Genomic DNA, 144179 nt, shown 5'->3' on the forward strand with positions numbered 1-144179 from the left:
GACCCCCAAACACAACTTTCCATTTGTTGTGACTGTGAGAAGATGGGCTTGCAATCCTTAAACGGTTTCCTGAATAAAAACCTTATGAAATCAGTGTTTATGTTTGAAATCAACATCAAACTAGATTTACATTACATATCACAGCTAAAATCAACTACAGGAAAGAAATGCTGTTATCAGCTTGAAATAAAAATATCTAACATTTTTATTGAGATGATGGAAAAAAAAAAACAATTTAATTAATAAAAACAATTATAACATGGAGTGTTAGTCAATGAAAAAAAACAAAACAAGAAAAATCCCAAAAGGCCAAATAGCATTCTTCCAATTAAATGAACACAATTAGGGCTATATTAGAAGAAGAAGAAAAAAAATTACATACAAGCAAAAATTTAATTGCCAAATCATCAAAGAACAAAGCTTGCATTACAAAAACAGTAGCCCTTTTCACACACCCATTTGTCAGCCTAGGATTCATTGGATGTGAATGAACACACCTATAAGTCACTCAACGCAGATGTAAAGCAAAGGTGAGCGATGTCGGTGCCTCATGTTAGTCTGGTTTGTGCTGTTACAGCTCAGAGGCTGTATGAAAAGGGCTGCACATAACCAGCTGCCTAATTAAAATGTGTGGCAGTACCTTCATGTAGCAAAATGTGTCGCTAGAGTGTAAGTGCAAACAATAATGAACAACAGTGATGACATGTATGTTGGATTCCCTTTGAGAGGAAAAAAAAATCCCAATACCAATTTGAGGCAGTAATAAAGATATGCAATTACTCGAGCCTGACATCAAGACATAATTCAATCTTCTTTCACTGAGATTTAGTACAATCCAGCCACTGTGCAAAATACGAATGCAGGATCTTTCAAACTGAAGGGCTCATGGATGCAGCAAATTCTCCAAACATGGAATATTGGACTGAACAGCATGTGGCAGCTGTGAAAGGCAACACTGTGAACATACAAATGTTAAAAACACACCCCAGTAACATTCACCTGTAATTCTGAGACATTTTTATAATAAATTTAAAAAAAAAAAAACTCTGTAAAAGTATATACACCTTTAAACACACATGCCCAAATACTAATTAAACTCACACAGACAAGAATCTCTTGTTGTCTCTTAGTATCATAAATAAGACATTAAATTTTAGGAATGATATGACAAGTCGTCGTATGGTTGGACTTTTGCCACTGCACCTAATCACAGTGGAACAGGACCCATTTCACTTCTTTAATCCAGTGTTTGAAAACCAGATCTGCCAAAACAGAAGTTCGGTGAAAATCATAAAAATGGCAGCTTGAATATGGGCAATTAGGTGGAAATTAATGCTGTAGAGGGAAAAAACTGAGGAAAAAGTTGTTTCTTCCTTTTGTTAGATAACAGATTTTCCCCAAATACCCTTAAAATACAAAGTATTTGGATTTTTTTCTCAAAATAGTCTGCAGTGAAGCATACTGATCCTGGAAGAAAATATCCTCCAATTCATGAATGTTGAAATAAGAACTAAACTGATCTTCAGGCTGCTGGGATGGTCGAGTGGTTCAGTTTGTTTCTGAAACCGTATAATTTATTTTTTAAATTTCTGGAATGAACAAGAATAAATGTGAAAACCTGCTTTGTGCCATCGGACGTGCCTTTCTCAGCAGAAAGCCCTGCTGGCATGTTCCAGCTCCTTTAATCAGCTGTGATTATCATTATAGTCCCTTCACAATAAGCCGTCATGCTCGAAGCTGGAAGGCAGGAGGGAGAAAGAAAAGGGACAAAACTTGACTCCTGTCCCACTGTAGAATTTATTCTGGAACTCCACCCTGGAGAAGGGACAAAAAGTGAGATGATATTGTTAAAACAGGAATAAATTACAAACGCATTGACCTTAATAGTACCACAGGTGCTTACCAGTGCAGCCGAAGGGCATGAAGGAATGCAGACAGACCCTCCATGACAAGGAGGATTGACACAGTGAGAACGGCAAATAAGCCAAACACTGGAACTAGGAATAAAACCCCCAGAGTGGTGTCCATTCGTAGTCCCACTCTCATCACCATGGTCCACAGCACCTCTGACAGCTCTGAGTGCAGAAAAAAAGAACATATGTACTGCCAGTTTAGATAATACAAAAAAACAAACAGCGGTTTAACTATATCCAATCAATATCAGGCTTGTTTTTCATCTGAAATGAAATAGTTACTGTTTACCGAACAAGTAACAAATGCACAGAAGCTAAAGACTCAACAGACAACCATCATACTCACGAGCATGCGCCAGGCTCAGAGCCCAGAGCCTCAGATAGGAGGCCGTGTTGGAGATGCAACCTAGACAGTACTCTATAGTGTGAATGGCTTGATGAAGGAACTCATCTGCTAAGTTAAACTGCAACACAAAAACAGAAGTCAAGATTACAGAAAAATCAGAGGAAAATTGATTTAAGAAAAGGGAATTCAGGCTTATTGTTTGCTGTGCAGACCTCCTCTGAGTGATGTTCTCCACTACTGGACATATCACTGTGACTACTGCCTTCTTCCATGTCATGAGCTCTCAGGAGGTATAGCTCTTCTTCACTGTTTCGCCGCACACGCTCATAACCCTGAGAACATACAAATATATATTTAAACAACTTAAACCACAATAAAATAAATTAATTTCAATAAAGACATTTTTTACATTTAGGTGCATATTAAATGAGCTGATGTAACTCAAAGGCTCACCCTATACATTCCTAGACTGCGGCCTCCATTCTGAAGCCAGTAAAGGTAGACTGGTTTCCCAAGCAGTAGAACAGGCACTGAGAGAACAGCAATAACCACCAGAAATGTCTGCAGGCCAGGCTAAGAGGGAAAACAACATTTTAGTACTGCATGCTCCCTCTCACAGAGTACTGTGCCTTCAGTTACATCAGACTGGATCTGAGAAAAAGCAAGGAGCTTTGCACCTGTCCTGGATAGAGAGGATGCACCGCTTCACCCTGCATCAAGAACATGTTGATGAAGTGGATGAGAATGCTTGGAGCATGTCTGGAGTCCTTTGCAGAGAAGGCCAGCCATTTGTATATGATCATGAATACCAGGTAGCCAAATAAACATAACAGGAACAGGAGTTCAGGCAGAAATACCAAGTACAGGTTGTACTTCTTCCTGAAGTATCTGTTTTTATTGACAAAGAGATAGAACAGTTAAACAATAAAACTGAATATTGAGGATTTTTTTGAATAACAAAACTCGCTCTATTACTCACAGATGATTGTAGGTGCTCAGAATGACCCCAAAGCTCATGTGTATGATGCCCAATATCACCGACATCTTCATCTTATAAGAGTTAAGGAATGTAAGGCGGTTGGATGCCAAGTTCCATATCTTAAAGTGAGACAGATAACAACATATTACTAGTTAGTGGTAAATGATTAATGCAAACAATTTAATCTGAAGCACACAGAGAACCACTCCAGGTGTTTTTATTTAAACAGTGAAAAGACGACCAGACTCTTCCAGGGAAAATCCAAAAGATATTAACATCAGTCCCAAAATCTGCACTTTACTACATGTGTCTCTTTGCAATACTTTAACAGATCAGAAAAGTTCCCCATATTAGGACCAGATATGCTGATCATCATCAATAGTCACTTACACACCCATAGTAATAACACCAAATTAAAATGTCTGGGTCTTTAAGAATAACATTAAGTTTCATGTAGGTTTTTTTCATGCACCTAAAACAGATGATCTTAATTCGTTATATTTCTCATTTTTATAAACTACTATTACATCCTTAAACATGTTATCTGTTTGCTTTGCTTATGATAAATCATACATGGTGACTAGCCTTTAATATTCTACTCACCGGGTCAATGCCGAGAGGGTAAGGTCCATTGAAAACGCCAGTAACGTTTGGATCCAGCGTTAGCAAACTATTTCCTCTGAGAACCTCATCTCTATTAAGGACAAAGAAAAACATTAGTGCAAGTTACATGTTTGAGATTATCCTCATGTAAGCTGGCAATTTATTTATATCCTGTGTGGGACAACTCTCAATCTCACTCCTGGCTGGGAAGAGGACATGCTGCATTTTCTAGTGATGTTACTGAGGATGAAGCTCACAGAACAATTTTTTATCAAAATTTTTATCAAATATATATTTATTGAGAATAACAAACCTATTTGTGTTTTCTTTGTTTTTTTTTTCCCCAATAAGGACAAACTGTCAGGATATAAGACAGACGAGATACTCCAATAAGGTTCATTGTCTTTACAATTTTTATGGTTATTTAATTCTTATGTTATCAGACTGTTATTTTTTAGCAAGAGTCTGCCTGACAAGTCTTCCATCTTCATCAGAGGTCAAATGAACATGGAAGACCACCGATGAAACAGGTCAGGTGGGCTTAAGCTTATGCTAAAATTAAATGTCGGGTAACATAAGAACTGAATTAACCAAGCTAGAGGAGAAATAGCAGGGGAAAGTTAATCTTTCGAAAAAACCTTGAGCAGGAACAAAGTGATGACATTCCAGCTTTAACTCCAATGTGGAGGAGTATTCTTTACTAGGCAACACTGACCAAAAACCACCAAGACCAATTACATTAACCTATACCTTCCAGTTTTTTGAAAGATAAATTAGATTATGTTTAAATGAACCGGTCAGTTAGTAAATAAATAAATATCAGGCACAAATTAGAAAGTGCTCATCTCTAGCGACATCCTGAAAGCCAACTTAAGAACTGAAAAGAACCTAAGATGTGTTCATGTCCATAATCATCCATTATTGTCCACAGGCAAATGATAAAAATCAAATAAATATTACTGATTAAGATATACACAAGTGTGTGGGTTTTTGTACATTCATTATAGTTAAGCAATAAATAAATAAATGAACTATTCTAAGTGGAGCCCCTTAAGTTTTACAGGAAGAGAAACCTGGAAATGTATCTATAAACATGCATTGTACTATAGTCTGCGTTTACACTGCTGCAATAAATTCCTCCTTGTCCAAATATACTCACGTCCACCCTTTGGCATTGATCATGGCATTCACACTCCACCCAGAACCAAAGATATTGAGGGACTTTGAGAAACAGTCATTGTATATCAGACCAGTATAGATGGAGAAGAGGCCCATCATGAGAATGATATAACGCCCCTCAAAGAAGGTGTTCCAGATCTGCAAATACACATCCAATCATTTCTGACATGCTGTTTGTGCTTTAAATCCTATGTGCATCAGAAAACCTCCTTACCTCATTCCTGGTGTTTTTAAGTTTGCGGTTGTTCTCAGACAACACCATCCAGAGAGCAAACAGAGCCATGATGACTCCGTGACCCAGGTCCCCAAACATCACAGCAAACAAGAACGGGAAAGTTATGATTGTGAATGGAGCTGGAAATTTGCATGTAGAGAGGAGCAGAAACAGACTGGTTGTTGTGGAAACACTGGAGAATTATAGACAGTTCCTACATTAATACTTTACGAAAGCATAACAGAAATATGAATGACGGAAAAACAGACGACACCAATAAAACATGATCTAAATTGAATCAGATGGTCCATTAAAAAAAATATAGCTGGTTTTATGACTGTGTTACATTTTGGCCCATGTGATGCATCAACGAAGAAAAAACAAACAAAACACAAAATGATAGTAAACTAGAATAGCACTCAGAGAGCCTAGGCCTCCAACAAGCAGCTCGAGCTCTATCTCGAAATGATAAAGAACCCTTGAAAAACAAATCAATGAATCCAAATAGTCATCTGGATCACTCCAACATATTGAATGGAATCTAAGTTGGATGAAGAACCATCCTCAGAAAAAAAATCATAACAAAGCATGCAGTCGTTTTTACATTAAGTTTTTACAAAATAAGCAGAGAAAGATATAAAAGTCAGTTTCTGTGATCCACCTTCCTGACGGAGGTCACAAATCACAGAATAACTGATTCTCACTCACCAGGGTTTACCTCCCTGTAGGTACCCACTCCATATGCATCCACAATATTCTGGAAGCCAGAGGTAAACTTGTTGGTCCTTATCAGCGTCGGAGGAGTGTCAGTGGTGGGAATACGATTGACAAACGAGGGAACTGTCGCTCCACTTTTTCTCTGAAATATTCAAGTGAAATGTTGCAAGTAATTGCGATAGAAACTAATCAGTAAAAGTTCTAATTTGTTTGGTATCAAATAAGTAGCTCATGCAGATAAAGATTTAAACAGGAAGGGCTGTGGACATTATGTTCAGACATTTTAGCATATTGAACTTAGAAAGGCAGCTAACGAAAATAACAAATCAAGTGGGGTCATACTTATAATTGCTCCTTTTTTTTGTACACTTAACAACTTTCAAACAGTATAAACGATGACCCTTCAATGCTCAGCCCAAATAAAAATTATCTTTCTGGACCAAAAAACTTTTGTCATTTCATTGACAAAAGTTTCCATTTCTTATTTAGAAAAGAAAAGAAATCTGAGTACTTGAAAAGTCTGCTGTAAATTACATAAAAAGAAATGCCTGCTGGGTGATCAGGGTTGAAAACAAAACCCACTTTGTATCCAGTTTCTTACCGATCCATCTTCCAGGGCTCTTCGAAGTTTGGGAATGTCACAGATGGGACACCACACCTCCGCGATCAGGCACTTATTAGTCACATCAAAACTGCACAGATTCAAAATGTAGTAGATGGCCTTCATTTTCTTGACCTGGACAACCCAGGTGTAGACCGATTCTGAAGCCTTGACCAGGACCTGCCTCAGGTAGTCCTCTGTTCTATGAAGTACCTGGATACATTAACAAGGATGAAATGCTTTGTTGTGGGACAGCACTTAAAACATTCAGGAATTTCAAGAAACAATTACAATATATATATATATATATATACATATATATATATATATATATATATATACATATATATATATATTATTTTATTTTTTAACATTTCTATGACTTTAATAAAGGCTGATGTCGAGAACTAAAGTGTAAAGATGCAAAAAGTAGATCAAATACAAAAGCAGAGGAGAAAGGAGAAGAATGAAGAGAGTGTATGAATGAGAGAAAAAAAAACATTTAGTTAAGGTCTCATGTTGATCATGTGCTTCAGGGGTGAGCGAAGTTCTGCTTCTCATTCACAGCAGGTTAAAGCTGTCAAATGATTCACAGTGCGTTATCCTTGGCAAAAACTCAACTGTTTATGTAAACAGCCTCAAGAATAACCATGCTTCAGAAAATACATCAACCATGTATGCACTAGTCTCCAGTGGAAGAGTTTCACTGAATAAAGATTTTCCACAAGAAAAAGCAAAACAGGGAAAATCCTAGTTTAAAGTGACATCAATCTTTGTTGTACTTAAAGCAAGGAGATGGTAATGGTAACTATTCTCTGTCAATTATTAGCATGGATAATCAAATACTTAAAGAAAAAAGCATAAAAACATACTGTATGCAGATCCTGAATACGAGTTCTTAGTCCTTCCACAACATCATCCCTCTCCTCATTACTACTGGGATATGGATACAAGTGACAATGGTAGCTATGGAGAAGAAATAACATATTACTCACAACACACTACTCTTGACCATAAAAATAACATATGCATATAATTTTGTTATCTGCATGAGCAACTTATATAAACAAATGGTAGCTTGCTGGGTATAGTTTCAGATAATTACCAATCACAGATCTTCTTCACTTTCTGACCAATTTGGTCTCCCCAGTAAGAGATGAGGAACACCACACTTTTGGTAGGCTCGCCCTGCAGACAGGACATTACATTCATTACAGGACAGGACATTACATTCAGAAACTTTATATTGTCAACAAGCTTCAAGTGGTTTTTGAGCTATATTTTCCGTAGCAGAACTTTTCATAAAAAACAATCAAAAATAAAGATCTCTAGTTGTAAAATCAACCTTTTTTTTTTTTTTTTTTAAACAAGACACAGCAGCAAAAAGTCTTTAATTTCTAAAGAGCATTAAAGTCCCCATTTTGAAATAATTCAGTAAGTTTATATTAAGACTGAAGATTTTCTTGCACTGGAGGCATATCTGACATTCCTTCGGTGATCTGCTGCAGCCTTACATGCCTCCCCTCTGCTCGAGCAGAGGAAATGGATAATGTGATTAGTGCTGTCTGTCTGAAGGGACAAGATCACAAAGCACATTGTTTACAGGGACAACCATGAGAAAGGCGCTGCACAACTGAATTACTTTTGTCATTCTTTATTTGTCCCTTATTTAATAAATATACATGTGGTGGCAGATTTAGGACTTCTCTCTACTTTTTGTTATTAAAAGTGATCTGCACTTTTCCACTTTCGCCATTTTCACAGCCTCAGTAGGCACAAATGTGTGTTTATTTGTTTTTGTTATCAAAATTTTAACAGCATGCAACAGATCATAAACAACTTTTATTACTTATCTTTGTAAATATTATAAACAAGTGAACTATGAGTAAGAAATATTCAGTTGTTTAAATCTAAATAAGAATTATTCGGTTAATTAAGATTTTACTTATCTGAATGTCTTTCTTTATAATGTGCCTTTTTAAAAGTAAATAGTTTATGCTTTAATGATGAAGTTGTGCATGCTGCTGCACTTTCAAAGTGTACTAAAACGTTTTCTGCTGCTTTTAAAAGACACCCAAATGTTTACTATGAAAAACATTCACTATATACAAACACAGAAGATCCAATAATTGTGAAAGCATTTTTTGCTGAAGCTTCAAATGTCTCATCAACAATTAAAGAAAATTGTCATATCCAAAAAATTTAAGTTTGTTATCTTGTACCAAATCAAATACCTTGTTAAGTAAAATGTTCAATAAATGCAAAGAAGAAAAATGTTCAGAGAAAAATGTAACAACACTAAAAGTAATTTCTCTACTGTGCCAACAATAAGCAGTGTGAGCTGTGAGTAACCTACTGTATCAGGATCTTCTAGGTACTCTTCAACCTCAGCATAGCTGAGGATGGTGTAGCCTTTACATACTCTCCACAGCATCCGTTCAAAGGCCTCGATCTTTACCCTCTGAATAAGCCCAGAAATGAAACTGCAAGAAAACAAGGTGAACAGTCTATTGTATGCATGGGTTTAAGTACATAAACTATATTTCCAAATATCCACAACATGACAAGTTCCCATATGAAGTTGAATAAAATAATTCAAATTCCCATTAAACCTTCTTGCTTTCATAATCCCTTTTTTCTTTTAAGAAGTGTAAAAGACTGGAATAGGCATCTTTTTCTCTACTGTATAGTTAAAACCCATAGATTACTTAACAATAATACCTAAACTCTTACAAGAACTATTTTTTAATAGTGAGTGAACTTGTTATTGAATGTACAGAATTTAACTAAAAGTGGTGTGAAAATCAAATCGAAAAATGGCATATCGGGATTTTTTGCTTCACAATTTTAGAATCAATTTTTTTGGTTAATTGTTTTTTTTTTCCCAAATAAATACAAATAATTCAATATAAAATTGTAATTTTTATTGTTTTTATTGATCTTTTTAATTGTCTTCTTGGGCATTATAGCAGCAGAATGATGGTCTGGCTACTGTGTTGTTTTCTCCTAATTTAAATCAAGAAAAATGACGAGCAAAAATAAGTTTTGGACATTTTTTTTTAAATCTATACAAATCAGCAATATCGAAGACCTGTAAAAATCGCAATTTAAATGGAATCAGCACCCAAAACATCAAAATCGAATCAGGATGAAAGCATATCGTCACAGTCCTAATAACTAATGCCATTTCAACCACAGCTTTGTTATCTTTATTACAATTAAGCATAGTGAAGCCACGTTGGTCTCACCTGGACACATACAAACAGCTTTGTGATGGGACTGCTGATATAGTTCTTAATGTCATGAACTGGTTAACACTTTGTGCTGAATATCTAATATAAAAAGAAATTAAAACTACCAGCCTTAAGAACTCACTTTATCATTTCAAATACCTGTAAATGTAGTCATCCTACTACAGAGTCTGCTTATTCAAATAGGAAAAACAAATCTAAGTTGATGCTGTTTGAGCAACAACTTATTAAACAGCTACAGTCTTATTATAACCACTGCAGCTTGTGAAGATCTGGATCTTTTAAGTACGATCTGTGAATGAATTCTTCCTGGAGGTGATAAAGGTAAAAGCAAACAGAAAAAAAAACTGTGAAAACTTAATGGAAAACATTCTTCTTCTAAAACAGCAACTGTGCGAAATGAAACTATTCTTATTCACAATGTAACAAAGAAATTTTAGATGAGTTCGACCCCCAGCTACATTAACAAAAGTCACTCACGCCAGTTTAGCCCCCAGCCTCTGTATGCTGCTGTAGTCCATCATTGTTTCTTTTTCTAGAAAAGGAAACTCCTCATACTGAACCTGGAGCGGCTCTCTCTGAAAGTAAAGACAAAATACAAGAAGTTAAAGTATCTAAATGAAACCAAGCAGCAGACTCTTGATGTTTTCTTGCAAGAAAAATGAAAAGAGAATAAAAAAGTTCAGCTTAAATTTCAGACCTCAGCAGGTCTCTGTACAAAACTGCGGGTGATGCGTAGCATGTGTGTGTACTCTGTCAGCTCCAACAGATTCTTCTGTAATCTTTCTTTATTTCTGGTCACTTCGCCCAATTCCACCTCAAGTCTCTGCAGTTGCTCCTGTGAAACAGCATGTTGCATTTGACTAAAAAACATAAAAGATCAACAACAATAACAACAATAAGAACAAACTTACCATTATAGAAATGACATGCTTTGGTGAAGGAGCTACAGGGTTCACGTCTCTATCTGGCAGTGAAATATCAGCTTTCTTGATCTCCCTCAGAAGATAGCCTATTAAAACCAGAGGGCAGTACTTTGTTTGACATGTACAAAAAAGTTTCTAAATGTATTCAAGCTTTCAGATGCCACAGACCGATAACACTGGAATTGAATCCATGTCTGAGTGTGTTATTCTCTTCCTAATCTAATAATCCAGGGTTTAGTTAACCAAAAGACTGCAGTCCATTCAGCCAAGTCTACAACCAGCTGACATTTCTCATGACTGTAGGACCACTGGCTCTCAATTCATCTGTAAGAAGATCCTCTGTGGATTTGTGTTATCCCTGCTTTTACCTCAACAGTCACATCATTGCTTTATCTTCCCCTGTAAGGGGAATATAATTATATTTCCTCCTCAAAGACAGACAATGAATGGACACTGACAAACAGGGAGCCTTAATGGTTCAAATATCACATTAAAGACCAGTTTATCCTTACCTAGGATCCTTTCCATTTCTTCACATCTTTTGATCTCATTGACATGTCTTCGCTGGAAGGCATTAACACTGGGATTGAGCTGAAACCGGTGCAAGAAAATGGACCAGTGAGACTTAGAATGATGATAAATCCTCATACAATCTCATCATTGAGACAGTGTGAAACACATTGATATCTTCTGTCCTTAACCTCACGAACAAACTGTGATGAACTGCACAGTAAGTATGCAGAGGCCTTATAACAACATTACAATTTCTCTTATCTAATATCTTTTCATGCAGCAGTGCTGTTTACGTAATTACATAATAAACCTACAGCTTTTTAGATACAAGTCATTTGTGAAGTGAGATTAAGTTTTATTTTATTGATCAAAATAAGCATTACTTTTCAAGCAACTGGGTGATGTTTATTTACAGAGCAATTCAAGCAAGATTACAAAGCTTCATACCAAGTCGTTGTGATTTCATTCATGTGATAGTGGACCCCTGATAAACGGGTGTTCAAAGTTTTATACCAAATGGTGTACTTACGTCTCTGAACTCCACCAATCCCTGTTCTCCAAGTTCACTGATGCAGTCGTATGCTGATCCAGACTGCAGAAATAACTGAGCCAGACACATCTCCTCACCTCGGAACAGAGAGCCCATGTTGACAGCTCTGTTACGTCCCTGCTTGGCCGACGGGCTACACAATAAATAACTATAAAGCTAATTTAAGCGGTTTCCGTGAACTCTATTACGCTCATGTCAGAGATGGTAAGTCAAGTCCTTCCTTTTCCTTTCATGGTTTAGATTATGATACAACAGAATTTTACTTGCAAAACACTTGACTTTACATCGCTATCGTCGCTGCCGCAGACGCTGTTCCTGTTAGCTTGCTAATTTGCTAGCCGGATGAGCCCTGGTCTTGATTATTGAATGACAATTTCTTCAAAGATTCATCTGAAAATATAACAAAAAATGTCGTAATGGCTAGCGTGGCCCATTCCAATGTGTTGAGACAAGTTTTCTCACAGTTTAGAAAGTTTTAGACGTGCGCCTGCCTTCTCTAAACTCTCCACGTCATTTGACTTCGCATAACTGAAGACGATCAACGTCCACAGCAGCAAGTGTACCTGTAGACCAATGAACGTCACCCTCTGGAGTCTGCGCAGTATAACCCTAATGTGATGTTCTTAATCCCTCTGCACTGTCTGAAGGTGGATCCGCACCCTCTGACAAATTAATACTATTATAGACATTACTATTTTCCTTGTTTGGGTAGAATATATATTTGTTGTATAAGAAATTGATTACCAAAACGTCTTCGTTATAATCCAACAACCTACCAACTCTCCTATATGGAGATTTCAACAAACAACTTCAGTTTTTATGACTGAATTGCCATTTTTGTCTTGTACATTGTTTTGTTTAAAAACAAAAATATGAAGATCCAGGCTGTAAAATATCTTTCGTTTAAAAAAAAAAAGAAAAGAAAAGAATACTAAGATACCACTGGAGGCAAAGATTCTTATATGGGTATTTTGGGAAAACTTGATAAACATTTCTGCCCTTACATTACTATCTACTTGAAAGAAAGGGTAATTCACACAGTAAATTCAACCTTGGAAGAAGTACTCGTATCTTGAAATTAATTGCACCATAAAAAGAATATTAGGATGGTGCATAATGTTATAGTCAGCATTCTCCAACCCAAGGCCTTGTGAACTACCATCTCGCAGGTTTTAGTGTTTCCCAGGTACAACACACTTGATTCAAATAAAAAGGTCCTCCAACAAGTTCTTGTCATCTGCACCTGCCTGTTAATGAGCCATTGATTTAGGTCAGGTCTCTTCCAGCAGTGAAACACAAAAACCTGCAATATGTTAGCTCTTAAGAACCGGAGTTAGAGACTGCGATTCTAAGTGTACATTATTACGTATAACTATTTCACACTGAAAAATAAATGTGGAAATGAAATTCACCTGGACTGACTGAATGGTGATCAGTTTAACATTAGTTTCTTTAGTCTTCAGCAGTGTGAATGCTATGACTCTTAATTTTGTGTCATGGGAGAAATGAGAAGAAAAACTTCCACCTGACAAATCTGTCATGTTTGTGCTTTTTTTTTTTTAAGAGAAAAAAAAATAAATACTTGAAATCTAAAGTTTTAAATTAGGGTATCATGTGTTTAAGTCAAAAAGAATTAAAAAAAAGTAGGGTTTGGGGTGACAAAGACACACACACACACACACACACACACACACACACACACACACACACTTCATCGGTCCTGCAAACTCAGACATCTCAATCATGTGATGGAATTTCAGACATACTTAATGTGTAACTGGGCTTAAGTCATTTAGGCTGGGAAACACTGGTTACCTGTACATGTTACCAGCGGTGTTGGTTTCTGTCTGTTAGCAACAACTCAACATGTTACAGATGGATTTTGATTAAACTTTCAGGAAATCTCAAATGGAATAAGGAACTACTGATAAGATTTTTGGTTGATCCAGATTACCGCCTGGATCCAGATATTTTTTAAAAGGATTTGTGTTTACTGGCAGGACATTCGGATAAAGTTGCTATAAGAGCTGCGCAATCGAACCAACAATTGCTGGAAAAAATGCAATGGCTTGGTGGGGGTCTGTCTCAATTTGGTATATTATATAGGAAATGTTCATTTTAAAATATTTTATAGTAGAATCTGTATTATTTCCTTGTTAACCAGATTTAATCTGACTTGTTAAACATCTCATGAGGAAAAAAAAAGAAAAAAAAAAAAAAAAAGCATTTTCTATGGGACCTTGATGATGATCCTTTGTAGGACCTTTGTCCCTAAAACCTGAACCCCGAAGTGGCTTTTACGGCACAGAGACATAATGACTGTAAACTGGACTGGAGTCAGACTGGAGAATGGTACAAGCACAATGCTGTGATCAAAAAAATCTTCCCATAAGTCATTCTAAAAATATTTTATTACAAAATTCTGAATCAGTACAACTGTCAATATTAATAATAAACTAGACAACAACAACAAAAAAAAGACATACTCTCAACTGAAACATTTTAAAACAGCCTTTTTTAGACGATAAATTACAACATCTCTTAGGCTCTGGCTCACCGTTATCAGCCATTTTACATATTTCCTTAGATTTTAGAGAGCAATGCTGTGCCACACCTGTCTAATCTGTCTCCACGGAGTTCCAAGAATCGAGGCAGTGATGAAACAGAAAACCAAGATCATGCCCTTAGCCAACGACTGAGAATATGGTTCACCTGTGGGACAAACAAAAGCAGTCATTTTTTTCACTTTTAGATAAGAATAAAGGCTATCATATTACAGTGGAGACAATTATCTTGATAAGAGTGTTTTGCTCAAATTACATTTCTCAAATAATTGCACTTTATATATGACATTAAATTGGTATTTACTAAATGCTAACAAAAAAGAACATAATCTTTGCTCAGATTACATCATTTCTTACCTGTGTAATATCTGGTGATGGGAAAGGCGAGCTCAGGCCAACACACATCATTCCTGTTGCAGTCATATTCAGTAAAGTTGATCTGAAACCTACAAGGAAAAAAAGCCAAAAAAAAAAAAAACCAGAATCAATCAGCGTGTTAGAGTCAAGCAGGTAACTTAAACATAACTTTATTTATCTTGTCTAACAACTCTATGTAAGAACCTTGTCACTATTACAGCACCTGGCTTTTGGTGGTTCTGTGATAACAGGGATATCAATAAAAGTGACTGAGGAGGTGATTGGGAACAGCTGAATGTCCTCACACAATGAGTTCCCTCCTCCACAGTCTTGTGCCCAGGTGGACAAGGTATACCTGAAAATAACCAAAATTACACATTATTTACAATGGTGTTATGATTCCCAATGATCTAAGAATAAAATATTAATGGTGCATCTCAGTGGATATATATCTGATACACACCTGATTTGCAAATCACGGATTTCCCTTTGAGGTACACCTTCTACCAGGCCAGTGACAAGACTCCAAACCAGGATGTGCTGGTGGGATGGAATACCACTGCAAGTGCTTGCCGTGTCTTCCATTGCTGTACTTGAGTTCAGTGTCACAACTGAAATGAATGTTTTGTTAAACATTTAGTTGAAACAGCTAAAAAAAAACAAAAAAAACCCCACACAATTTGTCAGAAATGCTGTAAACTTGATTTCACAAATGGAAACTAGGAACGCACATGGAGAATTAGCCTTGGATAAAATAGTGTGTGACATGATTTAAGAAACATACTTGTCCCTATCAAATAGAAAGAAAGAATAAAAGAAAGAAAGAAAGAAAGAAATAGCAAAAACAGATATAATGAGATTATCAGACATTTGATCAAGACACAGACAGTTTATTTGCATTAAATACTCACAGCTTATGTTCATCCAGTCCGTTAGATTCAAAAGATCAGGGTTTCCACGCTTTGCCACATATGTGGACGTAATCAAACTTGCTTGTAGATTAGTAACTGTCTCTCTAAAGGAGAAGAACAAGCCTAAAACACACAGTATATTAACAGAGTATTTTGCAGAAAAAATATGAACTCGTATAGAGCTGCTGACCTTAAGAGATTACACTGAGGTGGGGTCTGTTGCCCGACAGGTAGCAGGCATCCTGATGTTGAATTCTTTCCAAATAAAACTACTTTCTTCTCAGCAGTAGAACAGAGTCCATCACCCACTGGTAGTCACATAAGACAACAATTAAGATAATTACTTTAAGCATGGACTGAAATGTATGTGATTCAATATAAAGCCAATCTTAATGATGACTTGGGTTTTACCTGGGTTCCAAATACTGATGAAGGCCCTTTGTATTGATTCTGATTCATTGTCCATAGTTCCAGCTATAACAGGTTTTCCCACCTGATAACCTAAAATTTAAAATGCAAGTTATGAGTATTTTGCTCATAACAAGGAGTCCCATATCTGGGATAAAGTACTATCTCTTGTTCCTACCTGGGTTCCCTGAGTTGGGTTCAGCAGTGATATTTCCATTGAGAAACACAGCAGAATATCTTGTAGTTAATGATACTATTTAGAGGACATGAAAAAGAAAATGAGTCACAACCTCAAGCATACTGATTAAGTTTCATAATAAGCCATGTTATCGAATGTCATTATTGGCACTTACCACTAACATTTGAGATAAGAGTCCCAATGGTGCGTGTCAGTGTGACAGCTGTGATACCATTTCCTTGCCAGAAGAATTTATAATCCAACGCCAAGGTCACATTTTCACATAGCAGCTTCTGAGCTTTAGATAAATAACATTTCAACATTAGGATAATGGGCAGCTTAAGCTGCCCTGGTAATGATATTCTTATAATCTAGATAATCTACATACCAGCAGAGGAAAGTGCATTGTTTTTAGAAATAAATGAATTCAAGTCTGTGACAACTTTGTCGGTTACATGTACCACGACATTTCCTGAAATAAAGAAACAAACCAAAATTTAACAAATTTAACAAAGATGAATTAAAAGCACCGCTTCAGTATAGTTAGGAGGTAAAACCCACCTCCTTGCCCACTCATCACTTTAAGGCTCAAATCTGCTGGTAGTGTCTGTAATGGTGATCCAGTTGGACAGGAGCGGAGAAGAGTGACACACTCAACTTGAAAGTTTTCCAAAAATGCAACAGGAGCACCGTTTACACACCGTCCAAGGACCCTCTGTGTAGCATAAACATACATTACATCTTAATGTCAGAGCGCTGGCAACAGACATAATATAGAATATTACAAAATATATTAAAGTATATCAAGAAACAAAATTTATACAACTAACCTGAGGAATACTGAAGTACTGGTTGTTCAGTGTTATAATTGGACTTCCTTGAACATACATGTTTACTGGTAATGGAGCTGACACTATCTGCCTTTGGAAGGATGGGCCAGACTTAGGTGTACTGCATAAATGAAGAGCAAAAGCTATGTGATGAAATCATTTTTATAAAACTTGCCAAATAAAGGATGATGGAAAATTGAAATAAAATTAAATAAGCAAACAAACAAACAAAAAAGACACACTAAACACTTTCTCACATTGTGCTGCCGTGGTAAAATAAGCCAAGATAGGGATTGTTTTCAGGTGGAGAAGTGACACAAAGAAATGGAAACCAATCTGGGGAGTTTTTAGAGGTCTGGACAGAGCACTGATAATCTGGATCAGGAGAAACCTGTCCTCCAAAGGGCCCTGGCAGGCAATGGGATGCAAACAGCTTCAAATCTTCACTAGCGCAGTCCTATTGAAAGACAAAACACAAATGAGCATATTTATATGGCAGGAAAAACTCATCTGCTCAAACAGTACAATAATAATTAAATAAATACCTTGTCACAACAGCAGCGAATGTCACATACTCTAACTGTTAGGTCACATGGACAAGGCCCCAGTGGTTGGTACACTTGGTTTGGAATGACTGTTTTATTATCTGAAATGGGCAAATAATTTATTAAAAAACATCTATCTATGTAACTCAAATAAGGCGCAAGCTTAACATGTAATTTAAATTACCATTTCCAGCCGAAGCAGGAAACAACCGGGCATTTATGGTGGCCTGGACCAGTAGTGAAGCCTTGGGTGTATTTCCAACACAAGCAGTCACCTGAAGGGCTTCCAGGACACACAGTAGCTTTGTACAACAATTCGTGCTTGTTTCATTCTCACCACAAAAATGCAGACTTTGATTCAGTCTCAGCTTAATTCGAACTGCAGTCTGGGGACAAAAACATGAGAACAAGACATTGGTGGATTGTTTGATTACATTCAGTTTTCTGGCCATTGTATCTTACATCATCACTTTATAAGCATCATAAGGTGAAAAGCTACTAGTTACCTATAAGATTGGCTTCTCACCTTTCCTATCTGCTCCTTTGTGAGCACCCATCGTGTTGCTTCATCAGTACATGATGGAGATCCAATGCTACCTGTAAAAGACAATCATCACCTAGCACTAAATTCACATACAATGGGGGAGGGGGGGGGGGGCAAAAACTACAATTTACAGTTTTACAAATGATAAAGCAGTCCCATAAACACGCCATTCACGTTTAGTAAACAGATTTATCTGGCGCAGGCGACCATGTCATCATAATATCTACAATAAAGCGTGGAGACCAATTGTTCAATGTTTTACCTGTTGTGTTAGATGGAGAAACCGTCCTCAGACTTAAAGAGACATCTGATGTGTTTCCGAGCAGAAAAGCAGTGACCGTGGGTCCAGTAGCTGTTACAAAAGGAGGCTGGAAAACTGTGGAACAAAATGTTACTATTACTGTGCAGCATCGCAAGTCAGCTCCATAAAAACGAGTTAATAACATAAAGTTTTGACCTTTACAGATGACTGATAGCACAGTTCTCTTACCAACAGTGTTCTGGGTGTAAACCAAGGAAATGAAGAGAAAAACACAAATGACATGGCGCGAAATGGACGCAGAAAATAAGGTATCAATTACATTCGCCATTTGGTTATAATGAAGTCGGCATATTTGTAAACTGTTTGCGATGTCTTAGCAACACGGATTTCAACAAATCACCATCGAGAAAGATTCTTGCTCTAGAAAAACGAGGGCTTTGAACTGATCGACTGCGCCCTCTTCTGGCCTGGAATAGTAGCTGCATTCAGTAAGCACAAGACCCCTAGTTTTAAGTACTCGATGCTGTGGGCAGTGGCAGTGGGTTTCCTTTTCTGTTACCTGCGCTAAGGAGCGCATTTCTTTCAAAGAGAACATGCAATTTGATTTCCTTGTCATTGTAAATTACAAATTAAATGTAATTATTGCATAAATAAAGACGCGTCCTCTGAAATGGGACTATTATGCGACAGGCCACACTTCACACACGCAAGTCAGCTCTTTAGGATTCAAAATGTGACCTTACATTTGGTCATAAAATAGACTTTTTAAACGTAAATCCGTCCAGATATCCTTTATTCGAAGCTTCATGTGTTTTTACACTATGGTTTTTCAGAGTGCTGAAATTTCTTTTGGCCCATCTCTGCGAACTGTGATGAACACACGGGACCTCTGCGCTGATGTAGAGTTCAGCCGCCAGATGGCAGCAGCTCACTCTTTCTGTTAATACGAAGACAGTAGAAGTAGAATTTTGCCACGTGACCGACAAACCAACGTGCTTTCAGTAATGTGTCAACATATCTTTGTACTGGGCTAGCTAACCAATTTAACAATGTCGTTTGAAAATCTAATGACAAGTCTGCAAGACTGTATGATCACCGAGGATCAACCACATGAAACTTTCGGCCAAACTCTCAAACTGTTTTATGACAAACTGTCAGAATCCTCCAGGTTGGTGCTCAATGTCCATATGACAACACAATCGAACTGCACTTGTTTAAATGGCACATTAAGGTGATGAGTAATTCTGCTTTCATAAACAGAAGTGCTGTAAAACGACAAAAGGAGCGGAGTTTAGAGGAGGGCGTCCAGCTGCTGAGACAACTGTCAGAGCCACAGCTTCGTGGTTTGGGTGACAAGCATCTCCTTCTCCTAGTCAATGTCCTTATATCCCTGCAGCTGCAGATGGTCAGTATCTCCACAGCCTGTCGTAAAGTGGACCAGGTCAGACAGTTTGTCTTCTGCGTACATTGCCTGAAATACAAATTGGATGTGATGAAGTATAATTATGAATTTGTTCGACAGATGTTGCAACATTTGGCAAAGGTGGACCACCAGTTGGTTTTTAGAGAAACCCTTTACAGGTTTACTTCCGTAGTTCAGGGTGATCAGGTATACAACTTGTAATCCACTTTTATTTGTGTTTATGTTATTGAAAGGCTGTGCAGATAATGTATGTATTGTCTGTTTTTTCTTTTTGTTTTTTTAGATTTTGTCTTCAGAGGATTTGCAGATAGGTTGGTCATGTTAAATGTTGTTTTGGTTTGTCACTCATTTCAAATGCAAGTTTTATTTATCTATTTGCTTTTAGCATGTATGTTTTTGGAGGACAGTACAGTTGGTCGTGAGGTGTGTCGGGAGTCATATACGTCCATGCTGAATAAAGTGTCTGAGTTATTCCCTGTCATATTGGAACAAGAATTCCTCAGAGATGGAGCGATGTGTCATGTTACTGTGAAGGTACATAAACACACACACACAGGTTTAATAATTGTTAAAATCCAGCACATTCAAACTTTTTGTGTGGTTTTGGTTATTGACTGGAGAACTGTGGTCCCTGCAGGTGTGTTTACAGATATTTCAGTTATTGTCCAGTGAAGTTGCTTCTCTAGTGTGGGAAGAGGATCAAAGGGGCCAAGCAGTGCAGAAAATCCTGCAGGCTCTAATGGACATAATACTTGGACAGGTTTCTTACTTATTTAGTGCATTATGTTAATCCATTAAAAGTGTGTCTGTTGTTCCAGCTATTATATGGGTACTTTTTTGCAGTGCTGCAACAAGGACACTCGTCTTTTGGCAGGCATTGCTGTGGCCATGCTGATCAATACAGCACCAGAGAGCAAAGCAGGAGGGGCCTCCGCCTGGAGTCTACTGCAGGTCTCTCACACAGGTGTGAATCTTCAGCTCTTTTAGCAGCTTAAACAATCCATGCACTGCAATTTGGTCATGTACATCTAAAAACCTAGAATCTTATGGTAAAGTTATATGGTTTGGAGTAAACTGTGCTTTAGGTAAACTGAAAGTCAACACAGTGATGATCGTCAGTAAATTAGAAAAAAAAGGCTAAAACAGCCGAAAGACTTCAGAGACTGGGAAGCAAAAAGCTGTTTTTTATTATGTAAGAACACTAGTGAAATTTAAGATGATAATTTGACATTTCCTGTAGAACAATTTAGTTTCTGTGCAATTTTTTTTGGCAAAAAATACATCTATATGTGCTTACATATTGCAAAAAAGTTTTAGACCACATTTCTTCCCCAAAATTTCATTTTAATTTTTAATGCAGCCAAAAGTACAAGGGTTTTTTTCCCCACGACTATATATGTATATTTGCATTACATGTATCTTTCTACGTATTATATTGTTTCTACTAGGGCTGTGACTATATGCTTTTGTCCCGATTCGATTCCGATTTTTTGGGTGCCGATTCGATTTAAATAGCAATTCTCACAATTCTTCAATATTGCTGATTTTTGTAGATTAAAAACAAAATAAATAAATAAAACCTTTTCATTTTTGTTGATTTCAAGAAGGGAAAAAACAACCCAGTTGCCAGACCATCAATTTTGTAATGGATTATTGTTTTATTTATTTATTTTTAAAAAAAAATATTTGTTAAAAAAATTGATTTTAAAATTCTGAAGCAAAAAAATCCTGATTTTCTATTTTTCAATTAAATTTTCCCAACCCTAGTTTCTACCATATGTGAGTGATGCATAAATAGATTTAATCTTTGTTGCACCAAGATCTAAAATGATAGAAATTGCTCCACACATTCTACAGATAAGTGTGAATGTGTAATCTGACTGATGAGTTATTCTTCCTGTTACTTCTCAGAACCATGGCTGCTGACTGTTGGTGCTCTGCAAGTAAAGTGTGTTCCTGCAAGGAAAGATGGAGTGGACAGGCTGTCTGTGATCAGGGGCCTTCTGACTTGCTGTCATCCTCACATCTTACTCAGTTCCTGTGATGATGCTGCACCAGTAAATCTACTGAATGTTTGTTAAATAAAAGCTCTTTGTTGTGCCAGATTTTCTATTTAAATCTGTTGTTTCTTTACTGTCAGATGTGCTTACTGCTGGAAGGTTTGTTTCGTCTGGTGTATGCCTTGTGTGAAGAGAAGCGGGGTTTTCTTTACTTTGGGTTGGAAGGTGAGTGACATCCAGAATTTGTGTGTTTAATGATCACATCACATGCTCAAATGTGACATGTTGTTGCAGTATTAACACTGTGGCTGAAGAGAGTGAAAGAATGTGTGGTGGATCTCTGGAAGATGTCAGCTGCCCGTCTTCTTCCCGACAACAGCGGCCTGCAGCAGCAACTCATTCACATTATCTGGACCAATGCAGAAAGTCCAGTGAGTCACTGAACATCATCAACAAGTAAAGTTTAGGTTCAAAACAAGATATGATATCTATGGACTTCTAAATAATGGAGAAAGCTGTTTACAGTCAAGTCACAACAATAATGAATGCTACACTACAACTACTAAAAACTCGTAGGTTATTGGGAGGTGATTAAAAGTTGGTTATTTCTATCTAGACTCTGTTTATGTTGAAATAAAGACAAAGACATCACCATGTATTTAAGAAGCTTGATAAAAGACTTAATCTGTCACTGTCTCTGTAAAAAGCTGTATCTGTCCTCCATGTTATCACCTCTTACATTAGCCTCTCTAATAATGTGTGATAGCATTGCTGGAAGAGTTGCTTAGTGTTGTGTGTCTGATGATGCATTGGCAGGTGGAAGGAGTGTCTGAATGTGCAAGCGGTGCCTTTATTCAGCTGCTGAACCTCTATGAGATGGACTGTGAGCATTTCTGTGATGCTAAGAAGACCTTTTATGCAACACTGCTTCAGCGAATAATGAAACTACCTAGGGAGGCCAAAGCCAGATACCATCACCTCTCTGCCCTGCTGCCATATCTTGGAACCAACATGGTGAGAATTGAAGTGTTACTAGAGACTTAATGGTGTTGAAATTATTGCTCCAAATGACATTTGTTTTTTTTTGTTTTTTTTTATTTCTCTGTGACCAATCAGGTGCTGGATCAGTATGCTGAAATACCCAGTCATCTCCTGAAGTGCTTATCAACCAACCACCTGTCTCCGTGTGGATCACAGCTGTATAAATGTCTGATCCAGCAGCAGAGGAGAGAGCTACAAAACTCTGCCTCGCTCACAGAGCTGGATCTCGCTAGACACTGGGCGAAGCTTTGGCAGCCTGTCCTTCATCAAGCTCTGACATCTGAAGTGACTCTTTTACAAAGCAACAGCTCAACGTACTTATTACCCTGCACCCTTCAGGTTTTCCCCTCTTCTGTGGACCATCTGCTTGCCTCTCTGGATCCTCATGTGCCTGGCCATCTCCACGCCTGGGTCTGTATCTTAAGCTCTTACCGAGCCATAACAGGTGGCTCTCCATGGGCTCTTCAGGGTAGCACCACCTTTGAAACACTGCAACTAGCTCTGGGGTCTGCAGATGATAAAGTCCGTCTTGCTGCCCTCAATCTGCTCAGTTGCAGCTCAAAGACTAAAGACACCCCGACCCCTGAGGAGGTGAGTATAATGAGGAGGTTCATTCCTCAGAACCTGAACTGCGAGTCCTCGCCGTTTCGTCAGCATCTTCAGGCTGGAGTGAGGAAGTTTCTGGTTCGTATCAGAGATTGCTGCTTAGCGCATATCAGAGGAGTAAAAAGCAAAAAGAAAGTGGATGCTTCCCACTCTCAGAGCCCCCAGGATGTGTTGGAGCAAGGAATAGGTGAGATACTTTGTTTTTTGAGTTCTTTGAAAGTTTGTAAGATTTAAATATTTTAATGTTTTAAAATTCCTTTAATAACGTTTTTTATATATAAATCTTTTAAACAGTTTCTGTTGCCATTATTTGAGTTTAGTCCAGAAGTTCATCCATTCATTATCATCCGTACCGCTAAGTCAGATCAGGGGTTGCGGAGGAGCTGGAGCCTATCCCAGCAGCCTTTGGGCTAGAGGCGGGGTACACCTGGACAGGTCACCAGTCTATCGCAGGGCCACACAAATAGACAAACAACTATTCACGCTCACGCTCCTAAGGAGGATAGATTATCCAATTAACATGCATGTCTTTGGACGGTGGGAAGAAGCCAGAGTACCCGGAGAGAACCCACACATAGTCAGGGACAGAGAAACACCACCATCACAGAAAGGCCACCGTCCACCATCCCCAGCTGAGGATTGAACCAGTGACCTCCTTGCTGTGAGGCCACAGTGAACGGAACGTTTTTTTTCTGTAAAAACAGCAAATGAAAATGAGCACATTTCTAAGAAAATATAAACTGGAAAACAAAGGAAAAATAAACAAACTTGAACGGTGTATGAAGTCTGAGCATAAAAACCGAGGGTAGCTTTATAAAGTGCTGTGTAAATGTCTTGAGACACCCCTCACTTCTAAATATAAAATTTAAAGCCAAGAAAATAAAATACATTTAACAATTTATTGAAGCTATAGCAAACTTTGAGTTTCAATTCAAGAAATAAAGAATAATGGTATTTTTCAAGTAAAGAAGAACGATGGGACTTTATCTGTAAGTCAGAACCAAAAGTCAGGTTCAGGAAAACAAAAAACAGAACACAATTACAAAAATAATGAAATCCTCGAAGACTGAGTACTGATAATTAAGACTTTAAGACTTTCCAGTCCATGTCACACCCTTAGGTTGCTCATAATAATTGTTGTTTTTACTATTAAATATAAAGGTGTAGAGACAAAGAAGGAGAAGAGTGGTAAAAGGGTACAATTGTTCTGCATTTACTATTTATTTATTTGTCTGTCTCCAAAATATATAATAGCTACTTAAAGAGGTGAAGTGAAAATGATAAAAGAAGAAATCAAAGGGAGACATACTTTGTGATCTGTGCAGTCACACTTGTATTTGAGTGTATATTTACAACAAGGTTTTAAGCACCCATATCTGATTTAACATCTCATTTAGGTAAGAGAGGTAAGAGAATAATAATAAAAAAGAACTCTTAGATCCAGCTTTCAGACCTTGTTCATTTTTAGTTAACTGTTCCATCTATCTCTGTTCAGGAAAACTTTATGACGCATCTTACAGGGTTTGTGGAGTGGTTAAGCTGTCTTGCTTACAAATCTCTGGCACCAGGACACAGTTATCAGAGAAAGAAGACTGCACTGCTGTTGCTGTCTGCAGTGCTCGAGACCTGCACAGACACCTGGAGCCCCGACAAGAAGAAGGGACAACCTCCAGGTCAGTGTCTTTAAAAAATGGAAACAAACTCATTTAAATGACCAAAATGCTCATATTTTATATACTAGATATATGATATATACTAGATTGTATGTTTGCTGCTGTATATTAATAATATGAGCATTTGTCATGCTAATAGAGGCTTTTATTATATTTGTAGCAAATATAGGAACTCTTATTACCAGTGCCAGACAAAGAGGACAGTGGGATTTCTTCTGCAGGACAAAACAACTGGTTCTCATCAACTGTTTAGAAGATTCTACTAGTGAGGTAGAGCGGACTTATCCAGTCATTAGTTTTTCTTTTTGTCTAATTTGATTGGAGCTTACAGTTCAGTCTGGGTTTTTTTTTTTTTTTTTTTTTTTAAAGATTCGAGAGCTCTCCACTGGGCTGTTGTTGAGATTTTTTCCTTCCCGTTTCCCGGGCGATATCACCGAAGTGCTGAACATGAGAGCCAAGCAGCTTCTCTGCAGCGCCCGCGTGCAGGAGGCTCAAATGGGAGCGCTGATGACGAAGGTCCTTCTCCAGAAGTAAGCCACACCTTCTCTCATCCCCATGTTTGTAAAACTGCTGCTTTGAATGACAAGTAGTTTTTGCTGATCATTTTCTAGATCAGATGAGAAACGTGAGAACTGCAGAGCGAACTTTACAGACAGCAGTGGAAGAGATCCCAGAACATCATGTGTTGTCAGATGCTTGGTGAAGGAGCTGCAGGAGCATTACGAGACAGCCAAAGCAAACATGCTGCTTGCTGCTAGAACTAAGCCCATTCATGGTGAGAGTGAAGGTCTGACAAATTTATTTAATTATACTGAGGTTTCTTTCTTTAAATTCTGTCATGACTTATACTGCAGGTGTGCTGTGTGCCCTTCAGAGATGTCTGCTTGAGGGGCCGAACAGTGTCTGTGACATACTAGATCCCCAGATGATCACTGAGATGCTGGACCTGCTGGAGAATTTAACTCTGTTACTTCTGGCTGTTCTGTATGGAGACCACAGTGCTTCTATCACTAAAAAGGGTAATGAAGCAATCTGCAGAAAGGTGCAAACTTATTTTGGATTTAATTTAGTCATCATGATCTCAACTAATGTCTTCCATCCTAGATGCCCCACCTTCTTTTTGTGATATGGGAAATGCCATCAGCTGTCTGATATCCCAGGAGTCTGGAGCTGGCCAAGCTGATGGAGACGAATGTGTCCTGCTGTCAGAAGAGCACAGTCTTGTTCTCACCTGCTGCTGGGTCTCTCTTAAGGTTTGACAGAAGCCCATGGACCATTATTGGTGTTTATTAGAAGTCTACCCACATTGATTTTTAAGTGTATTACCTCAAATTAAGCTCTGTTGAGTTCTACTGAGAATAGGCTATTTCTGTGTCTGAACCTTGAGATGTTAATGCCTGTCCATGCCCCTCTCAGAGAAAGGATGTGACTTTTGCTGGCATCTGCTCAGTGATTTTAGAGGACAGACTTAGTTATCTGGGGTGGGTGGATCAATGGCAGTCTCCACTACCAGGGGGAGTAGTTCTTTCCCTTCTTAAGCTCGCAGACTGAAAGATCTCAGCTTTGCCCGCCTGACCACACTTTTGCTAAAAAGTGGAGCAAGCAAGTGAGAAGGGCGGTTCAATTTTGTCATTGTTGGGCCTCATACACAGACTATGGGGACACACATGACTGTTGGAAACCCTTTAGAAAGTGAATTTTGCATAATATTGTAACTTTGAATGAATAAGTGTTTAAAACGTATGCCTGCTCTTTGCTTTTCTTTTAGGAAATAGGAATTCTTTTAGGTTCCTTGGTGGAGAAAATTTTTACAGAATCCCAACAATCCAGCGTTTACCGTCTAACTAAACAAGACTTAATCAGAATATCCAAACTATTCGAGAATATTCTTCTCAAATGCCGTCACTGGGTAAGTGGTCCATATATACTTAGAGGCATCAACCCTGAATCTCAACAGTTTCTTTGTGAAGAGCAGATGTTTTCTCACCAGGGGGCAGTGGAGGGTTGCAGTATAGGCTTTACGAAGTTCTGCATCTCCTTGCTGAGCAGCAATGATCCAGAGCTTAAAGATATTCCAGCTGAAATGCTCAAACAAGTGAGTGGTGCTTGTATGTATTTTTCTTTGACTTAAGGAGGTCCTGGTCTACAAGCATGTTTAAGTATCCCACTTAAATTTCTCAACAGGGATTGCAGGTTGTGCAGTGCCCTCGTTCTACATCGGTGACCCGGCGGGCTGCAGGCTTGCCCATGCTGATCCTATGTGTTGTGTCAGCAGAGGAGGCCAGTAAAGCAAGGCCGCTGTTAACCCTCAGTATGCAAACTTTGGTAAACACAGCCAAAAGCCCTCTGGATGAGAACTGGGATCAAAAGCTGGATCTGCCACAGGTGTGTAAATGCAACAACAAGAACAAGGTTTTTTTGTTACTTATATGATGAAATACAGATATCATTACATAATTGGCCTTTCTATTGTAGGTGTGTGCAGTTCATACTCTTCAGGCTCTGGTCCGCGGGGCAGGTTTGGGAGTAGCCATCCTTCAGTTTGCACCCGCTGTAGCCATCTTGTCGCTCACTCTCCTTAGTTCTCCTTCCTGGGCCATGAGGAACGCCGCTCTGCAACTTTACAGTGAGACACAGGCACATTTCTAGTTTAACACCCAACTATATAAAGTATTTAAGTAGTTTTTGTGTATTCATCTTCTTATTGATTTCTAAATAAAGTGTATAACATGTCAGAAAATTACACACAAAAAGAAAAACAGCTTGATTTTCCCTAACAAATTTGACATTTTCTATTTGCACTCAGATTTTCAGTTTTAAAATTGATCAGTTTGTTGTTTTAAAAATACATTACATTTAATCCTTTGGTGCTTGTTTTATAAATCAATTAGATTGGTCTTTACTTAATGCACCCGCTACCAGATTAACTAAAATCTGTCTGTAGGCTCTCTGTGCTCGCGAATGCTCGGCCAGCGGTCCAGTAGTGATGAGGCTGGTGCTGCCCAGCATGGCATGTCGCCGGCTGCGTTCTTCTTCCACTATCAGGAGCTCCAGCCTTTCCTACTGGGTGAACTGAGAGGGGCCGCACAAGACCTTCAGGATCCAACCAATAAGGCCAAGCTGCATCTCCAGCCATCACTCTTCCCTATCCTCACTCTGCTGGCCCAACTCCTACCTGGCATCCAGGATTCAACAGAGTGATTACTGTTTATATGGTTTTTTACTTGATTGCTTGATTTTAATTGAAGAGGTTGTATTATGTTTTGGTTTTTTTTGTAATCTTTAGTATTGTGTAGTTTTCTTTGAAAAGTTCTGCAAAGATACAAAGTTCCAAACTCCACACCAGATATTTTTTTTTTTTTTTTTTGGTTTATCAACTGGCTTTTTCTATTTTTACTTGTCTTTGTTATAACGAAAGGCATGCCGTGACCTTTTTAACATTTATTTGGCCGGTCAAGCAGGCTGGGCTTCTCAGAGGGAAAAGACGCCTCAAATATACATAAGCTGAAATGACACGTTTCAGATGGCAGATGACAAGAGGCTCGACAACAATATGCAGTGTGATTAGAATAATGTGTTAAGTCAGTACATTTACTCCTAAATTATGTTCAACCCACAATTTACAAGAGCACAGAATCTTCCAAGTGAAAAGATTTTCTTTTCATAATCAGCTTAGACAGCATTTGTGTCCTTGCCAGAAGCTGAGTATCGAAGATGTTTGCTCAGTAGATATGTTTTAGAGCCAACTGTCTGCTAGTTTTACTTGGAAACACTGGAAGCAACAAAAAAACATCCTTTCCTTTCACATGTCCAAAAGAAACAACAGTAAATGTTTCCAAACCAAGTCCTGCACATAATGCCAGAGTCACCATTTTACTTTTTTTTTTTTTTTTTTTTTTTTTTTTGTACATGTTGAATTACAAGTACCATGATCTTTACTGATACATGAGTGTGTTGCATCTGTCTCTATAATATTATTTAGCTTCTTAAGTGTCTGACTGAGTGTCGTCTGGTTTTTTCCCAGTGCCAGAACATTGTTGGACTTCCTCCCTCCCTTACTCCAGCTGTCTGCCAGCCCGATTTACAGTGTACGAATGATGGCCTCTAAGGCTCTGGTTGCCATGACTCCCCCCTCCCAGTACATGGGCATCCTTATCAAACTGACCGCTCAGCTACCCAGTCCTCAGGATGGCCGCTGCCACAACCAGCTCCATGGACAGCTGCTGCAGATCAAAGCCATTATGGAAAGAGCTCGCTGCACTGACAGGTGAGACAGCAAAGAGCTTTTTATTACTTCATCAAACTTTTTTCTGGCTTTAAAATCCTGCAATGCTTCCATTGGTAGTGGGCGTTCAGATGACCTGAGTGAGGTGCTGAGCAGAGTGCAGGCATCACTGTGGATGGCCACCGAAGCTCAGCGTTGTCCCCTCATAAAAGCGGTTTACATCGGGGTGGTGGACTCTCTAAGAAGACACTGTTGTGGGAACTTCCTGTCACAACTCAGTGATACACTCATGCAGGACCTCCAAAAACCTCAGCAGAGGCTTCAGGTGTGTGACATGCTGACAACCATGACAGACAGAAATAACTGCCTTAAGAGGAAGTTTTAGCTTATTGTCAGGAGGTATGATTATTGCAAAGCAAGGCAGTTTTAAATTATACTGTCATAAGTAAAGAATTTAAACAAAACTTGAAGTTACTCTGTATAGATGTTGCTGTTATTGCAGGTTTTTGTTAGTAGAGGTATTAATGTTGTTGATGCTCATTAATCTTTGATAGTTTTTGGTGACTACCAACTAATTTTAATGACATTCATTTGGAAAATACATGATGAGTTCAAGCTGCCGCTTGACTGGAAATTCCTCCTGACTGAATACTTAGTGCTCACTAATTAGTAAACCTGCAATGGACTGGCAAGCAGTCCAGGGTGTACCCTGCCTTTCGCCCAAAGACTGCTTGGATAGGCTCCAGCTTCCCCGTGACCCTTCATCAGATCAAGCGATTAGGATTTAGAATGAATAAATAATTAGTAAACTTGTTATAAAAAGTAGGGACGTTAAGAGGGGAATTTTCCTGGCGCCAAGTCAGTTTTTATTATAAGTAAACTTAAGTTCAATTCAATAGCTGGTTCCAAAATATTTTTAATGTAAAGTCATTAGTTCATCTCTGTGTAATGGAAAGCTAACTCTTGGCAACTTTTAGAGTAGTTTTAAGTCAAATAAGTTAACATTATACGTTTATTCTTTTTTTTTTTTTTTTTGGGTGCTCCATCTGTTGTTGGCACAGGTTGGTTTGTCATCCTTCCTTCAACAAGCCATCCACTTCCTGTGCGTGGATGTAAAGTGGGCTTGTAAAATCTGGGACATTTTTCCTGGAGTGAGTCCTGATCTGAGACTCTCACTGCTTGCCTGGGTGCTGGATGGGCGTGGTTTGGAGCAAACTGGCTTGAAAAAAGTCATCCAAAGGGTATTACAGGTAAGATCTCATCTGCTCACATGACTTCAGCAAAAAAAACAACCAAAAAAACCCAGCTTTTTCAAAGCCGGTTTTGCAGCATAAGTTGTAACGAACTTCTTACAAGTCACTGTCAGGATCATTTAAGAGTAAATGATGAGATTAAATCTAATTCTGTGTGAGAATTTTTTTCCTTCTCTCTGGGATACAAAAGGGAGTGTCTGTGAGCTTTTGTGTTATTTAACAAAAGGGGCTTTAAATGCAAACATGCAGAGGGTTGTGTTTACCCATGTTAAAGTTCATGTAAGCCATTCAGATCAAGTCTAACAGATACATTATCTCTCGGTCACCCAGCTGTGTCTTATGTATTTGAAGCTGTTGTTTAACTGGCTCAGCTTGATAAGATGTGGCACTGCATATCTATAGATAATAGTCAAAGTTAGACTACTGTTTTTGTGGCCTTTTGATTGATCTATTGGATATGTTTATATTTGTTTTCATGCATCGATGCTTCAGTGTGATAATGATGTGAAGTGAGAGTACTGCTCATTATAAACTGTAAGTGATGAATTTTACAACATCAATGTTTTTTGTCTCCAGTCGAACCTAAAGGAGGCTTTATTATGCCTCAGTGTGGAGTATCGCACAACATACCTCGCAGCCTTGGTTGTGGTGATGAGTGGCAGTAGCTCTATTTTACCTCAGCACCTTCCACAGTCATCCCCACTGGTGGAAGACAATCTGCCTGAATGTCTGGATTTATTGCTGAGGGATCTGGAGGACCAGAGAGGAGGGCCAGACTTCCTCTCCAAGGCACTTAATGCTGCTAGTCTGCTGCTCTCTCAGTGGCCAGACCCCAGGTTATTAGTATTTCTCCTTTTCAGTCATATTTTGTAATTCCACTCTTGAGGACTTCAGACTGCATCTTTGACTCTCTCCATCTGTTTTAACAATTAGTCTTAAGACATCCTTGCTCCAGCGCTGGTGTAGCATCTTGGAAAGCCAGCGAGCTCCAGATGCACCTGAAGCACTCAGGATGGCGTGTAGCGAAGCTCTTTGTGTTGCTGGTGTTCCTCTTTTGAGCTGCAGCCTGACAGAGCACAGCGCTCCCCCTGCTATCATGATCAGGTATGACTGTAATCTGATCATGTCTGTCAGGTGATTTAACAGATGTGCAGAATTTAAAAACATCGACTCTTTTGTGGTTTAGGCTGATCAACACAGGGCTTCACTTGCTGCAGGACCAAAGCCAGCAAGTGAGGCTGAAAGCAGCCCGTTTTTCCTCTTTGCTCCATTATTCAAGAAAAGGAGAAAACCAGAGGAGCGTGTACCTTATGCAGGTCAACCAGGCTCTGCCACTTCTCTTGGACCTGCTGCTGGAGGACTTCTGGGATACCCCTGGTACACTAGAGGTGCTGATGTCTCATCTTCCTCCTTCTGACATTAGATCTGTGCTGGCAGAAGCCTTGGCAGCAGGCGGGTATGTTATCTCACTGAACCTGTATTTTGTATAAAGTGAGGGAACTCCACAGAGTGCGTTTAACGGTCTTAGTTTCTCTTTTACTCAGGTGCTCCATCCTGTATGAGCCAGATGAGGCCAATGTTTTTGCAGAGCCCTCTGTCATGTCTGCACAAGTTCTGCCTAACCTCCTGCAGATGGCTGAAAAATCCTTCCACTCCTCTGCTCTGGCAGAGAGCCTGAATTCATGGGCAGAGGAGAGTGCTGCACAGGTTCTAGACAACTTAATAGCTTGCAAAAAGCTCCACACAGGTACCACATTAGCTTGTTGGCTTCTGTTTCAGCAGAGATATTCCCATTTTCCTGCACTTCATCACATTTCTTTTTAAATCTTTTTTCTAGCTGAGATGTTGACCCCCTCTTGGCTGACTCTCCTCATGGATCCTCGTTTCCACATCACTCTGTGCGGCCTGTTGACCAGGGCTACACTTTTGCTTCGTCTGCTGAGAGCATCTACTCGTGTACAAGACATGTGTGATCTTTCATTGATGCATCAGAGTTTACAAGATGTTTGCGGACTACTCAGTCAGAACGGTGTCCACTTCCACTGTGCTTTAACAGCTGCTGTTGCTCGAGAGCTGCTTCTCTGACAGAGCAGGAGAGCTGTTTATGAACACTCAACGACTGCAGCCTTATGACGATGTGGCCTGGTATAAAATTACCTGTTGATATTTTAAGAATGCACATGACATACATGTGCCTTTTAGATGTAAGTGAGTAATGTAACTGCTGATACTGCAGCACACCAGCACTTGGAAGGCTAAAGAAGTTACATAAGACCCCAGTGATGGCTATTACTTGTCCAACAAATTTGCTTTGCAGTAAAAGGAGCCTCTGGGGACTGAAACTCAGAGTCTTGGAACATTTTTAAAAAGGAGATTACTCTTTTTTTTTTTTTTTTTTCTTTTTTTCAAGAAAGCTTTATTATGCATAGTTACTTTCTGACTTGCCATCACCCCAAGCATAGTTCTCCTAGTTTCTTTTGTTGTAGGATGTATTCAGCTGCAACTGCAGCAAGACTCTCACTGATGCAATGATGTAATGCTACAGCATCTGGAAAAAAAAAAACCCTCCCTGCTTGGTAACCAGCAGGGGAATACGGTGTGTGGATAATGTTCCATTAGAGGCCTTCTGCCTAGATAAGTGTCCATTTGCCAACCTCATGAGGGGTGCTGATGATTGAGTGGATCTCATAGACAGCTAGTGGTTGCCCTGCAACAGACCACGCAGTATTGCAGTCTTATGTCATCACACCCCCTCTCTCTTCAGTGCTGCTGATGAATGGCCCAGGATTAGACAAACCCTGGCAGGAAAGATGTTGCTGTGTTTGTTTCCTTGTTTGGTTTTAGCAGACGTGATTCAGTTCTTAGTTTTTACCAGAACAGTCTTGATTTATTCTTTTTTTTTGTGGCTTCTATAAATACAAGCATCAGGGGGTTTAACCGTTAAGTATTTGGATTATACAGCAGTAATGACAATAGGCTTGTGTTAATGATTCATACATCAATCTTATGCAATGCTTCTCCATGACCCACACAAAGTCCACGCCCAATGTGTACAGCTCAGCAGCATCAATATGTCTCTTTATGTTTTAATGCAAATCAAGTTGATCCTAAATAATGACAGCTGCAGGGCAAAGCATGTTGGGCAGATTATAAATAGTCAAAGAGTTTATCAAATATTTTTTGATGAAAAAGATTAGCTGTTGTGTGCTTCAATTTTTCAGTAGATTCAGAAGTAATTGAGGAGAGGATTTTTTTTTTTTCCAAACTTTTCAATATATCTGAAAATAAAGGTGCTAATTTCATTCCAGTAGGTTAGAGTAAGCTTTAGGAAGCCATAAATGTTTGACCAATATAAAGCCAAATGTCTCATTCTGAAACTAGTTTTAAAAGCTAATTTCAGGTGAGCATGGATTTCCTGAGAGCAAAGTGTTTATACAAGTGGAAAATGACCATCTGGCTGAATATGAGCCTTTGCCATCGTAACTGAGGGTATCTGGGCTCTCTGTAAGCCGCCATCCTGCTACTTAAATGATTAACTATGGCAACAGGGAACAAGGCCAAGTACAGTGGGTGCTGCCACCGTCATGAGTCTGCATAAATATGAACATATGTGCTTCATCTCAAGCATGAAAATCCTTTTTGTTTGTTTGTTTTGCTTTGTTTATTCTCCATTGTTGCATCATGTACCCTTGTGAAACAATAGTAAGAAAAATAAGTATATCGTGAATAAAAGTATAGAAAAGTCCTCAATGACTGTCATATATATATATATATATATATATATATATATATATATATATATATATATATATATATATATATATATATATAAATAAAATGTGTGTGTATATATATGTATATATAATTTTTTCTTTTAATGTTTTTCTGAAATGTGTCTTTCATGGATCAGAGTTTCAAATTGCACAGAGGGAAACGTCCACTGGTCCTTCCAGGTAGTGCATTTGATGCCATTAGCTTTTTATAATACAGGATTTTGACTTTTGGTGTATTACAATATATTTTGTTGTCCAAAATAAAGTTTTTGCTTCCTTTTTATACAAAAACAAAAGGTTTGAATCAGTTTGTGTTTCAGCTGAGCTATATATCCCAGATGAGAGTTTCTGTCCTCGATTTCTGAACAATCATTTGGGTGTCTTAACTATTTTTATTTATTTAATAAAGTGTTTGCTTCACCTTTTATTTTATTTTCATTGTAATGTGTATAAATAAGTTAGAGATGGGATTGTTCATACAAAGTTCATACATACACAGTTCCAGTAACCATTTTAGTTTTTTTTTGTTGTTGTTGTTTTGGTTTTTTTTTTTTTTTTAAATACAAGTATTTTACATCGGAAGACACAGTTACCATAGCATGTCTTCTTGCTGGCAAGTGGAATACTTAAGTTAAAAAAAAAAAAAAAAGTTGTTTTCTGGCTCATCTTCTTATGAAATGTATTTAATCAGAAAATATATCATTTGTAAATTATTATGGAAAAATTCCACGACTGTGCAACATCCTTAAAACGATAAAAGATTAAAGGTCAAGTGGCCCCCTTTTCTCTTATTTAATTGCCATTAGAGATCATGGCAAAGCATTTTGAATCCATGGGAAACTAAGTGAAAACTAAGAGACCAGGCCAGGAAAGGTCAGTGATGGACAATGCTGGACAGATGTTCTGTTCTCTGGTGATTGCCCAAAAACCAGGGAAGCATCTCTGTGAAAAGTGGCTTAGTGAACACCCACTGAGTCAGGAACTGACTGGCTTCATTAACTATCTGGCAACAGTCCCAGGGCCCCCTTGTGCTCTGAACACAGGGCCCCCTGGGAGCAAACAGAGGCAAATACTGCTGGCAGCGGCCATTTATTCTGTAGAGTCCACTTCTGACCAAAGCCACCAGAGAAGAGGGATCACGGGTTGAAGAGGAAGGCTGGGAAATGGCAAGATTGCAGATGTTTCTCGCACTTTAGAGTCCGATAAGATTTTACAGTTGGATAAATGGAGAGTGGTGACTGAGAGTATATTGAAATGAAATGGGGAAGGCAGAGCAGCTATTTATAGACAAATACAAAAAATATGCATGAGTAGATCCATGTCTTGGATCAAGAAAAGATGGATGTTTTACAGAAGTAACCATGAAGATCTTACCCTGGACAAAAATATGAAGGGATATCCCTGATTTTTTGTGACTTTCTAGAGCTCTAATGCCAGATTATTCTTTATATTATGGATGTCCTCTTCTGCGCGTTATCACCAATGCGCTCCTGCGTGCGTGTCTCTCTCTGTGTGCGTGTATGTGTGTGTAAGAGAGAGGAGAGAGAAGCTAGTGAGGCTTTAGGACCTTGAGGTTTCCACTGCAAAGTGCAGCACCTCCTCCACACAAGCCTGTTTACGAAGAAAGCTGATCTCCTTTGACAAAAACAAGGGCAGGGGCTGACGCGAGTGGAGCAGTGTGTTTCATGCACAGGCTCTTCCTCCATTTAAAACATATTGTGTCTAACAGTACCCGTTCTCATTTTTAGAGAGAAAGAAGGGGGAAGCTCATCATGTTGGGGGTTAATTCTTCCCCTCAGCTCTGCAAAATGTTTTTCTCTTTGCACGTTGTTTTCCTGAGCGTGGCCATTGTGCAGAGCAGCGCATCAAATGGAGAACAGAAAGGTAAAACTACACATTGTGGATTGTTTTATTATTGTTAGACATAAGGGAGGTGGGAATGCGTAGCATGTACCTAATTTGCCATAAAAGATGCTTAATTCTTGTTTTGTTTTTCCTCTTTTTTCTGATCCTGTTTTTTAAATGGAGTTTTGTTTTTATTTTCAGACTGTATGAGATCCAGTGGTGTGGACTACCGAGGAGAAGTCCAGAGCTCCTCCTCAGGGCTGACTTGTTTAAACTGGATCAATGTTACAAGGGACTATGATGTTGAAATCCATCCAGATTCGCAAACAGGTAAACAAGTTTATCCTCTGTTTTCTGATAGCTGAATCACGCAGAGGATAGGAAACTTAAAAGTGACACATGTTGAAGTAAACAATGTCTGCATAAGGGCTCATAACATCTGGATAGGACCCCCCTCCCCCCACCCCCATTTTAAAAAAAAAACAAAAAACGGGAGATTTTGCACATTTTGAGATTTGGTGCCTCTGCTGGGCATGTTTGTGTTTTAAATGTCTTCCTGCAACAACTGCTGGTTCCATTATTTGTGTTCATGGCAGACTGTTCGGTGGGATGTGATGAAGTAGTGTGAATGATTCATGCATCCAGCGGTTTCTTCACACAGTGTGTCAGATTCACAGAAACAGGGCTGTATTTCCACGGGGACTCAGTAACACACATGCTGCTTTTATCACTCCTCCTGTAGGTGCTGGAGATCACAATTACTGCCGAAACCCAGACATGTCTGAAAGGCCTTGGTGCTACATTGCTGGCCCAGATGGGACGATTCAGAGACAATTTTGTGCAATTGAGGCATGCAAAGGTCAGTAAACACTGAATATCAGAGATGATTACTTATATATTTTATACTGTTATGGATAATATAACTAACTTTCATGCAAAAACCATGAGAATTTTTTGAAAGTCTATAACAAGTTGGCTGTTAAGGACACTGACAGCACCTTTCTTCTCTGAATGTTCAGGAAAATTACATTTATAAAACTTTCATTGTTTAAAAAAAAAAACTTTAGATCTTTGGGGCAAAATAATATGAAACTTTTTGTAAGTTGGCCAAAATGGTCTTTGCTTTATTTCCTAATAAAAGTAAATTATTTGCAACTGAGTACTAAGATGATTACTAACAATCTACTTTTCCAAGTTATGACATTGAACACTCAGTAGGTCAGTTGGTCAGTGTTAAGCTGCTGTGAGAAGTTTTGTGTGCTACTCTTTATTTCCTGCTGAAGCCAACAAAAGTCAAACAATAACAAAGCCTGCACATTTCTGCAGGTTGACAATGAGGAAACTGCTGAACCCAACCCTAAAGCTGTGCTCATTGGCACAGAGAAGCTGCCTCTCTTTGGAAACAGCAGCTAATTGGCTGTTGCACATTATGACTTCAGGGTTTTTATCTGGGGAGAGTTCATAAACAACTTAGAAGGAGGAGACAGAAAAGAATTAAAGAGTGGATGTTGACAGCGTGCCTCTCAGCAGAGAGGGGAGTACGCTGAACCTGCTGATGTCTTGCACTAATGAAAACAAAACACGTGTCTCCATATCATGTAGGCCGTCTACATTCCAACAATTTCATAAGAAGAATCTCAAGCTGGTCCTGCTTACAGAGAGGGTTCTGTGTCGTTGGACCAGCACTAATTTCTATCCGCACGGTCCAGATGATGCACTTCTAGTCCAGTCTAAACATTTGATAAGATGAATTAGATGAAGCCCTATGCATATAAATATAAAGACAGAACACTGTAGTAACACTTGGAGGGTGGCTGCATGGACCGACATGCTAGAAAAAACTTTTTGTGTTTGCCTGAATAGGATATAAAACTTTCATGGGATAAAGAGACTGCAGTAGCATAAAGACTTGACTTCAGACTGAAATCCAAAAGCAGCAACAATAATTGTGTATAAATCAATATTTTGCACAGCTTCAAAGGAGGAAGAAGAACAAGAGAAACAAAAGTGATCTTTTGATAATGGGTTAAAATCGGTTACTTGGTGTGAGAGATAACCTGGGTCAGACTGAGCTACATGAGGCAAAAGGACTTTACAAAATTTAGTTTGAAATGTTGAAAGATAATCTTTAGTGAGTTGTACTGTGATGTGAGAAAAAGTAAATAGACTCTTATTTTGCGGTAAAGATTTTTCACCTGCGTTCATGGTTGTTTCCATGGTTACAGTGAATAAACAAAGCTATACAGACATTAAAAATGAAATAATTTAAACATATTGAACTAATTTATTCCCGTACCTATAAAATATGTGGGAACTGGGGCCACAAATATTTAAAACAATGGTGAGCGGGGCTCCTTTTTGGGAACACGTTTCATTGATTCTTTTTGTTGTTTTCCTTTTTTACCACCACAGTTTAAAAAATAGTTCTTTCAGCCTACTTGGTATAAAGATTATATATATAAAACTAAATAAAAAACACATTTTGAAACTCTGTATTTTAACATGACTTAGCTGTGTCAGAAGCACAAGAAAGAATTTCCTGAAGAGAAGTTGTTTAATCTTGTCATTTGTTGTGTCTATAGAGCAAACCTCAGCAGTTCCAGATGAGGCTGAATCCCTCAGCACCACAGGAAGCACATCCTCCACAGAGACTTTCCAGCCGGTGAGGATGGGTGCTTCTCAGGGAGAAATCGCTGCTGTGCAGCCCGTGATGGGAATCAGCCAGCGAGTGCGCACAGGACCTAAAAAGAAGAAGGATCTTGGGACTCTTGGTATGTGCGCATGCTAGCAGTATGAAAGACACAAGACTTTGGGAATGCAGATTGATTAAGTAGAAAAGGACATGCAAACTTGTCTTCAACCCTTCAAGCTGTTATTTTGCTTTTCAGGCTATGTCCTTGGCATTCTCATGATGGCCATCATAATCGTTCTTGGAGTGGGCATCACATTTGGCTACTTCTATAAGAGGTCAGCATCTAAATTGCAACATTGGGTCTTTTATTTATTTATTGTTTTTATTAGCTAACCCAATGTGCTGCTTCTTTTACTTAAGCCTCTGTCTTGGAAGCCATTAACATGTCGTAATGTGACACTTGCTCTGTAATGTAATGCCACATAGTGACGCTTCAGAGTCACATCTGGGTATTTGTGCTACATTAGCTAGAATGGTCACAATATTTTAGATGTGAAGGAAAAGTTTTGACGAGCTCACATGTGCATGTAGGTCTATTCAGTTAAAACTATCAACTGTTGCTCCTGTTCCCAATTTAATTGCTTTATCACAACAGAACATTAGGAGGAACATGATAGGAAATTAAATGCCTTTGGTCTATTCTGAGCGTTCTTATTTGATGTTCTCAGAAGGAAAGGGCACACAGAGGAGGGGGCGAATGGGGCAGAGAAGCTAACAGAGTTACAGTTATGCAACATACAAAAGGATGGCCTACTTGTTGTGGAAAAAAAGTTCTCCGGTTCTTTTTGGCACAGCACAAAGTGCCTTCTCAGATGCACTGGAGTGGCATATCTCATTAGTAGAGCCTTTGTCTGTCATTTCTATTTATAGGAGGTGATTATTGATAAGGAGGAGAAGCATATTATGTCATAGAGCTTATATCTGCCCTCAGTGTACAGTGACATCACCTTCAGTGTGTTAGATGAGCGGGATGAATGCTCCAGTTACAGTGTTATGATCCAACATTACAAATTATACAACTTTTCATTCCAGACTTATACAAATGTCAAGAGAGCACAGGACTTGGTAGTTTATTGATGAGCATATTGCTCCTGTGCAATTTTCCTGTCTAAAATTTGTATGCCCTGATGCGATGAGGGACTATTTAGATTTCATTAGAATTTTTCTCCCAGTGTTTCATCGTGCAATCAAACTTTTTGTTTAAAGTTTTGTGACAAGCAGGACTGCTTTAGTTTCTGTTAAATCTATTAAATATGACAATCACCAAGATTTGAAACAATAGAGCACAAATATCATGGGAAATTTGCTTGGCAAACAGCTCCTGAAGTTTCTGGAAATGGAAAAAGAAGCTCACAAATTCCTGATAAAACTGAAACTGAAGACCCTTGTGCTAAACAGAGAAGCATAAATTGGCTTGCACAGTGTGATATGTTGATATAGGCAGGTAGGAGTGTTCTGAATCATTAGTTTGTTTTTGCTCTAGATCAATATAAAACTGCAACATGTAGCTTCATGTCACAGCGCTGCTTTGGAGGAGATAAACTCATTGCCAGCAAGTCAGTTCTTTTGTTTTGTCTTTGCTGCAGACCAGTCACAGCTACTGAAACAGTTTATCTGGAACCCTAATTCCAAAAAGTTAAGCATGAGTGGCAACAAAAAAGCTGCTATAGACATCTCTATAAATGATGTATAGCTATAATAGATTAGTTATAACAATGAGATATAAAGCTTGTTAGTAACTACCGATATGTGTGAAAATTATTTGAATACTATAAAGAAGAATTAATTGAAGAGTGACGTAATCAGGTAAATATCTTACTGTCGGCTACATGGAATCTTAAGATGCAATGCTCAATGAAAGTCTGAAGTTATGTTGTATTTTCCTGTTGATTGTAAATAGAAGAAACCCACCCTTTAGTTTATCCATTTGAGGTTTTTTGGGGTCCTCATCAATAAGCCCTGCAGCCTCTTAAACATTTTCAACCTTTTGGTTCCCACTGTGGATTTGCTTTAAGTGACCGCACAGAGGTCCTCCGCCAGCAGGCTCATATTGGTCCCCAAATTTTTCTCCTCATCCAACAGTCTTGGTTTCTGTGATCTAGGACAACTTATCTCAGGACAGCTAAATTTAGTCTTACAATGTGTTTTTCAGAGTCCCTCAATGATCCAGGATAAGTCCAAATTCCAACGCTAACTGCTAGAAAGGGATAAAGAACAACACAAAATTAAATGACACTTTTAAAACTTTTGTGTTTAAACACTGGATAGATTTTATCTTTTGATATTTATCAAAGTCATGTAGAGATCTTTGCATGTTACACGAGTCGTCTTCATATGATTTTATGTAGATGAATTAAACTTAAAGTAATCTTTTTGTTGCACCAGTATTTACCAGACGTACAGAATTGCAACTCCACATCATTATATGTCTGTGTTTTTCACAGCTTTTGTACTCAAACTCATTTTTAACAACACGGTGAAAATATGCTTTGATTTCAGGGGTCGAGATTTGAAAAAGCAGCATGAACAGCGTGTGTACGAGCGCGAGATGCAGAGGATCACCCTGCCACTGTCGGCCTTCTCCAATCCCACCTGTGAGCTCGTAGACGAGAACACCATTGTTATCACAGCAGAGCAGGAGACCACACCTGTTCAGGAAGGCGAAGACCCTTTAATGGGCCAGCACGCTGGCACGCCTGGAGCATGAAGAGGCATAAAATCCTCCAATAGGATTGTGATACGTTTTGCAATTGTTTTGGGGGGGGTTTTGGGGACTAAAACACTCCCATCTCCCTGTTTCTCCTCTTCACCTCCTCTAGTGATCTCAGTTGAAAAGGAGCTGGGGAGCACTGTTGAATCCAAAGACTTCAATTTATTGATGCATCCTCTGTGTCTCTTTTCCTTCTTCCTTTTTTGGGACACAATCGACACAGTTTTAACAGCTAAATCCACTGAGGGAAATCTGTGGTTAATGAGGACATGTCATGAGCTCTTTAATATTCATATCTGATCATTTTGTGAGGAAACAAAATAAGTTCACAAGCTCTCCCCCTACAAACAATAACAGGAACGTCCAACCAGATGCATTCCTCCAGTGTTTGATAAAAGCAGGTCTTTATGAGGACAGGGTGTTTAAAATGGGGAAATGTCCACAAATCTTTTTGTTTTCTAAAGAAGTGGTTACACAATGAATATGTGCTACACTTTGACACGTGTGGCCCACTGGCTGTGCCGAGGGGGGGGGGCGGAAACACACGTTTTTACAAAGACTTCTTTGTCTTTGGCATACACTGGTGACACAGATTCTTCTCTGAAAATAGTCCTCCTCTGCTGTGACAGGTTCCATGAGGTAAAACCGGCCAGGAAAAGATAAAGGCCTCCAGCTCAGAAACTGCCTTAGCATGATACTTCTGAATGTATTTTATCCCATTTGTACACTGCCAGGTCAGTGTTGGTTAAAAAGCAATGACAGCAGTCATTGAAAGAAGACTTGCCCTTTTCTTCCACAGGTTAAGGAGTGACAGGAAATATACAGAGTGCTCTCAGGATGTATGAGCACAGTAGTTAGGCCTCAGGACAACACAGTCGGGATCAGATAAAAGAAGAAAGCCCAAAGTTTGTGCTTTCCAGCACAGGATAGTGCGTTTGTGTATTGTGGTAATGGAGCCTGGTGTCTAGATTAGATCCAGATGTTTGAGTCATGCACTTGATGCTTCAGAGTTGACAAAAGAATGGAGCAGAGCTGGAACAGTTTGGTGTTGCTCGTGTAAAACATAATTGCATGTACATGGTTACCTGCTGTATGTTTGCCATTCAGGGGCCATTTTTCCATCTTAAAAAGTAGAACTACTCGTTGAAAAATTAATGTTGTATGAATGAAAGTAGAAATCCCAACACAGAGAAGATTTTAAGTCTGTTTTATGAAATGCACTGTTACTTCTCACTATGTTTTATCATGTAGTCACTCCAGCTCATCTGGTTTGGTAGTTATTGCTGGACTTTCATCACTGGTAAATCATTGGTTGCTGCTGCTTTGTTATTTCTGTTGTAGTCTGTAATTATTTTGTCATAAAAAAAAAAAGAAAAAAAAAGAAAAACGTTTAACATTTTTATTTAAACACTTGTATTTGTATGAGTGTTGCCATTGTTAAAACTGAAATAAAAAGAACACAAAAACTGAAGTCTAATGAATTTTGTCCATTTTAGCAAAGGAAAGATTTATTAATCTAAGAAAAAAAAAAAAAACTCATTAGGAATGCTTTAGCATCTCGTTGTTGAAGGTTTATAGCAGGAACACTGGACAGCAGCTCCCTCTGCTGGTAAGGATTGGCCAAGCAGGTAAAAAAAAAAAAAAAAAAAAAGTTAAACTTATAGCTAAAACAAAATTCAATATTTTATTAACTGGATGGAAACTAATTATCCATCTTAATAAATTTGTGATAATCTGAAGGTAAAAAACCCAACCTTGGATACTCCCTGTTAAGTTTTGTTGCTACATTTCAAAACTCTTTAAAAACTAAGCTTAATCAAAAATTGAGGTGATACTTTGTTTAGTATCACTCTTCCAAAGTAAATACTATAAGTTATCTTTAGTTTATCTGAAAATCATGGTTTTGAAATTAAAATGTACTAAGAAACAAATTCTAAAGCTAAGATTTTTTTTATGCTTAAATGTAAATCTTATTGATAGATTAGACATAAAACGTTCTCAATTTCATAGCTGGTGCCTCAGCACATTTGAAATACAAATACTTCATTAATACTTAATACTTCATTCTAAATAATAACCTGCATCTGTTTCACTGCCATAAATAGCTAAATGAAATACCAAAAAACCAAACACAAGAGGTTTATTGATGAAACATTACAGTGATATAAATAAAAGTGGTTAATATTAGTCATCAGTACCTTGCATGATACTGGCAAATTGTTGCCGAAATGTCTAAAAATATACAAACTCCCCATCAGAAAATGAAATCCAATTAGAAGTATCGTATGTACATAATTACAAACGTTGCTTAAAAGAAAAAGTTACAATCAGCTCTTGCAACAGCCCAACTTTCCTACAGAGCTTTTGTCACGTTTCATTTAAAAGAAAAAACACAACAACAACGACGACAACAAAAAAAAACCCCATCAAGTATCTAACAGTCTGAAAATTAAATCATTAGACTACAAGGTGCATATTTGACAAAAATGACATCAGTGGCGCTTAGAAGAAAAATAAAAACATCTCCACCATAATGTGCTTTAACTGCTGCTTCAAGATGCATCCGTTCCATTCATGCTTTGATTCATCTGCACTACAGGCATTTATTGGCACCCCTAAATTTTAAGCATATTTAGAAAATCACATCCAATTTAATACTTTTTGATTAAATCAGATTATTCACCAGTTATGTAAACAACTAAAAAAAACAAGGTTTTTATATTGTGAAGCACAACTCAGAGTTCACCAGTAGATGTCAGAGTTGACATGCCCTGAATAACAGAAGAAAAAAAAAAAAGTTATTTTATGAGGAACAGTGGAAGCAGTAGCTGGCACGGTTACCTCATTACAATATATCTTCCATTTTAAATTTAATCTTATCTTTAACTGTAAAAAGCAAAACGATACAGGAATCCCAGTTTGACACTCAAAGAGCATCAAGGTGACCTAGCCCAGTGTGGACTGGTGGTTCCAGCATGTACTTTACGCTGGAAACATGAATTAAAAATAATTCCTGACTTTAAAGAGCAACCCAGTACAAAAAAGAAAAATGATTTAAAAAGAGCCCAAACAACATGGTTGAGACAAACGATGCTTGACAGCTAGAGTAGATGAAAAGAAAAGGATGAAATGTCTAAGTATGAGCAGCACCGAGTCCTTACCTAAAAAAAAAAACAAAAAAAACAAACAAACAAAAAAAAAAACCTTTAGAACCACCGAAAACCTTCAGAAAGTGCAGTAATATGCTGCTGCTAAAAGAACTCCTGCAAACTTAAAGGAGCTTGATCGCGTAATCATCTAACAGCTCCAGAAAGTTCCAGACAAGTGCAAGAAGCTTTCAGATAATTACATGAAATATGATCTCACTGTCGCTAAAGGCTTTACAACCAAATATTAGTGCCATTAGTTGTGCTTTGGCTACATTTTTGTTTGTATTTTTATAAATATATCTTGTTTAATAAATTATCAAAAGCACAATTCACCCATTTAAATTTAATTCCCCAGAAATTCTAAATTGTGCAAGAGATTCAGCGGTGCCAACAACCCTGACCAGCACTGTACGTTGACAACTCTCACGGATCTTTGCCTTTGTTTTCTTTACTGCTGAGGTGAGGCACCTCCTTTAGGCAAGGACTGACATGTGCATTCCATGCCCAGCAAACAACTTCAGAGCCAGAAAAACAAAGACTGTGGTCATGTGAGAGTTCAAAGTCTTCCACTTTAAAATGCTTCCCGTCTGCTGGAAAAGAAGCACTCAAAGTTGCTTTTCTTTTCTGTACACTGTAAACACTTAAAAACAACCCTGTGTGTGATAAGTGACAGCTTGGCAAAATAATAATAATGATAATAATAAAAATAAGTAACTAACACTTGTTCTGAAATGTGTCTTTCCACTCTGCAATTCACTGGTTTTCACAGAGCTATGGTCCCACATAGGATGATTGGTCCAGCTATCTCAGGTTATCCAGTTCTAATATGGCTCGGGTTCAATCAATCTTTCCTCTTTTTCTCATCCACAGTATTAGTGCAGCAGTTACGGAGCATCGTATAAACTAAATTATTGGCCAAACTGGCACAGGTTCCTAGGTGCCATTTTCTGTCCTGCAGGAGTGGTCAGTAGAGGCAGCTGTTGGGGTTAGTGGCTGGTCAGTACCCTGGGTTGGGTCTTTAGACCAATAGAGTCGACTCAGACTCTGGTGCAGTTCGTCTAATTCAGTTGGCAGGGGGATTCCCAGCTCCTGATTGAGGGAAAGAGCTTCAAACCAGTCTTCGAGCTTCTGGGAACATGGACTGAGGGAGGAGGAAAAGGACAGATCAGTGAGGGCATACAGAGGGGATTAAAGTTAGAACCAACCTGACAAGGTTGAGAGAAAACATGAGGAAGCAATCTGGCAGGAGAGGCGTGTCCCTGTTCAAGCACATCCAGATTGCATCTGAAAGAACTTGTTTTTTCCTCACTACTTTCTCTTTTAGACTTGTAAAAAGGAACCGAGTAAAGTTTAGCCTTTTCAGTTTGTTGTTTATTTGCTTTTGCTCTGTTGTGAGTGAGTTATCAGCCCCATCCTTGTGGATTGGTTAAAATTTTTACTACCCCGCTTTTGCACATCTTTGGATACTTGACAGCTATTTGACAATAAAACTTACCTAAGTAAGAGGAATTTAATCTGTTAACCATTACAGTAACAGCAGGTGCTCACCGGTTTTCAGGTGTTAGGTCACAACACGCCACAGCCAGTGGAAAGAAAGCTGGTGGGCAGTCTTCAGGGAGAAACTTTTCCACAAACTTGCCAACATTTAGGCCAAAGTCCAGAGTTCTGGGGAGGCACTCGGGGTCTGCATAGACCTTTCCAATTATCTGAATCAAAGGAATTATAAATTGTTAGGATTAAAGAAACTAACAGATTAACACAGAGAAAAAGTATAAATAGAAATGTTACAGTGAACACATCAACTGCAGCCATAAATATGACTGTTTACTATTGAAAGGAAAACATGCTGCTTATTTTGAATTGTATTTTAAATATATAGAACAATATTTAGTTGAGGGTATTTAGAACTGAAACAAAAAAACTCTTAAATTCAGGATTAAAAATCAAATTAAAACCAGCCCCTCACCTCACAAAGAACAATGCCAAAGGAAAAAATGTCCACCTTCTCATCATAGCGTTTCCCTAAAAAACAAAAAAAAAAAAAAAAAAACAACAAGCAAAGGATAAGAACATGTGCTTGCAGACCAACAGCATGTCTTTGCTGTACTTTAAATGAATAATTCATTCCTCATTTCTTTGTTAATGGTTCACCATTTAGCATTTCAGGAGCCATCCAGTAAGGGTTTCCCACAACAGTGTACCGCTTCTTTCGATCAATGCGTCTGAACGCTCTCTTCTTAGTGGAGGGTTTTTCGGGTGGAGGCTTAACTTTCTCTTCAACTACGAGTCTGGACAGTCCAAAGTCTGCAACAACTACAGTGTTGTCCTGTTGGGAAAAAAGTCAACGTTTCACTGAAAAATGTTTTGATCAAATAATTCAAATATGATTCAGAGAAATCTCAATGAAATGTTCAAATGTTGCTGTTGTGAAATGTTTCCATTTTCAAATAAATGTAATTTGTTTTTAATGCTGTGCTTTAGACATGCTGTCTGACATACACAAAATCATGCTATATTGTCTTGATTTGACATATTTTATGACAGATCTAATTGTTGCGAGCTTTTATCTTATGAAGCGTTAAAAGCCAAATTCTTACAATTTTAGGCTTCACATTGTGTGATGCATAATGGTTGGTTGTATTTAATTAAATTCTGCTTTATTTGTATAGCACCAATTCCCAACAAAGTCTTCTCATAATTTCACCTACCAGTTTAACCAGGCAGTTGTGTGAATTGAGGTCTCTGTGGATGATGCTCATTGAGTGAAGGTAGGCCTATGAAGAAAAAAAACAAAAAAGGAGAACTTTGCTTAGATTGGCCAAAAATCTGGCAAATTTTTACATTGTGGAATCCAAATTATGAACCAGAAATTCAGATGTCAAATCACAGCTGGACAGTCGCACTATGACTTTAAATGCATTACAGTTGCCTTGGATCCTTTCCCAACTTTGTTTTGATCCCTCACCCCACAACTGCGTCAGCATGTTGCATACGTCAGCTTGTAGGCAGCTGATTGAAGCTGATCTTACACCAAATCAATTTAAAATTCAATGAAAGAGAAAATGTGGTCATTCTATATGTCCCAAAGCTCCTCCACTTATCACATTCAATTCAGGAACTTTTGTGCTGACTGCAGTGTTCATAAAAAGTGCCACCAATTTGCAGGTTTACATAAGCCGAGTTAAGCTAAAAATAACAGCTGCTAATTTTATTTAGAATAACATGAGAAGTACTCACCATGCCAGAGGCGATGCTCTTTGCAAAGCTCACCCTTTGTTCCCATGGAAACGGATCCTGTAAAAAGACAACAGTTGTAGTAAAATAGTTCATGGTTAGTGAGTGTGTGTGTTGGGGGGTGTTATAACTGGTGCTCTTCCTCATACTTCTAATTTTTGTAATACTACAGACATACTACCCTACCCTTACCCCTTCATGTACTTTACGGAAAAGTTCCGCTTAAGAACAACATTTACTGGTGGGAGGGGGAGCACAGCTCTTGAATTTCACCTGGGAGTACTTTCTAAAACTTTTTTTATTCCGTGTCCTGGGCATTTAACTGGCAATCCTGCTAATTACAGAGCTGAGAGCAGCCTATCAGTGTAGACTTTACCTTAGGTCACCCCCTCCTACGCAGCACCTTCTGTGGCCACTACAGGGGTTTTTGTGCTCGATTGTGGAAGATGAGGAAGGTTGTGTGGGAAAACAAGAAAAGTTCAACTCACCATGTCTCTGATGAAATCCTTAAGGGTGCCTCCTTCAATAAACTCAGTAATCAAATTGAGCTTCTTGTCCTTGTACAGTACACCGATAAACTTCAGAACGTGGGGGTGATCTAGGTTGCGCATTACTTTGACCTGAAATTTAGATGTGTGACAGAAAACAAGAAGTTCCTCATTGTGAAATAAAGTTATCTCTAATCAGTTCCTAGTAAAGTGAAGCTTCAGTCACAAGGAAAAGGCATTAAATTTAAATCGAACTAATGTGTTCCCACAAGACCACGGCGACAGCCTCAAAATAACAATGTACAAAAGGTGATTGTAGGGAAAAGTGTGTGCTTTCCGTTGCGAATATTAATACAGAGACAGTTCTGTCTGTGAGAAATCACAGACCTCCTGCTGGTGATTACTGACCTCCTTTAGGAAAATTTTTTGTGTCTCCTCATCACAACGGATTAGCTCCTTCATCACCATCACCTCTCCTGTGGCTTTATGAGTCACCTGTGGCAACAGCATGCGTTACTGCAAAATGTCCTGAACAGTGGATTAAATGCATGATGAAAAACTGATCAAACTCAGGAACTGACCTTAATAGCCTGTCCAAAAAAGCCTTTTCCTAAGATCTCTCCGTGTATGAGGTCACATGGCCGGAAAATGCGATGAGAACAGCTACTAGAGGATATTAAGGATTCAGAGCGCCCTATATCTTTTGTAATGAAAGGTGACTCTTTTGGAGAATTTGGCCCCGGAGACTTGCATATGCTGTTACTGCGCCTGATATGGACAGAAAATGATAAATTACAAGTTGTGTAGGCTCATCTGTTGCCTATTAAATGACTAACAATGTGGAAACTTCATGTATTTTTGGCTCCTGTCACGTACCTCAAAGACCTCCTTTTCAGCGTGCCGTCATCAACCACATCTGTTCTTTCCAGAACTGCGTTAGACGGTGAGGAAAGGCGCATGCGGGAGGTGGCTGGGACTCCAGTCCGGGTCATGGGTGATCCCAGTCTGAGCCGATCTAACCGCTGCCTGACTGGGTCATACTCTATCAGCAGCTGTAGCGTGTGACTGGTACAGTGAATAAGGTCGTCCACCTAAAAGCAAGAAGATCCGTGATTGTAGAAATATTTTCACATCTAAAGTATCATGCCATCCCCAGATTGTATGCAATGCCTCCTATGTGACATGAGAGAAGTCCCTGTCAGAGTTTTTTTTAAAAAAAAAAAACCCAAAAAAAACCCCCCACATTTACTGACAATATTAATTATCTTTTTAGCTCTGGTGGTGCAAATTGGAGCAAATTATGGATAATTTTACTTTAGCAAAAGTAATTATACAAGAAGTAAACAGACACAGTTGAAGTGTTTGTTCATCAGGACATGACTGTTAAATGTGGGGTTCCCATTCTGGTTTCTAAATACAACTACCTGGTATGATCCGATTGCAAGGCAATGAAACAACACAAATTGATTATATGACAAATATTATGTGATAAAAACAAAACCTTCTAGATAATAAAGAATCAATCTGAGACTAAGTAAAAAGATAAAAAATAAAATAATCACAGCAGTTGACGACTGCTGTGGAATGCTTTTTAACGTTGCACAGGTGAGATGGTGGGATTGAGCCTTTAAGCCATTCACCTTCCTGTCACAGCTCAAGAATGTATAAATGATGCTGGAATCCAAGTAATGTCAAAAATCCACATCTGAAGTTGTTGTATAACACACACATCTTTGTAGAATGAACTCAAGGAATTAAACTAATAAGGAAGCACATTTGTTTAACTTCAACTGTTTCGAAGCTTACCTCACTGTGCAAATATTAGAAATAATAAAAGGTACAGGCTCACCTCTTCCTCCATCAACGTCCCAACAGGACAGCCATTGATTTCCAGGATCCTGTCTCCAACATGAATAGCATTTCGCACCTCTGGACTGATAAGCATCCCTCTAACCCTGCAGCAAAACATGAACATGTAAGTCCAGGTGGATTAAAAGCAACTGAAAGACAGGATGATGAAGCATGCAGAGCCAGGTCCGCTTGCCACATCTGCCAGCAAAATAATGCCGATCAAAACACGTCTGAGATAGCCTTCAACAATATCAAGCTATTTACAAATACTTTTTCCTTGCAGTGACACACTTACACACACCTGCCAATTAACCAACCTACAATTAGCCTTACGTAAAGCATTACTCATACTGTTCATGGACACAGCTGCAAAGACAGTTACACAGACCAGCTGTCACTTACTCTTTGACTTGAACGTTTGCTGAGCCGTTGACATCCCTCATCACTGACACAGAGAAGCCCCTCTTGCCATTGGCTGCAGAGGGCATTGATATGAGGGTCACTGTGTGGGGCAAGGAGTCGAGGACAGAGTCATGGGAGCGTTTTTCCAACATGGGTGTGAGGACCACCTGCTTATAGCACTTTCCACTGCAAACAGCAAACAATAAAATACAATGTTTAGTTATGTGAGCTTTTTGTTTAAAACACAAAAATATGAAGTAGTCAAGGAGTCAACTTAGTAAAAAAATATCATTTACATGGGTAAATAGTCTTAAAAAATTTTGTGCAAGTGGCTTACCAGTAGAGCTTTGACCTCTCGACTAAGGCGTAGGTATCTGTGTCTTCAATCACCACTTTGCAACTCAGACAAACAAAACACTCTGGGTGGTACTTGTAGTCTCCAGCCACCTGCAGCCAAAAAAACAAACCAACTAATCCTCTGCTCAGCAGAAAACAGAAAATAGTTGTCCTACTGTCAGCTCTGCTGTGCTTCTCTCATGATAAATAAGTGTGTTCTATAGCCAGTTGCTTTCTGGACTCCTCCCACTCTTAGCAGTGACACAGGCGTAACACCTGCTTCACTCTCAGCCATGTCTGGAGTCAGCAATGATGTCACCTTCTGCAGGTCTGAGCTTCTTGTCTCACGGCTGTTCTCGCTTTCAAATCTGTCTCTCATAACCATACAGCCTTCACATGACTGACCAATTTCCCTTTCTGAAACTTGTGCCACACTCACGCCACCTGTCCTCTCTCTCTCTCTCTCTCTCATGCAAGATGAGATAATGTGTCTTTCCCTTGAGCGGGGATGTTATCTAACTAAATACCTGTCAGCCAAATATATTAAGCTCAGGTTAATTTATGTAATCAAACTATTATCAATAAAGTTACAGACCTCTGTGAGTTGTAGGAAAGAACAAAATAATCAAACGAAACAATAACATAAAAAAAATCTAAATAAAAACCACTCCCCCTTAAACCCCCCTCACAAGAATGTGAACAATGTAGGTATTTTTGTTGTCATCGTTTCTGAAGCGGTTTCACCTTTGAGCTGCTCGTCTGGTTTTTTCTTTGTGTATTGCTTCATAAAATAAAATCTAAAACAAAAGACATTTTAATGGATTAATTCTCGCAGTTTAGTTATTTGCTATTTAAACACATTGAGAGTTGTGAAATATTTTTCCAAACATTTACCGCAGGTGTGAGTCAGATACTGACTCACACCTGCGGAAAGGATTCCCTGCTGCTTCCAGGTGATCTCACCCAAATAACTGAGACATCTTACAAGTCTGCCTGCAACTCCCAGCCTTCAAGCCAAACACAAAAGTCACTGCCACAACCTCCGTCATGACCTGCCTCAGGCTTTAACTACAGGACAGAGGTGCAAAAGCCTGGAACAGCAACAGTCAAGTGAACTACAGAAAAAGTCTAGTTTTAGTAAGAAAATAAAATAGAAAACTGGAGCCTTCAAGCAGGATTGCATAAACAAATCATAAAATACCACTTGAAAATATTTAAAAAAAAAAAAAAAAGCATCCCAAAGAATCAATGAACTAACAAATCATTAACCAGGACAAAAACAATAGTGTTCTGGACTTGAATGCTTAACAAGGAGAAGCAGCTCTGCATGACCCTCCTCCGCTGTTGGACCACAATGATTTTCTTTTTGGGTGAGAGGCTGCAATGCCACTTCATCTCTGCCAAAAACACTTGGCTTCACTGGTCGATGAAGCAGGGCGCCAGCACCGAATAGAGGAGTCCATTATGCAAGTTGCTTGGTGGCAAAAAGAAAAACTTCAGTCTGGCTCCATGTTGCTAGACAAGTGACCCTGTTTGTGACCAGAAAGAGCTGCTGTCACCTGAATTTCATGTTTGAGCTTGTATACTCTGAATCTTCTCTGAGAAAAGTTATCACTTATCAGTTAGTGGAGCAAAGGATGTCCTATTTCCTCTGTCAATTATTGCTTTAACAACAGATGATTAAACTCTAAACAAACCAGTGTAGCTCATATTACTAGTGTTGGTAATATGAAAGGAGCCTCTTTACTACAGAGAAGTCTACATGCTCCCAAACCACTAGTCTAGCACCTTCCCACTAGACCCTGTATGTAGGGAAGTGAACCATGGAGAACCTCTGTACAGGCAGGGAAAAAAGTGGGGCCTCAGTGAGGGGAAGCTAATTCACAACTGAAGTCTAGAGCCCCTCATGCTAAGTTCAGCAGCAGCCCAAGTAAAGTGTCACTCATTTGTAAAGAGCCTCAAAAACGGCCCCTTGCTTGCCTTTTATGCATGAAACCATTATTATGGATCAGTGAAAAGAAACTTGAGATCTGAGAGCACCAACATGCTCTGTGGCCTTTCTGGTGTCTGTACGTGTGTGTGTGTGTGTGTTTGTGTTGGGGGGGGGGGGGGGGGGGGGGGGGGACTTTAATTGCTGTTATGTGATCATGGCAAGGGAGACCCAGAGAACCTGGCACTCGCATGCAACAAAATGGTAGTCAAACATTCCCAACTCTGGGCTAAAACATATTTAACTGGAGATACATAAAATAACAACACAGGCAAACAGATAGAAATGACTTTAGACAAATAAGTTAACAGTCTGGTTGGCAGTATTGTCTGCCCATCCATTTTCTATACTTGCTTAATCTAATTCAAGATCATAGGTGTGCTGGAAACTTTTTCCCAGCAGCCACTTGGTGAGAGGCAGGGTACATGTTGGTCAGGCTGGCAGTCCTTTACCAGGCCAACACAAAGATAAGTGAAACAAATACCCATGCATGTTCACAATCACTTCAAGCGTCAGTGTAGAGTTGTCAATTAAACTAACATTGCCATGGTTTTGGACTTGCATGGTTTGGGCAGAAGTCGGGGGGATGGAAAGAAACCCATGGATACACAGGAAATACACACATATTTAACATGACTGAATAAAAACATGGCGTGACTGTGTGGTCACTCTGAAAAGCTGTAAAGAGTTTGTTACCAGTGTGTGTCACTATCTATTTAACTTCAACATTTATCATATAAAGAGTTGAAATCTTTAAAAAAACAAAACAAAAAAAAATTAATTTAGAAAATAACTGTAAACATTTGAGGTCAGAATGCCACTGATTTTACATCTTTATTAATATTGGGTGCTAATTATACTTTTACTTAAACAAAACCTTTTTTGCCATTTCCACTGTTCTGGCACTGAATGGTTAACAATGAAACAGGACAGCGTTTCGCTGCAGCTTGTAAACCACGTCATCTGCTGTTCTCCAAGAGCTCTGACCATTTGAATTTATTTCAATTTCTGAACACACTCATTTGAATACAATCTTGTTAACTTTGTGTGAGCTTCAGGCTTGAAATACATTAGATACCTGTTACAACATGCACTGATCACTGATTCTGTCATTGCACATGAAGAATTATCAATACAGGCATCTGCAAGATGTTGGTGTTATCACCCTTTCATACAAGAAATAAAAGAAAAATCAGACTTGCTGCAGATGAGGTCATGAACTATCATGCAGTTGTGTATCCCAGTTTTGAGTGTTAAGTCCTCTGCATGCGTGTTTCCTGAGACTGCAGCTTCTTACATCATATGCTGACTCAGCCAGGGAGAAGTGGTGGCAAAATAGCTTAAAGGAGCAAAAGCCAAAACAAACTTGCTGCTTGCTGACCAGTGGTGTAACAATGACATTCAGTAAACCACATCTGCATTTTAAGTGGCTGGCCATTCTGTTGAGGGTCTTAAAACTGAAGAAATTTTCATTCACAAATATTACATCATCTTTTAAAAAAAATAATAACTAAAAAAAATTGTATCTAAGATACGGTAAGAAAGCATAGTAGTAACCTTGGCACTGAAGTGATACGAAAGCAAGCAAAATACCGGGCCAGGTCAGAATGCCATACTGTAGTAATGCTAATAAAGAAGAAAGCAAGTGAAAGAGTTACAGGACTCGCCAGAGACATTTATAACCAAAAGATGCACATTAAATCTTAAGTTTTAAAAAAATGCTGTGACTTTTATTTCCCGTAATGCAACTTAATCATGCCAAATGCCACATCCTTCCCGGCTGTTAGATGCTCACCTCTGTCACGGACCACATCGCTGCACGTCTAAACATTCCAGAGTCACAGAAATATCATCAAATGTTTTCACATTCCTTCAAACACGCTGACGTCTTAAATCTGTAAAGTTAATTAGGAGCTTTTTTTCTAAAAGATCGGTCATGTTAACCTTGGTATTGGGCCAACAGACTGGTGTAGCTTAGTGTTCTAGACAAAGTGTATTAAGTGTAAAGCAATGACTGCAGCAGACATACCATTGCAGGTCCGGTCATGAGCAGAGAACAACCGTGGCAAAGCTCGCCAAAATTCTCCCAGTAGTGTTTTCGACAGTACAGCTTGCCGTCCTTCTCATAGTACCAGTTTGTCAGGTGGTCGGAGCACACAGAGCACCTAAGGAGATAAACACAACCATCGTCACACACCCTCAAAGAAAGAGATTAAGGATTCTTGATGGCCTAAATGTACACATGAGGCAGGGCACGCAAGATCTCAAATCATAGTGTTGAACTCTTCATTGAGGTGGAATGAAGCATTAGTGAGAAGCACATCACAGATGAAATGTTCTTTCCTCTGACTAACAAGGTACGAAGGGGAGTAAACACTTTGTTCCTGAGGTGTGTAGGTCTGCCATGGGTGCTGTTATTTGTGCAGTGTTGCCCCATTAGAAAGAAAGAGTGTATCCACACTGCAGAGGGAGAATGTGGAAGTCAGCATCAGAGTGCCACAGCAGAGCTTTTGAAGATGGTGGATATATTTGGTTACCAGACTCGGCATCTCATGACTACAGATAAATTACGGGTTTCCAGCACCTTCATGGAACTGAGCTGTTCAAGAAAAGACACCATTTTCAGAACAATCACACCCAGGCTAAAAACAAATCACTATGAGGGCAAAGTCCACAGATCATCTGCTTGTTTACTGCTCATTTTGCTTAGAGTCACTTAAATTTATCATTACTCATATATTCTTATCAGTCAATGTAAACCCTAGCAAGTCACCCTGTTAACCTTGAGATCAAGAGGTGCAAACCATTAAGTCATTCCTCGTTTCAGGATGGATCTTAAGTTACAGAGTTTGTGTATTTTACATGTCGTCTACAAGTCCTGTTGAAAATCTTTAATCCTAGACTGTATTTACCCATTCCTAACTAATTTGAACTCTGACATTTGGACGGTTTTCTGGTTGAGAAAACACATTTTTCTTTGTCTTTGCTGAAGGAAACTTTGCTCTGTGACCAGAAGGATGATTACTCTGACAAACTTTCACCTGACTTCCTTCAGACCACAGTTTCCAATCTTGTTGCTTAGGATCCGCTGTCCTGCACATGAGAGGTTTCTCTGTATCCACAACTAGCTCCAATTAACAGCACAACAAAAGGCTTTTACTGACCTTGAAGACAAGATGAAAGAAAAGTGTTGCAGCAGGGAAACACCTAAAACTAGGAAATCCTTTAAATAACAGAATCAGGAAAGTGTCCAGACTTTCAATATATATCGGTGCTTTACTGTAGAATAAATGGCTGCCATCTCCTTTGCTCCTTTCCTTGAAATAATTCTGATATAATCAGTAAGTTTTTTTTTTTTTTTTTTTTTTTTAAACAGGAGTTACTTTTAAGGTTTTATGAAGCCTGCAGCAAATAAAATTTGTGACATCATTAATCTCACCCGATGCAGATTTGCCAATCAATGAGTTTCATTCAATCCTTGTGCTATAAACAGCAATCACAACTGGTGCTCTGCTGACTGCAGTTTCTGTTGTACTTGAGCTGTCTAACCTGTCACCTGAGGAGACACTTGGCAAACTACAGGGATGTTTCTGGCCACAGCATTGGGACAAAATGTTCAGAGGGAGGAATTCTAAAGGTGCTATTAAGATGGAAAGTCACTGCAGGGTGCGAGCGTTCCTTACAGGAGCAGAACTGGTTCTGCCAACCGTGGAAGAAACACCTTGTCAGAGATGAGGTTACAAATATTTCTGGACTTAGATTTTTGAAGTGTTCTGCAGGATTTATTAACGATTTGCAGCTGTTCATTAACATTTTTAACTCTCTCTAAGTAAAGCAAGTGTGCTGAGAGAGATTTAAGATTAAGACGATGCAATGCAATTGCAATGAATAGACGTGCAATGTTCACAGGACTACAGGACGAGGTTTTGCTTAAGCCTCAGATAAAAACAAAAGCACTGAACATGAGAACATGTTCAGGTAGTTTTCAGGAATGACTGCAAAAATAAACTCTGTAATAAAAAGAGCCATTTTGGGAAAAGGGCTGCAGTGTGGTGCTACTAAAGAATCAGGTTTTTTTCCTCTTATGGAGCTATTTAATACTTTGCATTTGTATTTTGTCTACATTTCTGCCGTTTTGGAGCTGAGCTCTCAGCTATCTTCAGCTGAGACTCACATTACGTTGTTCTCTGCACCGCAGGTATGGCTGATCCAGGATTATTGACTTTGGCACAGATTCCAGATATTTTAGAATTTTCTGGCATAACTTGAGAGGGAGCAATCCTTCAGACTGAAGACCACATGTTTGAGACTCGGCTGCAGAGAGAAAAGCAAGGAACTGGAAAATAACTGGCTCCGAGGCCAGAGGGAACATTCAGTCTCGCATCCAGACGTCCATGTTTATGCCTTAGTGACACGAATATGAAGAAAACTAAATGCTGAAGATGAACATAAGGTCAGCATCATGACTCTTGCTTGACACATCACACTGTGATGTGATGAGGGGCTGAAGAGCAAAATGTTTGCTGAGCACGTCAAAACTATATGAGTAATGGTGGCTCAGTTACTGTGGTTACACCTGCATTAAAGGCCAAATGTCTGATTCATGTGATTTATGACAAAAAAAAACCCAAAAATAAAATCCAACTTCTGAATTTACAAGGAATTAAAAAAAGATCCTTATTGAATAAATACTTTATAAAAGGGCAAGCCAAACACAAAATAACCATGGCTACCATTTTAATCAGGCATATCTTCCATGTAATATTGCAAAAACAGCCTGCAAACTTTGTCTTGATGCATTGCTAAATATCAAATAATGTTTTCCTTTATTTGTGTGGAGCAAATAATTTATGCAGTTTGCTGTCAGAGGGTGGCGCTACAGCTACACCATGTATCTAATCGCACTGATAAATCAAGAAACAAATCAAATCCAGAAACAGAACCTCAGATAGAAAAGAGAAGTTACCTTGATCAGAAAAAATGAAAAAGTTACTTCCGATTACTTTTTGACCATGTTGTGATTATGCTAATGCAGGGGTGAGCGGCTCAGGCGCCGCAGTCCTGGAATGTTAGGAGTTTCTATGCTGCAACACATCTAACACACACCAGACTCAATGAGAAGACTTTTTGACATTAACTCTGTGCAAATTACCCTCAGGTCTGAGTTGTGTGTTGCAAGAGGGAAACTAAGGCTTGCAGGACTGTGCCCCTCAAGGCTTGGCGTTGCACACCACTGTGCTAATATGTCAATTATCACTGAAAACAGATTATAGTTAGTATGATAAGATATAATCAGTAACACATGTGCCCCAGGAGAACTTGGCACATGCCTTTTTTAACCTCTTGCAGTGGGCATGAACTAAAAGGCAAAAACCACTTAAAACAAGCCTTTTCTTCCCTTTATGAAGAAATTTAGTGACATCACTCTGTGAAATTCATAAAACTGTTCATGAATTTTCTTAGTACAGGGTTGCTGAGTCCTGCATCCTCAAATCATGAAGATTCTTCCATCATTCAGTACTTTTCATCCTCAAAAACCCATTTCTGCCTGTTGGTGCAGAAAACAGTCTCAAAGTCCTCTGGAAGCTTCAGTCAGACCAGTTTTGCTTTTGTTTTTTTTAAGGTATTCCATTTTATTTTAGCTTAGTTTTTTCAAAACAAAGTTGTAGTTTTATTTGCCAACAAATGTCCAACAGAATTGTTCTTGGTATTTTTGTTTAAAGTGTGAACTGGAATTTTATTAAACTGAGATTTCTGACAGTATTTTCCCATTTCTTTTAGATTCCCGTGGGTCTCCTGTTGTCATGTGGTCCGTTTAAGATTAAGATTGTGACATTATTCACACTGACCACACTAACTTGATAAGAGCACAGGTTGGCTGTGACCAAACTTTATTTTTATCTTCATTTATTGAACAGGCTGCTTGGAAACACAAGCATTTCAACTTTGTCTCCTTCACTGAAACCCCTGACTGAGAAACTTAAGAAACACTGAAGATATTCCTTTTTCCATCCCTGACTGAGGGGTTATTAAGTACGCTCTACACAGACCTAAAAAGTACAACTGCTTGAGTGTTATGCAGTCATTTCTGTCTTAAATCAAACTGCATTTTCTGGTTAATCAGTGCAGATTAACCAGTGCTGCTAAATCTGAACGGATTCAGAGACTTTTTCTTACAAATCGGCTAAAATGTAACAAGATATTAAAAGATAAGTCAAAGTTTGACATTAGGTAGCTTATTCCTCTGACTATCAAGTTTTTTTTTGTCCAACAGCAAACATTTGTTTGAAAATTAACAAAATAAAATTACTTATGTGCTTAAGATTTAATCAGACAAAACAAAATATACTTACAATATTTTCACTTTGATTTTATTGTTTTCAAATATTGTTGACCCCCCCCATAAAAAAAAAAAAGAAAGCAAGAAAAACAAAATGTTATGACAAAAGTCAAAGGTCAGAATATTTCAACCTGTATCAAACGCAGAACACCACTGTCAGCATCATTCTATAACAAAATCACTCAAACTGTCCCACAGGACCCAAACATAAGAAGACAAACATGCAGCATTTCAACAGGTACTGAATGTGTGACTTTCAGTATAAATGATCAAATGTGTCTAGAAAAACTTCCGCTTTGGTCTGAACAGAAAAGCTTTTTTAAGACTAAAACACCTGATACACGGTAATTATTGCCCAATGTATCCTACAACGTCTAGATGAAGTAATGTTGAGCACTTATGAAAACACCTGACTTCCTTCCGTACATGCTCCAGAATTGGAGGGGGGCGGGGGGTGTTCACACCAAACTCAGGTGGTTCTACACTGAACAATGCAATCCTCATGCCTGCACAAACATTACAGAGCAAACATTACTCATTTCCTAAAATCCACATTCCTGCTGGAGACTATTTCTTTGTTGAAATGTGGAAATAAAAGGAGGGGGACGTGCACAAATGGCCTGGAAGAACTGCAGAGGGAGAGTTTGATTTTTTTTATATGAATGTACCATTTTTAACCTCAATCCAGGAAGCTCAAGGTAATGATTGATTCTTGACATCATTTATAAAATTGGGCTAAGATTAAGAAGCATGTGGGAAAGAGAAAGATGCTGATTCATGTCAAGGTAAAGCGGTAGAGCTGTATCATCTTCCCAATTATTATACAGCTTCTTTTGCTCATTAAACACAAAAACCAGAAAAAAAACCCAAAAAACAAACAAAAAAAAAAACAACAAATTCTCAAAGCAGACATTTTATTGAGCCTGAAGCTTGTTGTCATTCCACTGTCTAAACCCTAAAATATTCAAACAGGTCAGAAGCAGCAAGTCTGCACACTTGTGCAGCTAAAGCTGAATGTGTAACAAAAAACATATTGTAAGACGCGATGAGCAAGAACATATGCCTCAAAGTCTAAGCATGGACTGTTTTTGTTCAATGTTCCCCAAGTCTCCGGCACATCGGATTTTGACTGAAAGGAATTAAGATAGATTGAAGAACTAAATGGCTCCACCCTTTATTGAAACAAGGCATGATGATAAGATCAGAAGCCTTGTACACACTAGTGAAGGGCATAAAAAACAACTTTCTTTGCAGAAAATAAAGGCTTCTGTTGTGTCTGAGACAACGGCTTACATCTCTGAATCGCTGTCTAGGAATGCAGAACACAGCAAGCTAAATTTACCATTACCTATGGGTCTCAACAACACTACCAGGCCTACTGGAACAAGAATGACGACGGCTAGTAAGAATGTTACACAAGGTGGAGGTACACGCAGCGCAGAGTGGCAACATGGAGACAATAGAGAATAGCAACAAAATCAGGTATTATTTCAGCAAGGGCATTTTTTTTTTTTTTTTTGTTTTCTTAAGGAGCTTTGTTATGCAAAGAATGCAATACCACACAATGGTGTCAGATGAGTTCAGTCGCGGCATTTCTAGACTGGAATCAAACCTCAGAAACAAATATAAGTAAATAAGTCTGCAAATGTTCTTAAAGTAAGACTCCAAGAAAATATAGTTAGGGAGGGAATTCTGTGGTAGATTATGTGGCACAGCTATGTTGCCTTTGAGATGATGGCAAGAATCTGCTGAAGTATACATATCAGAGCTAAAACCCTTTTTGTTATTTATATGGTAAATCTATTAAAATATGTATTTAAAAAAGATTAAGTAAATAAACATCTTTTTTTGTTCTTCAGACAAGCCAATAAGTAAGTTTCTAACAGATAAAGCTTTTCTGGCTTTAAAACTGAGCCCAAGATATAGGACTGTGTTGAGAAAACCCAAACTAGTTTGGTATATTTAATTTTTAAGCCACAAAGCTTTTAAATGCGCAAATTCCATTTCTGGAATTCCCGTATGTTAAAAAAAAAAAAAGAAAAAAAAAAAAAGTCTTTTAATGTGGAAAAATGACTACTGCCATATACTTGATGCTTTACACAATTCACACAATACCAGGAAAAGCCATAGCTGTGTGCCATAAAACAGATAAAAAGGGTACACCCTAATAGAAAAAAATAAAAAAGCACATTCATGTTCGCCCACGTTTGTTTCATATTGTTCAGCTTGGCTAGAAGCTAACATCCATGTGTATTTTATCATAGTTCTGAACAAGCAGTATGCAGAAATGTCACATATCTGTTTTGTCCAGCAGCTGTTTGAAAACGCCTAAAACAATGTAGACTTTCTTGTTTTACATGGGAAAAGGTGAATGCTGCTGTAAACCAAAGGAAAAACCCTTTGAACCCAACATGATGTTGGCATGTACATTATGCACATGTATGTGGGTTTGCTGTACCTAACAGACATCCCACTGAGGTGCAGTGACCTGTGACTATGAGAGCTTCCATAGTTTCTACTGTGGAAATCATTAAACTTCAGCACAGAGGGGCAAAGTCCAGGAGGCCAGGACCACTATGGAAGTGACCAGTACACATTCAAGAACCTGATCTGTCAGCTCTGGCATGAGTAGGAATAACATCGTAGATGGAGTGTTTGTACAGGAAGGCACAAAAATAAATCCACGCTGACGTTTCAGACAGAAGCTTCTGGCAGCATCCACGTGAGCATTTACACATTTAAACAGAGAGCAGCTCACATGTTGACCAATAGGTGGGAGGGGAACAATGTCCCCTCTCAAGCCTGACAAAGCTGGCTCATTAACCCAGAGGTATGCCCAACTTCACAGCCCAGGACCACTTACTGAAAGCAGGCGTTGTGCCAGGTGTCCTGGAGGACTTTCATGTGAAACGAGTCTTGAATTTTCTCCCCGCATCCCGCACAGTTGTAGTTACCTGCAAAACAACAAGAAGAAAAAGTATTCACTGGACAGCAGAGCTGCTGAGAAAAATAATAAATAAATAGAGAAAGTGGGTGTGAGTTAACAACGTGTGCCAGCCTCTTCAGTAAAACTTCAACCTGTGTTAAATGCCTGCAGCGGTGCATCCGTTTCACAGTTTAATTAAACGACGCAACATTTCAATTAATCTGAAACAATGTAACAGCGCTTCGTTACAACCTGAAACGCTCCTTACTTTCTGGTTCCTCCATCTACTCTCCGAGAGCGTCGTCGAGGTTCAGGTCCTTCTACAAACTTATCATACTGAAGCAGGAGATCTGTCATGTGCCGCCTCAAACTTTCTTCCCTGCAGGACTTCCACTCAGCCAACACTCCCAGCTCAGACAACAGCAGCAGGAAATCACAACTTCTATAAAGCTACACAGAAAAAGCGACTCCCATCCAGAGCCGCTTTCTTGCCAATGGCAGAATAAGTGACGTAATGTAGCCTCCACATTCCTGTACGGAGAGCGAGAGGGCTCAACTGCAGCACCTGGGAGCGGGAGAGCGCTGAGGTTCAGTCCCAGACTGAAAGGGAAGAATGGTGGCGCCATCTACTGGCAGTATAGCAGCTCTGCAATGCGCAGCAGGATCAGTTCACACATTTCTTATGTGGAGTCATAGGTGCTTTTAGCCTGTTTTTGGGGTGCTTAAGCCCTCTTGGACTAAAGCTAAGCACCCCTAAAATCTGATTGTTTTTTTTCTATGCGTTTTTTAAACGAAGAAAAAAACCCAAATAAACTATAAAAGTGTAGAAACTATACACTGGTTTAAAAAGTTACATTCGTTTTTCAACTTAAGAGTCTCCGTGTCATTAAGTTCTGGACTATGTGTGGTGGCCAATCCATTAATGAAAATGATGTCTAATGGTCCTGAACCATTCTTGCTTCTTTCTTTCATAAAAGGACCAGTTATGTTAAAATATGCCTGTGTCAGTACAGAAGAAAAACATCCATTCATAGAATCACCTGGTCATTTAATATATTCAGGTTGTAAGCTGACACTGGTGAATTTAGACCTTGCCAACTGCAGCGACCCCAGAGATCACAGCACTGTCGTCACAAGCTTGTACAATAGACACTAAGCATGATGGTTTAGTAACTTTATCTGCCTTTCTTCTTACCCTGATATGAGCACCACTCTATAACAGGGTAAACCTGGACTCAACAGATCACATGACCTTCTTCCACCGCACGCTCCGCACGCTCCTGTTTAAAGCAGCCGGCTGGTGCTGAAGGAATAGGTTATGTCACATCACCTACACCGACTTTATGTGAACGCAGAACAGTCGCTTGGCATTTTTACGTTCCGGTGTCTTTGCACGAGACTGTTAAATCACTGTATTCAGGAAGCCAACAGCCACTGTCGGTGTGGAGGTTATTTTCCAACCACACATTATTTCGTTTAGTGGCATTCAGTCAGGTTAATGAATCGCTGTAACAGATTATAGAGAGCATTTCAACCTTTAAAAAAATCCAATCACATAACTACAGTCTATAAGCTTAATGGAGGCTGATGCAGGAAACTTGAAGCCCCTCTGTGATGACAGAGATCGAGATCTACGAGCTTTAGATGCCAAAGTACTCGCCGAGAGGACCGCGGATCAAGAGGCGAAGAGACCCACATGGAGCGGGCAGCTGGAGTTCATACTGGCTTCGGTGGGGTACGCAGTGGGCCTCGGCAATGTCTGGAGGTTTCCTTATCTGTGCTACAGTAGCGGCGGAGGTAAGACTGTCGAAGATGACAGAGCTGTAGACTAGATGCCCATTCAAGCCCATTGACTTGTCGTTGTCTTCATCATGTTTTTGTTCTTACTTCTGGAAAGTAAAAGCGCTGTTCTGGCTTTAGATTGAGTTTTAAAAGTATCTTTTTAATTATATGACTGTAATTTAACTTATGTGAATTACCACGTGGCCGGTGCTTTAAACTAGTACAAAAAGAAGTTTGTAAAAAATACATAATCAACTGATGTAATTGAAAATTTTTGTACCCATGTCTTTTAAATGGTCTTTTACTTGCATATAATAAAGATGATACGCTTGCATCCGTTTTTTTTTTTTTTTTTAACCCTAAATAGAGTGATATGGAATAGGAATATCATATATGTTCAGGAGTTTCCCAGAACAATGCTGACCTTTTCCAATTTTCTGCTTCAGGTGCCTTTATAATCCCTTACTTCATCATGGTGTTCCTGTGTGGCATTCCTCTTCTCTTCATGGAGTTTATCATTGGGCAGTATACTAGCTTAGGGCCTGTGCATGCTCTCGCCAAAATCTGTCCCTTGTTAAAAGGTGAGTTACTCTTCAAAAAAACTAAGGCTTCTCGTTTGTGATGAAGATGAAAACTGGATGAGGTGCTATCACACTATTTCCATCTATTTTGCTTTTGGAAGGCAAGGAAAGTTTATTTGTATAGCACAATTCAACAACGTGGTGATTCAAAGTGCTGTACAGAGACATTAAAACATTAGAAAATAAGAAAAAAATTCAAATTACAAACAGGAGAGAAAAGACATGGAATGAACATTAGATTAAAAAAAACTATTAAAACCACAATTAAGTTAAAAGAAAAGCTTAAAAGACAGTGCAGATTTGGACTTGAAATACAATTGGGAACAGGTGAGTTTTTAACCTGGTTTTAATTAAACTATGTTCAGTTGATTTGAGGCTTTTTAGGAGTTTTTTTTCCAGACAAGTGGAGTATAGAAGCTGAATGCAGCTTCTCCATGTCTGGTTCTGACTCTGGCATTTGAAAGACCAGATCGAGATGTCCTGAGGGGTCTGGTAGGTCATGCTAGGGCAAGACATCACTGGAACCTGTACACTCTCAAAAATAGAGGTACAAGATAAGGACATTTCTGTACCTATAGGTACATTTTAAAGAAATGTTCTCTCAAAAGTACAATACTGGTCTTTAAGAGACCAGAAGCACACCTTCAGAGTACGAAAAAGGGTTCAAAGTGACATAAAGTACAAATTTGTACCATTTCGACCATAAGGGTACCTGCAGCATTGAAAAATGTAATGTTAATGGCTGTAATGTTACAAACTAGAGCAGAGTTGAGTGATGACAGTAGTACTACTTAACAGTCATTTACTACACCAGACAATGAAGGTCAGATGCTGCAAACTAAGTGAATGGCTGGTCAGTATTTTGAGTTTTTGAAGATTATTTCTAGATAAAGATAAGATAATATTGCTAAGTTGCATGAACCAGGCCTCATGCTGTGAAAACATAAAAAAACATGACTTGATAAGGTGAGGTTGAACTTGATAAGGTACAAAAATAGACCTGAACTGAAGGGTACAGAAATGTCTCTCAAAAGAGTACACCCCCAGCGACAAGCATTTGTACCTTTTTAGGTACAAGCTGGTACCTCTGTTTTTGAGTGTGTATACAAAGTTAAGCTTTGCATGCAAATAAAGCTCACATTTATTTACTGACCTTTAAATGAAACAATTAATGTGCTCATTTTAAGACCTACAAATAAAACTTCCTGTAAGAGGTTTATTGCACCACAGGACAAAATAATAGGTGCAGTTATCCATTAAGCTTTTTTAGAAACTGTAAACATCAAGTAAGAATAATTTATTATACAAAATGTCTTTTTTTAATCTATATTATTATTGTGGAATATTCCTAGTTTAATATTCATTGGAATATACAAATATTTATTAATTATCTGTCCTAAAGACCGCAGTCAATTTATGCATAATGTAAACAACTATTTTTAGAAAGGGGGAGGTTTCAGATTAATAATAGAAAATGTCATAAATATTCTGATTTTATTTTTTTTTATCAGATACTACAGAGAAGCAAGTGTGTATTTCATATTAACAATATCTATTTTTGTTGAAGAGTATCTCTCCGGGTGGATCTGGTGCTGTCAAAATGAGATCTGTTTGGGAGGATGTGATTTGCTTAAATTTGTGAAACACTTTGTTAACTAAAAAAAATCTGCAGACAAGAACTAACATAAGTAGACTAATATTTGGTCCTGAGGTTTTTAGAACAGAAAACACAATCCATGAAATGACTCACTGACTAAAGTCAAACAGCACTGCTGTCTTTACAGTTCATCACAGCACAAAGGGCAGTAGGTCTTCTTGATTTTCCCTGTCATTGTTTTAAAAAGTCAGTCTAAAAGTCACATTGGTTAAAGAAGTGGCCTTATTTTGTACGAGACACACTGAAAACAGGAACAACTCATGCTTATCCAAACAGAAAAGTCCTCTGCCAATGTTCAATGACTGAAACAAATCACCAGACTTGTGCAACACAGAACAAACAGAATAATCCCACCCTAGTTTACATGACATCGTTGCAGTTTTGCTTGTTATCTTTGCCACCCCTTTAAAAGAAGCTTATAAGCTCTACAAGTCTTTATATTTTATAAAAACAACATACACAAAGATTGTAAAAGGAATGTCCATGAACGGACTATTATTATAATCACTGATGAATACAGAGGGCCAACTTTACAGGATATACACTTATAAGTATAAAAAATAACAACAACAATATATAAATAAATATATTAAAAAAAACGTGACTTTTACACAAATGTTAAGGTTTTTAGCTTCTCTAAGATTTTGACCACATGAAACATAAAGGGGTAAAAATCCACAAGAACTAATGGACCACATCAGTTAAATGAATGTTTATTTGTTTGATGCTTTAGATCCTAATCAACATTCAAAAATGTATTTGGCTAAAATTAAGGTGTGAATCCTTTAGAGTTATATGTTTGCTTTTTTTCTTTGAAAAACAAACAGTTTTCACTTGTTGATGGATGAGAACTTGTTAAATGAAATTACAAAAACTGAATCAGTGTCTTTATGGATTTCCTTTTAAAGTGCTGTAAAAATAAGAAGTAATTAGGACACTGATGTTACATCCATGGTGTGGCTTTGAAACAATTTCAATGAAGAAAACTTCTACCAACCTTCTGATAAGAGATATTTTAAATCATTTTTTGGAAAAGGCCAAAAACAAGAGCCTGCAACTGTGGCCAAAACACACTCAGCATTTTCAGTGAAGCTGAGTTTTTGATCATAAATCTAATTATTGCCTCTTTCCTACTCATTAAAAAAAACATGCTGTTTTCATCTTTTTGCTTACATTAACAAGTGGAAGAGAAGGCAGTTTGTAGTCGTAGTGGAGCAATGTAACAAATTTCTTCATGAAAATTAAATGGAATTTGCCCTATAATTTATATCCACACCTCATAGTGGCTCATCGTCTCTAGGTCACTAGTCAAACAAGAACCCAGCCATCAGCAATCACTACATGTGGGTATGACATGAAAATGCTTTCTGTCTGATTCTAACTTGAGATTTTTCTCCATAGTTTTCTTATCTCTTTAATAACAGAGATAATCTACCCGGTCAAAACGTTTGGGTCCTTCACTTGATTTATCGCTCATTTCTCCCTGGTTAATCCTCTGTGCTAAACAAGGGCCAAAAGCAGGTAGTTTTTCTCTGTATGTTCTTCTGAATGATTTCCCTGTGCAAGTCGCTTGCAGTTTACTGTGATATGTGCTCACTGGTTGAGGCCTCCAAAAATATCACAAACCAGCAAAAAAAAAGCTCAAGATTGTTTTGCTCAGATGTAGAAAATCTGGTTAGTTTTTTTCCATTCAAAACTTTCTTGGTTGTCTCATTTTTTACATGCAAGTTGTTCATGGACAGGTGAGACAAAAACGACTGGATGAACCAGATACATAACTACATTTTGTCTTTTGTCGTTTTTTTCCACCCAGCAGAGTAATTTGTTTGACAGTTTGAAACGAGGTGTCTGTTAAGAGAGTTGTTTGCTGAAAAGTGAAGCAGTCAACTGTTGTGGAAATGTCACGTTTGAGCTTAGGTTTTCATATATTTCATAATACTTAGCATATATTAATTTCTGATTCTTATTGTGAGTCTGAAGAGGTCATGCTGAACCTAAGGACGTAATTCTAGTTACGCAGTGTCTGCTCATTGTCTTTACAGACATATATAATGCTAAGGCCTTGAGATGTCTGCACTCTGTGATCTGATTAACCAAAACAGTCCATTCTTGTTTAGAATAACATACGTTTAGGGCAGGCAACTGGCGCCTTTATGCGAGGGTAAAAGGATGGTTTAGTCTGAAACTCAGTTAGAGCATTTTCAGACTTCTATTGTCGAACCTCTGAACTGTCTCTACAAATTGCAATTTGTATTACTCTGTCCTTTATTTTCTGTTCTGTAAGCTTTGTAATCTTTTCACTTCAGAACCAGACTTCTCATCATTGACACACTTTTTTCCGCAACACAACTATGATAGATGAGTGAAGTGAAAGAGACAAGCAGACAATAGCAAAGGAAGTAGTGCTTAACATGGACCATCCAAAGAGGTTTTAGTTGATCCTGGAGATCAGTGCTGGTTTCCTCTGGCTCCGTTGTTATGTTGAATCAGGACTGTTTTTCAGCTGCTCATCCTTTCATGATACAGGACAAAGAAAAGCAACCATTGGTGCATGGCATTCCAGCTTCTACAATGTGCAGGAAAATGTTTTATTAAAACTTGTTTTTTTGGTAACAGTGGGAAAGAATAATTTTCTCTTTTTTTCCTCCCAAGCACTTGTTGAGAAGTTTGATCTCAATCTGAGAAATTTCATCATTGGAAACTTCTAAAGTTCTGTATGATATTGAAGAAATAAAACAAGTAATTTATTAATTGAGGAAAAGTATCCAACATATCTGTGCCCATGAACTTTTGCTCTCAGCATAGAATGACCTTTTGCGCAGCGAGAACTTCAGCAAAATGTTTACAATAAATGTTTACTAAACATCAGCCTGGATAATTTGTAGCCCACTCCTGTGTTTATAACAGGCTAAAAGTTCTGAAGTCTGTGGATTTTTTGGGGGTTTCTTAATAAAGTTCCCCCAAACAGCTTTATTGCATCAAGGTCAGGACTTTACCTTCCATATTACAAAACACTTATATAACCATTATTTGATAAGATTATTTGTGTTTTCAGGACAGCTCCTGTGTTGCATGACCCACTTTTTTTTACATCAAGTTCATTGACATCTCAAAATAGTGTGCAATATTTATTTTGAAAAGCAGTGACTCTGTCCTTGTTGTACTGCTGTGCACATAACTTGTTTTAACAGGACTATTGAACATTAATGGAGGCCAATAAGAGTTTTAGCTGCTTAGAAAGTTAACATGAGTACTTTTTTTTTAACCTTGCACACTTCACTTACCTTTCATCCAGAGTGATCTGTGTTGGTTGACTGGGAAGAATGACAATATTATTGGATAGCATTATTGGATTGCGTATTGAATTTTATTTATTCACCTGACTGTGGACTGATGGAAGCTGAACACTTTAGATGATTATTGAGGCTTTTCCAGCTTAATGCGCATCAGCCAGTTTTTTTTTTTTATGGGCTGTCTGAAATCCTTACTGATTGTGATTAGAAACTGAGACAGTCATGTGTTCAAGGATCAAAGTTGAGCAAATTCCTTTTTGATTAAAAAAACATCTTCCTATAACGTCACCTTCAAATGAAACACTAATACTACAACTTCGCACACTTTTTTCACCTTTTGTATTATTTTTCAAATTGGAAAAAAAACCAGGTATCATATTTGTCTTTTGATTTCCTTTGGCTTTTAAAGGTGGAGTATGTAAGATTTTCAATATTTTCTAAATAAATTAACTAATAAAATAACTACAATCATAATTAGAAGTTTAATTAATGACAAAAAAGCCCTTTTTTTTTTTACTGGTAGGCAAACATTTAAGAAAGGTCTTTGTCATTAATTAAACTTGTAATTTAATAACACATCAAATATGCACAGACTGGAACTTACATGTTTAAAAAAAAAAATTATGATTGTAGTTATTTTATTAGTTAATTTATTTTGAAAATATTGAAAATCTGACATACTCCACCTTTAAGATCAACATTTTAGAAAATTGAAGTATGTTGTAGGTCATTTTTATGAATTATAGACAATTTGGCTCTCAGACTTTAGATGCTAGGCTCAGTAATTTATCAGAATTTTCCAAGAATGCAGGTGAGAGAAAAACAAGGTACTTGCATTCATACAGAAATCTGATACACCCAGATATAATCCACAGGTGTTAAAAGACTGACTAACTCACTTCTGTTTGTGGACTTTGATCTTACCTTGACTCATTTCATGAAAGGTCTGTTAGATTCAGCAGCCACAGTGGAATTTCAGATCCACAGCTGAGGAATTCTTCTCGTCTGTGGTCGAGTTTGGCTGCATGATGCTGGTTCTTATCTAGCATCTATCGCTGCATGAGATATAGACATCTGCTTCTGTTATCCTGAAACCATATTATTGAAACAAAGTAATGCATTGAGCTAATAATGATTACTAAAGTGATGGTTGTTTTCCCCACAGATGGCGTGACATCTGCAGAGTTGTCTCTCACTTTATGCCCTCCTCTCCCATGTTACTCCACAGGTGTTGGTCTGGCCACAGTTGTCATCTCTGTTGTATTCTCTACATACTACAATGTGCTCATGAGCTGGGCCCTTTTCTATTTGTTCAACTCATTCGGAGCCACTCTCCCCTGGTCATCCTGCAACAACACTTGGAATGCGGTCGGAGGTTGTTCCAGTGGTTTCTCTGGCAACGCCACCCACCTTCAGTCTTCAAGCCAACAATTCTTTGAGTAAGAAGCCAACTCTGCTTTTTCAGCTGCAGGACAATAATGTTTATCTACACACAGTATGCTGTTACTGTATGAGTTCCATTTCTTATGAGTGTCACTCATTACAATCACATGTTTTGCTTAAATTTTTCTTGATCTGACTATTTTAGTTTATTGAAATGATTTGTTCCCATATGTACTCACTGGCCAGTTTATTGGAAATAACTACCCAGTTGCTTGTTCATGCAAATAAGTAATGAGCCAATTGTTTGGCTGCAGCTTAATACATGTACACATGGTCAAAAAGATTAGCTGAAGTTCAGACTCCCCATCAGAATGGGGATTTAAGTGGTTTAAACATGGTATGGTTATTTCAGCTGTGATATTCACTTGGTAGGATCAGAATTTGCAGCAAAACAGCATGAATTTACCCTAACTTGTATAAACAGTACAGGCTTGTGGTGGTGTTATAATGGTGTGCGGGATGTGTTCCTGGCACACTTTACAGCCCTTAAAACTAACTTGACATCATTTACAGCAAAGCCCACAAGGGTATTGTTTCTGACCATGTTCATCCCTTTTTGAACACTGAGTACCCATCTTCACATGGTAACTCCCAACAGGGTTATACACCATGTCACAAGGTTTAAATAGTTGTTTCAACAATATTTGTGGACTGTGTGGAATCTGTGTGGGATGTTGGGTTGTAAGCATGCAAATCATCACTTCACACTTGTACAGCCCATTAGCAACAGTGTGTTTTTTTTAAATTTTATTATAATGTGCTATACAAAAGATTTGATTGGAAACGATCTCCATTTGGCCACACATAAATTAAAATATCAAACATTTTTACAACTAATTTCACCATTATGCATTTAATCAGAGGCTTTTGGATGTCACATGCTCAATTCTCAGGTGCCCGAAACCATTAAATCCTGACCGACTGCCACACTGGAGCAGCATTATGTCATTGGGTAGAGTGGTTGCCCTCAAGTTGAAAAGTTGCTAGTTCTTGTCCCAACATCTACAGTTTTAAGGTGAATCTACCAAACAAATAAGGTAATTTAAAGACAATTTCTTTTTCCATTTCTTTCAGTCACAAACTTCTGGAGAAGACCAACAGCATCGAGGAAGTTGGTGGCCTCCACTGGGAACTGTCAGGCTATCTTCTCATATCATGGGTCATCATCTATTTATGCATATTTAAAGGAGTGAAGTCAACTGGCAAGGTCAGAAATGTGGTTGTTTTTTCTGCCAGCTTGTGCATGTGGGCTATAATGGTCAAGATAGCAAATACTGTGTATGCCTTGTTTGGCAATTTATTGTGTTGTCTCAGACATTTTCTTAACAGTTAAAGTAAAAAACCTCAGCGGTGTCAAACTTACTTACACTTACTCACATTTTTGCTGAACAGAAATTTTAATACACCAAGTGTGTATTCATTCCAAAGGCAGCTTCATCAACTCAACAAAACACACTTATTGTTGTGTCATGAGCTTTCCCCTCTTTTTGTCATTTAGGTTGTGTATTTCACAGCTGTTTTCCCCTACTTCATCCTGTTTGCCCTGCTTATCAATAATGTGCAGCTGCCTGGAGCCAAGAACGGCATCCTCTACTTTGTGACACCTGTCTGGAGTAAACTGTTTGAAGTGAAGGTGAGACTGTTTACAATGGAGAAACAGCAAAAAGTAGGACAATTTATGGTTAGCCTACTTTGGCTCCCGGTATCAAACAAACATTAATCATTATCTCATGCAGCAGGTTGAAGGTACAACATGTAACAAAATCAAAGGTCAATGACAGAAAAATCAATTATAAAACTAATTCTACTGGTATTTAATCACGTCACTAAAGTAATTAATGTTTTTATTATCTAAGAGCGAGCTATTTGTATCTACTTGCTGTTGGTCCAGATACATGTGTAGCATCATATTTACAGTGGTGTCTTGAACGGACAAACCTGTGTTGAATGGGTGCTTGAACACCATTTTGGAGGATAAAGGACCATTTTGGACTGGTAATGAGTGAATGCATAACATAGATAAAGATAGTACACATTTCCATAATTTTGAAGTAGTTAACTGTAGTGAGTTATTGCTGGATCCAGTGGAGTTTACTGGATCCACTGACAGATGGAAACTTGATTTTTTCAGGAAGAATTTTGGCCACTGATGATTGCTGTCCATTACAAGCACTCTTGACATTTAAAATTGTTGCTTTGCCAATCTTTACCACTAGATGTTAGTAATTCTTACGCACTATACCTTTATCATAGACAATACCAGACTTATCAGAGATGAAGAAATTCTCTTTTTGTTGTTGTTGGTTTTGTTTTCTGTATATTTTTGATGCAACTCTTCTCACAGCATCTGTTCAAACTTAGAAATCACTAAAAATCCAGAGATGGAAGAAGAAATAGGGGAGGGGACATGTTAGTAATAAAATCAGTGAATTCGTTAGGATGCCCCAAAGAGAATTTTTGTTTCAAGATTTTGTGGCCTCATTCCAGGATAACATTTATACCTAAACTTGCATAGAGGAGCATTTAGCCGGTTGTAGTCTGAATCTTCGCCAATAGATATTACTTGATTCTGCACAAAGTTTTTTTTTCTCTGTAAAAGAATATAAACTTAACACAAAACACAATGATATTTTTGTTTGGTCAGTTATTTCTCGTCTTTAATAACACCAGTTGTTGTTATATTATACATCATTAGAAAGTACAATTATTCACTGACGTGTATTACCTGAGGCATGTGATATGGGAAAGATGGTTTGGAGGTTAAAAAAGCTGCAGACACCAGCTTGATGAACAATAAAAAGGTTTATTACAAAACATCTTGCATTTCAAACAGATTTCCAGAGTGTGTGAGGACTCCTAAAGTCAGTTGTGTAAAATCTCAATGAACATCGATGTGAGCTCCTTTATTTTGAACACAGACAGACCTTCCTAAGTTCATAGCTGGACCTATCATGAGACTTGCATACAAGAGATGTATACCACTGTCTACATCTGGAGCTCAGAGGTCATATAAAATGAAGAAAAACAGACCAGGACAGCTGATGTTAATTATGAACCTAAATCTGGTCATCATGCTGATGTAACACTGAGAATCAGACACCTCATCACCTTTACAACAAGGTTTCACTTGAAAGGACTGTGCTTCACACAGAAACACAGTTAAACATGTGAGTAGTGTCCCCTGTAATATCCTCCTGCTGCTGTTTACTCTGGTTTTGAGATTCAAGAGCTGCAAGATGTGTTCTAGTCACAGATGTACTTAACTTAAGTGATTGACAGACATAATAGAATGATATTTTGGAGCCAGTGGCGCACCCATAGGTCTAGAATTTGGGACATAGAGCTGAGTTAACCACAGAGTACCTCCAGAGTTTGGGAGTGGAGAAGATGGAATAACCTTCTGTGGGTCCAGACTTTAACCCTACTGAACACTTTTTGGTTGTGCTGTATGTATAGGTTGTATTTCCAGAATCACTTTTTTTTTTTTTTTTTTTTTTTTTTTTTTTGCCAAGTCTGTTAATTAAAACAAGGAATTTGACTTTAGTGAATTTTGTTCACAGTACAAAAGTAACAGATAAATAAGTTATTAAAATAACAAATGGAGGTAATATAAATATAAACATATCAGCATAATATTTACGAAGTATTGACCAGTTGAGGTCGTATATGTATGTGCCTCACTGTGCATTATTGTTCATTATAGTAATGGCTCGGTGTTTGGTGGTTTTGGTGTACAGTGCTCTGTAGCGTCTACCAGACAGGGGAAGTTTTAAATGTCTGTATGCAGAGTGTGACTGTCTGCAGAGATCTATCCTGGGCAGTGCATTGATGATGGAAAAAATCTTGTAGTTATGATAGTGTGAGCCTCTGTAGAGCAGGAATCCCCAATCCTGGTCCCCAAGGCCCAGGGTCCTGCAGATTTTCCTTGTGTCCCTGATGGAACACATCAGACTCAGACAACCCTGCATATGTCTACTAAATGCACATTGATTTGAATCAGGTGTGTTGCAGCTGGGATGCTTGGAAAAATCACAGGACTCCAGTCCTTGAGGCCTTGGTTTGAGGATCCCTGCTGGCGAAGACAGATGTTCAGAATGGCTTGAGGAGAATACCGGTTGTAGAAGTTTTAATCACTATATATATATATATATATATATATATATATATATATATATATATATATATATATATATATATACACATTATTATTGTTTTTCAACCTGTCCTGTCCAGCAACTTAGCATACAGAACAGCAATCTGTGCACCATATCTTTACCAGACCTTGTGGGCATGCACAGTGTTTGAGTGTTCAACTTGTAATCATGCAATGAAAATAAGCTGAATGCTTGTAAGGTGAGCGCGACCATGACCTGATTCGTAGGGGAGGAGCCCGAGGCCCCAAGGGCCCAGGCTCACCAAACACAAAGTCCAGGCAGCCAAAGCAGTGGCAGCTGCCGTGCTCTAAGTCCACAGCAGAGGAAGCCCCCAGGCAGGCGCCCCCCGGCGCAACGAGGCAAAGGCACCGAGTCGCACAGGGTGACGGCAAGCAGGCCCGGCGGGCACTCGGCGCCGAAGCACAGGCCGCACGGAGAGCCAGCACACCACAGGGCCCAGGACCACCCATGGCCCCCAGCAGTGCCCCGACCAAGACCCAGTGGGCCCAGCCCGTCCAGAGCAAAACCCTCGCAGGCCAGTGCCACCACAATACCAGGGGCGGGAACCCCAAAGACAAAAACATGTCCGTAGCCCACCCTCCCACCGACCCTCCCCACGACCCTCCTTTTCCCACACAAGCACTACCTCCCCAACCCTCAAATCCCCACTCCCTCCTACCCCCCTGACCCTCCCTCTCCCTGCCATCCCCCCTCCCTCCTATCCTTGACCCTCCCTCTCCCTCCCAAAACCCACCACCCCACCCTCCCTCTGCCTCCCACCAATTCTCCCTCCCACCTCCCACCCAACAACCATACCCCCCCTCCAACAACCCCCCCAACCAAACCCCCCAAGCTTCACCCCCCCCCAACCTTCCCTCTTCCTCCCTTCCACCACCCACAAACGATACCCCCCACTTCCCCTCCAACCCTCCCACTCCCTCCCAAGCTCCACCATCTCAACCCCCCCTTCCTCCCATACCCTCTCCAACAACTCTCCCCCCTACCCCCAGCGACAGCCCAATCGAGCCAGGGGATTACAGGCCTGGTCTCTCTACATTCACACTCCCACACACACACATGCATCCAGCCAGAGTCCCCTCCAACCCAGCATGCGGCCCTAAGCCTCGCCCAGGGCAGACAGCTGCCAGTAGTGCTCCATCCCCGACTCCCGGGAAGGCACCAACCCTGCCTTCCCTGCCACGAGTACACCCAAGGAAGAGGGGACGTAGGAATGTCATTCTAAGCTAAATGTTAGTTCACTTTGTCCAGTGGCTGGGACTGGTTTGTCTGCTGGATTGTGTGAACTCCTTTCAAGTAAAACCTTTGTGTCGTCTCACTGATCTGAGTGTCTGTAGTTCATTGAGAAATTTTACTCTGACAATTGGGTGTTTGATATTCTTCTGTCCAACTGGGACTGTGCAATTAAACAGATGAACAATAACAGAAACCTCTTGTGGGATTTAACCAACAACTCACACAACTATGAAAAGTGGTTTTAAACCTAAACTAAATGGAATTTCAATAATTATTTTTCCATGTGTCGTTGTTTGTCTCCATCACAGGTTTGGGTTAATGCAGCAGCCCAAGTCTTTAACTCACTTGGGATAGCATTCGGCTCCATGATTTCAATGGCTAGTTACAACAAATTCAACAACAATCTTCTCAGGTAAAAAGTCAATATTCTTTACATTTTCAAAAGTTTCAACATGTATTTGGTTTTCGAGCCCAATTTATTGGACAAATCAAGTCAGGTAACTATTTTTATCATGAAAGACGTACACTGCTTTTAAACTTCACAGACAAGGTGGCAGAAAGGTCAGAAGATGGACAATTAATGTGAAATACAGCATATTGTAGTGCCTCTGTGTGCATGCAATTGAATCACTTGACCGACGGGATATGAAATCCATCACTTGACCAAAAAGGATAATAAATTTTCATAATCAAATTAATTTATAATGAAATGTTCCCAAAACTGAGAAAACTGGTATGTTGGCAGTAAAGAATGTCTAGTTTTATAAAGAATAAGGAGGTATGAGGGTGTTTAAACACTGGTCTACATTTATTAAGATGTTAGCATCATTTTGTAGAAGCAAATAACTGCTTTATAATCTAACAAATTTTTCTTTCCATATCAGAAGTGAACTCAGTGCATCGTTTGTCCTTTTTTCTTTTTACTTTTTTTCTGCAGGGATGTCTTGATTGTCTCATTTGTCAACTCATTCACTAGTATCCTGGGTGGCTTTGTGATTTTCTCAGCTATTGGCTACATGGCTCATATACATAACTTACCAGTTGACAACATAGCTACAGATGGTAAGAAATGTGGAAAGAAATGCAACAGTACGATCTTGTGGATTTGTATGTCTTTTTTTATTTGAAGAGTCTAAATGAGACCAGAGAGGGTAAGATTACAACTTCATAGTGCCAAAATGGAGAAAGAGCCAACACTAGGTTGTTGTATGAACTCGCTATGTTCTTTTCCCTCACAATTTTTCCCCTCTGTCTGTGGAAAAACATGACTCAGATTACAAGATTTGTACATCTAGACTGACTCATTTGACAGTTTATTTGAGGATAAATATTTAAACTTTGGGAATTTTGAAAGCTGCACTTCATAGACTGTATGGGAGAAGTTTTTTTTTTATTATTTTTATTATTTTTATTTTTTTATTAGAAGTACCAGTCAGTCTGTAAAAGTAAATGTTTCATTGAAGCACAAAATTAAATAAAATAAAATAAAAGTTCAACAAGTATAAATATCAGAAAGTGTTGTGTACTGAAGTTTTATGGAGTATGCAATTTTAGACAGGAACATGTTTAAGTCTGGATTAGAAAACAGGAAGAGGGATGACATGTCTGATATAAGGTGGTAAAAAGCACCTGAAAGCCCTGCTCTCTGCGGTGCAGAGGTTAGCTATGAAGCTGAAAAGATTTATTCCAGAAACACTTTTCAGTAACCCTGTGATGAGTGAAACTCTTGAGTTTTGGGGTCTGAAAATTTAGGCTTCTTTTCATTTTTGAATCTGTCACCATGGTAACTTATTTACGAACCAAACCTGCACATAATGTGGTTTCCTGCAACAAACTCAGTGTCTGTCTGGCTCCCCTCTTTCCGTTGAGTGTGAAGCGATTGTTTGAAGCAGTTTCCATTTTGCATTCACACGTCCATGTCAAAGCTCATATTATAACTCATTAACAGAAAACTGTAAGGCCTAACAAGACATTAATTCATTAACAAACCTCAGTGTTCAAATAATGTGTGAAACTGAAGACAGACCAGGCAGTGATTTATCAGTTATACAAAGTATTTGGTTGATTGAGCATTCTGATCACTGTAATTATAAATTGTTGGACTTGGTCACTCTGACCATTTATTGTGGAGTTACACTACCAGTCAAAGGTTTGGACACACTTATCCATTAAATCCAATGGAAAAGTGTGTCCAAACCTTTGACTGGTAGTGCACATGCATTTAAACTGAAAATAGCCCTATCCTGCAACAATAAAGTGTCTTTCAAAAATTCCTGGATCAAGATGGTGATCTGGGTTACTCTTAAAATTTTATAGAATCTAAGTTGGACCAGGACCATTTCTCAGAAAACAAAATGGAAAAAAATCCGTCCAATAGTTTTTGCATAAAGTTGCTAACAAACAGATAGACGGCAGCAAAAACAAACATGCAGTCTTAAATTCTGTTTACATATATATATATATATATATATATATATATATATATATATATATATATATATATATATATATATATAAATGAAATGAAATGAAAATGAAAAATACTTTATATATACATATACATATATATATATATATATACATATATATATATATATATATATATATATATATATATATATATATATATATATATATATATATATATATATATATATATATATATATATATATATATATATATATATATATATAGACACATATATACACATTATATATTCTGGATTAATGTTGTTTTGTTTTGATGTTTTTTGGGTAAATATTGTTATAATTTTAAATGGCCAACATTGAAGATATTAATTCCATGTCACAAAAAGCTACATTTGGTTGCAATTAACAGCTAAAAGACAACTAGGGCAACTTTGCAACTTTCCTGGACAACATCCATCAGTTGCCAATACCTACTTATCTAAATGCAGGGGTCTCCTGCATAACTGAAGTTAAAGCAAGGCTACATTACAGCTAAAGACAGCTAATTTCTTATCACATCTTTCCTGATTCATATGATCTAATTGTTCTCACATTGGTTTATTGTTGTAACCTTTAAAATGTCATAACTATAATATCATACTCCAAAAATATGTTTTGTGCCCTCCTCAAATTTGGCACCTTCTGGTGACCTTTGTAGCCAAAATGTCCATGTCGAAAAAGTGTTATAAAATTATAATACATCTTTTATTTATATACACATTTTTCCCATAAAGCCTAAACAACTTTCATCCTGCTCCAAACTACCAAACATTCAATATTGTGTCTTAGGTCCCGGTTTGGTGTTTGTTGTATACCCTGAGGCTCTTTCCACCATGCCTGTCTCTCAGCTCTGGACCCCTCTATTCTTCATCATGCTGCTGTGTCTGGGCCTGGATAGTCAGGTAAACATCTGCTTCCATCACTGAATAAGAAACTTGTTATAGAAATAATTTCCATCTAAATTGAATGCTTTAATTAGGTGAGAAACAATCTTGTAGACTGAACTAAATGTAAATATTTTGTGTTAACTTGATGTATTTGGGTTGCTGTTAATTATCTGCTATTCTTCAGTCAAGCTCTGTAAGGGTCAATGTAATATATTTACCAAGGATCTGACATGTGTTTTCTTATGCCATTTAAATTAGCATGAAATGAGGTTTATGGACTTAATTTCCCTTCGAGGAAGAATAAAGTATCTTTGATATGATTTGATTAATCTGATAGGGTCGTTACAACTACTTTTTTCTTAAGATAGCTAACATGAATATAACTCATATTATGTATATCATGTGTTGACAGTTACTAAAGTTTAGAAACATTTAAACTGTACATAACCACTTTAAACAAATACGTAAACATATTCAATGGCAAAAAAGAAATAACATACAGCATTACCGTTGTCATGTCAGAGTAATTCCACATTATGCCCTGCAGTTTGCCAACGTGGAAGTATGTGTGACATTTATAAAGGATGAGTTTGGACCCAAAATCCTGCGTTTCGTAAAGAGAGAAGAGCTTACAGCCCTGGCTGTGTGTGCTGTCGGCTTTGTTTTGGGGCTTCCTCATGTTACCAAGGTAAAGTAAGAAACATCTTCATTGTGTAGAGAGTCAGATTTGAAGATCTATGTAGCAACAGTTCCTTTCTGCTGCCACTCAGTCTTTCTCTCCCTGCTTTATAGGGAGGCATTTATGTGTTTCAGCTGATGGATCATTACTGTGCTGTAGTTTCCCTCATATTCCTGGCATTCTTTGAAGTTGTGGCTGTATGCTGGATCTTTGGTAAATCACAGAATAAGTTCAAATTCAGACTTTCTGGTAATCATAAAACTCTTGACAGGGACTTTCATCTTGTTTAATGACAAACCTCTATTAAATGCTAACAAGTACAGTAACAGTCAGAAGTTTGGACACACTTTCCCATTGGATTTAATGAGAAAGTGTGTCCAAACATTTGACTGGTAGTGTATATTACATGTGTGTGTTGCAGAATTGAAATCAGAGTTCTTTCTGTCTGTCAGGTGTGCCACGGCTCTCCTTAATGGTAAAGAAGATGCGTGGCAAATCTCCAAATCTCTTTTTTCGCCTGTGCTGGCTGTTGGTTTGTCCTGTACTGATGCTGGTGAGTCCTGTCTTAAGCATGGGACAAAAATCTCCAATGAACCTAGTGTAAGACTGTCCTTCTCTTTGTATAGGCCATACTGACCTTCAGCACTGTTCAGTACACTCCCCCTCAATATGGTAACTACTTGTACCCACTTTGGGCTCAGTTGGTGGGCTGGGGCATCTCACTAGTCTCTGTGGTGTGGATTCCACTTGGAGTCATTCATGAGATCTACAACAACAAAGGAACTCTTCTTCAGGTGAGTAAAGATTCATTCAGTCAGAGAATTTAAACAACTTCTGAGACATAAAAATGATGAAGATTGAGGCTTTGAACTCATCAAGCTGTCATACTTGATTAAGTAGGTATGTTGGATCACATGGCTTCCTCCCACACTCCAAAGATACCCATGTTAGGCTAATTGATTACTCTACATTCTCCTTAGAAATTAATGACTGTAAGTGTGAATGGTTGTTTGTCCCTCTGTGATGGACTGGCGACCTGTCCAGGGTGTGCCCTGCCTGTCGCCCAAAGCCGGCTGGGATAGGCTCCAGCTTCCCCGCGACCCTGAATTGGAATAAGCGGTTCGGAAAATGAATGAATGAATGAATGAATGAAAGTGTGAATGGTTGTTTGTCCCTCTGTGATGGACTGGCGACCTGTCCAGGGTGTGCCCTGCCGCTCACCTGATCATTGCTGGGATAGGCTCCAGCTTCCCTGCAACCCTTAATTGGACTAAGCGGTATAGAAACTAAATTAATTAATGAGTTGCATAAACAGGAAGTAATTTAATTATGTTTTCTCCACTCATATACAATTAATTATAAATACTATGTACAGTAACTGTTGACAAATTGGTGTGCTGGGAAGTTGTGAGACCAGTAAGACTGTTGACTGGTTCATACTATTAAATGTTTCTTATAGTATATAATAATAAATTTCATCAGATCACTTTGTGACCAAGTGGCTTGTACAGGAAATAAGATTAATGTTGTGTTTTTTCTTTTGGTTGCAAACAGAAAGTGCAAGAATTTTGTGTTTTTGTTTGTTTTTTAACAAGCTCATCCTTAACTTGTAGCTTTATTATAGATTTTCTTGAAAAAAAAAAACTGAAAATACTTTGCCTTCTTTAACCCTCAGAGACTTAAAACAGCCGTTACGCCAACAGTGGACCTGGATGATGTGGATCCAGTGCTGGAAAAACAAAACTCAATGGCTGAAAAATTGTCCACTTCAAGAGTATGAGACTTTGTCTTTCTGGTTAATGTGATAAGGCACAGGAGGACATGACCTATGTTTCGATCATTAAAATATTATTTTACTGATTGTCTAACTTTATACCAAAAACATTTATAGTTCATTTGCATATCGATCCCCAATGGGGTTTCCCAGGAAGCACAGGGGGTCCCAGAGACATTGACTGCTCAGAGTCCTGTGATTTAAATTAAGGCCGTGTCCACACAAAAACAAGATGAGGAGTACACACCTAAGTTTTTATTTTTATTATTATTATTATTATTATTATCGTTTGGGTGTTTAATGCACATAAACAAAACCACTAATTTAAAACCATAATGAGACATATCTGATAAAAACCACAGTTCAAATGATTTGTCTCTATTTGGAATGAAAAGTAATGCGATATGTAGACAATCCCCTAAATTTGTTTTATCAAAGTAGAAGAATCAGCCATAATGCGACATTTATAGTGAGAAACAAGCTTTTTGGTAGTTGCATGAATAGGATTGTCAGGGAAAACGTGTTGGAAACTACTGAGTTAAAAGACTCATTTGTTCAATTCTGTTCTGTTCAGATTATACGGCGGCTTATTTCAACCAAATATTGAAATTTAGTAGATTGTTTCTTATTGAATTTGATAAAAATGTGTAGTGATATTTTTTCTGTCTGTGTTTTTTATCAAGGTAAATGTTGATGAGTTTGCAAAGTGTAAAATGCTGAAATCAATCTATTGATCAGTCACTCAAATACCTATAAAAAATTCTTAATAAATCTACAAACTCTGGTGATAAGGACATCTCTAGATCAACTGCATTGCAGTGGGGCCAAAGAGACTTTTTTCATTCAAGGTCGAGGCCGTTTTACAACCTCAATTCCAATGAAGTTGGGACTTTGTGTAAGACATAAATAAAACTGGATACATTGATTTGCAATCTTAAATACACTACAAAGAGATGATATTTAATGTTTAAACTGATTTTGGTTTACTTGTTTGTTTGTTTTTGGAAATATTCATTTTGAATTTGATGTTCCTAAAAAGCTGGGACAGGGGCAACAGAAGACTGGGAAAGTTGAGGAATGCTCAGAAACACCAGTTTGGAATATTCCACAGGTGAACAGGTTAAACTGGAATAAGGTTTCTATTCTCACTGTTATTTTGTAGTATGTTTTTATTTAAATTTTACACAATGTCCCACGATTTAATTGGAATTGAGGTTGCATCTTTATAGTCCATAAACTGGCAATTTTATGCCTGTGTTTTTAATGCAGTTTTCAGACAGTCCTTAGCAACTTTTACATGTCATGATGTCATCTTATTGTTTTGTTTCAAATCAGATTTGGTTTATGTCCTCGTTAATTGGATGACACCAATACAAGCACAGCAGCTAATAGCGCATTTTTTTCTAGGAGCCTGATGTCAAATGGATGTAGAATCGCAATCCCTTTAACACAATTTACTTGTTTTATGCTGTGCTTAAATGTCAGACTTACAACTGCATTCAATTCTCACTGATTTTTAGAGTTTCAATAAAGTCTCTACAATTTTAAAAGAAGTATAATAAAGACAAGTGATAAAATATATTCATGAAATTTCTTCCATGTACTCAGTGGTTATCAAAGCCTTGTTAAAACTCAGAAATGTTTGACATTCATTGACGCAGACTGCCTGAATGAATCATTAGTTAGAGTTGACAGTGAAAGTTTAGCCTGTAGAACAGGTTTGGGGTGCCAAATAGACAGAATAAGCCCATATCTAGCAGGTACACTGTTTGCTGCTGAGTCTAAATTAAAGAGATCTGGTGGGGAAAATGGACTTCTTTAACCTAATTTTTTTCATATAAAAAAAAATCATTTCAGAAGGTGTTAATGGAAAAGAGTAAAACTTCCTGTGCCTACAATAGGTTAATGGTATACCAATGTTGAAAGTGAATGTTTGATTTTCTTTCTGTCTGCATTCTGAAAAGCTTTTCATCTTGTTACATTGTAGGTGCTTATATTCAATTAAACTTTATTTGTATAGCGCCACTTCACAACAATGTTGTGAACATATTAATAGATGTAAAAAACATATTAACACATGTTTTATATATTCTGGTGGAAACATAATTTATTTTAACTGGAGCTTTAGGATTGCACCGTGCTTTAATAAATGACCTCCTTTGTGTGAGGGAAAAGTCTGAATTCCAATCAGAGAGATAAAAGGGTTCAGGTGATGTGCGTGCTGAAGGTTTGTCAACTGTAGTTGTAAATGAACCGAATGGCATAATTTTTTGGTGTTTTGTTTGTTTCTTTATTTCTTTCTCATACAACTTTTTAATCAAATACCAGGCATTATTTGGTTTTTGGTGTCTATTTTGTAAAATAAAAAGGTCTAATTTGTGCCCAGTCATCAAAATGATGTAGCGCATTCTCATGTTATCACAGTCATTGCCATCAGGTGGCAGCATAGCTGCAAAGATAATCATCATAATGGCAATGCCCAAATAAAGACCTATACTTTTCCTGATGTTCTGATCTTGGCTTGTGTCATATTATCTAACTGCACATACACTTCAAGTATAAGAGAGCAGTGCTGAATGCAGTGTTCTGAGAGGCTCTCTGAAGTTAATTATTCCCTTGTCATAGCATGCTTCAGTAGAGGCCTCAGTAGAACTGTAGATTAATCAATATTCTCTTGCTTTCCCCATGACAGAATGTATCATGGGCATTAAATTAGTGCTGGGAGTGCTGTGTGATCAATAACAATAGATGGAGGAGCCCAAGAGGAAGTAAATTAAAGGCCAGACATAGTGGAGGGGAAGTGGTTTTGAGTACAAATAAACAGTGAAAGGCCAATTGGGTCGCTCTCTAAATCATGATGTGTGGTGCAAAGGCATTTATTGGTTCCAGTCAATAAGTTAAATCAACTGAGTCTCATGTCTGATCCCCGCTCAGATCTTGTTTGCCTTTATTTGAGGCATAACTTATCATCAATTGATGAATGCAATAATCTGTATGACACACTTAACATTCTTTGAATGGAGGGAAAAAATGTCTCTTTGAGGAAACTTGTCATTTGTTTTTGATTTTTACTTTTGGAGTGATGGACTCCATCTGTCTTAAGGGTTAGGTGTTAAGTGTGTGTCTGAGGGTTTTAGTCTCTGAGAGGAAAGCTGATTACATAAGGGGAGCACAAATCAAGGTCGATTACCAATACTAGTCTTAGGTGTGGAGCTGGGAGTAATATAAAAAACTACATCCAGAGTACTTTTACCTCATTTACCACTCCATAAACACGCCATCATGAAAGCATATCTTGTTTCACTGGAGGTTTCCATTGTGAAAACACATTTTCTTCATGTTCTTAGAGAGCACAGATGATTTTGAAGAGGATGTCACCTGCCAATCTGACATGTTTACATACATGCAAAAGGGTTCAAATGTCTTGAAAGTTAGTAAAACTTTTCCACCTAGTTACAACTTTTTTCAACGTTTTTAGGTCCAAATGATATATTTGATAATAATAAGTTGCCACAATTCCATGACAATTGCTTATAAAACTAAACAAAAACAGGTGTTTCTCACAATTTTGTAAAAATTCGTATTTACAGTGAAAAAATGATAGAAATATTAATTATATTTAGATATTAATTATATTTCATTGTGAAGATATGCAAAAATACTTTTAAAATCAAATGCATTAGAACAAGATGTTTGTAAAATTGATTTCCTTTGTGGTTCTATCCCCTCTTAAGGGCATACTTTATTTTTCTCACACTGGTGAGACAAAGTTAAAAGTGCTTAAAACCCTTTATAAATGCCGCTTGTATACGGTAACACTGGGTAAACTGGGCAATCCTTTGATAAACCAGCTTGGAAAAAAAGAAAAAATATTGTGACATTGATTTGTGTTATGTGGTGAACTAATCCTAATCCACACTCCCACTATGTTGTCTGGTTGTCCTGTTATGCTTTCTACAAAAAGAAACTTGTTAATCAACAAAACACTCTTAGGTTCACATTCAAAACCAATATCACCTGTACCTAACTCCCCCCGCCCCATCTCCAATTTCATTAGACCCCCTTTTTTTGCAGGCAGGATAGAGTGCAAGAAATAGGACCCTTGAATTTGTCAGAACATGAATAGTTTTGCAGGAAGAATTAATAAAATATTCAAAACAAGAACTGAAAAAATATCTTAGCTTCTGTAATGAAAAAAATCCTCAAGCTTTGACATTTGAATGTGCATCTGCCAAATGAATGTAATTATGTACTCATTTTCTTTTTGTTTGTTATTGTGAAATTGCACAGGGCAAAATAGAAAAAAGATGTAAATGTCCATCTGAAAATATTGTATCATCTTTGACTACAAACATTTTTTACATCAAATATTCTTTCACTAATCTTTCAGTTGACAGCAACAGTAATTGTACATAAAATTAGTCATTCTTCTCAATATAAAAAAACCACTTAAGCCACAAACAAGCCAGGCAGGCTTGTCAATTGCATAATTCTACTTGCTATTCTGCAGTGCTGAGGCCGACTAATTCTTCTATGCATGCACTCTTCTTTACAGGTGCTGACTTGCAAGGGGCATACTTTCATTTTGCTGAAACAAATCTTGAAACAATTCTCCTCTTCACTGCCTCTGTGGTGCAGGTTATAGATTTGCTCTCTTTTGTGGGTTATTTGATTTGCATTTAGCAGCACACTCCTGAGGCAGAGCGGATGCATCTGGCAAGTAGCCTATAAAGTAGAAAAAAACCTTAGTTGAAGTTTGGGTATTTACATAGCAGAGAATAAGAATGAAATGCTAAAATCTTGAACAGCTCAGGGTTTGAATTAATCAAATCTTATACGCTCAGCCTAGGAAAACTTTAACATTACATCCTTATGCCTAAATCCTGCAGGATTTGTCCTGCATATCTGAATAAACATTATTGTTTATTTTAAGTTCTCCATTTTAACTTATTCAAATGCTAATGGACACCTCTTGCCAACTATTCATATGCAGATAAGAGCTTCTGATGCTTGGATGCTACAGTGCACCCTGCTGCACAGTTGCCTTTGTTTAATGAGGATTTTTAGAGCTTTCTTTCAAGCTGTTTAGGATGTGCATGCATTAATAAGTCTACTTGCAAACAGAGCTCACCTCCTTCTGGTAATGAGGCCACAGCTCACAGCATTTGGCATGCATTCAAAATGTGATGGAGTTTTCTATTGAAGGAAGTGTGCAGGGTGTCTTTATATAGTTTCCTGCCTATTTATTTTACTATCTATAGGTAAAGTCAGTGGGACCGAAGGTTTACACTGTTTATCGGCTGTGTACAAAGATGTGAACACTAATAACAATACATTCTGCACCTTACTATTCTTTTTAAAATATCTTTTTTGCAATAAATTATACTGTACCCATATAATATAGTATAATATATAAACATATAGAGGTATGCCTTTAAAGATATGCCATTGAACTAGAAATAGGGGTTGAAGTTATGCAGATCTTACATAATATAATAAATTATACATTTATAAAAAAAAAAAAAAGAATATATAAAATTTATTTATATAATTTTATAATTTATATAAAATATATTACATAAAATTTACACAATAATTTATAATGATTTATCATTTATATAATAATTTATAAAAATATGAAATATATAATATAAAATTGATATAATTTTATATTTTATATCATTTATATAAAAATAAATAATAAACATAGACTGCATCACACAAATGTGATGGCTTTGACTAAATCACTTCTGCGTAAAAAGGATATTTTGCTTTGTGCATACTGAAGACTAGCGGAAGGGGGGGGCGGAGCGGGGAGGTCATCATTTCTTCTTCCTGTCCAAAGAATTTCCCTGCAAAAATTTCACTTCACCCCAGAAAAACACCAAGGAGGATCCAGAAGTTAAGAGAACAAACAGGATCTTGTAAAGGGATGCATGCTTGAACAGAAACCTTTTTCTTTTTTTTAAATACAAGTAACCTGGAACTGGTCATAGTGGTCATAATGATTTTAAGAACTAATAACTATGGAGTTTTAATGCTAAATTTCATCTGTGCTAGACTGCAAGTGTCAAGGGGAGGGATTTTTAACTCTGGTCCTTGAGGGCTAATGCTCTGTAAGTTTTAGACACTTCTCTGCTTTTACACACCTGATTAAAATCAAATGGATCCCCACATGGATCTAGTCAATTCTGACCTATCAATTTGAATTGTGAGTTGGTTTTAACTTCACTCTTATTTGCTTGGGAGTCTCCTGTTCTTTGTTGTGATTGCAGATGTTGTTTTGATTACTTATACAACCCTTTCCTTGTGTTCTTCAGGACCCGTTTCTTGGATCTTTGTTAGGAAAGAATTTATTCTAGCGACTGCCAAGCATGTTGACAATTCTGTTGTTGCATATGGAAATGTGTCATCAATGGAGACACACTGATGTGCTTACGATGTGTCCTAGCTAATTAATTAGCCTAGACCAGTGATGTCCAATTCCAGTCCAGGGCCATAACCAATGTTTTCCATGTATTCCTACATTTAATTCAGTAAGTCATTTTGCAAAACTTCACTGGCTGTAGGATCCATTTATTTAATGTGATGTAGGTGTGTTGGAGCAGGGATCCATCAAAAACCTGCAGGACAGCGGCTCTTGTGGCCCAACTTTGGACACCCCAGCATAGACCCATTACAATTTGCAGGAGAAAATCCTCTTGACTAACATACAAATAAACATCTTTTGATTAACAAATTGGCTAATTGTGGCCCCATTTCTCTAAACAGTTCACCAATAACAGAATCAATATCAGATTCACACTTTTTATGAAGGGACTTGAAGGCCTCCGCAAAGATATTTTTTCATGCTCATGTTGACTTGTGCACCATCAATTTATTCAGTCAATGCAGGTGTCTGAAGGAACCAAAGTAAAGCATGAGGCAGAAATGAACTGTGTCAAAGCATCTTCATACACAGAAAAAATGGCAGATGTGATCTTTCCTTCCTTTTTGAGGTCATCTGAACTTATTTATGGTGACAGTGACAGAAAAAGGCACAAGTGATGGGGGGATGTTGTGGAGACAAATTGCATCATGAAGTGGGTTAGCTCTCCTGGGCGTGTTCACAATGGATGATGATGAGACAACTGAGCAACTTTTGGATAGCCTCATCAAAATCCTAACACAACCCTCCTTTCTTGTGCACAAAATTGAGTTTTTGTTAACCATATGTAGTGAGAAAAGACAAACTAGCCCACAGTCAGAATTTTTTTTCCAGTAAATTTTGAGAAGCAATCATTTGTACTTTATTTTCTGGCTTTGTTATTTTAAAAAAAAAAAAAAAAAGTTAAATTGAATAGAACCCCTCCATCTCCACCCCACCTTTTTTCCAGTTGGTGCAGACACTCAAAGTGAGAGGTGGAGATTCCTCTATAAGCAGATTTGATAAAAATTAAAACAAAGCCACACAAGGGTATATAATATAAAAAGCATCAATTAATTTCAGCTGTTTAAAATAGCTGAAGAAGTGTTTGTTATTCTTATCATTTCCACAATGTGCTGGAATGTACGATGAGAGCCGATAATAGCACAAGCACATCAGCACTGAATATTAATGCTTATTGACAGACAGGCAGTTTCCCATCAATTAAAGTTTCATCAAGAAAACATGCAAATAAATCCAAACAAAACAAGAGGAGGCTAAACTGGCTGCTTTCTACCTGTGACATGGAAAGCAAAACCAAGGTGACCCAAACAACCCAAAACAACAGTGTCAGATGTGCCTGATGAGACATGACAGGCAGCAGGGTCAAACGGATCAAATGAAACCTTGTGAAAGAATCATTATTCTTTCATAGCAACTGAAAGATGTAGGCCTTTAGTAACATTACCCCTTGCTGTTAGAGCGACATTGAGATGCTTCCTGAATAGCAATGACATTGTGTGGTTGATTTAGCAGATGCTGTCCTTCAGCAGAACAACTTTATGTATGCAAAAATCTACAGTAAAAAGTCATTTGTCTGATGATCGCTTGAGTGCCGCTGTCAGAGATCTAAGTTGAAATCTTAAGAAAATCTCATCATTTAAACATGTTTCTGATAAATTTGGGGAGACTTTTAAATAATTCAGGATATTTTTTTGGTAGTTTTAAAAGAGACCCCTGAATTATTAATGCCAGCAGCCGTCACCAGGTTTAATAGATGAGGTCTGCTACCTCACTAAATCCTGCTCCACCTGTTCCTCCATCTCAGGCTTTGTGAAGAACAGATGAGCCAGAACCATCATTGTTTTACATCCCCGATCGCTACATTACTTACATCTCGACAGAGTTATGTAGTTCCCATATGCTTCCTGTCAGGGCCTTAGTCTTATTTATTTTTTAGTGCTGCATGTGTTACTGAAGACTAGTTTATATCTAACTATCTATCTATCTATCTATCTATCTATCTATCTATCTATCTATCTATCTATCTATCTATCTATCTAGCTAGCTATCTAGCTAGCTATCTAGCTAGCTATCTATATCTGTATATATATGTAAATGTAAATGTATATATATATATATATATATATATATATATATATATATATATATATATATATATATATAATTATTGTAGTGCAAGTACTGTTCAGTATGGAGAGATCAGCTGACAACATTTGAAAAAGTGATTTAAAAAAAGTATAATGTACAATGGATTAATTTAAAACATTTTTTGTTGGGAACTAGGACTGGATGGATCATCTATCATCATTAGAAGAACACATTTGAAAAGTACGGTTGTAGAAAAGAAGATCACCAGAACAGAGTAAAAATAAAGGACGAGGTTTGATGGGAAGTGAAAAAGCTGTCCACCAGTTAAAAAAAAAAAAAAAAAAAAAAAAGGCAATAGATCTTCCTCAAGCAAAATTTTCAGAACAACTTGCTGGATAGATTCATACAAAGGTCTATCACATGACAAGATGATTGATGCAAATGCCACCAACAAGCTGCAGTCTTATAAAAGAATAGTTGTTTACAGTAACACAAATATGTGGCTGGGGTGAAGAATTAGTTTGCAATCCCATTCTAATATCATCAGGAGAACAATGCTGGGGTTGAGAGTCATGCAAGCACTGAGTCATGAGCACGCATAATAATCATATCCCAATGGTAAAAGGGCCCCTGAGCCAGAGCCTTTTTTTTTTTTTTTTAGTTACTACAAAAAGCCTTCAGCTGATCCAGAATTCTGCAGCCAGAGTCCTGACCAGAACCAGCATGAGAGATCATATTTCTCCAGTTTTAGCCTCTCTTCATTGGCTGCCTGTTGAATCTAGAATAGAATTTAAAATCCTTCTCCTTACATATAAAGCCCTCCACAACCAGGCACCACTATATATCAAAGACCTCATAGTTCCTTATATACCAAGCAGAGTACTTCGTTCGCAGACTGCAGGCTTACTTGTGGTTCCTAGAGTCTCAAAGAGACGAGCAGGAGGCAGAGCCTTTGGTTATCAGGCCCCTCTCTTATGGAATAAGCTCCCAGTTAGGGTTAGGGAAGCAGACACCCTCCCCACCTTTAAGACTAGGCTGAAGACTTATCTTTTTGATAAGTCCTATAGCTAGGGATGGTTAGCATCCCTTAATTATGCTGCTATAGGTTTAGACTGCTGAGGGACATTTCCTGATACACTGAGCTTCTTTCTTTTTCTCTTTATCTCTTTCTTTTACCCCCCCCCCATAACAGTGTTGCATCATTAACATGTATGTCTCCTGTCTCAGCAGGTCTCCCTGGCCGGGAGTAGCAGTTCCTGTTGTCTGTTGTCTTTCTGTCCTCTTCCCCCCACACAGCAGAGGCAGATGGCTGCCTGTCCTGAGCCGGGTTCTGCCGGAGGTTTCCTTCCTGTTAAAAGGGAGTTTTTTCCTTCCCACTGTTGCCAGTGTGCTTGCTCAGGATGGGAGATTGAGTTGGACTCAACTCAATCTGTTGGTTTCCTTATATAGGCTATTATGAATTGGCCTTCATTATGTTTTCCCCTCTGTCTTTAAAGCGTCTTGAGATGGCATTGCCATGATTTGACGCTATATAAATAAAGTTGAATTGAATTGAATTGAATACAAACATAAAAACTATGAAACAGGATCAAAGAGACACACATCAGCCACAACGAGGAGGAACAAAATAGTCACAAAAGAGGGCAAAAAGGACTCTTAAGGCACTTTTTCTTATAGACAAGAAACCATCAGATTGAAAAGTTCATGTAATGCAAATAAAGACTAAATGATTTCAGAAGGATTACGAACCATTCATTCATTCATTTTCCGAACTGCTTATTCCAATTCAGGGTCGTGGGGAAGGTGGAGCCTATCCCAGCTGGCTTTGGGCAACAGGCAGGGTACACCCTGGACAGCTCGCCAGTCCATCGCAGGGCCACACACAGAGAGATGAACAACCACACTCATGCTCACACTCATTCCTAGGGGCAATTTAGAGTGACCAATTAACCTATCATACATGTCTTTGGATGGTGGGAGGAAGCCGGAGTACCCGGAGAGAACCCATGCATACATGGGGAGAACATGCAAACTCCACACAGAAAGGCCACTGACCAAACCAGCCAAGGATTGAACCAGCAACCTTCTTGCTGTGAGGCCACAGTGCTAACCACTGCGCCACCGTGCAGCCGTGGATTATGAACCAATTAAAAAAAAAATAAATAAAAAGAAAAAAAAAAAGAAAAAAAAAAAAAAAAGAAAAATTAATAGATTGAGTGTCTGTGGTCTGACGTTTCTTTCTTCATAATCAGGCTGTCATTTTTGTACTCTTAATCCCTGAGGAGTTGCTATCAAGGTGAGAATAATGGTGGTCCTCCTAATTGCAGATAGAAAATGAAGAAAAGACTTATAAGTCTTCCATTATAGCTTTTCACTGGAACTTTAAATTTTAATAAGAATGCTGCAAATTGAACTTTTAGAAAATACAGCGCACAGACAGCAGGAAGCCGGAAAACCTGCTTATGTAAGTGTAGCTAATTCAAAAGAGCTGTCTGCAGAGTGGGAGACAAGTGTGTATTAGCTGAAAGGTCAAACTGACTGTACAGCCACTGTGGTCATTGATTGTGCTATTTTTGTTTTCAAATCAATTTGGAAATATTCCAGGAAAAAATCTTTATTATAGCGCTTATTTTTATTAATGTATTAGTTTACTCACCATAACCAGACAAGTTGGCATCTCTTCCTAATTACTTACTTTCCAAGTCTTCAACAAATTGTGGAGCCCCATCAACAGAGGCAAAGATATCAGCCTGAAACTTCATTCACATGCATTTATGTTAAGAACGTAACTAATTCCCACCTGCTCTGGTTATGGGTGCACATATTGCAGTCACTACCGGTTCTCCGAAGGGTAGCTACAGTAGCAGTAGCACAAGCTATCTCAGGCTGGTCCTTTGCGACATTCAGCTGTTGCAATTTTCTTCTGGGTATTGTGTTTAATTAACATCGGCAAGGAGGTGGTAGAGGTTATGATTTTGCTTGTGGTTATCTGTCTGTCTGTCTGTCTGTTAGCAACTTTACACAGAAAATTACTCCATGAATTGTCATGATCTAATAGGATATACCTCTTATACACTCAATGGTGCATTAATATAAAATGAATGTAAGACAGTGAAAATTACAATAAGGGTGAAAATGAGCTGCAAGGTTTGCTGTCCAATTGCTTTTCTTGTTTAATACTACAGTTGAACCAGAGAGTTTTATATATTTTCTTTGTAGAACAATGCTGTTATGTAGTGAACATAAGCTACAAGACTATAGTTTAGCTATAATGACACAGGTTGTTGTTTATGTCCTGTCATGCTGTCATAAGTTTATTATGCACACTGCCCTTTGCACAGGAAAACTACTGCCTTTTTCAGTCCAGCAAAACTATCAGTCCAGATAGTTTCTGGTTATGTCACACAGAAGACACATTGTCGGAAAATGAGAATTTCAAATAGAAACTATTTACATGGTAAATAAAACCACAGGCCCGATAAAAAAAAAAAAAAAGTAAAATAATTTGAAATTTCCCTTTAAGTCAAAAAGCTGAGTGCTCCTCCAGTTGTAAATCAGATTAGCAAGGCTGAACAAATGGATTGCCATTACATTTAAATGTAAGTATAATGACTGTTGATAAATGATGTTGATGCGGTTGACATTTGTGCTGTGAGTGTAGTGTTTAAACACAGTGGAGTTGCACCTTTTTAACATCAACATACTGCAACTGCAACTAACGCATGCTGATATTTGAATTTACTGTGGTCTGAAAAAGTAATAAACCACAGTTAAAAAATTTTCTGCACCCTCTTTTTTTACAAACTGCTTGACAAAGTAGTTGTCATTTAAAGTTCCCAGCCATTTCTTTTAGGAATGCTAGTTTTTACACCTGAGACTGGCTAACCTGCTCATCACAGCTGTGTGAAGTTCAGATTTCTCTTCAGTCTGAAGAAAAAGCCAATCTTTTTCTTCATTTAGAAAAATTAAAAGGTTGTTATTGAATCAGATGATTCCAGGTTAAAGTTCTAAATCCACAGCCTACATGCTGAAGGAGCTTTGGGGATGATAGCCCCTCAGTTAATTACCTACTTACACACTTTGTATTAAAAACATCAGCTATTATGAATTTTATGTAAAATGTTCAGATTTTTTGTCACCCACAGTAATAGCTCTCTTAGATCAACTTATTTCCTTTGCTTGGAGCTTGGCTCTTAGTTCTGCCCATACCTCAGATCCTTCATAAGATTCCATTCCACGCAGATAGTAACCGTTGTCCATGCCTCAGCCTTTCACACCCCATCCAGCACCTTTCACAACCAAAATTGTGACTGTTCGTTACTTCAGTTACTGCCTTCTCTCCCAATAATCAATCAATGCCTGCAGCTCCTTCCTCTCTGAAAAGTATCAGGTTCCCCTCTTGCCCTTCAGAAACTAGTGTTATTATGTTATCCCAATACTTTTACCATACATACACTATATACATTATTATTATATTCAACATTTATTACTACTACACTGTCCAACCAGTCAGTCTTTGGCTCAATTTTTTTACAGCAACTTGACGAAAGGGGTATTGAACAAGTTATTTTACCTCACAGCTTTTGAAGGTTTCCTTCATGATTGCAGACAGCAAATGTTTCATTTCACTTGAGCATCAGAGAGCTGATATTTTTTTTTTTCCCACGTGGTCTCCAACTGGTGGTCTGTGGGATTTAGGTCAGAGCTCTGGGAGGGCCAGTCTCAAGAATTAGATTTTCTCCTGTGTATGCAAAAAAAAAATATTTCAAGAGGCAGCTGGACTGCTTTAGATTATTATCCATCAGTTGAAAGATCTATTTCTGCTATTTTCTGATTCTTTTTTTATTTATCTGAATTTGCAACCAGTTTCTTTGTACACATAACACGTGTATGACAAGTTAGCACTATCATAAGAAGAAATGGCTGCAGACTTTGATTTTCCCTCCACCTTGCTGATCTTTGCAGGTAACTTTCCTGCTGTTTTTCTTTACTTGACATGATGCAGTTTCAGCCTTACCTTATGTTCTCAGCCATAGTTTTCCATTTTTCTTATTTGTTTGCAATATATTCATAGGAAGTGGGATGAACATAACAGAACAACTAGCATTTTCCCTAATTCATGCAAACAGAACACAAAATGAGGTTTGCAATGATATTCTTGTTTTAATTGAAGATCTGTCTGGATGAAATTGTAAAATTAATGGTAGCAACTAATGTTCATTTTAGCCACTTTTAATCAGAGAACCCAGTTAGAAAACAACCTAGTCTTCCTCACTACCTCACTTCCGCCTCTGCTTCATTGCTCCATTTGTGTGAAATTTAACCACCCCCACAACAGTGTGTTTACAGGTATTACTCATGCCAATTGCTCTCACAATGGTGAGCCAGATGTACAGTGTTGACATTTTATTATTCCCAATGTGCCACAAGCAACACTGACATTCCCAGATGTACTTAAATAGCTAATGATCCTTTGTGGAAAATGAAAGGAGAAGTGCTTTTGAAAGCTGTGGGTGAGATTTTCATAATGAGTTTCTATTACAAAACCTGAACCTGAGAGACAGTAAGGATGAGTCAAGCGATTGCTTCTGCCATGAGTATGAGCTCTCTTTTTCCTGTGTGTGGTGTGTTGATAAGTAGCCCACACTAATAGTGAGTGTTTTGTATTCTTCAAGCAGCATGTGGAGGCAGAACATTTCTTCTTATCCATTTACATTGCAAAGAAATGTACAAAATTACTTTCTCATGAAAACTCTCAGTATGCACTTCCACACTGTGGCTTCAACAGATTTCTCATGAGGTTCTGTTTACAGCACAGAAAGCTGGACAGAGGTCTTGCGGTGTGTGTGTGTGTGTGTGTGTGTGTGTGTGTGTGTGGTTGGGGGGGGGGGGGGGGGGGGGGGGGGGGTGTAGTTTTTGCTTGAGAGGTAATACTTGTTTTTGTGAAATGAAACCATTTCACCGTCCATGTTATTTTTTTTTAGTGTGTGTGCCATTTGTCAGACACTCACACAAGAAAAGATAGTCAAAATGTGAAAAATGTATCTCCTTGTCAGTGTGCCAACGTATCCCCATGAAAGAGCACAGATTTTACACAAAGAGTCTATCATCCACCATTAGACCTGTTTTTTTCTACATTTGAGAGGGGGATATACCAGCGTTTTTCACATGAAAACCAACTCACAAAGCATGCATGCTGTGACAACTGCCTTGGTTTTTTTTCTCTTTTACCAAATGATTAATCCCCTTTTTGTGACTTCAAATCCATGTTGTATTGAAAAACACATAAAAATAGTCTACATGTTTTGCATTCTCCTCCAATATCCAGAGTGACTTATCAAACCTGCATATTTGCCATCCTCAAACATTGGACTGAGTTTCATTGTTGTTTGGCCACTGTTCTGCTTTGGCAGCCTGATTTGGCATGAGTAATGTCACTGCAGCTCGCTGGTGATTTCAAGAGTGTGCTTGTGAGTTGAAGTCTGCAGCTGAGTCACCGTGTAGAGGGGATAATTATAGATGACAGTGCTATGGGCGACAGCAAAGGCAACAAGCAAGCCATGAACTGATGCTGTTAAAATTTGCTGAGTCATGTGAGTCAGCAAACTATGCCTTCAGGACAAACCAACATTAAACTTGTTATAACTCAGTGGCTTTCACAAACAGCAGGTTTTATAGCAATTATCCACAGAGGCTTCATCTTACCTTCCCAGTTACTCAAACCCATAATATTCCTTCATTAATGCTAAATTCCTTAGTGACGCGGCCGTCTACTTTTTTAGCCAGGTGGACCGGAAGCTTTAAAATCCCTAACACTGCACGGCATCCGTGTTATATATGCCTTGGCTTCTATTAAGATGATGGCTATTTGTGTGCATGCTTTTATATTTATGTATGTAATAAAGTATTTGTAAACATGTAATATGACTGCGATGGGTAAAATGATAAAACTGATTAAAGACCACAGTTTGCAAAGAGATTTGTGGTTAAACTGAATGGATGATTACTGTTCATCTCAGTAGATGTCCTGTGTACAGCACAGATGGTTGAACATTTAAAGGTCAGTTTCAGAGAGTTGATGCAGAAAGGAATCAAATTAGAGAAAAGCAAGGAAAAATGTTTAAAAAGAGAGAAGAAATCATGTTGTAATAGAAAGGGTACATAAAATATGGTTCTTTTTTAAGTTCTTCGTTATGGGCAAACATTGATTATCCCTTCACTCTTGAGTTAGGGGCCTTTTTTTTATTTTTTATTTTTTTTATAGCTGAATGATTTATGTGTTATTAATGTTAAGTGCAGGGACAATATGAGGCCGGGGGGAGCATGGGCAACCCCTTAAATCTGACCGGCCTCTCACGTGACACCCCAAGTATAGATAATCAAATTTAAAGAAATATGCAGCATAAACTGACCTTTACCTGGGTAAAGCCCAAGTCCCAGTGAATGCAGCACATTACTGTGTTGTTGTACGTCATTATTACACAGTACACACATGCGTCATAGTGAATATGACAAAGCTCAGTATTTCCAGTCATAACTGTCAAGCATAGCTTGTCATAACATGTGTTCACTCATATCTGGTCATGTTCACCAGTGCTGTCAGTTTGGCTCGTCTGTCTTTTCCCACTGTCTGCGCTTCATGCTGTCTTGTCTTCTGTCGCTTTTGTTCTGTGTTCCTTGTTCCAGATTGCATATATTTCTGTTAAACCAAACAAACTCTAACCAAGGATGTCAACGTCATAAACCACCTGATGTGTCAACTGTGCAAAGTTCATTGATGAAGAGGAATACTGAGAAAACTTTTCATTTTGGCTCAAGGCAAGTTTTTCATCACCATTAATGAAATATGTGTCAGTGATTAAAGGCATACAAGTTAACCCCAAGTAAACAGTTGCTGGTTAAGAATAAATAATTATAAATTATTTTAAAAACATACAACATTTTTTATTTTTTCATTTATTTCTGTTTTCCCCAGGTTTGTGCCAATGCCTGTCGTCTGCTTAAAAACACGTTTTAGGCTTTACCCTGGCTAAGTTGCTTAATTAAATCAAAACAAACATACAAAAACGAAAATACTTTTTTTTAAAAAAAGCACTGGGCTGAAAACTTGTTTTTTTTTTGTTTTTTTTTAAAAGAGTAGAATAAAATCGATGGAAAACCCTTTTCCCATCGGAGAACAATTATTTAAGACCAATTTAAACTACTGCGAGAAAGTGTCACAAGAAAAAAGTAGGCTATGTTATATATAACGATGCTCCTTTGTATTTCTGCGTTTCGAACTAACCCCTCTGTCCACTTCTGTGATCCTGTGATTTGAATTTGATACAAAGATTTATTTTAGTTGCTTCCAGTTGGTGGAATCAGCGATTCTTCCAAAAGAGCTGTTAATAATTTACCTGAGCAGACCTGAGTGATATTTTTGTGATTTGTCTCAGATGAATGGTTGCCTCTGCGTTGTGATGGGTTTGGAGCCGCACTGCTGCGCGCGCACAGTCACGATGAAAGACCCGCATGAGCAAAACAACCACATCCAAGACATATTTGCTCAGTTTCACAAATTCTCATTCCTCGTCCTGTCAGCAGAGAGTGTAACAGTGAAACTCACCTGTGTGACCCAGAAAGCATCGCCCACAGAGCACTGCGCCTTAGTGAACTCTGCTTTGTCGCTTTAAGTACAGCAGGCAGTGCTGTTGGTCCGTGCGGGAGCGCAGGGCGCACGGTCCCTCTCCGCAGCGTCGAACAGTCTTCCTCTCATCGGACAGGCGACAAAAAAAAGACGGGTTGACCTGGTGTGCGCATCACATCCGCGCTTTGACCTGAACAGATTCCAAGCGCGTTTAGGAAAGGGGTTTGTGTGAAGGCGGTGAGCCCGCAACGCCATTAACATTTACTCCCCTCTTCTCCGACCGAAAGCTGGAAGCGTGTAACGGTTTATTTGCGGTACAGTAAGCCAGAGCAGATTATTGAACAGCACACGGACACTGTACGAGCTAATGGGATCGACAAAACTGTCCTCAGTTGTCTGTGGATAAAAGCATTGGGCGGCTTTTGGGAGAATGCGCCGCAGTTCATGTTTGGCTGAGTTATTGTGGAGATGAAACATCATGTCTGAGCCTGAAAGATGACCATCCTCTGCGGAGTTGCGCCTTGTGAACGCAACATCAAACCATCTACTGGAGCTTTAATCGGACTCATGTTTAAGGTAAGGTGGACACTTCCCTCTTTTCACTTCTTCTTTGGTACAAACATGAAGGAAATCTTCGCTGCAGCAGGTCGGAGTGAAGTCCTGTCAGGCAGAACAGAGGTTGGTTGGTTATCTCTCTGCTGCAGGAGTCTCACAACGTAGCTGTACGAACAGGAACACTTCGGGTCTGCCCTAAATCAGGATACCTATTATTATTTATTGTCATTATGATTAACAAAATCCTATAAAGATACATATTAACTACTACTCATTGTTGCATACAGACCGTATGTTTTTTAAAAAGAAAGTGATTAGAAGGTGTTTGTCAGCATTTTAAGATTTTCCTGTATGTTTTTGTGTGCCTGTGTAACAGATGCGCATCTATGTTCAGAACATTGTCAAGTTCTCTCACCTGTGAGGTTTTATTGTAACCATGCATGGTTGGTGGCCTACAGTCTCAACACCTTCATCATCTATCCCAAGTGAAGAAGTTGGAATATCATTAGAGCCCTCCTGCTAATTTTTAACCTGAGCTGCGACTCAGGCTCAGAAATTTAATCTGTTTTCAGTCGGTCAGGTTTCTCTCTCTGAAATCATTGTAAATGAAATATTTCTTGAGTTGTTTTTCATTTTTTTATTTTACAAAAATCCTTACTGTTATATAGGAATATTTCATTATTTTCAGGGATACACTGTTCATTGTAATTAATAACAAACACAACCGAGGGAGTATTCATCGGTAGTTGAACAGAGATTACTCCCAAAGCTATTTAATGATTTTATTGTGATCATGCAGAAAGGGAACCACCGCTCCCCCTGCCTTGTTTCTGCTGACCTTATATCATCAATCGCTGTATTGAACCAGTGGGTCATTGTGGAGTGTTGGAGGAAGATGAAGAACATTGTGGTTATTAATATTGATCACAAAGCAATTAAAATCAGTTGATGAACAGTGTTAATTGCTTATGCTGCTATTTCTCACGACAGTTAATAAAACGCATAAAGCAGAACAGACCTCATGTTATGTTAGTGGAAACATGGTCTGCAGTTCACAGCCTCTGACTCTGGACCAAACTGAATTGATCAGTGTGATGAACATTGCTGTAAAACAAAACCCAATACTGCCAAAACACTGCCACCTTTCTCTTAATTTTAATAAAAGCCATTAAGGAGGGTAATGACAGGCTTTGCCACATTTTCAAGTGCTTGTGTTTTCAGCTTAGCAGAGAATTGTGTGGATGCTCATTTAAAAAATGAAATCACATTGATTTTATTGGTGCTAACAGCTGCTGCTGGGTCCCGAGAGCTCACTCTTCCCTGAGGCAGAAGTGAACAGACGTCAGGGAAATAAGCCAACAGCTGAAATTCATATTTGTACACTCATTAAATAGAGGATGCTGTTCCCGCTGCTGCTGTTGCTGATGTACAGTATAAGGTCAAAGTCACAGAAGCCCTTAAGAGTCAGTCTGGCATTTAAACAAAGCCCTCAGTGACTGTAAAGATTATGTCCAGGAAGGTAAGAATATTTTTTAATTTTTGTTTGGTAAAATTTTCACACTCAAGCTCAGCTGTGGCTGCTGTGAAGAATTTGAAAGTGGTTTAGATATGGAGTCCTTTGTGGATCTACAGAGTGGCCAGCAGCCGAGTGAGAAGGCTTTGAATTCCTCCAGAGCTTATTTCTTCATCCTCTTGGCCATCTCTCAGGGGCTTGCTGTGTGGATCATATCCAATGGCTATGAGCTTTGATGATCGCCAGGGAACTGAAAGGAACTGCGGTTTGCGTGCTTGTGCTGGCCATTACTGCAAAATTGACAGTGGTGCAGTGTGAGCTGCGTGTAGGTCGGACGGCGCTCTTGTTCCTGATATATCACCATCAAGAAACGATGTCAAGATCCTCATTAGAGCGCTTATAAAAATAGCATTAAATACTCTGATGCCTTTGCCAAAGTCATGATGAAAGTTTAGTATGTGAGATGCTGAAATATGTGTATTTATTCATACAGCATCAAATTCTATTTTATGTGAACAAATCCCAAACAGAAGCGTTATGCTGTAATTTAATCTGTGATATAAATATAATATAAACTGACACTTACAAAGCAGTATTTTTTTTCTTTTGATTACATTGGTCCAAGAAGGGGGTCGGGCATGCTATTAGTATATACCAGTCAGATATACAGTACAGCTTAGTCGTTGGATTATTGGTAACACCAGACTTCTTCTGTGAGATATATCTAGATAATGAGTACTTGGACATGTTGTCTGGAAATATCAAGAGCCAGACTTCAGACAAAGCTGGGGAACCCCAGAAATTAATCTGTAAGTCAAGTCTGAAGACTTTGTTGATGGATGTTAACTTCAGATATTTTATTTTTACTCTGGTTCAAGCTTAAGCTAAGAACAAAACAACAAAAACAGTCTGATAGGAAAAAAGAAATAACTTGTTAAAGTGAGCTGCAGTTTTCTCATTGTTGTTTTCAGAGTGCTTACATTCAGTAAGTAATGGCTGGATTCAGTCTTAAAGCTTATTACATTTTTTAACTCAGACAGACTGTTCAGGCTTTTCTCCCAGACACAAACACCCTGCTGAGGACATGTTTAAGCCAAGCAAGGCTAATAATATGAGGTGTGTGTGTGTGTGGGTGTATGTGTGTATGTCATCGTTAAAGTACATTTATATCCTGACATCTTGGCATATAAGTGTAAGGTCTTCCTCAGTGTGTTATTACTGAGGTTTTAAGACCAAACCAACGGCTAAAACATTAGTAATGTTTTGGCTAATTCTAAGCTTCCCTGCTTAGGCTGCTGCCCCTGCGACCCGACCCCGGATAAGCGTCAGAAAATGGATGGATGGCTTTTTATAGATTCATTGGGTGAATAAAAATGACTATGCCACTTGTTATTTCATACCTTAAAGTGTTTGTCTAACATACAGATCTTGATGGCTTTAAATATCTAGGACATTATATATAGTTAGTTCTTCTTGCATTTCATTAATGTTGCTGTAGCATCTTCTTTTTCCTTTCTCAAAAATTTCATATTCACATACTTTTAAATTTTAGTCAGCATGTATAAATGAAACTATAAAATAAAGGAATTACTGGCTGTCTAAACCAGGCTTTGAAAGCACAAAAATGTATTGGCCTGGCCAGAATTATACAAAGTCACAACCAGATCATTACACATGACACAGTCAGATAATGTACATTGGAGGTTGAATCATTCATACATGGATATGTTCAACTGGGCCCCGAAAAAAAAAATCAGGTGCACTGAACAAACTACAAATTTTAATATTTCTGTCTCTGTATGCAGCTTTCTCTAATGATGGTATGTGTATATAAATACAGCTGCATTCCTCATACAGCCAATCTCAATCAGTTATGCTAATGTTGCTTAATGTTGCTTTAATCAGACTCCTAAAGACATCAGAAAATGCGACTGAGAGGCAACGCAACAGGACTACATGCAAACAAGCAGTCGTATAAAGCATTTCTAGACTGCTGCCTTTCTTTAATAAAATTGAGATTTTTTTAGCGTCTTTTTTAGCGTAAGAGTCTTCGGACAAAATTCCCATTTAGGTGAATCCAGCTATATTTAAAAGTTAGATAAGAATGTTAGAAGCAGCAAAACATATTAAGAGCTTTTTCATGCAGTCCCCAGCATTGGGAAATCCTTGAATAACTCAATTACCCTACTATGCACCTCCACTTAAATAGCCAGGTTGAACTATACTCCGGCTTGATTTGACATTTAGTTTAATTTAATTGTACATATAATAACAATTATTGTAGTTTGCTTTCTAAACATATCTGAGTCACTTGAACTTGTGTCTTCAGAGAACAGTATATTTGCTTGTGAACTTATTTAATTTGCTGGAGCGACATACACTCTCTGTGTAGAAAACTCCTTTCCTCTAACATTTTGTCCCTGAAGTGGGATTGTTGTAACATTTACCGCTCATCAGCGGGTCAGTCAGGATCCCAACTTGGGCATTAGCTCTGGCTCCCCTCAGTCTGACCCAAACAGTCTGTTTACCCTCAGCACCATCACACTGATTCACAACTATCTCAATGTCTAGCACTAATTTCTCGGGGGAAGCTTAAAGCTCGATTTTGTTTGTGTGAAAAAGAGGAGGAGAGAGTGTGGAAGTAATAGGAAAATGAGGGGAAAAAAGATGAACAGCAGAAGACCCGGAGGAAAAATGTAAATACAGGACTTGTTTTTAGAGGTCTGTGGCTGACCTTGAGCCTGTGCCAGCCAGTCAGATTAGCACATAACCTCTGTAATTGCTCACCTGGAGTACCATACCCCCTTGTTCTTTCTTCAGCTTCGTTCTGGCTTTTCAAAAGGCCCTTTGTTGGTGTTAAACTGATGGGCTTTGCCGCACTAACACAAACCCAACTTGGCAGCAGCTGAAACTTTAAATAGTGAAACTTAGTTTACCAGCTCAAACGCTAACCTGGCATGCTGCCTGTTAGTAATTTCCTTGGGTAAACTTCTTGATCTTAAACTAAAGTTCCATCTATACCTATAAACGAGTGCCAACATTGAAGTTACTTATTACTAAATAAAGTAAACTAAACATAACAAAGTATAATTAAAGAAAAGGAAACATATGTTTCCAGTGTTGCTGAGGATATTTGCTTGGAAGTGTAAATTAATTTCACTGAACACACAAAGGTCCCTTTTAAAGAGCTATAAGCTAATTAAAGTAGATATTAATATATATCTAATCTAATCAATCTAATATAATGAACATCTATGTCATCAAGCAACTCTGTGCCATTTACTCAACATTGAGTGTCACCTCAGTCAGTGTTAGTCAAGCTGGGGAAACATATGCAGACTACTGTGGAAAATAAGAACAGGCTTTTGCTTTAAACAGGGTGTCAGGAGATTTTGATAAGCACTGTTAACAATACTGCAATACAACAGCAGCAGGACCGGTGTGATAAAGAATGTGATGGAGTGGAGCCCCCTCTGGGTCTGTCAGCCTGTACAGTCAATGTCAGTAGCTGCTTCAGATCTCTTTTCAGTGTGCTGGGCCCTAATTGGGCTGTCACACTTGCTAGAGAAATTTGTCGGGTTTTTGTGAAGTGAACCTTTTTGCCAAATCAACATGTGCATCATTATGTTCCTATTTTCCTCTGGAATAATAAGGCCCTCAAGCCTTCAAGTGGATAAACTTCCTTTGCCTATTTCCTGTTGGGAATAAGTCATTAAAGGGTAAATTGTGACACTTCCTAATGATAGTTTTGTGCTCAGTAATTGCATCCATTGGGATTTCATGTGAAAGTTATGCAACAGTAACCAAGCAGCACATATCACACCTTTTGTAAAGCAGGGGGTTATTATTCTTATATCCGGCCTTACATGTTGTTTCATTAATTACCAGCAGCAGCCAGGATGAAGGCCTCAGTCTACGCTTTTATCATCTACCTTTTATAATTCTGCAGAAATCAGAGCACTAGCATGAGCTCCACCAATTTTCTCTATCCATCAGTGAAACTTCCCAGGTAGTTGTGATGTTAACTTGAAGTAGAAGAACAACACCTGACCAGTCACAACCCCCATTGTGTCTCTTCGAGGTTGCATCATTAATTTACCACGAATGGGCATTTGTGAGTTTTCTGCTTCCTGGAATTGTTGAGATTTTTAAAAAAAAATTATTTTCATGAGTCTAGATTCATACTATAGCTTTTGAAGCATGTATGTAAAACCATTTATTTATCATTTATCATAAATGGTACAATTCCCCATTTACAAAAGGCTTAATGTTTAACATACTTTAAGTTTTAGGCAACCTTCTAAGTAAATTGAGTTGCTGCTTTTGGTGCTATCATTTAAAAGCTCAGCAGGAACAAATATTTCCATATTCATTGCTCCAGTTCATAAAAGGAAATCCAGAGACAGCACAGGAAAGAAAAAAGCATTTTCTTTGGAAGTACTTTCGTCTGAAGGTCTTTAAGTTCCTGCAGCAGAAATTATGAAACTGAGCACACAAAACCAAACATATAACTATGAGATAAATACAGCTGTGCAGGTATTCTTTAAATACTTCAGAGATGTGTGTTTCTGTCTCACACATCCAGATTAAAATACAAGGCCCTGCTTTTTCTTCCTTCTTGTTGGAGGTGTTGTTCGATATTGCATCAGTACAACAGTGGAGCACTGCCCTATGTGCTTGTCATATTTTATTCTTCTCAGGAGAGGCTGCAGCAGAGAGATGCTCTGCTTCCTGCGAGCCCAAAGCAGGTAGCTGTCAGAGAGCCTCAATCCTCAGAAAGATTGCCCATTTCTACTTATGCACACGCAAACTCATAACACACAGACATGCTTAATTACAGGACCCAGTCTTTCCTCTGTGCACACATACTTCATGTAGCCTTTCCATATAAAATGGCTGATTCTCCTTACCTTTACAGTTGGTAAGATTGGTAGTATTGGTAGGATAGCATTGAAAGAAGTAGGTGATGAATAGAGAGGTCTTAATTTATTGGAATGTTTAAAAATAACATATAAAATGTGATTTGAATAAATAAACAAATAATATAAAATTCCTGTCAGACGTAAGATTTGACTCATCCATAACATTAACCCTAACAGTTTGTTACCCTAATCACAATACTTGCAAATTCTTGCAAAACATGACCAGGTTTGTGGAACGTAAAATGGAGACTGACATGTACGTTTAGGGAAAAAACTAGGACAATTTTGAAATTCTAGTTGAAACAAAACAAAAATGAGTGACTGCAGCAGCAGCAGCAGCAGCAAAGTGTGGTGAAAATATCAGCAATCCCAACCAACCATGTCCACATCACCCAAAACCCTATCAGTGCTGGTGCAAAAGCCTGCAAGGATGTTCATGGACTTCTGAATAAGTATCAACCATAAGTTGCAGGCAGAAAAGTGCAGACTTAGATATTTTGATTTATTGCTTAAAAAAACCTGTGCGCTGTCATGGTTTTGATATTTTATATTGCACTAATGGGACTGACAATGAAGTGATAATGACATCAACAACACCAATAACATTTGAGTGAAAATAGGACAAATGAGCAACAAGGCCTTGCATGACATTCATATTTAATTGGGAAGGATATGTTGACGGTGGGCCTGTGGTGCTGCCTGACCTTTGCAGGCAGATTTGCATGATGCAGATGAGCCTCATGCATGGCAACACATTTTGTAATACATGCTTAGACAATGTGCGGTCATATGTACACACATCATCTTCCTCAAATGAATGCACCCAGACCACTGCACCCAGTGCAGCTCATTGAAAACTAATTGGCATGTATTCCATGGCTAAAGAGCTGACTGTTCTGGTGCTAAATCTTTGTTTTTTAATGTAAAATAAAGTAAAAATGTGACACCCAGTGAAAGTGGTTAGGGTAAGTCAAAAGCTGTTTTGTAAGAAAGTTACGTCTATTGAGCCTACAACCCATCAACCTGCTGCATATTTCATCACTTCAGTTTGTTGAAACTTCTGAGGCAAAAGCAGCTCCACCAGCATGGGTGTCAAATACTTGACATTCTGCTGTGGGTTAGATGTGTAGGTGGTTAAAGCAAAACAGACTGCATACTAACAGTTTAGAAAAAATATTTCTTTAGTGAAGGAAAGATTAGATATGTCTCTTGACTCAAAACATATGTTTAAAAAGCACAGTTCCCGACTGTTTGGACTGCTTTCTTAGAAACTGAGAGTGCTGTTTTTGGGTGGTGATTTCTTTATACACATATATATAAGAGAGTTATCACTGAAAAGTGGTGAACTGTATTTCTCAGAATTTTTGGTGTTAATCTCTGTGTTTTTACTGTTCTCAATAAGCAAGACAAAGCCAAAACAGCCAAAGATGTGCTTGATATATACAGATTATACTTGTAATATTTTATATTATTACTGTAGTTTTACTCCACGTGAGCAGTAGAAAGCATAAACATAAAATAAAATACAGTTTTACTGATAAGCAAATCTGAGCTGAGTCTCATTTGATGACGTACCACTCCAAGCTCCCAAAAGTCAATTGTGATGTTTTGGTTTACTAAGGTTTGAAAATGAAATAGCCAGCGCAAAATTTATCACATAAAACATGTTGCGTTTTTTTTCTTTTCTTTTTTTTCTAAAGGAAACAACAATTAAGCAAAAAGCAAAAAAAAACCCCAGCTGTGTTCAGGGGTTCTTGATCACACATCAGTGGTTATTGCTTTAAGCAAAGTAAACCTTATCTGGTGTATTATTCTTTGTGCTTATACGCAATTATTAAGGAAACTCCAATTACTCTTGTTATATTGTTCTCGTGGCGGGAGCTTTAAGTGAAGAGCTTCACAACAACAGCTGGTGGTCCTTACCGAAGGACACTTCAGCAAAGTGGGCTCTTGTTGAAGCAGAAACTTGAATGTGTATCGTACAGTGGAGAGTCTGTCTCCTCTCTTCACTTCACCGCCGAGTGCTTGACTGTTTTTCTGTTCTTATTCGACCAAACAGTCTGGGAAAAGCTGCGCGATCGACAAGTTGCATTAACATCTAACTCTGGGATAGTTTCCTCATCAGCACTGACTCTCCAAGATTATGAAGAGATACACTGTTTTTTAAAGTCCAATAGAAATATTTGTTAAGAGTTTAAGGTATGACAACTTTTGGAGATATTTTTTTCTCCCACTTGCTGAAATACTGATGCTTTATCAGTGTGGGTCAATGTCTTTGTGATGCGCACAAAATGTCTTTGGGTGTAAAGCCTGTTACATCCTCCACGAGAAGCGAGAACTTTTTTCTTGTTCTCGAGGCCCCGAGGAGAAAATGACGTCATTTTGTTCTCGCGGACGTGTTTGAAGACAGTTCTTGACACACCGGGCTGGCAGAACTTTTTTCTTGCAGGGCTGCGGGAAGTATCGTGTGATTGGTCGGACATGTGATGTGGGCGTGGTTAACACGGAGAAAGCATGAAGCGGAGTTGCTGCTTCCGTGTGTTTGCTGTTGCCGGCAAAACAGATTGTTTTGATAAAACAGCTGATCGAGGTGGTGAGAAAGTACTGACACTTTTACATGTGGCATTAAAACACTCGGACCCAGCCGCGTGCACGACCCGCCCTGCCGCGGACGAAGTTGCTCGTTAAATATGAAAAAAATCCCTGGATCCAAACGGTGATCCGGATCACCACCAGAATTTAATCACTTCTTCATTTGTACATTTGCAACAACTCTTGAAATATTTATAAAAATCCCTCCGTAACCTTTTAAGTTATCTTTAGCAAAAAGACGTCGGGGAAAACAACCTCCTCGGCGGAGGTAACAACCGGGTTCGCACATAAAAGCAGACATCTGCCCCCGCAGTGATCCCTCCCCACTGCAGACGTGCTTCTCGTGGAGTATGTATGGACCTGCCGAACAAGACATTTTTTCTTGTTCTTGCAGCCTCGAGAACAAGAACTCAGTTCTTGTTTCTCGTGGAGTATGTAACAGGCTTGAACCTGATCAGCAAGACGCAAAGTCCACAGAGTGAGGTCATTCATTGTTTTTGGGACTTTCATCTTTTAACCCAGTTTTCAACTTCAGCCTAAGAGTTACTTTAGTTTTACTTGCAAAAAGTAAGTCGTTAGGTGAAGAGGCTGAAACCAGGTTTGTCTGTTCACATGGACACAGATATTTTTATAAACACAACTTTTGTCTTTGGATTTTGGCCTCTGGCCTATCACCTACATTTAAAAACAGTTTTGAGATACAGAAAACAAATCTTATATATCATACTTAAGAGTGCATCCACAAGGAAACTATTTAGAGATTAGCTTTGCATTGCCACATGACTGATGAAGCTACATTTTAGATTTAGACATCAAAGTATGCAGTTTCAGCTCATGTGCTTACATGGTAACTTGGTAACATGGTAACATGATAACGTGGTAAGCTTCACCTTCTTGTTTGCTTTTTTTTCTTTTAAATGCAGTTCCTTTTTTACATATTTGCATATAGCTGTATTAGTTCACTGATGAGTGGAGACATCCAATTGCAATATGATCACTGTGACATTATCCAATATGATCTATAATACAGAACCAAATTAAATTTATTTATTAGCATGTAGAAAACAACAGATGGGTACCAAAGTGCTGTGCTATTTAAAAACAACAAGAGAAGAACACAAACCAACATCGTTAAGTTTTGCCATTTGACTGTCAAGTTGAGCTGTATGGCAGTGAAAAATAATAATACATGCACCATGTGGCGTAAGTAAAAGTTTCCAGCCCATACTGAACTCAGTATCACTAGTATCTGTGGTGCATTATGTGGCTGTAATTGCATTTTCCATTGAAACATGATTAGAAAAACAAGCTAAACATAATTTCAAACGAGGGTGGTAACAGTGACCACTAAACGAATGGTTCTGTTTGAACTCTTATTTGTTGACATGGTCAGGCCTCACACTGACACCACTGTTTGAACAGATTGAGCTTGTAAATAGTAAGTAGATTCACAGGAATATTTAGTGTAAGTGGTTCCACATACAAATACACGCCCACTCTTCAGAGCTGCAGAGGGCACTACTTTAGAAAAATACAGTTTTTTTTCATTGTGCAACATGAAAAAATAGAGTAGCACATTTTCAGATTATGATGAACTGTACCTGTTAGCTGTATCGACTTAAAATGTTGGCCTGTAAGCGCTGTCTTTTTCGGCAAACTGGTGGCTGTTGAAAATTCCATACAGCATTTCCTACCTCCTGCCCTCCCCCTTTCAGCACTCATTCCCTTCTTCCTCTTCACTAACGAAACATTTGCCGAAACCCTCTGCAATCCCAGCTTAAGTCTATTCAAGCAAAGAGGACTGGGATTCACAGAAGAGCAGAGTTGGAAGAATTCACTTTTAATTAAAGCAGAGAGATCTCTGTGCTTATGGAAGGTGCGAAAGAAAGGGTGGAAAAGCTCTTTTCTGTTTTCTGAATAAGGACCTTTGTAAAGGTCAGATAGAAAAAAGGCATCATTTCATCTCCTACTGACAGTGGCTCCCTGCTGCAGAATAATTACTCCTTTTATGAAGCTATTAGAGAGGACCAATTCAAGTGATTGTTTCTCAAATATCCGTCTGTGTAGCCAACTGGAATCTGCTGTAGCTACAACTGAGACTTCAGAAAGTCATATATGTATAGAAATTTAAAGTAATTCTTCCTGGAGCTTTCTGACACATTATTATGACTCTTAACTGTCTTTCTGATTATATTAATTATAAATTATGACCCTACAAAAATATTTAGATATCTGTTTTCGATGTGATCTCTTTTGTTCTTTCTCGTACAAGAGAAATTTTTAGATAATTTGACCAGCTTTTGTCTTTTGTTCATGCCTAACTGAATGGCTGCTTGTGTCCACAATCACAATTGGAGCTATTATTCAGTTGCTTTCATTTTCTCTCTGAGTGTCACTTGTTTATCTTCATAAACTGGTGGAAAGGTTCATGACCTCCACTCACTCATTTAAAACACTGGAGCTTAACACTGCGCAACAAAGAAGAGGATTACTTTATTTTTAGACCTTTTAATTTACTTTTTCTCATGTGGAGAAAAAGGTTGCCACTGAGCTTAATGGACCATTCAGTATGATCAGGATTACAATGAGCCTTTTCCTGCCATGCTGGGCTGGATTTTCTTCACAGGACGTGCTTAAAAACACTGTCACTGGTCACTTCACATTCTTCAAGCCAAATGCAGTGATAATGGAAAAGGATTTTCAACAGATGGTACATAACGTCTCCTCGGGAAGCGCCCATTTCCAAACCTGCTGGGGGAAAAAAAAACAATATATATTTTAAAATACACACACACACACTCACACTGAACAAGTAATACAGACCAAAGGCTATTGCTTGTACGTGTGCCGCAAATTCTTTGTAGACCCAAGTTGTCAGGATTCAAAACAGTTCAACTTCAGCTACAAGTTTTTGTTGTTGTGAATTCAAACTGAATTTGTATGTAAAACGTGAATTTACATTGTATTTATACATAATGTTCAAAGTTTCAACAGATTGTAGCTGAAATTTCAGTGAATTCATTAAGTCACAGGTAATTTTAGAATAATCTGATGTAAACTAGTAATTTCTGTCAAGGAAGAGGAAGAGCAAATAATTACCTGGAAAAAATACTACTTTTTGTCTGTGGAGATGTTTCTGGTGCTGATGAATTTAATAAGCATTGTGTGAACTAATTTGGCAAGGGCTTGAATTTAACAAAAGTTAATTTGTAGGTACAAGTCCTGCACCTCTGGGTTAACATTTTGCATTGTTATATTTAAACAGGTCAATGATGAGAATAACAACAACAATAGGGCACAATCTATACTTTGTACAGCTCAGACCCTAATGAAAGAGCGTGGGAGCATTAGACTACCTAATTGCCACCAGCATGAAGCTTTTTTTTTGCTGTTGTCTCAGTGCATTTGTTTAATTTTAGAATCTGTTTTAATCACATTTTTAAGATATCCTAGAGGTTCCAGTAATAGCCAGCCTACTGATGAATATGTTAAACTTTAACACCCTGAGAAGAGCACTATATTTAGAAACTATGTGAAGTGGCACATAGATGTCAGGGGCCAGAAGTGGCTGTGATCTGTAACCAATGGTTACTGGACATTTATGATGAACTTCCAATTAAAAAAAAAAAAAAGTTAGAAATTTCTTTATTTGTCTCATTAGAGAGATTCTCTCTCTCTCCCCCTTACTTTTAAAGTGACCAATAAGTGAATTGAGCAGTAAACCAATCAATTAGAACAAGTATTTAGTACAGGTTTAATAAAAATAGCTGACCGGAAAATGGGAAGCCAAAACTGCAGTGCACATTGTGTGGATGCATAAGCTGAACACCAAGCAAAGCAAACTACTACAGTGTGATTGTGTTGTTACTGGAAGCAGCCACTCCAGCTTTCAGAGGTCATGCACTCCAAAGACTCACCATCTGTAGTGAGACAGACACTTGAATCTGCTCTGTGGATCAGCAAAACTCAATCAACTACATTATTAGGACTTCTCTTCAGCCTTTCCTAGAATGCTAAATAAACTTTTTGTCAATGTTAGACCTGAGCCCAGCCACAGCTGACTCTACATTAAGTTGTTTAATGCTGATACATGAAATTATAACAAGTATCAGACTTTCCTCTTGGACCATTAATGAGGCGTCAGGCAGCTCTGCATGGAACGCTCCATGTAAACGCAAGCACACTCAGCGGTATCACCCGCGGAGGATTGTGATCTTTAGTTTGATTTGATTTGACAAACATGGCTAAATACACCAGGAGAGTGGAGAGACGTGCCCCAGGTTGAAGGGGGATGGGGGGAGGTCTGTAGCTATCACTGTTAACCCCTCTGCTGCTGAACCACCAAAGACATCCCACACTGCAAGTCTTGCAGGATGAGACTTCAAGTTGTGCAAACAGAGCAAAGTGGAAAAGGACAATAAGTCAGTCATTAATGGTTTCCTCTCCCAGTAATGCTGGCAGTTCCTGATGACGCCGTCTTCCTGCCACTGTTGATGCAGTTTCCATAACAACAATGGTTCTTTACAAGGTGTTGCATAGGGAAGAATACATTTTTAACCCATACACACAAACACACACACACACACACACACACACACACACACACACACACACACACACACACATATATATATATATATGTATATATATATATATATATATATATATATATATATATATATATATATATATATATATATATATTCAATTCAATTCAACTTTATTTGTATAGTGCCACTTCACAACAGGGCATTTTACATACACGAATCAACATACACATCATTTCAAGCCAACTACCTATATGCACACACACACACTTCTAAAACCCCAGCATTCTGTCCACATAGTTCGTCACTCTAGAAGTCCATGTTGATGACTGGTAGTGCTTTATTTTTTTCCTTTTACTGTGGACAAAACATAACCATGCTGACATTTGCCACACATTTATTTCCCTGTGTTTTTCTCACAACTATAAAAACACAGCAAGAAAAGACCATTTTCAACTTTCAGAAGACATTGCAGCTAATTTACCTCAGCTGGTGAGAACTACAGTGGGAATTACAGCAATCAAGACGCTGTTCCCATGTTCGAGAGAAAAGAATGCTTTTTGGCAGCGAACAACAACGGAATGGAAATTGATGACATCTGCAGTACTAAATAACACAAGTGAATATTTTATGTGTTTTTATCTTGACAAACTATCCCCCTCTTAAAATTTCTTCTCTCCACAGAATTCTGATATTTTTCCTGCTTTTGAGGAGAGTTAGAAAGTTTTTCTTTTATATCATATCACATTATCCTTGTGCTTTTTTTCTGGGACTTTCTTGCCTTCAAAGCAAAAACAAGATTACATAATCACCCAGCCTGACCCTTTTTCCTGCTGTTATCATCTCAAGCATATAAAGTTGTGTTCACTGGCTCCTTGTTTGAGCCCACCAGTTGTCCATGTTGTGCTGATACTTGGCTGTTTATGGAGAAGAGCTACAGAACTGACTGCAGCTTTGTCTTTCTCCACCCTCTCCCTTGTTGATGAGTCCCAGAACAGATATGGGAAATATTTATGGATTCAACTTGTGAAGCCATTTGCCTGCAGCAAAAGAATCAGAAGCCTTTATTGTCAAAAACATTGGATGCATTTGCAGAGCAAAATAAAAGCTGTCTGCTGTAGGCCTGCTCACCCAAAATTAACTTTGACATTTCTTCTTGTAAATAGGTTCTGATTAAATATTTGCAGGCTCATTTGGTATAAATGTAAGTTAATGGTCACAAACCAAGCTCATGTCCTCTTAACAAAAAAACACAAAGACCTCTATGAAACCCCCTGCTTCTAGCCACTTCCTCTCCTTCTGTCTGTTACACCCATTGGTTTTAAGTATCAGTGCTGTTTTAGCTGTAACCAAAAAATGTTTATCTGCAGTGACAAACATACACCATGTGACCCTCATAATTACAGTGTTTCAGTTGTCTGTGGACCCAACATTGTATAGTCCTAAGCTACATTCGTAATCATGCAGTTGTAAGTTGCAAGTCAAGTGACTTTACTCCTGCTACTTCATGGATAGATGACCTTAAACTTTGGTATCCCTTTGGTCGTTGCTGATTATTATCATGAAAAGAAGGAACATGCTGTATCTGCTGTAAAACTGCTTTGTCAGTAGGAAAGTTTCTCTTGTTTCTTCTTCATCTCACATGACATGAAGAATCTATGCAGATGAAGTTGAAGTCCATCCATACTATTGTTACTCTCATTGACTGTGAGAGGAGTTCATCTTTACTTCCTTTAAGTAGGGGGATGTGAATTATTAACTCATGTAATTAACCTGTGTGGGGCGCCTTGATGTGTTCATGAGTGACAAGGTGGTAAAGTATCACATGGCCAATTTATTCATCTGTTCAACCTCCTAAATGTATGTATTGTAATTCCAGGAGAAAATGCCATCACCACACCATAAACATGTGCCGTTTCCATACACAGCCCTCAAAAAGCTTCTGTTGATGAACTGCTGTGCAGGCTGTTGCAGATTTTCAGGATGCATTTTCCCCTCCACAGAGATGTGGGAGTGGGAGGCATGCTGAAAAATGTAGCTTTATTTTTCTATTTTTTAGCCTTGTAACTCTAACCCTGATGTGACTCAACATTTTCAAAGAAAACAGCTTCCAGTTTGAAACTAAATGATCTTGCTGAGGAGTCACTGGATTTCATTCTTTCTGAGATATGATTTTTTTTACTCAGTCTGAGCTGAACATGCTGACATATGACTAAAGAATCGTTTTAGTTGGACAATAAGGTGGAGTGTGGGAGTAGCTTTTCAATATTGTTTGTACAGCTGCTAAGCCAGCGAAATGAAGGAATTATCATACTGTGTAGCTACATTTATGTGGAACAGAGATTGTTTGTAGAAATTTGAAAAAAAAAATCACTCAATCAATGCTGTAGGAAAAACTTTGAAAGGGGTAGTTTGAGAAATATGCTTTGTTGCTGTCCTTAGTGTTGCTGTCCTGAGCGTTATTAACCCATTTTGCCCTTGTTTTCATCTGTGTAAACTGAAGTGTGGTCTTAACTTGATACAGTATTTAGTACATATCTAACTCTGAACAGGAATACAAATAAGCCCAAAGAATGTCAAACATTTCTGTCCAACTGTAGCTGATGTATTGGAGCTTGAGTCTCCCATGTTTTTCACAATTCAAGCAACTAAATATCACAACAATTTATTCCACAGAGGTAGTTTTTTCTTTTTTCAAGAGAAATACTCTTATATGCATCTTAAGTACCAGGTTTGGTTCACCAACTATGCTGTCCTTTGTTTTCTAATATCTTTTCTGCAGCTCTTTTCATTTCTACATCAGAACATGATGTAGAAGTGTTTGTGCCAGGGCTCTAAAAAAGCAAATATGATCTTAAAGGTTTTGTGACATCAGAGAGAAGAAGAGTTTTGCTGTTTTTGTTTACAGATGCTTCAGGTTGCTGAAATCTATAAACAAATGCAAGGGGTTTCTCTTTGGAGGTCTCAGACTCTTCTTAGATTAACATGGGGGGTGGGGGTGGGGGGAGGGTTAGGTGGGTGGTCACAGGAGTGGAAAACTAAGGGAGGTCTGGGGTGCCATTAAGGTCTCAGGTGACAAGTACTGTGCATATTTGTCCTGGGGCAGACAGAAAGCCATGAGGCCAAATGCCCCCTCGAATGCACTGGAAAATTCCCTGACCTTGAGGAGTGTTGTGTTACACCTTCCAATGCAGCATTCGTCCCAGAACAGAGACTCCTTTGAGGAAGGGCACAGAGGATTTTGAAAGTCAGCCAAAAAAAAAAAAAAAAAAAAAGTAAATTTAAATAGTATTATGATAAAGACAGAATTATAATGGCATGTGCTTTGGATTTAATGGATGAGTTCACTTAACCAGATCCTTAACCTCTGCATTCTTTGAGCATGTTTGCTCTGTTTCTGTCACTTTAAATCACCCCGACTTATGTTTTTAATTTCCTTCTGTCTCCATAAACAGTCAATCTCAGACACTTCAGTGGAAATGCTGCAGGGCAGAGTTTTCCTTTTCTCTTTTTTCCCTCCCCTTGTGGCTTCACCTAATTTATTAGAGACGATGCACCACTCTAAACTTGATACAGTTAAGTCTCTCAGACTGTTCGGTGCAAGACATAGATGCATTTCACTATACGTAATTGTTTTCATTGATTTGTCATTATCTTTTTTTTACATGTTGTGTACTAATTGATTTAGACAAAAAAATAGACTATTTCACCTGCTACTATCAAAACAATTAAATTTTTAAGCAACAACATTACTCTTAAAACTGCACTTTAAATACATTTAAATCTGTTAGAAAGCATATTTCCTTTATTGTTATTCCCTACTCATATTATTTCTCTTGTGTGTGTGTGTGTGTGTGTGTGTTCCTTTACTCCAGATGGTGAGTCACGCCCTCTCTCTCTTGGATCAACTCGGTGCATAGCCTGCTGCACAAAGCCGAAGGATCTCAGCTCAGCTGGTAAATAAAGCCCTCTTCCTTCAGTGCAGCGTGGGAGAAAGTGGCTTTGCAGTGCCGGTGTTGCATCTCTGTTCAGGCTGACAAGTGGAGTGAAAGCAGTGTTGAGCGATCATCTTTCACTCTGAGCCACTCACCTTTCAGGCCGTGGCCTCATAGCCGGCTGTGAGGGTTGGACTGTCAGCAAGAACACACATACACACTCTCACGTGGACGTAGTCTGCACAGCAGCTCTGTGTATCCATGCAAAGCATCTCCCTTATGAGACAGAAGATTCATACATGAGAAAGAAGTCATGTGATTGCTTGAATGAATTTCATACAGGATTAAGACACTTTGATTTTTTTTTTCCCCCTTCGTGGTCCAGTGGGCCGTGTGGTAACAAGAGAGAAAGTCGGTGTTGATTTTTCTGCTTTATGAGTTTCCATCACCGGGAGAGTGTGTCTGAGTGGCAGAGGGAGCCATCATGGTCAAGCCTCTGCTGAGGATACAGCGCTACTTCCGCAGGAAACCTGTCCGTTTCTTTTCCCTGATCCTCCTTTACCTAACGGCTGGGAGCCTCGTCTTCCTGCACTCTGGCTTTGTTGGAGACAGCGGCCTCGGGGCCTCGGGAGGAAGGGACTCCATCGTAGCTTCAGAAATGGGCAGCCGAACTTCCTCCTCAGACACCCGGGGGCTTGGCATTGTGAGTAGAGTTTTTAAGGAGACACGCAGATCTGGACGCAGGTTTGGTCCTCGCTGGATGAGAAAGAATGGACAGAATGGTCACGAGACAACGGGCCGGGGAGGAGACTACACCAGCAACTGGAATCGTGCTCTTAAAGGACGAAATGCCAAAGAAATCGATGATGGAAGAGGTGAGATATGCTTACTGAATATTTTATACAGTAATAGAGTATATTTATCAAATTTGCTGTTTTCTTATCAGCCAGAGACCAAATCTTTGTGAATGAAGATCAAGAAAATAATGTGCATGTGTTGACCAACAAAAGCCTCTACTGGCATTGCAGCAACTGCAAAACCTCAACAGTATTTATAGAATATAAAACTGTTTTGTAGTATAAAGTCATTCACCCCAACACATACTAATATTCAATTGATGCACCAAGATTTCTGTTGCATCTTTCTGTTGCTCATCGTTCCAAGCTGTATGTGGGAAATCTCTTGAGAATGCAGTTAAATTAGGATTATGGTTATGTCCTCTGTTTTTCCCCACTGCAAAGCCTTCAAGAAGTTCTGAGTAGAAGCTTTGCTTTGTGTTGCTCAGCATGTGTTCAGCCAAACTCTGCTTGATTATGTTGTGTCAACACCTAAATGACTTCATGGCTGCAGGATTTGCAGGATTTACAGTTCTATCTGTCTTTATAATGAACCCTGCAGATGCACAATCCTGTTAAAAAGAGGTTTACATGTAAACTTCTGGTTTGCTCGTGACATCCTGTGTAATCAAATCTGAAAGCTATGTGAGGATGTGTTTTTTTTTTTGTCCAAAGCTGATATGTCCGACCTACAGTGACACAAAAATCCTGTTTTCTGACTGCTTTCCAAATTAAAATGGTCATAAGAGGTAATAAGAAGATTCCTTAAATTTTTTCTGAACTTATTTTTACTTTAGTATTTGAGAAACCACTTATTATTGAGCACAGTTTTAAGTACTTGGCCTTGAGTATTTCCATTTGATACTACTTTTTTGCTACTTTATGCTTCCACTTTTATTACATTTCAAAGTAACAAATATGTGACATATTTGTTACTACTTTTAAATGTAAGATTGCACATGTTTCAAAGCTGAACCACATTTCTAAAGAGTTCCACAAAGTAACACGTTTTGTTAAGTTATTATCATAGAGATACAATATAAGCGTGTAAGTGCAGGATTCAGGTTTTACAACAAAGCAGCATGTTCTCTTGTTTCAGATGCAGTGAACGTTAATAACTGATCTATAATGTATTGTGAAAACTAATCAGGTCTTTTGCTTCCATCTGAGTTCAGATAAATATTAAACAAATTGTACGGTAATAGGAAATTCATTCATTCATTCATTATTCTAACCGCTTACTGCAATTCAGGCTCGTGGGGAAGCTGGAGCCTATCATAGCAGTCTTTGGCGAAAGGCAGGATACACCCTGTCAGCTCGCCAGTCCATCGCAGGGTGGTAATAGGAAATTTTTGTTAAATATATTTAGAAAGCATTACAAGAGGAATAAACAGAAAAACAAAAAAAATAAATAAATAAATAAAATAATTGTGATACAAAAAACCATTTATATATTTTCGTGTATTGTATGATTTGTAAAAACCATTATTTGTGCAGTGCCAAACATCTGGTTTGCACACAGCTGGACTGGCAGGGAGAAGACCTCACTGGTAATGAACATGTGCTGTTTGGGTGAATGTGTTTGTTCACCAAAAAAGTCTTTTAATACACACTTAATAGTACCAGATTTTTAATGCAACTCTGATTTAGTTATGTGAGGTTCTGCTTTCTGTCCGGACAGCTCCATGCATTCAGCTGGTGAATCCAAACTGCCCACAGAGACAGTATGTAACCTAAGTGTGACGCACTGCTGCTCTGCCTGTGTTCGTGTGAAGACAAACTGCAGAGGCTGGTTTACTGATTTTTAACTCTGGGAAATACTTCAAAATCTGTGAGTGTTACAAAGGTCAAGCCACACAAGAAAAGAAATAATGTATTTGATTACAAAAGCTTTGCGTCATGGCGCATTACTCTGCTGTACAGTGGAGAGTTTGAACATTAAAGAACAAGGTTTTAATTACTACAGAGCAATAATCAAGTGATATCTTTCCCACTGAAGGGGAGGAAAGCCAGCATATTTTTAATGTACACAGAAGCTTTGGATTATCTGATCAAGTAGAGGTCTCTGTCAAGCTTGGTCCTTCTCTCCTCCCACATTTTGCTTTTTTTTGCAGCACTAACCTCGTGGGAAAGCAGTGGTATGTGGTGATAGAGTAATTATTGGCTTTAAAGCATTTGTTTTCTCTAATAGATCTGGCGTCACATATTACTCTGTAGCCTTAAACATCTTCAGAGCTCTCCTATGTTTGGTTCAGGGGATGTTTTCCTCTCTTCTTACTCCAAATGCAGTCTTTCCTTCTTGCTCTGAATGTGATTTTAAAAGAAAACGTTGCAGCGTATGATGCAGGCTGCAGCACATTCACACTTTTGTGTTGTGTGTTGCAATAGCACAGACTGCTGCACTCTTTACTAAACAGAAAACAAGACTAGGCTGGAGAATATATTCATCCAAAACACTAATATGACCCAGCTGGTAGAATCAGGTGCAATTGCAGTTAAGTATCATCCTTTAAGCTCATGTTATTCTAAACAGAAATCATACATTCAAAGCATTTAAATCAGTATTAAGTCAAATAGCAGATTATTTCTCAGCTTAACAATAGGAAAAGAGGACGATTACAGCCTGCTGCAGCTCACTGCATGCTGCCTAAATGCAGGCAGTCTAACCATAACAATTAAAGTAATTCGGGGAACTCTATGCTTCTCCCATCTTTCCGTTGTCAGAGGCTCTGTGGTAATGGCACAGATTGCAAGAGGTCTGTTGTAAACTTTGTTGCCTGGTTAAAAAGCAAAAAATTGTTTTTGTGCAAGGCTATAAGCTGTTGAAGGGTCATTGTATGCCTCTGCAGAGGTTCACATGAGCCCTGCCCCCACATACTTCTGAAAAATGCAGAGAGATGACTGCCACTACACTTACAGGCCACTAGAAGGGGATGTGTGTCCTTATAAATAAATAATAGCTTTGCCCTAGTTTGAGCTACTCATGAGCTCTGTTACTACACTGGGAAACATTTGGAAGAAAATATATTATTATGGATGATATTCTCTTTTTGCACTTTTGACAAGTGATTTCTACTGCTCTCATTGTAGCTGAAGAGCATTCTCGTGGAACTGATATCTGTCTATGCCAAATAAGTTGCCTTAGTCGCATTCCTGTCTTTTTGAAAATGTTGCTTCTATTCTTTTCTCTTTTTCAGCAAAGTACATTGGCTGCTACATTGATGATGTTCAGAAAAGAGCACTAAGAGGAGTTTCCTTTTTTGACTACAAAAAAATGACAGTATTCCGTTGTCAAGACAACTGCGCTGAAAGGTACAACACAAACAAAACCACAAAACCTTATCTGAACCTTATCCATCAGTCTTTTTTGTCTTTATTTTTAATCTTGCTGCTTGGCTCAGAAATGAAGTAAAATATCTACTACAGAGAAGTTGGTTCAAAGCTTACCACCCATTCAAAGTCTCAGTCTAAATTATTGCTTTTATTGGCTAATGCAGTGTTAATATTTAAAAAGCATGAAAACATTGGAAGCTAAACTCACAAGTGTATTAACAATAACCATTCATTTCCTATGTTGAGTTAGTTAAGGAAATTTGAATACACAAGATTTAGAAATGAACAAGTAAAAATCTGCTGATGAACATCATTCATTCTTTATTTATTTGCCAATGGTGGGCTGCAGATCCCTCGTGACCCCCATGTGACGCTCCAGTCCTTTAGGGGCCACAATCCTGCAGGTTTTCAATGAGTCTTTGTTGCAATACACCTGACTCAAATGAATGAGTCATTTTGCAGAATTTCATAGGCTGCTGAATTCTTTTCATTTGAGCCAGATATGTTGAAACAAAATATATTGAAAACCTGCAGAACAGCGCCACCTTCGAACATCGACTTTGGACATTTCTGGTGTAGACAATGGGCAGATTGATGAAATTTACACTAAAAATATCCTTAATTCTCAACTAAAATATGTCTTTTTGTATCTGTGTGAACACATAGAGTTTTTACTTCTAGTGAAGTAAATCTAAACGTTTCAACACAATTGTTTTATTACTTGTAATAACATGTATTCATCTCATGTAAGTTGTGAATTTAATGTTCACTAGAAAGAAAATTCACTTTATTCAGAATTATTTTCATCACATCACCCATGATTTAAGCTCTGACCTAATCAAATATTTGGCTGTCAGATTTAGAAGTACCTGCCAGTTTCATCTGTTTGATGTCATATATCCATATATAGATAATGTTGGCCTATTCAGCAAACATACATTGATGTGAAGCAGTGTGGTTCCTTGGCAAAATTCATTTGAATCATAGATTTTTTGTACTTTAATATCATGGATGGGGTGTGCTTTTTGGATTTAACTCCATGCCCTGGTTCAGGCCATTTTTATTAATTTATGCTCTAATCCTACCTTGGTCGTAATTTACCAAAGTATCTTTAGATAACAGTCATTTCAGCTGTGTGTCAGTACATTGGTTCAGGTTTCAATTTATTTATTCTTTTTTTCTATTTTGATATGATCATTTTCTGGAAAGGCGTTTTATGAGTTTGATAAGGTAGAACTTGATGTGTCTGTTTCCACCATGGCCGGATTAACCTGTCACTGTTGCCTTGGGGGAGAGTTGAGGTGCAGGGCCATTAACCCTCCACATGTGAGCGATGGCTGGGAACCATCTGGCCTCAGGTGTTGCGCATCAAACGTTTTATTTCAATAAACTCATCTTACAACTGGTTGCATATGGGTGTAAAATTCTGGTATTATAAAATTCATCTTGCTGACAAATCCACTCAAACAAAGTGTGGATTCCTGGCATCTTTATAGAGTTCCAGGAAAAATGTGCTCCAGTTTTTGAAGCGTTTACATTTCTCATCCTTTGCTCCATTAGTTTCCTGTTTCCTTCACATCCTGTCTCCCTCTGCTCCCCCACCATCTTCCTCTCACCTCTTTTCTCTCCTCCCAGTAGAATACCAGGGACAGCTCTACCGAATGCACTGAATTACACCCATCACTGATTCACATAGCTGAGAATAGGAGCAGATAACATGCTTGTTTTCATCTCCCACCCCCCTTTTCTTGGTTCATGCCTGTTGCAGCCTTCCTCTTTCCCCCACCAGAGCAACGGGTTAATAAAAACAGGTAAACAAATGAGGGGCAACACATAAAGGTCTAGGTTTGATTGACAGCTCATGGGATTTGCTCTGTATATAGGCTGTGTTAGGTACTTAATTTCTTCTGAGAGGTCTCTTGGGAGTCCACACCTCTAAAAAGGACAGAAAGAGCAGATTTTGAGTTATTCTCTGTGAGTATATTACATATAGTTGACTTTGCCTTCTAGGCCTGCAGCCTGTTTAACTAATCTCATTTTCAATCATCAATGAGAGCTTTGATACAGTAATGTTTTAATGTTTTCATCATTGCCTTGGCATCCCTGGTGTATTGTTTGTTTGTTTTGATTGATTAGAGCTCACCCAGTTACTCTGAGGAGTTCAGCTGTTTGGCTTGGAAAGGATTAAGAAACATGATGGAGGCTCAGAATAATCATTTGAATCTCTGTTTTCTTTTACTAACAAACTGAATTCCTCTTCTTCTGTCTTCTAGAGGCTACATGTACGCTGGCCTGGAGTTTGGAGCAGAGTGCTACTGTGGTCACAAGATTCAGGCACCCAATGCTTCAGAGAGCGAATGCAACATGGAGTGTAAAGGAGAGAAGAGCAACCTATGTGGAGGAGCCAACAGACTGTCCATCTATAGACTGGAACTGAGCCAGGAGTCAGCACGCCGCTGTGAGTCTGACACTTTGCTTCATGCAAACCAGGAGCTGCTCCACATATTGCTGCCTAATAAACACAATAAGCACGGTGTTTCTACCACATTTGATTAAAGAAAAATAGTCAAAATTAGAAAAAAAAAAAAAAAAATCTTTAATGCTGTTGCCATGAGCTGAATACACAAAAATATACTGTTTAATCCAATGTCAAAGCTGTTTTGATCCAGAAATGTAGCATCCAAGTATGCTTTGAGGAAAAGGGTTTGCTATAGTTTTGGTTAATGCCACTGTTAGGAGCTGGCTGCTCTGTTGTTTCCCTCTCTCCCTAGAGAGCTGCTCTACCTATGAAGCCAGCTGTGGTGTGAATGTTAAACACTCGCTGCCTGCTGGTGGAACGCTGCAATGTTGGAAGAAGGGGCATATTACCAGAAGCAAAGAAAAAAGAAAAACAAACATTGTCATGTATTCACTATTTGAAATATGGATTTTAAGCTCATTTATGTCAAACTTGGTGGAGTTCAAGCAAGTATTTGTTCCTCTTTTTGGGTAGTTGGTATTTTTTTTCTTTGAAATCTAAAAAAGTCCCTGATTCGAGATGTAACTTCACACCTTCTTCTTCCCCTTTCTTTTCATTCTGCCTCTCACCGTACAAAGAAATAATTATCTTGAAACATCCTCTTAGATAGCTCACGAACTCAGTCGTTATCCAACTAATCTGTAACTTATCCCCTTGTATTTGTTTGTTATTTTCATTTCTGCTTTCCCTTCTGTTTGCCTTCCGCCAAACTGCTGTGTAAGCTTTTCATGTTTCCACCATCTGACCCTGATCTCTGTCATGGAAGGCCTTCAGGGAACACCACACAGGAAATGCAGGAAATGTGTCAAAGTGGTTGTTTTGTGGGTTTTGCCACATGCAAGCCTTTATGCTCACATGGTTTGGTGTTTTTACAGTGGTTAAACACTGATATTGCTTAATTCCTTCTCAATGTCTTTTTTTTTGTATAAATGGAATTTTACGTCTTCATGAATCATGGGAGTACAAAATGAATTATTTCAGCTTAATTTGAAACACATGAAGTAGAGGTGAAAGTGCACTGCAGACATACTGAAACAGAACAGCTCTCCTCCATTGTGCTGATATATGGTCCATCTATCCATGAGCTCTGAGGTTAAAGGTCATCATTACAATATAAGGATGTGTGATGAGTCCTGGCCTCTGTAGAGTGCATGAGAGGCCCAGTGGGATTTCATTATCAGGGGTCAGTGTGGCTGGGAGTTGTATGGATAAAAAAGATTTGTTCAGTAACCATAAAACTGGCATCATATGCTGTCTTTGTGTGTGCTTTTCTTCTTGTTGCTGAGTAACATCCTGGTTTATTTGGTCTCTTTCAGATGGCAGTGCCATTTTCAAAGGGTGTTTTCACCGGCCAGACAATGTCACTATGGCTCTTCCCTTCAGTGTTGTCATCCAAAACATGTCTGTGGACAAGTGTGTGGACATGTGCACAGAAAGGGTGAGTGGGCACCTGCTGTGTGTGTTTATGTATTGCAGAGGTTTACACTTTGTGGCTCTGTCCACTCTGTATAACAGTGGTTGTATTTCAGGAGAAATCACTGGCAGTTCTGGCTGGAGACCAATGTTACTGCGGCTTCCCAACGCCACTCTTCTCCCTTCATGAACTAGAAGATGAGGACAAGTGTCTCCATCGCTGCCTGGGCGAAGAGTTTGAAAGTTGTGGAAACGACAAGTTCTTTGTGGTGTACCAGACGCAGGTTCAAGGTAAAGCTCGGTGACTGTTGACTCCAGGGCCACAGCAGTGTGTGAGAAGTGCAATCTTTTTTAACGCATTGGGCCAGATCACTAATATCCCAATTTGGGAGTAGTAAATTGCAAGTGCAACCTAGAATTTTGTGCATGGGCTGAATACAAGTTTACGTGTGATTTACTAAGAGTGATTGCATAATTGGGCAGCAAGTGCAAACATTAAGATTCCGTACTTAGATGAGGGTTTCTATGAACAAAATTTCTATGAGGTTTGATAGATCACACTGTGGGTCCTAAATCAATATATTTATATTTTCTTCTCCCCAACACACGCAAAATAGTGTGTGAATTCCCTATATTACATATTCATACTGGCCTTTACTCAGCAGAAAGAAGGGGCATGACATGCAGCAAAGTGCTGTATGAGATTGATCTGAACCTGGACAATTTACAAGGAGGATTATTCTCTATGCATTAGGAAAATCAGTTGTATCTAGAGTGGGGTCTTAGATGTTAGCTTCATCCAAATGAATCAGGAAGATTTGGGTGGCCATTCAGAGAGAAAAGAAGAGAAACAAAGAGAAATGAAGAGAAGAAACATAAGACAGTACACCGCAAAACAGCATTTGTGTCATTCAGCACAATAAGACAGCCTGCAGCAAAAATGTGTGTTGTGTTGTGTTGTCTTGGTAAGTGTGTGGTTGGATCAGCAAAAACAGTCTGGTAAACAAAAAAAATGAAGATTTAATGCTGTGAAGACAAAAAAAAACAGCTGAAGTTGGAAGTGAACCTCTTGCACCGGAACTGGACAAGTTGATCTTCAAAATGAGCCTCACTTCACCCTTTCATATTTTTAAGAATCAGTTTTTAATTTGAACCCTTTAAGGTCCTGATCTGCCATTTGGTAGAGGTAAATTTGTGGTGACTGCGATTCTTTCAAAAATTGCAAAAATTGTGGAAATAAAGCTGTCTGAGCCATCTCTTCCAGTTGGTTGGGGTCTAAACTCAAACTAAGTGCTCAATATAAGACTGCTGTTTCACATTTAGACCATTTCACTGTCATTATGTTCTTGTAAACTTAAATTTCATCTATGTACTAAAACACATTAATTCTGATTTTATTTGGCCAAAGCAAAGACAAAGTACAGAGCAACATTTTCCTCTGGCCTTTTTCTTTGTGTAAACATTGAAGGGTTAAACCACCACATAGATATGATCATCATTACACAATGCCAGCCCACACTAAGAGAAAAATATCACCACACTTTAACGTTCCTTTGTTAATGTCACCAATTTCCACAATTTCAGCATAAGTTTCTGCACACTGCTCTTCTCACGGTATTACAAAACTGTCGATGAACAGGAGGTGACTAACTCTCAGGTTCCATTTAAAGTTTTATTAAGTTGAGCAACTTCAACAATTTATTTTGCAGTCATTTTATGCAAATATCAGTAAGGCAGCATTTTGAATTTTCTGCTATCTGTGATATGTTGTCAGATAACCGCTGCATGGACAGGCACTTCCTTCCCACCCGTGCTAAACAGTTGGTGGCTCTCGCCAGTTTCCCTGGAGCTGGCAATACCTGGGCTCGCCACCTCATAGAGCTCGCCACTGGCTTCTACACAGGCAGCTATTACTTTGATGGCTCCCTCTACAACAAAGGTGGGTCTCAGCATTTGTCTAACATAATTCACAAACATCTGTTCATATGGCTGTCTGTGGCTTAAATAATTTTCTGAATTCATAGGGTTTAAAGGGGAGCGGGACCACTGGCGCAGTGGGAGGACGATCTGTATTAAGACACATGAGAGCGGCAAGAAGGAGATTGAAGCCTTTTACTCCAGCATCCTCATGATCCGAAACCCATACAAAGCCCTCATGGCAGAATTTAACCGCAAATATGGTGGACATATTGGATTTGCCTCACAGGCCCACTGGAGAGGGAAAGGTGAGCTGTTTGACTCAGTTAATATCAGACTTGTATTTTACAGCATGGATGGATGACAAATGAGAAAGTGATTGACGTAAATTTGAGACTTTTTTTTTAATATCTTTGCTCAGAAGGAAATGAAAATTAACACCTATTCACAGTAAAAACCCATTCACAGCAAGAATTTTAAGAGTGATCCATAGTGACTCAGAAGGATGAAGAAATTTGAGGAAGTGTGTTTTGACCCAAACCAGTATTATGTACTAGTTCATTGTTTAGTGTTTGCTTCCACAGCAATGATTGTGACACTCGCCACAATCAAAGACAAAAAAAAAAAAAAGTGCAGTCATCTTTCTTATGAATAAAATTACTTTTTTTAACAAGGCATTTACTGATGAGTTTCCAACGTGCCTTTTGGCAAGCTAACCTGACATTTTAACTTATTGCCAGTGTTTTTACGAAGACATGGCGAAGCTTTACATTTACCATGGAGCTGAAAAACTTCAACAACAATAAAACACAAAAATTAATTGTTTCTTGGTTCTACAACCCACAACCTGTTCTCAAAAAGTTGTGACACTGTATGAAATGTAAGTAAATACAGAATTCAGCCCTTTGCAAAAGCTCATAAAGTGATATTTTATTCACAATATAAGATTAAATAACATTTCATGAGACATATTAGTTCAACTTGACTTTGACGGACACATTTTTAAAAAGCTGGGATAGAGCCATATTTACAACTTTGAAGTACCCCCTTCCTCATTCTTAAAAAACAGTCTTTAAAAGAATTTAAGAAGAAAGAATTACATTTTTCCCAGCAGTCAGTGAATAACTTGGAACTAATGAAGTCCATTTTGGAACATTTAGGACAGAAATGGTCTGTTCTGGCTGCTCAACGGTCATGAGTTTTCTGTCATATTTTTCATTTAATGATGCACAAATATTTTTGGAGGGTGAAGGATCTGCACTGCAGGCAGGCCAGTGCAGCACTAGGACTCTTATAACACAGTTATGCTGTTGTAATAGATGAAGTTCAAGGTTTAGTACTGAGTTGCTGATAGATACAAGGCTGTCCTGAAAAAGACATGGTCTGAACCAAATGTTTCTCTTGAACCTGAACATGCTTTTCAGCATTAATGGTTCCTTATCAGATGTGCAAGTTGACAGCTCTGAAGACACATGGAATGCCCCCTCATTCCATCGGAGATTCAGAGTTTTGATCTCTGCACAGAGGACAAGCTGGAAAGTCACTCTCCTCTACAAAGGGTGAAGCCTTCATGATTTACAAAAATGACTTTAAACTCAGTTTCGTTTGACCAGAACTTTGTCTGTCTAATATAAATTAGCTTTGATCCAGAAGAAATAACAACTTTTATGGATCATGTTCACAAATGGCTTCTTTTGTTTATGGCATAGCTGGAACCTGCTTTTGTGGATCGCATGGTGAATACAGCGATTTTAAAAAGTGTTCCTGACCCCATGCAGCAATTTTTATATCAGAATTGTGGCTGCTATTAAAACAGTATCACCTAAGGGCACGATGGTAAGAGCCATATTTTATTCTCCCTTGCATATCTAGACAACTCCAGATTTTCTGAATGTTTTGGTGATATTATTCACTGTAAATGGTGGAAAGAATAGAGAGACAACAACATTGTTGTAGAGGAAGGGAGACAACGCGTATTGTGCTAACAGCCATGGCATCTCAGTCCTTTCTGTAGCTAGCAAGGTACAGATGCTGGTAAAGATCACGTTGCTTCACTTTGGAACACAAATGACATGCAACAATATGAAGTTTCTGTAATATGTAGTCACATTAAACTCCTCTTAAGACTGTTGGATGTTTAACAAATGCATATCCTCAAGACCATTAATAAGAGTTAAATTAAAAAGATAGAATGACTCCCAGTTTGCTTAGTTTTCTGGATATTTCATGCATACTGCATTATGATCTTCTCACCCACCACCAAACTTGCTATGTCTCAGTAACCATGGTAACTGGCTTTGTCTTTTCTGTGTATCATCTCTCTTACTTTCTGTGAAGTTTAATCGATTTTCCAGTGGCTGGAGAGTTGCCGACCCAGCAGTTGTCTCTCTTTGTGAGAACATCAGCACATTTGGCCTGCCATATCCAATGAATGTTTCCACCTTGTGTTGGTTGGCAAATGATGCAGTGACATCAGTGCAGAGAAAGGCTTTTTGACAGCTGCCATTTCTAGTACAGAGAGATCTACTTCAATTTAGGCATCAATGTAACATTGTGTACAGGAGTCCGCATGAGTGATTTGATACACTCACCTCCACAGAGAATGACTCGCTGACCAGATTATGTTACATACACTGAAGCTATCCAGTGTGGCCCCGCAAGGGGAAATCATGAGCCAGTGTAAGCCATTTAGTGGGATTTGTCATTTAACAAAGTTGCATCAGTTACATAAACATCCTTATATGGGCAAATCTCAGCTCATAACAACTTAAGTTTATAAACTAAATTTGACATTCGGTCAGACTTTGCCAGAATAAGATTGTCTGCGATGAGTTCTGTTTATTTTGGTCTCTTTATATTTGAACTTCTGATTTCCCTTGAAAGCCAGAAAAGAATAAGGAAACATCTGCAACACTTAGAGACGCAGTTCCTCTGTGTGTCATTTCAAGGTTTATGGCAAGGACTTGGTCAAAAGTCCTGCTCCTGTGAACCGCATAATTAAACATTGAATGTTTTCTTTCTTTTTTTTGCTTTTATTTTTTAATTGCTTTGTTATCATTTTAGAAGTAAAAAGAGAATACATAAACACCTTGAAAATATGGGGAGGGGGACCCTAAGACCTTTCTGGTAACCTTTACCAACTTGCCTTGTGGTTGTGTGTGTCCTGAATGTGCTTGTTAGAGTAACTGTTGGTTGACATTCACAATTAGGACCAGCTGATGCATATTTAATAGCTTTATAAATATCTCATCTCTCCAACTTTCCTAAAAAAATTAAGCTGTCACAGGTTTCTATAAGCATTTTTCAAGCACTCAAATGATTCCCACAAAGAAGGAAACAATTACAAAACCTTTGTTTTCTCAGTCTTTTATATGACGACAAAATGTAGTTCAAGGTAAACTCCTGGATTTTTCAACAAGGCCTACTTCCCCTCATTTTTGTGACCAAATTGTTTGTAACACAGAGTAACAAAAGCCAGCATTGTCTTCAGTTTTAGCATCAGCATCAGATGTTTCCAAAAGTTATTTTTCCAATCAGACTTGACCTTTTGTTTGAGGGATGATACTCAGATAGAGGAACGTACTACATATGTACTATAACCCATCTGCCTATACAATCACATGTCGAAAGGTGTGAATCATAATCTTACTGTATAATGATGAACCTGAAGAAGGAGGAAGAATGAGCAGAAATCTCCTGAACTACAACAGAAAGACTTGCAGCCAGTTGCATAAAGGATCTACCAGTTCGGGAGGAGATTGCCTAAGCCTTTATGTTGGTCTCCCTTCATTTTTTTTTTTTTTTTTTTTTTTACAACTTGCAGAAGAAAATCCAAAAAAAAGTGAAAGTTGCTTAAATGTGTCATCTTTAAAGGAATGGCTAATTCAGCGCATCCGTCACTTCTTTTTAATATTCTCTGCAACAGAAATTTTGATCATGTCTGTGCATATTAAAGTTGCTGCGGTCGTTGTTTTTGATATACCCCTGCAAACTCAGCAGGCTTTAAACTTTAATGTCAACCTTTCTCCCAGCAGCGACGATGTGCTCTAATGCAGCACAGCTCCTGCCAGCTGCTGCTTTTATGAGACAGTAGATTACCACTGAGTAAAAGTTGCAAGAATTGGATTTTCCTGCAGTGCCTCTGCAGTTTGGCTGATAACCGAGAACATCCATTAAACCATCTTGACATTTATTTATTTTATGCACCCTGACATGATGCATGCTGACAGACCGCACAGGTTAAAAGAATCAGTACTTTGTCATTTTTTTATTGTTTTCTGCTCTAATATACTACAAAGTAAGCAAAGGTTTCTCCTACCTGAGCAGGAATTGAGGAAAACAGGAATCTCACTAAGTTAATTTCCTCTTTGGAAACAGATGAGTTGTTTTTCCAACACCTGATTTTATTTTCCACTATCAAACAGCCATCACTGTAATGGGTGCACTGTTACACTTTCTTACATATCCTTTCTTCTTTGTTCTGATTTATCCTACAGAGTGGCCTGAGTTTGTCAAAAACTATGCTCCTTGGTGGGCATCCCACACATTGGACTGGCTGACTTATGGGAAAAAGGTTCATGTGGTCCACTTTGAGGACCTGAAGAAGGATCTGTTCTTGCAGCTCAAGGGCATGGTCCAATTTCTGGGTTTGAAGGTCTCTGAGGATCGTCTGCTCTGCGTTGAGGGCCAAAAAGATGGAAACTTCAAGCGATCAGGACTTCGTAAGCTAGAGTATGACCCATACACGCCGGAAATGCGAGCAAACATCAATGACCTGATCAGAACAGTAGATGCTGCCTTGAAGAAAAAAAACATGTCTGGAGTTCCAGAGGAGTACATGCCAAGATGATCAATGTGATTTTTTTCCTATTATTTGACTTTTTTTTGTCAACAGACTGTATCATATTTTGTAGGATTATAAGACTTATTAGGCTTTTCAATTACTTTTCTATCAAGCTCCATAGTTGAAGTTGTAGTAAGAAAACACCCACCTCATCATTTACCTACTTTTCCTTTTGTTTTTAAATTACTTACATTCTTGATTATTTTGAACTTCTGAAGCTTTGTGTATTTGCACACCAAGCGGCTAAAACAGTAAAGGTTTTCTTTTTTATTTTGCCTAATGGAAAAAAAAACACTTCCTACCCTGCTCTATGCATATGTACTGTGTAGGCATGTGCACATGCCTTAACACCAGATTTGTATGAGCCTATTTCATGCAAAGAGAAAAATAATATATCAAGAAAATGTTAAAAAATTGAATTTCCTGCTGCTACAATTACAGAACGGTTTTATATATAAAGTTCTCTGATACTTAAAGACTGAAACTCTTCATTAGAGGGGAGAAATGCAATATGTAGAATATCACTACCTGAAATGATGATGATGATACTGTGTGTTTCCAATTTTTTCTAAGTTATTCACCTTATTTATCTGTCAATCAATACTTAAAAGGCTTGACTTCTTTGCCCCTCAAGTAGTTGAATGATCCCTTTTACTGGCACTGACTCATGGACAGAAAAGGATGAATGTTTTCAGTGTTTATTTATCTCTGGTGTGCAGAGCACATGTTGGCTAACTTGATTATGGATGTTTTATAAACACTGGACTTGATGAAAAAATCCAAAAAGCATTTCACGGTGCAGTACCTTCTCCAAAGATCAAGAGTTAGTTATTACACTATGATTTGGATGCTATTTTTAGTCTATGTGACCGTTGTGGATTTATTTTCTTCTTCCATTACTGAGTTATTATAAGAGAAGCTATGAAGCCATTGAAGCTGGTTCTGATTTTATTCTTCCTTGTATGACAAAAAAACAAATCTCCAGGAAAGACATTTTCTAAACAGCATGTCTTATAATGGTACGCCATGTGCTCTGCCGTGTGTTTAAAAAGAAGCAACTGAATAAAAATCAAAGATAAATCCAGGATTATAGAAAAGTTAAAAAAAAGAAAGAAATCACTGTTGAAGGCCAGAACACATGAAGTAACTTCAATTTTCAATATAATAAAAATATATTTTTGTAATATATGCTAACACACCAGAAATATTTCTATTGTAACAAGCAAATGGGAGAAGTTGTCTCTATTTTTAACATGAGTTTTAAACTTTATTGGCTCTTGTTTTCATTGACAAGCTGGCACTCACTGAGAAGGTGTCAAGTCTGAATGTATTTTCTATGGACTGAATGTAATGTGATAAGGCCCAATAAATGAGCAAATTGAAATTTATTATGTTGTGCTGCTTGTAAAAATATTGAAAATGCATACACTGGCTATGGGTGCTCCATTAAATGCTTTTTACAATGCAATAAATAAACCAAGGTTTTTGGTGCACAGTCAACCTTGACCTACTTTTCCTCAAATTCTACTAGCTGTCATCTACTAAATAAAAGAAACATGTTATCAAATTAGCCATTTTTAACAGAGTACAGGCAACATAAACACTACACCCAGTAGCGGGGTATCGTCCAATTCCCAACTTTCCCACAAAATACAGAAGAGGTTAAGCAACCGAGAGGTAAACATCTGAGATCCCAAACGCTGTTCTTCAAGGTCCAATGTCCTGCAGACTTCTGATGGGTCAATAGAAGACTTGTGCATAGCTTGGGAGAGATTCATTTAATTTGAATCAGGTGTGTTTCAGCAGGGAAAAACCTGTACCCTTAAGATAGTGGGCCTTGAGGACCAGGGTTAGAGATCACTGCTCTACTTTATCTCTTCTCCTTTTCTCTTCTTTTTTTTTTTTTTTTTTTTTTTTTACTTTTATGAGAAACATGATTTGAGGCAATATTGCTGGGTAATTTTGAAGGACTTAGGAAAAGAAAATAGCACTACAGAGAGAATATGACCGTGTGTGCACTTCACTGTGATGTGAATCATCTGGAGTTAAACTGCAGTTTCTTCACAGATTGGTAATAAAGGCTATGCTGGAAACTTTGCCTGTTGATTTCTACGTTTTGTTTGGTTTTCTGGCCGTAGCTGTAGAGGATAGGAAAAAGGTACACTAGGTAAATATATCAAGTTGCAACACCAGTCCTTATAATTTCCTTATGTAATGGCTCCATTACCACCATCCTCTGTTAAGACATTTAAAAAGCATAAGCAACAGACTACAGAATATTATGTTGAATAGTGCCACTGTTCAGAAATGTTTAAAAAAAAAAAACAGATATACTTTTATTAATTAAAGTAGCAATTGCATCTTTCGGTGGGCTTACCAAAAGTCAAGATGAACCAATATCTTATTCCCACAGTAAAGGAGTGGAAAGTATAGTGGAGAGCTGGGGGACAGATACTGTTTATGCTCAGCACCAGCAACTCAGGATGCCTTTTTACAGGCCATTTCTGGTGAAGTGGCCACAGTACAGAGTGACTGTATCCTGTATAGTCAACCTGTTAGTCAGAGGCCGGATCCACCAGTTAGTTTGGTTGGCTCTGGTGATCCTAGTGGAGCCGGTCTTTTTAGCACTTCATCTTTCAGTACCTTTGAGTCAGCTTTTGTAAGCTTTTTACCTTTTCATTTTGTTCTGATGGATCGGTTAGGTTAGCCTTATCTCTTTAAGTGGCATCAGTTACGCTGCTCATCTAGTTAAAGGCATATTTTAGACATCTAATAGGCATTTTCGTCTTTGGTTTGATTATATTGTGCCGATCTTTGGCACTGAATCTGTAACTGTAACTAGAGGATCTTGTTAAAGTGCTGAGGAGAGGTAAAGAAGATACTTCCTTTGCCTGCTTTACAGCTTTAAGTACCCTAATAGAGGTACTATATCCTCCACTAACGTAATTTGGTCAAATTTGAAAAGAACCCCAAATAGTTGGTGATTTTTCCCCATTTTACTAAGATTTCAAAGTGTCTTTTCTGCAAACTGAATGAACGACCAACCAAAACAGATTATGGAAAAAGCCCTGAATCCATTTTCCTTGGTATTTAGAGAATTCAGTCATCTCAGTTTTTAAGCCTTAAACTGAAAACAGTTTCTATCAATCTCAGTAGAAAACCATTCAGCAGAAGAAATAATTTTGATTTGTTGCTTTTACTTTCACACATACAAAAAGGCCAACTTCATGTTTCCGTGTTTTTCTGTTTGTTTTGGACAAGAATAAACAGAATGAATGTTTTCAGCAAATGGTTCAGATTTTAAAAAGAAGAAGTTAATAATAATGAAACAACAGTGAAATGGTTGAAATTTGAAACAGTAGTGTTACAACAAACACTTAGTTTGAATTTGACATACCCCAACCAGTTGGTAGAGATGGCTCAGAGAGGTTTGTTTCCACAATTTTTTTATAGAAATTCATCAAAGTCACTGCAAATTTCCCCTTGACCAACTGGGATTCCAGGACCTTATAGGGTTAATAAAAAGTACCATGGGTCTTATCCACGTTCATCCCACTACTTGTCGTTTCAGTTCCTTACCTTTTGGTTTTACCAGCTTGTCCCATGATTTGTTTTTACACTCCTGTATTGAATTAACCCCATTCTAAATCTTTTCATGATTTTTTAATGCTGGTATTTTTCTATTTCTAAAATCTAATGCAAAGTTCATTTTCTAGTTTTTTTCAATTTGCCCCACTGTTTCCTCATTCTTTTATATGACACATTTAATAAAATAGTAAAAACATTTAAAAAAAATTTACTATTTGTGAAGTTGTTAATGAAATGAAGATTTTTTGGAAGCAATTTGTCACCCCCTTCCCCACCTTTGAAATCAACAGGCATCATAAACAGGCTTTTTCAGTCACTGAGTCAAGAATAGTTTACATAAAAATTTATATGTGCAGGTTGATTAAACAGCTTGGTTTTATTGACCAACAAAAACAGCTGATCATACTGAGTCCATAAATGATTTTGCTCTCCTTTCAAAGCAGATTGGTGAGCAAACACCCCTGAAAAGGTAATTCGTGCAATAGAATCTTTAGTCAATTATACATAAAGTTGTACATAAAGTTGCAACATGGGAATAAACGTATTGAAACCTTTAATAAAACTATAATGAAACTGCAAAACAAATTACATGCATTATATATATATATATATATATATATATATATATATATATATATATATATATATATATATATATATATATATATATATATATATATATATATATGTGTGTGTGTGTGTGTGTGTGTGTGTGTGTGTGTGTGTGTGTGTGTGTGTGTGTGTGTGTGTGTTAACTGAACTCCATTAACTGAACTTTGTTTCCAGTTGAATAACAGTCACTTTAGTTGAGAGGTCAGGGAAGGAAGCAAATCAGACATGAACTACATGCAATTCAACCAAAATTAGTTAAATCCAAACATGTAATTTTCTGCCAAAATGGAGTCTAAATTCCAACATCCCCTTTTATGTGTTTCACAGATGAAAATAAATGGCACAGTGTTGGTTTAGAGCCTGAAAGACCCATGAATGCAAGTTGCTATTTGAGGTCAGCAAACATTTGTGAAATGTGACACTTGCCAGTATGTCTGACAAACATAAGCAAAATTGTTTTGACTTTGCTCCATTTTTATTTTCAGCCACTGTGATAATGCTAGGGTTAACATGTTTACTAATACACAAATAGCTTGCATTTTACACTTCATATGTTTGTCTGCAGAAATCAAAAGGATTTTCCATCATGCAACACAACATGAGATAACTGCATATTTTAACACCGATTTACTAAAATAATGCAACAAACTGATCAGATTAGCAATTTATATTTACATACATTATCTACAGACATATAGAGGGCTATGTTGTCATATATAATAACCTTAATGGGCTCATATGTGTGTGGACGCTCTGCCATCCATGGAGCTGGACCTGGATAGGTATCGGCTGATAGTGCGGCCTTCCTCTCCCATTGCATTCTCCATCCTGGAGAGAACGCAGCTCTTGAACTTCTGCTTAAAATCATTGCCCATGAACACATACAACACAGGGTTGAGGAAACTGTTTGCCACCGCTAATGATGTGCATATTTTGAGTCCAGTGGCTAAAATTTTGGGGTCATAGTTTTGATTGTTGAGCTCAAGCAGAATGAATACATGGTAGGGCAGCCAGCAGATGAAGAAAGCAGCAATTAGTGCTGTCATCACTTTGAAGGGTTTGGAGGATTTTGTCATCTTGTTGTTACGAAGTCTGATGATGATGATTGAGTAGCAGATAATTATTATGGCAAAAGGAACGACAAAGCCTGCAAGGAAGCGGCTCACTGCTACCGTCTTGTGACTGTTTTGATATAGTGAGTAATTGTTGAAGCAAATGTTCCTACCCATATGGCTTTTAACATCTCGGAAGATCATGGAGGGGATGCTTAATCCAATGGCAAGAAGCCAGGCCAGGAGAACCACAACTGATGCCTTTTGAATGGTGCGCTGGTTCTGGGCCCAAACTGGAAACATGACTGAAACACAGCGGTCCACACTGATGACAACAAGGAGGAAAATGCTGCTGAACATGTTGATGAACATCAGTGAAGAGGCAAATTTGCACATGAAGTGGCCAAAGATCCAATCCTCAAGTGCCAAATGGACAATACTGATCGGGAGGAAGAGGCAGAAGACCAAGTCAGAGAGGGCAAGGCTCATGTACCATGTGGTGTTGACCGACTTTTTCATTCTGAAACCAGTGATCCAGATGACCAAAGCATTCCCGCAGACACCAAGCAGAAAAATAAGCACACTAACTGTGATCAAGGACACACAGTGGACTTCCCTTAGACATGTTGGTTGGTGTTGAAAAACATACTCTTCTTTTGCCAAGATGTTATTTTCAGTGTAGTTGTAGTCATCATAACTCTCAGACTCATAATAACTGTCATCTGCAAGTTCCATTTTACCTGAAAGAGCAACAATATCATTTCTGTTGAAAAATGAAAGAATAAAAAGAAAACATCTAAATATGCAGACAATTTTAAAACTATAATTTTCTGTTTTTAAAACTTTAAGAAATGTATTGATATCTGAATCAACACTTATCTAAATCCATCTCAGTCAATAAAATCTTACCTTATGCTCAGTGAGTTCTCTGATGTTGACTTGATCGTTTCCAAAGCTGTTGTGTTGACAGAGCTGTGTTGTTTCCTTTAGATGTGTCAAAAGCCACACAGGCAATCAGCTGACCGAGTAGTTTCTCAATACTTCCATCCTCATTTAATTTTTTCAGTACTGCATTCTGAGGTCTTGACTCTTGCATTTATCTGAACATCTTGTATTTATGTGCATGTAATAGTTATGGTCATTTTGTACTTTTTTCTGTTGTACATGTATATAAGAATAGGAAATTATTTCAGTCACATATAAAGACCCTGGATATGATTATTTTCATAAACTTGTAAACATGTTGACCTACATTAAAACACCATCAGTCTCTGATATTACGGCTTTCAATAGCTGAAAAGGAACCGTTTTTTGTTGCTGTTTTTCTCACAAAAAAAAGGTTTATTACAGATATATACATGGTCCCACGTGAAAGTTTCTCCAAATTTCTCCAGTTTTCTCAAAATTCTTGACCCAATGCAGGGTCACCTATCCCAGTACCTTATGAAGCGAGATGCAAAGCATACCCTGGACAAGATGCTAGCACAGTAAAACAAATAACCACTCACGTTTCCACTCACTTGTAGAGAGAATTTAACATGGCCAGCTATCCTACCATACTTGTCTTTGGACTGTGGGATAAACCCAAGCATATATGGGAAAACATGCCAGCTCCACATAAAAAGACCTGGATCAAATCCCCTAGCCCAGCCAAGGCTCAAACCTTCTTGCTATGAGGCAGTGATGCTAAACACCACACCACCTTGCAGCCCAGTTTTCATACATTGGTCGTGTTTTCTCTGAGAATTTGAAGTTTTGCTTGTGTCTGACAGCCACATGATAATGCCTATGTATAGAAGCAAAGCAAAATAAAAAAGAAACGAAACTCAAGACTCACGCAACAGTCTTAACTTGATTACATTGTTTCTAATTTGATGTAACATCTCCAGATTTTCATGCAGATGTTTCTTAACATACAGGAAACACAACAGCTGTTGTAAACTGGCCTGCTATTGTTACTGACTGAATTAGAGCGCTGTGGTTGTCTTGCTTCATCGATTTATAATCACTGAGTTGGATGCATCTGCCAACAATATTTTGTGTTTCTATTGAATGTGAAGGAGGAGCAGCAGGAACAGCTGCTGGCAGAAGAAGTACAGATGGTAAAGTTACTCAGGTTGGAAAATGATACAATGGGCGAGAAAGACAGCTTCTGAACACTGCACAAGATTTATGATTATAAAACTATAGAAAGATTATAAGAAAGTATAGAAATTTGATTAATTAATGTAGTTTACGATTTTCTCCATGTACTACCCCATAATTTTCTACTGCAGTGTATATACAGTTCTCCTTTATGAGATACGTTCCCTTCGAGCCCTCTGAGCATTTAGACTCTCCACATATTAGCACAGAAATGAATTGTTTGGAGAGCTAATGAAACCCCTTCTAACATATCAGTTTTAAAAATCACAATTAAAGAGAGAGAAAGAAAGAAAAATCACAATTATAAAGAAAACATCTCTCTCTCTCTCTCTCTCTCTCTCTCTCTCTCTCCCTATCTCTCTCTCTCTCGTTATCAGAAATCATAAAAAAAGTTAAAGAAAAAACAATTTCACCTGAACCTACACATTGTAATCCTGGACCACACAAAGCTCTCTGGTAAATTAGGAGATATTAGATTGCTTATCTGACCTACTTAGATGCATTTCAGCAAAATCACTTTCCCAGACCTGCCTGTGCCCTGCAGATTAAATTTCTTAATGAAGGCTGAGGTTATAAATAATCAAGCACACACACAATGAGCAGGTGTAGACTTTCACCGAGAGACGCCCTCTAGAGAAGCATAAATTCATCTTCTATGCTGCAGAGGGTGATTCAGATGTTTCTTTAATATATATGATACCAAAGACTTTGTTGACTTCAAGAACAGTTTAAAATTTCATGAAACAAATTTTCATACTGCTCAATTTCTAAAGGCAGGTGTTAAGACAGTGTTGGTGTTAAAAATAGAAAACTTATCAGTACTGAGTGTTATTCGGCCACAGTCTTCTTAGATTGTGTAGTGAAATAAATAATCCGGTTTTACCTTGGTGCTTTATCACTCGTGACATTGCTTTTAGTCAAATATTGCTGCCGCACAGTCACTGGAGCAAGATTTCAACTTTGTTTACTGTTTCTATGTAGTCGTGTGAAATGATGCTTCAGCTGTCAATGTGACTAAACTGCAGAAATCTCACTTTAAGAGCAACACAGACCACAGCTCTCTATACTCGCTAAACATAGTTCACACTGCATATTGCTAGGATCGAAGAAATCAGAGAAAATAAAAAGAAGCAAGATGTGATGGATGAAACGCATGACCAAAAGTCTTCTTTTTTAACACTTCTCACTCACTCATTTCCTTCGATGTCTTCCGTCTTTTCTGTGTTTTAAAATCTATATCTATATCTATATCTATATCTATTTTACATATATATATATATATATATATATATATATATAGAGAGAGAGAGAGAGAGAGAGAGAGAGAGAGAGAGAGAGAGATAGGTATAGATATAGGTGTAGATATAGGTATAGATATAGGTGTAGATATAGACATAGACATAAATATAGATAGATATAGAAAAATATAGACAGATATAAATATATAGATATAGTTATAGATATGAATATAGAAATACGTTCCATCTGTAGAAGATTTCAGCAGTAAAAGTAATGTGATCTAAACACACTTGCCAATCTGTGTTGCCACAATATGATATGTGAATATGTGATTTGTCAATTATGTGAATCATCATAAAATCAAAGTGACAGTCAAAACATTTTTTCTCATCTACAGTATAGCTTGAAAACTTTATAAGTTAAATCTGAGAATAAAAGACCTGGAAAACCTGGAACTAACCAACTAACCTATTGCTGGGAAGTGTGATCTGCATTAGTTGTGGCTGTTGGCAAGAAGTCTTGCCTGTCCTGATGGCTCTTTTTCTTTTAATGGTGAGGACTTGCAGATATCCTCTCAAATAGGACGGATGCTTCAACTCCATGTTTCTTCAAATTAATAGTCAATGAGGCTGATGTCATTTGATTTTTAAGTACAGGCAGACATGACTTGCATAGAAGCATTAGATTTTTACTGCCAAAATCTTCTACAGATGGCTCATACCATTCTCATGAGTTTAAGAAGACAAAGCATGCCAGTGTACATAGAATTGGCACCTTACACTTGCCATAGGCAGTGGTGTTACAGGACCTCATGTAATCCTAATGAGTCCAGGTTCTTTATACGTGGTATTCAGTTTAGCCTTTACAGAAAAATTCACCCCTTCACCACACACACACACACACACACACACACACACACACACACACACACACACACACACACACTACCTCCCAAACCCCTATATTTAGAGAGTCAGCTGATGAACTTTGGTTGAAGTTTGAAGAAATGAAAGTTTGTTTTACATCATAGCTGCAACTCAGCAGCTCTCCTTGTGTGTCATTTAGATTTCCATGACGTAATTACTGTAGTTGCTCTGCAGTGCCACTTAATATAGTAAAGAGTAAACAGGTCACAGACTGAATTGCACATGTATCGATCAATATTAAAAACGTATAAAACAGTGACTTGATCTTTCAGATGTCCAACAGCTTCCACTCCTGCTGACCAGTCTAACAGTTGAATTATATTTTCAAGAAACATGAGGATCCTTGTTACTTTCCTGCTGACTGCTTGAGACCCATTATTGTGTTTAAGGTGATGCAGAGATGTTGCATTCAACACCATTTATCAGCTTACGTAAGATCCACAGCTACAGTGGAGATTAAAGTGGGTTGATTTTTAGATACCCGTAAACAGAAACAGATTATAATCTTGTGTTGAAATGATCTTTGGAACAAAAGTGCATCATTAACCTCAAGAAACAAAACTATTTCCTGTTGGGCAATGAAGTTCTGCTTGATATTGTTAGCTGGCGTCATTCGGGTGTATATAAGAGGAAATGTTAGCTCAGTTGTGCATCAGTGACAAGTTAGAAACAACATATGGCTAACTTAAAGTTTTTCTTTTTAATATAACATATAATTTTTCTTTTGGTTTTTGTTTTTGCCTCTTAAGTGTTAAACCAGCACTCCTGAAGTTTGTGGGATTTTTGCGCTTTAGTGCCCCCTGGAAAAAGTTAATTCAAATTGATTGCGTTCTGTCTCTTTTTTTTAGCTCTCTCTGGCGAGTAAAAGCAAGTCCAGTGTGGAGTTGTCTCATCTTTTGTACAGTCATTGTCTCTCTTTTGTTTTCTCACTCTTCTATTTGCTATGTTGCACTTTTAAAATCTCTTGATATCTCATGCCTTTTTCCCAGTTCCTTCGCCTGCTTGCATTTGAACTTCTTGTTTTGACCTTGAACTATGATAGACATTGATTCTAAGTCTCTTGTACAGAGTATTACATTCAAATCTTTCATCCTTGGTCCAATTAAATAACAGTCTACTTGCATATTAAGCATATTCCATTGTCTTTTAAAAAGCAACAACTAAGGAAACCCTCCACATAAACATGAAGAAAGAGCCGCCCAAGCTCAAAATGTCATTTCTTACATATGTAAAGCACCTCTGTCATTTCAAGACATACACACTTAATTTCCACTGAAAAGCTACAAGAATAAAATAAATGTATGGATCAAAGAGACATATTTGTAAATAAAATTAAAAAGGGGGTTACATGAGCATGTTCATGTTAAATGACATTTGTTAGTACACTGGGGAACATCTTGCTAAAAAATAAAGTCACACCAAGGTGGGATAATCAAATATCTTGATTAATTTACTTACAGACATTATATGAATCTATCTGATATTCCTTCCAGCTCATTGCAGCTTATAAAGAGTATCTGCAATAGTAGTTAGTAGTCTGGGCAGTTACCTAATTCAGTTTCACTGATGACAACCAAAACATTGACTGGTTGATTTCCCTTTCTATGTTGTGACAATTAGTTTTGACATCAGTTTTGCTTCAAATATATCAAGTAACATGATGTGTGTGGGGAAAAAAATAAAAACTTTGTGTTCAATATTAAAGGCTCCTCCCACCATGTGTTTGCAACACAAGAGATCAGATCACACAAGACTCGGCTAAATGTATGTATGGTTAGAAATCTGACTTCACTTCTCACATTTGAAACACATAAACAACTAATGGAAAGCCACGTAGCCCAAGTAGACAAATTGTTGGTGAGAACACAAGCTAGATAATATGTGATTGTTGTTGATAGATTAAAGACAGTGATAGTTACTGCAGAACAGGGAGCTCAGGTCGTAACCAACAGACTAATGTCTCCTTTTTATCAGCTCTGGCGGGGAACAAAACAGGGAGACCTGCTTTCACCCTTATTGTTTATTTTATTCTTATTATAAACAATAAGGGTAGAGGTGGGAACTGCTATAAGAGCCCAGGTGGGAATTACAGGAGTGAAGGCAGGAGTCCGAGAACACAAATTGTCCCTGTATGAGATGGTATCCTTTGGCTTTCTGTAGACCTGGTTTCAACAACTCTTATACTTTTAGACACCATTGAAAAGTTTTCACAACTACATTGTCACAAG

General features: G+C 38.2%; 8 protein-coding genes across 8 annotated transcripts; 4 read left to right on the forward strand and 4 right to left on the reverse strand.

Annotated features, from left to right (window-relative positions):
• Positions 1-311: 311 nt before the first annotated feature.
• atp6v0a2b (ATPase H+ transporting V0 subunit a2b) lies at positions 312-11900 on the reverse strand. The gene is made up of 20 exons (XM_079251062.1): positions 11772-11900; positions 11242-11320; positions 10718-10815; positions 10504-10641; positions 10284-10381; positions 8909-9035; positions 7658-7740; positions 7425-7518; positions 6553-6765; positions 5943-6093; positions 5235-5374; positions 5001-5158; positions 3842-3932; positions 3239-3357; positions 2937-3147; positions 2713-2832; positions 2472-2591; positions 2260-2377; positions 1904-2075; positions 312-1815 (listed from the first exon to the last, which is right to left on the reverse strand). Exons 1-20 carry the CDS (start codon positions 11886-11888, stop codon positions 1713-1715), a joined length of 2550 nt encoding a protein of 849 aa, XP_079107188.1. The 5' UTR covers positions 11889-11900; the 3' UTR covers positions 312-1712.
• A 2456-nt stretch (positions 11901-14356) lies between these two features.
• Positions 14357-18738, reverse strand: tctn2 (tectonic family member 2). Its single transcript, XM_079251156.1, has 18 exons — positions 18620-18738; positions 18392-18505; positions 18112-18182; positions 17770-17971; positions 17586-17686; positions 17298-17497; positions 17041-17161; positions 16772-16925; positions 16599-16682; positions 16386-16508; positions 16211-16285; positions 16036-16125; positions 15815-15932; positions 15625-15728; positions 15177-15324; positions 14937-15068; positions 14714-14802; positions 14357-14504 (listed from the first exon to the last, which is right to left on the reverse strand). Exons 1-18 carry the CDS (start codon positions 18717-18719, stop codon positions 14383-14385), a joined length of 2148 nt encoding a protein of 715 aa, XP_079107282.1. The 5' UTR covers positions 18720-18738; the 3' UTR covers positions 14357-14382.
• A 966-nt stretch (positions 18739-19704) lies between these two features.
• LOC306764488 (tRNA (32-2'-O)-methyltransferase regulator THADA) lies at positions 19705-32697 on the forward strand (the record flags this gene model as incomplete). Its single annotated transcript, XM_079251662.1, has 30 exons — positions 19705-19832; positions 19914-20000; positions 20098-20125; positions 20200-20348; positions 20452-20574; positions 20658-20778; positions 21726-21871; positions 21955-22039; positions 22109-22245; positions 22631-22828; positions 22931-23648; positions 24859-24867; positions 24982-25134; positions 25295-25404; positions 25504-25664; positions 25827-25909; positions 25989-26153; positions 26239-26387; positions 26903-27043; positions 27125-27229; positions 27319-27519; positions 27610-27760; positions 28079-28331; positions 29159-29401; positions 29480-29684; positions 31189-31455; positions 31568-31746; positions 31799-32068; positions 32157-32359; positions 32450-32697. The coding sequence occupies exons 1-30, from the start codon at positions 19794-19796 to the stop codon at positions 32695-32697; spliced, it is 5127 nt and encodes a 1708-aa protein (XP_079107788.1). The 5' UTR covers positions 19705-19793.
• Positions 32698-36065: 3368 nt separating this feature from the next.
• Positions 36066-42971, forward strand: pik3ip1 (phosphoinositide-3-kinase interacting protein 1). Its single transcript, XM_079252115.1, has 6 exons — positions 36066-36269; positions 36432-36560; positions 36973-37089; positions 38813-39001; positions 39119-39197; positions 41422-42971. The coding sequence occupies exons 1-6, from the start codon at positions 36158-36160 to the stop codon at positions 41627-41629; spliced, it is 834 nt and encodes a 277-aa protein (XP_079108241.1). The 5' UTR covers positions 36066-36157; the 3' UTR covers positions 41630-42971.
• An 843-nt stretch (positions 42972-43814) lies between these two features.
• On the reverse strand, positions 43815-62751 carry limk2 (LIM domain kinase 2). The gene is made up of 16 exons (XM_079250714.1): positions 62617-62751; positions 62286-62376; positions 55112-55247; positions 51094-51203; positions 50757-50942; positions 50353-50458; positions 49380-49594; positions 49085-49271; positions 48912-48998; positions 48504-48635; positions 48019-48075; positions 47490-47555; positions 46933-47107; positions 46748-46803; positions 46330-46487; positions 43815-45922 (listed from the first exon to the last, which is right to left on the reverse strand). The coding sequence occupies exons 1-16, from the start codon at positions 62630-62632 to the stop codon at positions 45715-45717; spliced, it is 1986 nt and encodes a 661-aa protein (XP_079106840.1). The 5' UTR covers positions 62633-62751; the 3' UTR covers positions 43815-45714.
• A 1174-nt stretch (positions 62752-63925) lies between these two features.
• LOC306764489 (sodium- and chloride-dependent GABA transporter ine) lies at positions 63926-82327 on the forward strand (the record flags this gene model as incomplete). The annotated part of the gene is made up of 13 exons (XM_079251663.1): positions 63926-64145; positions 64577-64711; positions 70890-71100; positions 72179-72311; positions 72603-72737; positions 76821-76924; positions 77450-77574; positions 79771-79883; positions 80416-80556; positions 80661-80760; positions 81000-81100; positions 81174-81341; positions 82223-82327. 13 exons carry the CDS (start codon positions 63926-63928, stop codon positions 82325-82327), a joined length of 1791 nt encoding a protein of 596 aa, XP_079107789.1.
• A 35615-nt stretch (positions 82328-117942) lies between these two features.
• Positions 117943-133606, forward strand: wscd2 (WSC domain containing 2). The gene is made up of 8 exons (XM_079251880.1): positions 117943-118404; positions 121563-121677; positions 123972-124156; positions 125533-125654; positions 125746-125920; positions 127404-127568; positions 127654-127854; positions 132043-133606. The coding sequence occupies exons 1-8, from the start codon at positions 118014-118016 to the stop codon at positions 132393-132395; spliced, it is 1707 nt and encodes a 568-aa protein (XP_079108006.1). The 5' UTR covers positions 117943-118013; the 3' UTR covers positions 132396-133606.
• Positions 133607-137245: 3639 nt separating this feature from the next.
• On the reverse strand, positions 137246-138591 carry cmklr1 (chemokine-like receptor 1). The gene is made up of 2 exons (XM_079251887.1): positions 138551-138591; positions 137246-138381 (listed from the first exon to the last, which is right to left on the reverse strand). Exon 2 carries the CDS (start codon positions 138374-138376, stop codon positions 137324-137326), a length of 1053 nt encoding a protein of 350 aa, XP_079108013.1. The 5' UTR covers positions 138377-138381; positions 138551-138591; the 3' UTR covers positions 137246-137323.
• Between the last annotated feature and the right edge of the window lie 5588 nt (positions 138592-144179).

This window comes from Telmatherina bonti, assembly GCF_933228915.1.
Source record: "Telmatherina bonti genome assembly, chromosome: 13".
Classification (NCBI taxonomy): domain Eukaryota; kingdom Metazoa; phylum Chordata; class Actinopteri; order Atheriniformes; family Telmatherinidae; genus Telmatherina; species Telmatherina bonti.

Bases quoted from the DNA above. Each gene is read 5' to 3' on its own strand.
- atp6v0a2b (XM_079251062.1), bottom strand. From the start codon at position 11,888: ATGGGCTCTCTGTTCCGAGGTGAGGAGATGTGTCTGGCTCAGTTATTT. The intron at 11,321-11,771 runs GTAAGTACACCA...CACCGGTTTCAG, and splicing joins GATTGGTGGAGTTCAGAGAC to CTCAATCCCAGTGTTAATGC. The intron at 5,375-5,942 runs GTGAGTGAGAAT...GCAAATTTCCAG, and splicing joins CTACAGGGAGGTAAACCCTG to CTCCATTCACAATCATAACT.
- tctn2 (XM_079251156.1), bottom strand. From the start codon at position 18,719: ATGGCGAATGTAATTGATACCTTATTTTCTGCGTCCATTTCGCGCCAT. The intron at 17,687-17,769 runs GTAATTTAAATT...TGCCCATTTCAG, and splicing joins TCCTGCTTCGGCTGGAAATG to ATAATAAAACAGTCATTCCA. The intron at 17,498-17,585 runs GTATTTATTTAA...GTCTTTCAATAG, and splicing joins TTCGCTGCTGTTGTGACAAG to GACTGCGCTAGTGAAGATTT.
- pik3ip1 (XM_079252115.1), top strand. From the start codon at position 36,158: ATGTTGGGGGTTAATTCTTCCCCTCAGCTCTGCAAAATGTTTTTCTCT. The intron at 37,090-38,812 runs GTCAGTAAACAC...TTGTGTCTATAG, and splicing joins TGCAATTGAGGCATGCAAAG to AGCAAACCTCAGCAGTTCCA. The intron at 39,002-39,118 runs GTATGTGCGCAT...TTTGCTTTTCAG, and splicing joins GAAGGATCTTGGGACTCTTG to GCTATGTCCTTGGCATTCTC.
- limk2 (XM_079250714.1), bottom strand. The intron at 48,076-48,503 runs GTGAGTTGAACT...GTCTTTTTACAG, and splicing joins AGGATTTCATCAGAGACATG to GATCCGTTTCCATGGGAACA. The intron at 45,923-46,329 runs GTGAGCACCTGC...CTCCTCCCTCAG, and splicing joins GACCTAACACCTGAAAACCG to TCCATGTTCCCAGAAGCTCG.
- wscd2 (XM_079251880.1), top strand. From the start codon at position 118,014: ATGGTCAAGCCTCTGCTGAGGATACAGCGCTACTTCCGCAGGAAACCT. The intron at 121,678-123,971 runs GTACAACACAAA...TCTGTCTTCTAG, and splicing joins CAAGACAACTGCGCTGAAAG to AGGCTACATGTACGCTGGCC. The intron at 124,157-125,532 runs GTGAGTCTGACA...GGTCTCTTTCAG, and splicing joins CCAGGAGTCAGCACGCCGCT to ATGGCAGTGCCATTTTCAAA.
- cmklr1 (XM_079251887.1), bottom strand. From the start codon at position 138,376: ATGGAACTTGCAGATGACAGTTATTATGAGTCTGAGAGTTATGATGAC.